Genomic DNA, 118,604 nt, shown 5'->3' with positions numbered 1-118,604 from the left:
TCAGCAGCTGGGGAAAGGGAAAACAAACAGGACAAGGAGAGGATGGATGGATCACAGGAGGGACGGGTACAGGTACAAGGCACAGGGTTGAGGGTTCAGATAACAGACAGGATCAGGTACAGATGCAGAGCTTCTCAGGTTCAGGGTCAGGGTGCAAGGAGAGATACCAAGGCAAAGTATAATTGTGTCTGCCGGGTATGTACATATCTCCTGCAATCAGCCTTAGGTGACGCCTGATTGCAGGAGAAGATGTCGGCCCCACACTGCCAGGAACCCCCCACTGGTGGATGCCAGTACTGTGGCCCAAAGATCACATAATATCACCACCAGGGGAGTGCTCCCCTGGCAGTTCCAGACTGCCAGGAGACACCTGCTGGTGGACCACAGTACTGCACGCCAAATATCAGGCAGTGTCACCAGCGGATGGAACCTTTCCTGACACATGCCAGCTGAAAACTGTATTCAGGCTTGCATCGGGAGTGTCTTCTCTATAAGCTTGGAGGAGTAAGTGCCGGTGATCTGCCGATATGGTTCCGGCTATCGTGAAAGTTCCTGCGCAGGCGCAATCTTATCTGCCGATATGGTTCCGGCTAACGAGAAAGTTCCTGTAAGGAATGCGCAGGCGCAAACTTGCCGACGGAAATCTCCGAACCTCGGCCGGCATCCAGGGCGACGTGGATTTTGAGGAAAGTGGCCAGTCGACCTCACGTCCTTGCTTCACTCGGACGGCTCGCTCCGCTCGCTCAGCCTCCTGGCTCTTTTTTTAACATCCTCCAATCCACGGGGAGGTTAAAGAATGAGCCTGGATGCCGGGCGAGGTTCGGAGATTTCCGTCGGCAAGTTTGCGTCTATGCAGTCGTTGAAGGAACTTTGCCGTTAGGGGAACCTTAAGGACAAGTCACCGGTTCACACTGGGGCAGCACGAATTGCAGTGTAACTGCAAGGCGATCTGTACACGACTTCAGAGGCGACTTGCAAAATGACTTCTGTATTAAAGTTGTCCCAAAGTCGTACAGGAACCTCGCTCCTATTAGAACGGTTCCATAGTACAGAACGGAGCGTGACTTGTCAGGCGGCTAAGTCGCCTGACAAGTCGCACCTGTGTGAACCGGCACTAAGGCTGGCCAATTCTCTTCTACAATTTTACTTTGCATTTACCAAAACTATATAATATGAGGCCCCTGCACTACATAGTTGAAGGCAAATCTAACAGAAATTAAATAAGAAAATTGTATAACGCGTGGCCAGCCTTAGTGTGTGGTGTGGTGTGCTGGCGGTCTTCTGATAAGGCTTCTACAAAGAAGGATGGTGTAATTTGCAATAAAAAAAATCCACATTAATAAGGCACAGAAAAATTTGGTAACCTAAATGATCACAAGTTCGCTTTCTCTGGTCTAAATGTAGTAAACTAAAATGCTGTACTTCTCTGCTATTATAATGAACTTCAATTCAACACTGAGAAACAAGTAGCATTTGCATCAAATCAGGTAACTAATGGGGTACAGAGAACATATAAAAAAACCTGGGTTAACCACTTGAGATCCGCGCTATAGACAAAAGACGTCTACAGCGCGGCTCTCAAGTGCCGAGTGGACGTCTTTTTCTGTGCATTAGCCGCGCGCACCACTGGGTGGCGCGCAGCGGGTAAACACTGTGCCGGCGCATCGCTGGGAAGCCGATGCGTGTACCTGGCGGCCGCAATGTCCGCCGGGTACACGCGATCGACGGTGACAGCGGGGATGTGGAGCTCTGTGTGTAAACACAGAGCTCCACGTGCTGTCAGGGAGAGAGGAGACCGATCTGTGTCTCTTGTACATAGGGACACAGCATCGGTCACCTCCCCCAGTCAGTCCCCTCCCCCCACACAGTTAGAACACACCCAGGGAATACATTTAACCCCTTCCTCACCCTAGGGTGACCACATTTCCAAACTGCCATACAGGGACACCCCCCCCCCCTTTCTAAAAAAAGATAACTTTTTATAAAAAAACATTGTGACCCCCCCCCATGGTTTTTACCGGTTCATCCTGGGACCTGTAGTTCTTCACTAGTTGGGGGGGGGGGGTCGCATCTTCAGCTCTGAGGGGTTCATGGTGGGACCTGTAGTCCTTCACTTTTGGGGGTCACATTCCCCCCAAAAGTGAAGGACTACGAGTCCCAGCATGAACTCCTAAAATACAAAGATGTGACCCCCCCCCCCCCAATTTGAAGGACTACAACACCCAGCATGAAACCCCTGAGATCTAAGGGTGTGATCTCATAGATTTCACAGGTGTATGCTGGGACCTGTAGTTCTTCACTCTTTGGGGGGCAGGGGGTCTCACATCTTCAGCTCTGGGGGGGGGGTCATGCTGGGACCTGTAGTCCTTAACTTTGGGGAGGTCACACCCCCCTAAAGTAAAGGACTACAAATCCCAGCATGAACCGATGATATCTAAAGATGTGACCCCCATCCCCCCCAATTTTGAATCTCCCAGCATGAACCCATGAGATCTAAGGGTGTGACCCCATAGATTTCACAGATCTATGCTGGGACCTGTAGTTCTTCACTAGTTTGGGGGGGGGTTACATCTTAAGCTCTGAGGGGTTGATGCTGGGACCTGTGTCAGTTTCATTCCGGGACACTGTATTGTCCCAGAGTGAAGGTGCCCGGGACAGACCTGCAGAATGCGGGACTGTCCCGGGCAATTCGGGACACGTGGTCACCCTACCTCACCCCCTAGTGTTAACCCCTTCCCTGACAGTCACATTTATACAGTAATTAGTGCATTTTTATAGCACTGATCGCTGTATAAATTTGAATGGTCCCAAATTTGTGTCAAAAGTGTCCGATATGTCCGTCGCAATATCGCAGGCCTGACAAAAAAAAAAAAAAAGCAGATCGCCGCCATTACTAGTAAAAAATAAAAAAATAAATCATAAATCTGTCCCCTATTTTGTAGGCGCTATAACTTTTGCGCAAACCGATCAAATTCGCTTATTGCGATTTTTTTTTAACAAAAATATGTAGAAGAATACGTATCGGCCTAAACCGAGGAAAAAAAATTTTTTTTTTAAATTGGGATATTATTATAACAAAAAGTAAAAAATATTGTGTTTTTTTCCCAAATTTTCTGTCTTTATTTGTTTATAGCGCAAAAAATAAAAATCGCAGAGATGATCAAATACCACCAAAAGAAAGCTCTATTTGTGGGGAAAAAAATGATAAAAATATAATTTGGGTACAGAGTTGTATGACCGCGCAATTGTCATTTAAAATGCGTCAGCGCTGAAAATCGGTCTGGGCACGAAGGGGGTTTAAGTGCCCAGTAATGAAGTTGTTAATCAATTATTCACAATTATTATTATTTTTTTGATGCTTACACATCTAACTGAAGATGGACAACTGAGGATGAGAGACACAGAGACATTTCTATCAAATGCTGATATCTATGTGTCTGTATAGCAATAACCATTCTAACTTGCAGACCCCATGCTCCTTAATAGGCATTTACATCTCTTACAGTTAAACAAACAACAGAACAATGGCTGAGAAGTCAGAGACAAAAGCCTCTCCACTAGGAAACTTTAGACTCAAATATTATTTTTTGGTTTGGGTTTCTATGAACATTCAGTCTTTATTGCGCATGCGCAGAACGTGAAGGTCAGAGAAACATGCGTGCGCTTAATCCCGAGTCTCGCGAGAAAACCACAAGGGACTATTTCCAGGCAGCACAAGTCGCTCGTCGAAAGTTGGCTTTTACGTATTTCCGCTGTGGCCGGTCACATGACTTTACTTATTTCCTGTAGAGCGTACGACTGTAGTCCAAAGCGATGTTATCGGCAATCGTTTGGTGAGCTGGGAGGCGGGACCAGGCTCAATGGTGGCGGAGTTGTGTTTTTGCATTTCACCAACGCGGTTACCGCCAGGCTCGGACAGTGAGCGCTAGAAAGGGCGGAAGTGAGGCCTGGAGGCTGCTGGGGAGGAGGTGAGTGTGGTGTGCGGGCCGGGAGTCGTGACTGGGGAGGGGGTACGGGGGGGTCTCTCAGGGCTTGTACACACCCCGCCCCCTCCTGGGTGTGCACTGTGTACATGTGTATGGAGGGGCACTGTGTATACCACAAGGTATGGTACTGGGCTGCAGAGACCCCTCTATAGAGAAGTACGGGGGGGGGGGGTCCCGGGGGGGGGGTCCCGGGATCTGTGCCATGTGTCCCCAGTGTAAGGCCCATAGAGATCCAGCACTGCTCTCCTTCAAGAGAACCTCTCACTGACTTACGAGATCTATGGTCACAGCACTCCCTTTATAACCTCAGCATTGCATTAACAATACGAACAGTTATGTTTGACAATCTAATACAGTAAAACCTCGGATTGAGAGCGTTTTGAAAGTCAAGCAAAACGTTTTATACATTTTGCCTTGATATACAAGCGATGTCTTGATATAAGAGTAGCAACTGAGTATAGAAGAGAAGAGAGGAGCCTCTAAGTGTAGCAATATGGTTACATCTAATGTAGGTGCAACTTATTGCTACACTTAGAGGTGCCTCTCCTCTTTTATACCCTTTAAAAAAAAAGCTTTGATATACAAGTGCTTTGAATTACAAGCATGTTTCTGGAACAAATTATACTCGCAAACCAAGGTTTTACTGTATAAGTTTACTTGTATAACCTCATTTTCATGTTGCGAGTTCTGCCTGTCTCTTCCGACAACACCCTGGATTCCCAGCATTCTTTGCAGCTTCCCTGCTGTTAACTTTCCATTTCTGAGGACTACATGTCCCATGGTAACGTGCTGCCTGAATGCTATGCATTTACCACTTACCAGCCACTTATGGCCACGACACAGTTGTCCAGTTCTAGGGTATATACATGGGGTTGGCCCTGGGACTTTAAAGTGGTTGTAAACCCTTACAGACCACTTTGACCTACAGGTAAGCCTAGATTAAGGCTTGCCTTTAGATCCAATAAATATCTCTTTAAAGCGGGGGTTTACCCTAAAAAAAATTTTTCCTAGCATGCCATTAAGCATACTAGCGCGATCTACAGTACGCCTTTATTTTATTTTTTGGCGCCATACTCAGTTTACTGCCGTAGTGAAGTTTCAGACTCCCCGCGGGGAATCGGCGTTCCTATCCAGAGGGAAGATGATTGACGGCCGGCTATGGCGCGTCACGCTTCCCGAAGATAGCCGAAATAGGACTTGCCTCTTCACGGCGCCTGCGCAGTCAGCTCCGATGTCTGTGCGCAGGCGCCGTATAGTGCCGTGAAGAGGCAAGTCCTATTTCGGGAAGCGTGACGCGCCATAGCCGACCGTCAATCATCTTCCCTCTGCATAGGAACGCCCATTCCCCGCGGGGAGTCTGAAACTTCACTACGGCAGTAAACTGTGAGTACGGCGCCAAAAAAAAAGGCATACTGTAGCTCGCGCTAGTATGCTTGATGGCATGCTAGAAACGTGTTTTTTAGGGTGAAACACCGCTTTTAAAGTGGAGGTTCACCCAAAAAAAAAAAAAAAAAAAATGTTAACATTAGATTGGGCCTAATTACGGGAAGCAGAATCAGGTGCTTTGATTAAAATCAATGCAGTACTTACCTTTTTTGAGATAGATGTTCTCCCGCCGCTTCCGGGTATGGGCTGCGGGACTGGGCGTTCCTATTTGATTAACAGCCTTCCGACCATCGCATACAGCGCGTCACCAGTTTTCCGAAAGTAGCCGAACGTCTGTGTGCAGGCGCCGTATAGTGCCGCACCGACGTTCGGCATCTCGTGATGCGCTGTATGTGACCGTCGGAAGGCAATCAATTAAATAGGAACGCCCAGTCCCGAAGACCATACCCGGAAGCGGCAGGAGAACATCTATCTCTAAAACGGTAAGTACTGCATTGATTTTAATCAAAACACCCGATTCTGCTTCCCGTAATAAGGCCCAATCTAGTGTTAAAAAAAATGTTTTCGGGTGAACTCTTTAACCTACCTACACGGTTAAGGAGATATTTGCAAGAAATACAGCACCGATGTCTACGAAGCATGCACCGTAGAGAACGGCGCACTGAGCGTGCCTCTACTAACGGCATCATGTCGTTAGTGGCGGCTCCCGCAACATCATCGCTGCTCCGGCCAGTCACAGCATCAGAGCAGATATACCCGGAAGTCACTCCAGGTATCATGGCGACGACAGAGGACGTGTCCGAGGACCGCTGCGGGTGCTTCGTTCTCGGGTAAGTAACTAATAATGAGCTAGTATGCTATGCATACTAGCTCATTATGCCTTTGTCTTGCAGGGTTTTCTTTCCTTAAAGTGTCAGAGGGTTTACTTCTTTAAATGAGGTGAATATGGTAAGCCGAAAAACATATGATAGTAAAAAAAGTAGATTTCTTACAGTTTGTTGCACATATAAGACACAACAGCAATAAATACAGGCCACTAAGATATGCATACAATGTGAACATGGGTCAGTCCACATACATGGAAACAGTATATACCAATTACAAACATCAGAGAAATATACAAGCATCGGTAGTACTCGACGATTCGCGAGTCCCCGCTCGCTCTTCAGGGGTAAATGCTTTGCTATATCAATGGGCTTGGCCAGGTTCCCAGATCACTCATTCCCACGGTGGTGGCGGCAACAACCATTCAGCATGGGAGCTGAGGAGGGGGAGCCACCACCTTCTTCAGCTGCCGTGCTGGATGCTTGTTTCTGCCGCCGTGAGAATCGGCGTCCTGGCCCAGCCCCTTGATATAACAAAGCATTTACCCCTGAAGAGCGAGCGGGGACTTGCGAAACGTCGGGTACTACCGATGCTTGCATATTTCTCTGATATTTGTGTAGCGCCCCCTTACTTTCAGTATGGGCACTACGCTAAAGTTAGTGGGGAATGGGAGCGTTATTTTGCTCCCATTCACAATTTGCTAAATTTGGGCTGCTGTCATTCCTGAACTGTCCTGTAGGTCAGTCTGCGCTCCAGGGATGTAGTTTCCATCCCTGGGCGGCAGCTGGCGCTAGAGGGGTTCCAGCAGCCAATTAGAGGAGTTTTTCCCTCGCGGGGCATGCTGGGGGAGAGTATATCTGTGGCAGACGCCATTTTCTTTGGTTCTTCGCGGGTTCCAGGTGCGGCACCCACCTTTCGGGTGTGCGCATCCAACGGACCCCGGCGATGGCCTTCCAGGCTGGGGTCGCATACTACGCGGAGCTCCACCTTGCTGAAAGGGGCCCCAGTGACTTGCTGGGTCCCCAGTTTGACTGAGGAGATCCCAGGCTGTGTGCCGTTCGATGGGGGGTCGGCTTGAGGAGAACCCAGAGGCAGGTTATCCAACAGGGCTTGAACGAACCAACGGGATCTGGTGACCGGAATGTTGACAGGTACAGGAGCTGAAATAGGCAAAGACATGAAAATACTGAAGAACACATAATGTGTTTGAAGTGTATTCTACAAACTGTAAGGGGATCTGCTTGTTTATTTGTTAGAAATGGTGTTTACAACCACTTTAAGGTAAGGAAAAACTTAAGTGCAGCCCCTCCCCCAGCTCCCTCCTAAATATTTACCCAAGCCTGATCTTGATCCAGCACTCCTTTCTCACCGGACTTGTTAGGAGCCATTGGCTCTTGCCAATCCAATCCAGTGATGCTGGAGGCGGGGCCGAGTCACACTACGCTTCAATAGATGCACACAGTGCTGCTCGGGATTACGCCCGCACAAGTGTGCTTGCTAGGGGTTACTCAAAAGGCAGGAGGCTCCAGGAGCGTGGGTAGTGGACCAGAGAAGAGGATGATTAAGGCTTACCTGCTCTGTGTAATGGTTTTGCACAGAGAAGTATAATATATTTATAAAAATAAAACCTTTACAATTACTAAAATTATGGATCTGGGAAGGTCCATAAGTAAATATAGAAAATGAACACCTGGCACTAGGTATCAAATGAAATGGGCCTCTTTCAAAAACGCTGTCGGGTGGTAAAAACCAACCACCAGCCTGAACTATAACATGACTGTACACATGCCACAGTTGAGATGCTTTGCAGCCTTGGCATTTTTAATTGCTGTGTTTGACAGGCAGCGCTGCTCGTCATACTCACCCATTGAGGTCAGTGGGCACTCGCTGTCTGCAACCATGTGCAATGCACTCAATTGTAGAGCAGCATGATGAAGTTAAATCAGGTGATGAGGAGGAGATATAATACAGTGATTTAACGCCTTCTCCCTGAATGTCATATGCCTGCTGTAAAGCACTGTGACTGGAAGGGGAGAGCCTGAGATCAGTACAGTGTGGATTTTTGCAGATCCTGACCTGGCAAAGCACAGGTGCTAACACAGGAAGAACTTGGCTGGGTAGAAGAGTGTCAGGATAACTTCTAGGCCATTGGTCATCAACCCTGTCCTGCAGGGCCCACTAACAGGCCAGGTTTCCATGATAACTGAAATACATCACAGCTGATATCATTTGCTCCTCAGTGATTGCAGTATTCTAGACTGCATCTCTCCAAGGTAATACATAAAACATGGCCTGTTAGTGGGCACTGCAGGACAGGGTTGATGACCACTGTTCTAGGCCAGATATATGCAATTAGCAGACCTCCAGCTGTTGCAGAACTACAAGTCCCATGAGGCATAGCAAGACTGACAGCCACAAACATGACACCCAGAGGCATGATGGGACTTGTAGTTTTTCAACAGCTGGAGGTCCGCTAATTGCATATTCCTGTTCTTGGCAATGCTTTCGTGCCAGAACTGAGCCTTCCCGCTGTTCCATTCCACTCCTCAGGCTCTTTTCTGCCAGTTCTTGCTGCTCTTGTAATGAACATCTGTCAGCATGCCTTTCTGAGTCGGTGAGGAAGCTGAGAGGCGTGTTGACAGTGAAGGGCATCGCAAGCCGGACAGGGAGAGCCAAAGGGCCGGATGTGCTCCTGGGGCGCAGTTTGCCCAGGTCTGGTCTCGTGTGTCGAACTCTGGGCAGCATGTTCTAATTGACGCTTTTGGATGCTTTGAAAAAATTTCAAAGCATTCTGTGAATGGGGCCTGTGCCGAACAAATGACTCCCTATGGTCAGCCGCTTGGCTCATGATCCGGAATATTGCAGAAATCACTGTAGTGGTGCCGACTACGTTGTTTATTTCCACTGCAGTCCCTCAAGTATGAGGTATGCCTACTTGCATCGGTCCAAGCTGGAATGTAACTTTGTAATTTAGCTTACTCTTGGAGTTCAGCTTTAAGCTGTTGTATTACAGCGACTGTCAAAGAACCATGCAGGTCAACAATAGCAACCACCACTACTCCACAGTGCAGGTTTTCTGTAAGAATTGCAGTGTCAATCCCCAGTGTGCATTCATGTTACTATAGAGCAGTGTTTCTCAATTCCAGTCCTCAGGCCCCCCCAACAGGTCAGGTTTTCAGGATTTCCCTCAGATGAAAAGGCTGTGGTGATTACGAAGGCAGTGAAACTGATCAAATCACCTGTGCAAAATAATGGAAATCCTGAAAACCTGACCTGTTGGGGGGGCCTGAGGACTGGAATTGAGAAACACTGCTATAGAGAGAGTTCTGTTTCTTGGTTGGCATGCCAGTGACTTTGAATACTTGTTGATTCTAGAGTAACAAGATCTGTAGTTCTTTTCTGTGCTAGTTATATATTTAGCATTAATGGTTTGTAATTCAATGCCTATTTTACAGCACAGTAACCTTTTCTTTTTTTTTTCTCTCCCTTTTCACAGTAAAAAACATGGGGATCAAAGTTCAACGTCCTCGATGTTTCTTTGACCTATCGATTAACAATGTTACAGGTAAAACAGCATTAGAAAATAAGGTTTTGATCAATCCTCGGGTTTTTGTGTGGGGGGGGGGGGTGTTGGGGAGGTTCACCTTAAAAGAGAAGTTTGATTTTATTTTTATTTTTTTTATGAATCATAAATAGGTGGATGCAGCATTAGTCAGGTGACTTTTAGTCACTGGCTCTCTGCTCCTTTAGCTCTCCACTGGAGATCTGTGGAAGGGGCGTGAGTGGCTGGCTCAGGCTCTCTGGCTCACAGAGGTTAAGCCCGGTGCCTGTCCTGGGTGGATCCCAACCATATGGTTGGGATGTTTCCCCAGCCTGTACCATCTCTGTGACGTCCTCTGACAGTGGGCTTCAGCCTACTGTTGGCTGAAAACGGGTCACAGGAGTGCAGAACGAACTGCACTCCTATGAACCACAGCCAAATGAGCTTTGGCTGTACATCTTTAATTCCTTGACTGGAGAAAGGAAGTGAGGCAATAAGTCCCAACGAGAACATGCATCCCAATCAAAAAATTGCTGAGAATCCAACCCATCCCCATCTTAATGGACAAACAAAGTTTGAGATTGTTCAAAGCTGAACTCGGGGGTAATGCACATAAAATGCCCTTGCAGTGGGGCCCCCACACACCGGGGGTTACAAGCTTAAGTCTGATAGAGGAATAGGATGCAGTACATTGTTCTTCACTTTAGCAAGCTTTCTCAAAGCAGTGTGTCCAGTCCCTCTGAGCCTCTTCTGTAAATGGCTCCAACCAGTGGTCACACCAGTATCCCTGCAATGTATGCGAGAAAGACAAGGGCCTACCCAGAACATCATGGAGAGGAAGTGAACACCGGGAAGTCTGCCAGAGAGGCATAAGTAAAATATTACTCAGTTCACCATGCACGGGAATGACGTCACGTGACTCCGGCCAGTCACAGAGCCAGAGTTTGCGGCCCCTGGAGGAAAGGGGATGAAGATGGACGCTCCCTGCCAGTGGGGACAGCGGTGACATTGCAGGCTTTGGTTTCAGGTAAGTGACACATAATCGGCTACTGTGCAATGCATAGTAGCCCATTATGCTTTGCTCTTGCAGGGAAATGAAGATGAAGTAAAACCCATCAGGGTTTAGTTCTTTAAGGCGTATTTTTTATCCAGAAAAAAGTATATGAAGAACAAGTAAAAAACAAAACATACATCATAGCTACATAAACAATCTGATACAAATCCAAACAAAATGATCCATACTACTGCACATCCCGCTCATATATCACAAACCATTCCCGGCTCTGCCCAGCACCCACCCCCTACGGTGATGAGCTGCCAGATCCCCCAGATGAAACCCAGACGCAAAACATACAACCTGTTCAAGTACCTAGGCCTAGCAATCTGCCTGTGACCAGATCCACCGGGGCCAAGCCCAGTACATTCAGCCACGGTCCCCACAGCCTCTCAAACTTCTGGGCACAACCCCTATGTTGGTATATTATTTTCTCCTTCCGGAGCATATCCCTCATTGTATTGATCCATTCTTTAAGGGTAGGAGGGTCCTCCGATATCCAATGGGTCATTATAAGCTTGCGAGCCAAAAACAGAGATCTAATTACTGCCACCCTTGTACCTTCCTCCCACTCTAACTCGTCCAGTATATGAAGTAAACCTTGTTTTAGATCTGTAGGCAATGAAATCTGAAACACCCTATTTATGGTGTCCACCACCCCCTTCCAATATAAGTGAAGTTTCGGGCATCTCCACAGTAGGTGGATCAAGTCACCGTGGTCACTCTTACACCTGGTGCACAGCGGGGTGGGCCCATAGCAAACAGTCTGTGGGGGGTGTAATACACCCTCAGCAGTAAATACAATTGCGACACTCTATGGGACATATTCGGGGAGCATACTGGTACCGCCTGCAGGGCCTCCTCCCACTGCTCTCCATCCACCGGGCCTACTTCTCCCTCCCACTTCGCCCTCACCCGCAGCGGGTGTTTTAGTCAGAAAATTTTGTAATAGCATTGTGATATAAACCCCTTGGTATTGGCAGCTCTAGCAATCAAATTAAACAAAGGGGTAGGGACCCACTCCGAAGATCTGCTCTGGGCCTTTATTGCATGGCTTAGTTGCATATAATAAAATCTCATAGACTGTGGCAAACCGAAAAGACCCTGTAGGGTTTCAAATGGGAGCAAAGTCCCATTACCAAGACCTGGCCAAGGTAGACCACCCCATATCTCCTCCAAAGTGTCTCATGCTGTAGCTTAGCTAATTCACGGTAAGAGTCGTTGGACCAAATAGGGCTATACTCTGTGAACCCTGTCACTCCCTGTAGATACCTAGTTTTGTTCCAAACTTTTTGAATAAGGTTATAGGTCAGGTACTGTTTGTTCGGTTTCCCAAAAGCCAATGACTCCAGGGCAATCGACAACGACTCCTTCTTTACAGTATGTAGCATCACCAGTTCTACGTGCCTCCGCCCACATCATTCAGAGTTCTGTGAATGAATGATCTACTAGTATCGCCAGCCACCGTGGCCCACGGCTTGTAGCTCTCAATGAGTTTGAGTCTTCCTGCAATTCAGTAACTGCCTATTTGTATTGGAGGAACAGGTACACAGTGTACTGAGTCTGCATGATCCTGGTGTTGCACCCGTGATCTGCTGACTCTGGCTATTATAGATCCACAAGGGGGCATACAAGGCTTGTGTAAGGCTGCATTCACACCTTAACGCGGTGTATTGTCCCGCGATTTGCCGCGACAAAACGCAGTGTTTTTTAGCCTACAATACGCCGGAGGGGTGATTTAACATTGTCGGCTATGCCGAAAGCCGCCTGAAAAAAAGGGTCCGGGACTTGTTTTGAGCTTCAGGCGTACGACGTTTCGGCGTTTGGCGTGGAGATGTGAATCATCTCCATAGCCGACAATGTTAAATCACCCCTGCAGCATATTTCAGGCTGCAATAGCGGCGGGCGTAAAAACGCCTAGGTGTGAATGCAGCCCAAGTGTTTGTAGGCATTCAGAAAGTTTTATGGCTTTCTAAATGCCCATGGACCATAATGTTCTCTTTTCACTGCCAGGGAGTTGAACTGATAACTTATTTATTTTTTTACAATCTGAGGAGGGGCTAATTTTTTTTTTTTTTTTTTTTTTGTTCATGGTTCACTTGCAGTTGGAAGAGTTGTCTTTGAGCTGTTTACAGATGTCTGTCCAAAAACATGTGAAAATTTCCGAAGTCTCTGCACAGGTTAGTTAATACATCTCTTAATGTAACATACATTTTCCATTGTTTGCCATGTTCTTGTTTTGAAAGTCACTTTTTATAAGCTTGGTTCTGTTTTTAAATGCATACAAGCACTAAATGATTTGACTACTAGTGTGTTCTATGCATCAAGATAAAAAACTGTCCAGCTGCTGTTCCTCCTCACATTCCAAAAGTACTTATTTGAGTCCTACATTGATCCAACACTGTGCCCATGTGCAGGTCTTCTCCTCATCCTGCTCTCACAAGCTTGACTGAGAGCGTCAGGAGCCATTGTCTGCCACTGCTGTCAGTCAGATCCAGTTAGAACGGAGCAGGGGTTGGACCTATCTGCTCTGTGTGTTTATGTATGCCCGCAGCCTGGTTTTGGAGTGTGCCCTTATAGCAAGTAGCTTCCTATGGTGGCACACAGAGAAGAGGCAAAGTGCACAGAGCCAGCAGGGGGACCCTGGAAAAGGAGGTCCAGGACCACTCTGTGCAATACCCTTGCACAGGGCAGACAAGTACTTTGAAAACACAAAATAAAATAAATTCTCTCGCTTCGGCGCACTTAAGCAAAATCAAAATTGTGAAGTAGGACAGCAGCACACTAAAGATACAAATACGGAGAGCGGCAGGAGCAATTGTTATAAAAAAAAAAAACTTCAAGAGCCACTGTCGCCTTGCTCGCAAATGGTAACTTGATTGGTTTCAAGGCTTACTGGTACTCTCCTTGCGTGCACTCCCATACCACTTCTTTCTACATACAGTTTGCACAACAGTGGGCACAGCTAAACAATGGCAGGCTCCATACTTCCTCACTACAGGTTTTCATTTAAGTAAACCTATAAGATGTGATTGTTGTAGAAGAGTGTAGAAACTCTTTCTGGCCTAAAGATGCATATATGGAGCACAGGCTTCATGGCCAGTCCTTGGTTTTTGTTTTTTTGTCCAGGCCCTTCTGTAGTGTACTGTTCTGTTTATAGCCTGAGATGCAGGAGTGATGATACAGGACTTTACTTTAAATCTAGGAGCCAGCTAAACAAGTTAGGAGCCTGGTGTTTTTATTAAAAAATTTTTTATACCAGCTGTTTACTGGTTACTTTTACCCCCTTCCTGCACAGGCCAATTTTCAGTGCTGTCGCACTCTGCTAATTGCGCGGTCATGCAACACTGTACGCATATAACATTTGGAGCTTTTTGTGGTGGTATTTAATCACCACTTTTTTTTTTTTTTGCTTAATACACAAAAGAAAGACCATAACAAATTTCTTCACTTCTGTTATGAAATTTTGCAAATAAGCATTTTTTCGTCTTCATTGATGGGCACTAATAGAGGTGGCTGCACCGGTTTCAGGCTGTCTGGCTCTGGACCAGTTCAGCTCCACCAGCTCTTGTTCCGAAATGAGGATGAGACAGCTCGGCTTGGACCCGCACCAAGTGATCCTGTAGAAGGAGCCTGGGTCTGCATTGCCATGGTGTCACAGGGGACACTTCCTGCCAGGGACACTACTCCGCTCCTCCCCCAACCTGTTCCTAGTACTTCCATACAGCTGCCCATCTCTCTTAAAGTTATACTATATGTTTGCTTTTTTTATTTATTTTAATAACCAACATATCATACTTGCCTCCACTGTGCAGCTCGTTTTGCACAGTGTGACCCTAAATGCTGTTTTCTGGGGTCCCCCGGTGGCTCTCTCATCTCCTCCCCTCTTCAGATAACCTCCTCTGGGAAGTGCTCTCCCAAGGGCGTTTCTTTGCGGGCGCGCTCCCGAGTCCTGCATTTGGCGTCCATAGTCACCGAGTGCAGGACTCTGCACCTGCATAATTAGATTTGATTAACAGCAGTGGGAGCCAATGGCTGCGCTGCTATGAATCTATCCAATGAAGAGCCGAGAAGCCCAGGGGGAAACATTGCGCACGTTCTCGACCCAGGACTTTCCAGGGCTCAGCTAAGTAAAACGGGGCTGGGGGGCCGGTAACTGTCAGATTTTTTTTTTTTTTTCACCTTGATGCATAGGATGAATTAAGGTGGAAAAAACAGAGGGTTTACAGCCCCTTTAACTCTCTCTTCACCCACGCTACAGCCACTGGGGTCGACAAAAGCCCGGGCACCAGGAAACAATCTCTACTCGCTGCGGCGACCTGGGGTTTGTCAAGCCCTGTAATAAGCCTATACACCACTGCTGTATCTAGTGTACAGAAACCCTGATTTCAACAAAATGTCAGTGCTAATATGTTTTCAGTTATTAGTTTCAAGCCTGTCTTGTAGGTTTTGAATGAGAGTAGTGATACTAGGAGCCTGCAGAAAGGAATCTGCACATCAGACTTTAGAAAATAAAGTCCAAGTGACCTTGTAATTACTCTTAGAATTCTGGCTTCTGTGAATTGCACAAAACTGGTAGGTTGCAGTGTTGACTGGATAGGATTAGTAGTTTACTGATTTTACTAGAGAAGAGGTTGGGTGTGCTCCGAACCCTGAAGTTGGCAGTTGTTTGGGCCAGTGAGTTGCGGGCAGGAGTTTTTCCCTTTTTTGTCTGTCAAGCTGGAAGTCTAACTTCCAAGTTCAAAGTAAGTTCAAGCTCAATACTACGGATTATGGTCCCTGTTGCTTGGAATTGCTCTTAAAAAGAAATGGTCCTTTAATACAGAAGCTACCCTTGCTGCAGACATCTTGATGCTTGGCTGTCATGCTAATCCAGCGACTTCAGTCCTGAAGCACATGTGCAGATCAAAAGGTGTGACTGCACTCTAACATTCTAATCTGGATGCTTGGTTCAGGTGAGTGACTTGAATAGCCAGGCTGCTAAGCAATGGCATGCCTTATATTTCTCATAGTACAGATTTCTTGTACTGTAAGGCAGTTATTAGTGACCTTATAAATGTCTAGGGATAATTTTATGTCAAATTCGTTAATCGACAGCTGGAGGAAAAGATTTGTGCATTGACATTTCAATAGTCATTACATGGTTCATAATTCTGGCGTGTTAAATGTACTAAACATTGTTTCTGTTTTTTTTTTTTTTTTTTCTTTCTTTGTAGGTGAAAAGGGTATTGGGAAAAGCACACAGAAGCCATTGCATTATAAAAACTGCTTGTTCCATCGAGTGGTAAAGGATTTCATGGTTCAGGGAGGAGATTTCAGTGAAGGTAATGACACGTGTTTCTTGATTTTATCCTCTAGACAAATATCTAACATACAAAAACCTTATCACACTAAGGTGGTTGCTACTTTTCCAAGTTAAGGTTTTTTTTTGCCAGTGTTTGAACTTTACATTATACAGAATGGGTTCTATACACGTTATAGTTTTAAATTCCTAAACTCTGCTTTTCTTAAAAAAAAAAAAGGGCCCCAGGTGGTTTATTGCATAATGTGCTAGTATGCACTGCATGTTCACACGTTGGGACAGACTTGCGTGTGAAATAAAGTCCTTCAGCACTGAGCTGGCACCACTCTTGGTGCTTCCATCTTCACTGCTGGATTAGCAATGCTCGTGACTTATAAGCTTACCTTGCCTGTACGTTAAAGTAGAGTTACAGTGTAAATTTGCCTTTTACAGAAAAATCTGTAAGGTGAACTTACCCAGGACCCCCTCCGCCTGATGAGGTACATTTAGGAGGTTAAACTCTGGGGATTTCTAAGCCCCTGAGCTGCGAGGCGGCTATACCAGGGCTCAGAACTAGAGACTGGGGGGGTCCTTTGTAAGTTCACGTTACAGATTTTTCTGTAAAGGCAAACTTTCCCTTTAAATACCGCTCTAAAATTGGTAATGCAGCCATAGGAAATAAGGCACTTAAGAACATACTATGAAATTGATGAATTATGTTTGGGGGGGGGGGGGGGGTTGTCAATATCCTGGCATTACTTTCATAGTGTAGTGAATGCTTTCACACGTGTTCTTGTTAGTGTTTCACTTGTTTGCTCTTTTTAAGAGTTAATTTTTATTTATTTTTTTAGGCAATGGAAGAGGAGGTGAATCAATATATGGAGGATTTTTTGAAGGTAATTAAATTTAGATTTATGTTTTTTAAATTATGACAGCACCCCCCCCCCCCCCATATTTTCTCTTCTTTGCTTCACTCATCTGACTCCTTTATTCCCTTACATAAACTCTATCAGTCCCGCCTTTTGCCATAGGTATACTGTATTTGCTGTCATTGTGACCATTTTACCCTTTTTATTAAAGTGGTTGTAAACTCAGTACAACCAATTTCACCTACAGGTAATCCATTTTAAGGCTTACCTGTAGGTGCTGGAAATATCTCATAAACCTACACAGTTTGAGAGATATATACAATGTCCCTGTACCCCGATGTATTTGACTTTCTAAAGGGGTCGTGCCATAACTGGCTGAGTCCGCGGCCCCGCAAGGAAGGGGGGTGAAGAATGGATGCTTCCTGCACAGGGGACAGCGGTGACATCGCAGGCTTTGGTTTCAGGTAAGTGACACATAATGAGCTACTATGCGATGCATAATATCCCATTATGCTTTACCTTTGCAGGGAAATGAAGAGGAAATAAAACCAATCGGGGTTTTCTTCCTCTTTAAATTAGGTTCATCTCCAGCTTCTAGACCTCCCTGTTGAATTTGTTTTTGCTCATGCATATCTCTCCGTGGATGGAATGCCTCCTGGCTGTGAGATATATCGATATAGAGAAAATTTGCTGTTGCTGTAGCCCACTAATGGTACACAATTATCCATGTATGGCCTGCTTAAGGTTCCTTGCAGATTTTCAGTACCTACACGTCTAGGACACAAACGTGATTATATTTGGGTGCCAGTAGGTCTCCACAGGTGAAAGTGTAAACTTTGGAAGCTTGTCCTGCACAGTTTGTCTGCATGCACACATGAGACAAAGCCAACTTTTCTCCCTAAAATTTGCATTTAAATCATTGGAACATTTATTATCATTTGATTAGTCAAAAAAATATTTGCTATGATTTGTAACTTTTTTTTTTTTTATTATTGTGAGATTTAGAATTGGCATTAAATCCTGTGTCTTTTTTTTTTTTTTTTTAACATTGAGCACAATAACATTCCTCGGTAATCTATTTTGAGCTTCTGCTCTTCGCAGGAAAGAGTTAACAGTCGACAATGCTGTCTCCAGTCTATTGGCTTGGAGTAGCAGAGCCTTGCCATGCTATTTTAGGCTACAGTGTATTTTTTTTTTATTGATGCACAATGGTATAGGGCAGTGATGGCTAACCTTGGCACCCCAGATGTTTTGGAACTACATTTCCCATGATGCTCGATTACATTGCAGAGTGCATGAGCATCATGGGAAATGTAGTTCCAAAACATCTGGGATGCCAAGGTTTGCCATCACTGGTATAGGGAGACACAACTCTAGTCCCTGCATGCAAGAGTGGTACCATAGAAAGAAAGCTTCAAAAGAAAGCAGCCACCCTGAAACAGGGATCCTGGGGCAATGGTCATGGCACGGAGTTAAAGTGGAACCTAGGCTAGGACTAATAAAAAAGCTGCATACTCCGTAAGTAATGAAATCGGCTGCTGCAAGTGCTAAAAACCGGAGGGTTTAATGATACGCTAAAGTGTTTGTTACCCCAACACATCATATTCCTGATATGTACCTGCTGTACCATGTACTTGTATGGAAAAAGTATCCCATTCTTTATATTGTTTCCTTTATGTGAAATCCCTGGTGTTCCTGCCAATCCCTCTGCTTTCCTATTAACTGACCGCAGGAGTGCACACTGTGGTCAGTTCTTTAGCTATACTAGGAACTTGGCTCTCCTCCAATGATCAGACTTGTCCTGACATAGCCCTGCTACACAGTCATTCACTGGGATAGCCCGGAGTGCTGCTGCTTCTCCTCCCCCAGCACTTGTGCAGCTGAGAACAGAGGATGTGATCACTTATAAAAAAAGGGGAAAAAGTAATTTTTTTTTTTTTTGCAAAATGTGTTTTTCATTTCTACTTTAAATTGACTAGGTTGTTTTACAAGGTGAGTTTACAATCCCTTAAAGCCACAGCTTTTCATGGTGTTACAGGCTAAATGTTTAAAATAGTTTTTTTTGTTTGTGTTTTAATGCATGCAGGTTCAAACTATGACCCTTTTATTTGAATATGTGAGATCCATAATCTGATTACCTCCCCTTTTGGTTACCAATCTCCAAAGGCTGCCCTAATGTAAAAATTGGCCTTCCATTGACTTATTTATTCTCTTGCTGCCACATTCAGATATTCCTTGTGTAGTGCGACCATCATTTACATGTGGGACCTACATATGCATTCATTTTTGAGCATGGGGGGGGGGAGATCTACTGTGATCTTTGTAGGATGTTTAAAGATGCACACCTAATCTGGTTAATGTGAGTGCATTTGATTTATTTCATTTCTTAGTTTAACAAAGAGCTTTACTACGCTAGTTGTGCGCTTCCCGTTGTTCCCGTATGTTTGTTTGGAAGCTGGTCCATCCCCTTGAACATGATCCCTGAAAGAGGTGCTTATAAACTCATCTGGGGAGGGGACATACATATATCGGTGTTCTGTGAGGCTGATTATAGGGATACTTCTGTGCATTAAATGTGAAAAACAGCTCTCCTCTTCTTGTTTCTGTGTGAACTTTTTACTGAGGGATTTATTAGACCCCAGATCTATCCTTCCCTCAAAAGCATCTGATCCAGAGTGGTTTGATCAGATGCTTTACGTTTACAAGCCGGTAACTGATTGTACACAACAAACTGAAACCAGAAGTGTCAATCCTTTGTCGCTTCCAGTTTCATAGACCATAGAGATGACTGCTGGTTTCAGTTCTGGGCTCCCCAGTAAAAGTGATCCGTGGCTGTATAATCGCTCAGATCGCTTTTACATTTTTAGAGCATCGCTAGCTCTTAAAGAGAATAAAAAAAAAAGGCGCCAGGATAATGATTGTGGCCATGACTTTGGTAGAGCCACCGTATCCCGAGGACATACGGCCATGTCCATTTGCGGGAAGTGGGTAAACATTTTGAGTTGTACTGTAGTTGGCCTAATTTATGTAGGTTTATCATCTGTTCAGTTTCTAACAACGCATGTTAAAATGGATTCTCTAACCTTTCAGATGAGAACTTCTCTGTTCAACACACCAAGGAATTCCTCCTGTCCATGGCCAACCGAGGCAAGGACACAAATGGCTCACAGTTTTTTATGTATGTATTAGTGAACTTGAGTTTATATAATTGAAATAGGGCAAAATTACAAGCTGTTCGCTAATAAGTATGTTGAAGCTTTACACCAAAGAGATTAAATGTGTTTTTTTGGTCTATCTATTGAGCAAGGTGAGATTAATGGCTCTTAACTCTATAATAATACTAAAGCAAAAAAAAAGCAATTTATACATTTACCAAAACAAATATTTTTCCTTCTGTTGAAGGTTGCCAAGTGCACAAAAAGTTAAATGTTGTAAAAAAATATTGTATGTTGTGCCTTCAGCATATTTAACTTTACCAATTTTGCAAGTGAGGATTTTTTATTTATTTTTTGTTAAAGTAGACCAAATTAAAGTGACTCTCCTGGTATGTGACATTTTAAACTAGGTCACAGTGAATTCCTCTGTTTATCTTCATACCGCTATGTCGGCAACAGTTTCAGAAGGTCACCCGCTGTAATAAATAGATCTTGCTTATCAAATTGGTTTAGAGAGATTCACAGCCCTCTGTGGGTAAGGATCTAAATTAATAAATATCTAAACCCAAAAATAAAAATGTTATATATATTGCAGCTTAGAGAAAGTGACTGTATTTATCCCCCCCCCCCCTTTATTTTCACCTGTTAATCCTGTACAAAACACACTCCATGTCCCTTTGTGGCTATGCTTACTCCCTCGCTGTATATCTATGGTGGGAGCCATGATGGCCACCCAGGCTAGACTACAAATAAAATAATCTTTCTGCTTTCAATCAAGTGTTAAGGAAACAATTTCCTTGTCGCTTACTTAACAGGACCAGTAAGATGCCATATATTTAATGATTTGTTTTTGGGATTAGATACCCTTCAATCCTTTAAATTGGTGAACCTCAAACATACACTACAGATTTCATTTAACTGTCTTAGTTTTAGGTGGGCCATTTGTATGAATGTTGGTAGCAATTGACCCGGTTCTAGAATAAGGTTGGTAGTGGATGTTGACCCAGAGAGAATTTTCCAGCATATAAATATTTTGTAAATTAAGTTGTTAAAAGTTGCATTCCTTTTTCAATAAGAATCTAAAATCTGAATTTGTATTTTTTTTTTTTCTTTCATTCTCAGAACAACAAAGCCAACACCTCACTTGGATGGGTAAATTATTATTATTATTATTATTTTTATATATATATATATATATATATATATATATATATATATATATATATATATATATATATATATATATATATATATATATATACATTTTTTTTTTTTTTCCGTAACACATGTTTTAATTTTTACGGATTGTTTCCCCCTTTTGCACAATTTACAGGCTCCATGTTGTTTTTGGTCAAGTTGTGTCTGGTCAAGAATTTGTAAGAGAGATTGAAAATCAAAAAACTGATCCTTCTAGCAGACCGAGTGCAGAAGTCCGAATACAGAATTGTGGAGAACTTGTTCAGGTCCAAAAATCTAAATGTGAGTCTTGTGACATTCCTACATAAATCATGTTATGGCGGCTGTTGCCTGTCATATCTGAGACCCCTAGCCAGTACTGGAGTATGTCGAACTTCAGAAAGCTTGCTTCCTGTATCTTTCACAGTGACATGCTTTCTCTAAAGCATACATTGCTTTTAGAAGTTGGGCAAGGGCAGGCTTCAGCATTGGTTGGGAACTTTGGCTTTGTAGGTAATGGCTATAACTGATGTGCTGCCCAAATCTAATGTTTGTCGTTGGTTTTAGCTAAGAAAGAGAAGAAGAGGCACAAATCTTCCTCCTCCAGTGACACAGAAGACTCAAGTGGGTCCGATTCCTCTGATTCATCATCGGACTCAGAAGAGGAAGGAAAATCAAAAAAAAAGAAGAAAAAGCACAAGAAAACTTCCAAGAAACAGAAGAAGGAGAAAAAGAAGCGAAAAAAGACCAAGAAAAGGTATATTTCTTTTAAGAAAAACATATGTAATGTAAAATTATTACAGAAACGTATTGTTTTTGAAAAAATGTCTTTCCTGTCCTTGAAAATAACTTATGTTTATGAGGTACTCCTGCTGCTGAGGAAATTTGGTACTGACCAGCATACTAGCTTCTCTTCTATTAAATGCGTTGTTTAAAGGTGTTAAACTTAAGTATGACATATCTGCTCAATTAAAGTGGTTGTAGAGGCGGGAGGTTTTTTATCTTTATGCATTAAGACAAAAAGCCTTCTGTATGCTGTAGCCCCCCTAATACTTCGCCAAGCCCAATCTTGATCATGCGATGTTGCACGAGAGACTCGGCCAATGACGACTCTCCTGCTCGCCCCCCCCCCTCAAGTGAGGGGGCGAGCACGACACTCCACACCAGGGAGATAGCCTTGCATTACTGTGTGGAGTTAGACAGAAGAACAGGAAGTGAGGATTTCTCAGAAGAAATAAGGACATTTAAAAGAAAAATGGAAGGATGAGGTAAGTGAAGGCGGATTGCACTAAGGTAAAGAAAGCTATTTAGGGATTTTTTTTTTTTTTTTTTTTTTTTTTTTACCTTTTACAACCCCTTTAAGGTTTTTTTACCAATCTCGGCCCAGCAATGTGCACGATGGCAGCGGCTCTCTCCCTCCTCACTGGGCAGATTGGCTCCTGCTGCTATGGATTAAATTTTATAAAAAGGGAGCGTTTGTTAATAGATGCAGACAGGGTAGCTTAGGAGCTAGCACTCACGAGTGCCCCCATAGACGGCAGCTTTCTATGGTGGGCACTTGCTGAAGAGGAGCCAGGAGCATCGGTGGAGGGACTCGAGAAGAGGAGGATTGGGGGTGCATTGTGCAATGCCACTGCACAGAGGAGGCAAGTATAAACCGGTTTAATAGTAAAGCTTTATTTCTTTATCGTACATCACGGGACACAGAGCGGCATATTCATTACTATATGGGTTATATGGAGTACCTTCAGGTGTTGACACTGGCAATCTTCAAACAGGAAATGCCCCTCCCTATATAACCCCCTCCCATAGGAGGAGTACCTCAGTTTTTACGCCAGTGTCTTAGGTGTTGGTCATGGTTTAGCTTGCCTCCACATCCTTGGGATTAAGGTGGGCTAACCGGTTCTGTCCAAAGGCCTCAGTGCTAAAGTGGTCAGTAACCGGACCCCAAACCATTGGGGTATAGCCCATAATGCTTTCTGTCACAGAGAGCTGGACCCTGGGCCCAGAACTTAGAAACCTTTGGGGGCCTAATGTTTCTGTTGCCAGGGTGCTATATGGGCCCAGGACAGTGGATCCTTCATAGGAACCCAGGGCCTGAAGGTCTAGACGCCCCACGGAGATGGGGGAAGATTGGACCTCTTGCTGTGCAAAGTCCTGCGGCATGGAGCAGGTAAGTGAAGGGGAAACTTGCGGAACTTGGTTCGCAGCAGGTTTTGTCTGGGGGAAGGTCACAGTGGGACATGCCTATGGTTTATGCGCTGCATCTGGCAAGGTGAGTCACATATCTTAAAGATAGGATGACTATATATGTGTATAATCCCCATAATTGTGACCTCCCTGGTAGTATTGCAACTGGTGCTAGTAGCATTGAAAAGGGCCTGTGTGTATAGTGACAATTCTCTTTAAGAGAAGCCCCTGGGAATCTATTGAGGTTTCTTATGTAAAGGGAGTGAATGCTCCTACCTGCAAGCCTGCTCAGAGAGGTCCAGGCGGTTGCTGCAGACAGATAAATGCCGCTCTGTGGATCCTGGCCTGGACGGCAGGATCAGCCTCTGACCTCCTCGTGTGGGCCTCCCCCCCCCCCCCCCCCCCCCGCGGCGGGCGCCCCCGTGATATGGGCGCAATTTCGCGCCGTTTTTCTGAAGGGGAAGGGCGGGCCCGTAGGTAAAAGGAAGGGGCGGCCCTTCCAAAAGAGTTCCCAGCTCAGTGATGTGTTGGAACTGAGAGAGGAGGACCGGAGCGGCAGAGTGGGGCGCCGAGGACACACAGTGGCCAAAGAAAAGTATTACAGTCTTCAAACAGACTGTCTTTCACCCTAAAGATAGGGTTTCTTTTTTCTTTTTCTTTTCAGCAGTTTTTATTGGCAAATACTACTAAGGGGGACAGAATGGTTTTTCTTTCTTTGGTTTAAAAAAAAAAAAATAAGCCAAGATTAATAAGGAAAGGCATTTTTTTCCCCAGAAAGGGTTTGTGGGCAACAACTATTTATTTTCCCAAAACACCATTAAGTAGCGGGCGTACCTCGGTATTGTACCATGGCATCTGGTTCGGAGGGTACAAAAGGTGGGGATTCCCCCAGAGGGTCCGGGGTCTCGGACAAAGTCTTACCGCTACTTTCCCCAGAAGGAGCCTTGGTGAGACCATCGGGATCTGGGGCTGGAGCTGGCACGGGTCAGTCCAACCCTAGGATGGTCACGGACGAGGTACTGTCCACCTCTCTAAAGGAGATGGAAAAAAGAATGGAAAAAATGATAGCCAAGGCTATGCGGGGCAGAAAACGGAATAGATCTCCGTCGCCCGAGCGTGAACCCTCAGACGAGGAGGTCCCTTCCGCAGAGGAATGGGAAGACCTCTTGGACAAGGACCAAGTAGGTTCAGGGATCGAGGATCCGGGTACGGAGGAGTCTGGCGCAGCCTCCCAAGGGGAGAGCTGGTGGGTTCAAGTTTTAACAGACTTGGTCCATAGGACGTTCAACTTGCCAGTACCAGATCTCCAAGTATCAACGGTCTCAGCTTTAGGCTCACTAAGAGCGCCTCAAACCAATGCGGTTTTTCCGATCCATCCTCTACTAGAGGAAGTTATGTTCCAAGATTGGGCCAAGCCAGATAGAATCTTTGTACCACCAAAGAGATTCTCTGCCTTATATCCTATGGAAGAGAAATTTTCCAAGAGATGGGCAGCCCCGGCTGTAGACGCAGCCATCTCATGTGTTAACAAGTCTTTAACATGCCCTGTAGAAAACATACAGGTGTTCAAGGATCCGGTTGATAAACGCTTGGAAACGCTACTGAAAACCTCCTTCACTACTGCAAGGGCAGTAGTGCAGCCAGCTGTGGCTGCAATTGGGGTTGCGCAAGCATTATCGGATCAAGCTAAGCAGATGCTTAAACTTATTCCTGCCCAGCAGGCAGAAGAATTTTCGGACGTCCCTAGGGCCATACGATTTACGGTAGATGCGATTAAGGATTCGATCCAGCAAGCGTCACGCCTATCATTATCCCTTATCCATATGAGAAGACTCTTATGGTTAAAGAGCTGGGAGGCAGAGCCCCCATGCAAGAAGCTCCTGGTAGGGTTTCCCTTCCATGGAGGACGACTCTTCGGAGAAGACCTGGACAAATACATCCAGACCATTTCAAGCGGAAAAAGTACTCTTTTGCCCACCAAGAGGAAGTTTCGGGGGCCTGCGTTTAAACGACAGTACTCCCCTGGGCAGGGGCCCTCCAATACCAAACAGTATCGACGGCCTCCTGCGAAAGCAAATTTTAACAAGTCGCAGGGACAGGCCGGCGCAGGCAAGAAGCAGTGGTTTCGCAAGCCAGCAAAGCCAGCCCCCAAGCCGGCCTTATGAAGGGGCGCCCCCACCCTCGAAGGTGGGGGGAAGACTGCGTCTCTTTACAGAGGTTTGGGAGGCCAGCATTCCCGACAAATGGGTACGGTCCTCCGTGGCTACAGGCTACAAACTAGACTTCCTAAAGTTTCCTCCTCCTCATTTTCAGGAGTCAAGAGTACCAAACGATCCGAAGAAGGGAGCCGCATTAATAGCGGCATTCAATCATCTACTCTCTCAGGAGGTAATAGTAGAGGTACCAGTCCAAGAACAGGGGCTAGGTTTCTACTCCAACCTATTCATTATCCCAAAGCCCAACGGCGATGTCAGGCCAATTTTGGACTTAAAAATGGTAAATGCATACCTAAAGGTCCGCTCATTTCGGATGGAATCCGTGCGGTCAGCAGTTGCCGCACTTCAGAAGGACGATTTTATGGCATCCATAGACATAAAGGATGCTTACCTTCATGTTCCAGTTTACCAGCCACATCAAAGATTTCTACGCTTCTCGGTGGCTCTACGTCATTTCCAATTCATGGCGCTTCCCTTCGGGTTGGCTACGGCCCCCCGGGTGTTCACGAAGGTCCTAGCTCCAATCCTAGCCAATCTAAGGATTCAAGGGGTCACAATCCTAGCATACCTGGACGACCTCCTAGTCATAGATCACTCGTCTCCTGGCTTGAAACAAGCAGTGGCCCTCACAGTTCAGTACCTCGAGAGGTTCGGCTGGGTCCTAAATCGAGAAAAATCAGCATTCCAGCCCACAAGGCAGTTGGAATATCTCGGCATGAGATTAGACACAGAACAACAGAGGGTGTTTCTGCCTCTGATAAAAGTCAAAGCCATCAAGGAATTAATTCTACTGGTTCTAAGCAAGAAGGAACCAACTGTTCGCCTATGTATGCGGTTACTAGGCAAGATGGTGGCCACATTCGAGGCGGTACCGTACGCCCAGAGCCACACTCGCATCCTCCAGGCAGCCATCCTGTCAGCCTGGAGCAGGAGGCCACAGGCCTTAGATATCCCTTTGCCGCTCTCATCAAGAGTCCGACAAAGTCTGTGTTGGTGGTTAGACCCTCAGAATCTACTGAAGGGGAAGTCTTTCAGCCCAGTGGCTTGGAAGATAGTAACCACAGACGCCAGCCTAACAGGCTGGGGAGCAATTTTGGATGGTTGCACTCGCCAAGGCACTTGGGCAAAGCTAGAGAAGCAATTGCCCATCAACATCTTGGAGCTCAGAGCAGCTCGACTAGCCCTCAGGGCTTGGACGTCCAAGTTGCAGGGGTTCCCGGTGAGAATTCAATCGGACAATGCCACAGCCGTGGCATACATAAATCACCAAGGGGGAACCAAGAGTCAAGCCGCTCAGAGAGAGGTGAGCTTGATTCTCCTATGGGCAGAAGCTCATGTGCCCTGCATATCGGCGATATTCATTCCAGGAGTGGACAACCTTCAGGCGGACTTTTTAAGTCGCCAGACTCTGTTGCCGGGGGAATGGTCTCTACATCCACAGGTCTTTCAGACACTCTGCCAGAGATGGGGAGTGCCGGACGTGGACGTCATGGCATCAAGACTCAACAAGAAACTAGACAGGTTCATATCCCGCTCAAGGGATCCGATGGCCTGCGGAACCGATGCGCTGGTTTGCCCTTGGCATCAGTTCAGACTACTTTATGTATTTCCCCCGCTCCAGTTACTACCCCGCCTGCTGCGCAGGATCAGGGTGGAGCACATACCAGTCATCCTGGTAGCTCCAGCATGGCCCAGAAGGGCATGGTATTCACTAATCCTAAAGATGGTAGTGGGAGACCCTTGGACTCTTCCTCTACGGCCAGACCTGCTATCGCAAGGTCCGATCCTCCACCCTGCCTTACGGCATCTAAATTTGACGGCCTGGAAGCTGAATCCCTGATTCTCAGGGGTAGAGGTCTGTCTCAGAAAGTAATCTCTACCCTAATCAGAGCCAGGAAACCGGTCTCTAGGGTGATTTATTACAGGGTCTGGAAGGCCTATGTAGGCTGGTGTGAGTCCAAGCGATGGCTTTCTCGCAAATTCACCATTGATAGAGTTTTAAGTTTTCTCCAGCTAGGAGTGGATAAAGGATTGGCATTAAGCACAATCAAAGGACAGATTTCTGCTCTGTCAGTGTGGTTTCAGCGGCCGCTGGCCACCCACTCGCTGGTTAAGACCTTCCTTCAAGGGGTCTTGGGTATTAAACCTCCAGTTAAATCCCCGCTTTGCCCGTGGGATTTAAACCTTGTTCTGTCAAGTTTACAGAAACAACCGTTTGAGCCGTTGGCTGAAATTCCTTTGGTTTTACTGACAAGGAAGTTAGTATTTTTGGTCGCCATAGTTTCCGCAAGAAGAGTATCGGAACTGGCGGCCTTATCCTGTAAGGAACCATATCTTATTTTTCACAAGGACAGGGTCGTTCTCCGCCCTCATCCTTCCTTCCTACCGAAGGTTGTATCCAGTTTTCATTTGAACCAGGATTTGGTATTACCATCCTTCTTCCCTAAACCTACTTCCAGAAAGGAAGGGTTGCTGCATACCTTGGATATCGTCAGGGCCATGAAGGCCTATCTTAAAGCTACAAAGAAGATCCGGAAAACAGATGTGCTGTTCATATTACCGGATGGGCCCAAGAAGGGGCAGGCAGCTGCAAAGTCCACCATTTCTAGGTGGATTAAGCAATTAATCACTCAGGCCTACGGCTTGAAAGGGTTGCCTCCTCCAGTATCATTAAAGGCTCATTCTACTAGGGCCATGGGCGCCTCCTGGGCAGCACACCACCAGATCTCTATGGCTCAAGTTTGCAAGGCGGCAACCTGGTCTTCTGTCCACACGTTTACAAAATTCTACCAGTTGGACGTAAGAAGGAATACTGATACTGCCTTCGGGCAGGCAGTGCTGCAGGCTGCAGTTTGAGACCCTCGGATTCCGGGGGCTCCTCTTTTTTTTGAGTTAAATTTAAAAATTAAGATTATTTTTCTCAACTAAGTTGGATTTATTATGATTTGAGTATTTCTCTAAATTAAATCCTTTGTCTTGGAGATGTTCTCCCTCCCCTCATTGTGAGCATTGCTTTGGGACATCCCATATAGTAATGAATATGCCGCTCTGTGTCCCGTGATGTACGATAAAGAAAAAGGGATTTTTAATACAGCTTACCTGTAAAATCCTTTTCTTGGAGTACATCACGGGACACAGAGCTCCCACCCCTCTTTTTTGGGGACCATTTTGGGAGGCATACTGCTTGCTACAAAACTGAGGTACTCCTCCTATGGGAGGGGGTTATATAGGGAGGGGCATTTCCTGTTTGAAGATTGCCAGTGTCAACACCTGAAGGTACTCCATATAACCCATATAGTAATGAATATGCCGCTCTGTGTCCCGTGATGTACTCCAAGAAAAGGATTTTACAGGTAAGCTGTATTAAAAATCCCTTTTTTATTTTTTTATTATCACTTTAAGTTAAGGTTCTTTTATGCTGCCCATTTACCATGTTTTAATTTAGTTGTGCAAGAGATTGGGCAGTATTTGAGTACAGGTCCGTGTTTGTTTGTGTTTGTCATTTCATCAGCATCAAGTTGTGAAATCATATCCTATTTTATAAATCGAGCAAAGTTGTTCCCTGGTGTTAGCTGAATAAAAATTTCAGAAACTTTTTTTTTAAAGCGGTTTATACTTGCCTCCTCTGTGCAGTGGCATTGCACAGTGCACCCCCAATCCTCCTCTTCTCAAGTCCCTCCGCCGATGCTCCTGGCTCCCCTTCAGCGAGTGTCCACCATAGAAAGCCACCATACTCGCACATCTTAAAAAAAAAAAAAAAAAAAAACCCTGCTCATTATGAAATACTTACCTTAGATCGAAGCCCCCATATCGCAGCCCGGTGCACGCTGAGGGAGCAGACATCTTGCCGTCGCCGTTTCCTCCGGGTTTGCGGCTCCAGTGCTGTGAGTGGGAGTTTTCTTCCCGGCAAGGTCTGCCAGACCTTCAGCCGGGCATTCAGAGCGCATACGCCTCTGACGTCAGCGGCTGTGTGCAAAGGGAATATCTCCTAAACAGTACAGGTCTAGGAGATATTCATTTTACCTACAGGTAAGCCTTAAATGATAAATTGGGGTATACAACCGCTTTAATACAGGGCTTAATAAAGAATAGGAGAACAAAGTAGTCTTTAGCAAGCAATATGCAGTATTTTGATAACCAGTTGCCCTAATGTATTTCACTTTTGTTATGATTGTGGCGCTTTTCTTTTAAATTAAATCTAGATGGTTCTTAGGCATGCTTGGTTTTTCATTTCTTATGAAATTTTTTTATTTTTTTGTCTCAAAACTTAAAATGCCCTTTTTAGTTCTGAGAGTGAACATGAAGATGAGGTTCAGGTCACATCCACTGTACGTCCAGAAGAGATCCCCACTGTGCCAGAGAACAAGTTCTTAATGAGAAGGAGTCCACAGAGAGTTGATGAGCAAGAAGCAAGAGGCATTGACAGAGAACGAGAAAGAGAAAAGCAAGTTGTTTTTGTTATATTTGTTCCTTGTCCAAGAATAATGGCTTTGCATATGAAAAGCTGTAGACTAATCGCGTTTACTGTCTAAACTGTAGCCCCATGGTTGCTTTTCCTGCATTAGTTTTGATTTGTTTTGTTTCTTTGTATTTTAGCAATTCACTTTACCAGAGAAGGCTTTTAGTAACGAGGTCTGGAAGGAAAATTAAAGGAAGAGGCCCCAGAGTAAGCTTTTATTTTAACATAACTCATTGTTTTCCAAACCAGTTAATCTGGGATCTCAGAAAAGCAAGCACAAGGCAAAAGACTAGTAACCAATCTTGTCATTGGGCTCCCTGTAGCTTTGTTTCTCCAGTACTGCTTTTTACAATGCCTTGTTCTCCGATTTGTGTCTTTGTGTGTGGAGGTGGTCCTAGAGGAGCAGTGCTTTTCTTATGTCGGACCTACCACCATGATTAATGATCACGAGGTAAGGTGTGCCGAAAGCAAAGGTCCATAGAATGAATGAAGCAGGGAGGGTCTCGGATTTTCAGGTACGGCTTCCTCTCCAGTAAGGAAAACAAGGAGAATGTGGAGTAGCACAGCAGCGACATCGCCACATGCCATGAGCCAGAGGCTGCAGTGTGTTTTCGATTTTTACACAGCAGATTTACAGCTATTGGCCTTGGATTCAGAATACTTTATCTCTAAGGAAAATGTATTAAAAGGGCTACAAGAGTGTTTAAGCACAGTCAGCCAAACTTCATTAAATAGGCACCATGTGCTGCTAACCACCCCATCCTAGCCCTCTATTCACCCTAACAGGGCCAATCAGGAAGTATTTAAAGCAAAATATTTTTATTTATTTTTTCAGGTCACTGCTTAGGCAACATTATAGTGTGTGTGTGTGTGTGTGTAATAAATATATATATATATATATATATATATATATATATATATATATATATATATATATATATATATATATATATATATATATATATATATATATATATATATATACACGTTTTCTGAAGCTCTCTGGATTTTGAGGAAATTCTGGGGTTTTCTACATTTTTGTTTCTTGTTTAAGCACTTTGCGACCAATGTACTATATATAAGTTCTAGGAAACTGGTGCTGATATCTGTCATGGCTGCAGCCATGACCCAGATGTCAGTCCTTAGAGCCAGCGATTCCCTACACATTAAAAGTGATCCAAGTGGTTTTGCAGCCACCCAGTTTCTCTTAGGCCCATTTCACACTGGGCATGTGAGGTGCGGTGGCGGTATAGAGGCGCGATTTTTATTTCCACTATACCGTCGTATTTACCGCGATATTCGGCCACTAGCGGTGCGGTTTTAACCCCCGCTAGCGACCGAAAAAGGGTAATACTGTCCGGCGGTATTACTGCGATTTCCCATTGATTTCAATGGGAAGGAGCGGTAAACACCCCGCTCCTATACCGCCCCAACGATGCTGCTTGCAGGAGATTTTTTTTCCTCCTGCCAGCACATCGCCTTAGTGTGAAAGCCCTCAGGCTTTCACATTGAGAATGCTGGGGCAGGATTATTTCAGGCGTTATTTATGTGCTATTTTTAGCGCTAAAATGCCTGAAATACGCCTCAGTGTGAAAGGGGCCTTACAGGCAGCAGAAAAGGGTCCACCCACCCCACTGCTTTTACCAGGCTCTCCTGTTCCACTGGGACTGGTTTTGCTTTGTTTACAACTTAGAAGACGTAGGAGGGAGATGGGGATAAGCAGTGATTACTTCACATATGTGAAGTATCAACATGAACATCAGAATGAGCAATAATTCTAGGGCCAGACCTAACTAAGTGGGATTTTTTTAGGTACCGTTGTTTGTTTCACGGACATACGCAATTTAAAAACGTGACCCGTTGGATAACTATTTACGTGGTGTAACATCGTCTTTTTTTATACTTTACAAAAAAAATTGTATTCTATTGGTAAATGGTGGAATTCCAATAAAATACATTTGCGTTTTTGTTTGCAACATGACAAAGTGGAAAATTTCAAGGGGGTATGAATACTTCTCCACGGCACTGTATATATGAAAAGCATGTTATTGTTAGTCAGTTGGTCCATATATGAATGCAAGTTACCTAGAGCAACTTATAAGTTAAAGCAGAATTCCAGGTATGGATATTTTTGCATAGTTACATTGGTCCAGCATGGATCAATGTTTGTATACACATTACCTACCTCGCCGATATCTGTGGAAGTAAATGGTCCTCACGGTCTTCCTTGTACTGTGCGACTATTCTGCTCCACAGTGAACACAGGGAATGCCAGAGAATGCCTTATATTTTTCAGAAAGAGTTTGTGTGTGCGTGTGTGTATGTATGTATGTATGTATGTATGTGTAGCGCTACCCCCGCAGGAGCCGCTGGTTGTTTGTGGGATTGGCGCATTGAGCTACCTTGCAGGGTGTCTAGGGGTGATACTAGTGAGTTGAGGCAATGAGCGAAGGTCCAGTCATCAATTGTGTTTTCTTCAATGCTTTATTCCAAGGCCCAACATCAACATAAGACAAGATAGGAAAGGTTGATGACGCATGAGAACAACTTTCGTATCAGGCCTTGGATATGAAGAAGAGCAGTCCTGCTCTTAGTAATAATGAGATCAGTTCGTCGCCACTCTAGCCAGAGTGGGTAAAGTGCCCCCGGACAGACTTCTGTCACAAGCCTGGCAGCCGAAGTGTCACTTGTAAATCGCTGGGAGGAACAGACCTCTGCCACAGGCCTGGCTCGGGACCTCTGCCACAGGCCTAGCGATTTAAGGTGCAATAATTGGATTGAGTGAATCCTCCCAGTAAATTCAGTTACGGTCACTGGTTGACAGCTGCAATATACCTGTCAGTGTCGTGGTGACCAGAATAACCTCTCTGGGTTCTCCCTGAGCCGATTCCCCACGGCACAGCTCTCAGCTTAGGATCCTCTTAGCAAAGGTTGGGACCCAGCAAGTCGCTGGGGCCCCTCGTCAGGATGAAGCTCCGCATGGTGCGCAACTCCGGCCAGGTAAGCCATGGTGGCGGGGTCCATGGATGCGCGCACCCCGAAGGAGGATGCCGCACCTGGAACTCGGACCCCGCGAAAACGGACCTAGAATCAATGGCGCCTGCCCCAGATATACCCTTCCCCAGCGAGGGGGAAAACTCTTCTAATTGGCTGCTGGGCAAAAGTGACTCTGCCAGAACCCCTCTAGCGCCAACTGCCGCCCAGGGGTGGAAACGCACCCCTGAAAAGCAGACTGACCTACAAGACAGTTCTGAAAGGACAGCAGCCCTGCAATTTAACAAATTGTAAATGGGAGCAAAATAACTCTCCCATTCCCCACTAACTTTAGCGTAGTGCCCATACTGAAAGTAAGGGGGCGCCACATATGTATGTAGAGAGATCTTAAAGCGGGGGTTCACCCTGTTAAAAAAAAAAAAAAAGTTTAGACCATTAAATTCGGCATCGTAGCGCGAGCTACGGTATGCCGGTCTTACATTTTTTATCCCCGTACTCACCATGCTATCGATGATTGAAGAATCCGGGGAATGGGCGTTCCTATGGTGAGAGAAGGTGATTGACGGCCGGCCCTGACACGTCACGCTTCTCCGGAAATAGCCGAAATAGGCTTGGCTATTCACGGCGCCTGCGCATAGCCTGTGCGCAGGCGTCGTGAATAGCCGAGACCTACTCCGGCTGTCTTCGGGGACCGTGACGTGCCAGAGCCGGCCGTCAATCATCCTCCCTCTCCATAGGCACGCCCATTCCCCGCGGGAGTCGGATTCTTCAATCAACGATACCACAGTGAGTACGGGGATTAAAAATTTAAGACCGGCATACCGTAGCTCGCGCTACGATGCCGAATTTAATGGTCTAATGATGGAAAGGAGGGTGAACTACCGCTTTAAATATGCCATGCTAAATACAAATAAAATCTTGTGTCAAATCATATGCTCTATACACTTACTATATATTATCAATTGTGATAATACATAGCGACATGCATGAAATCAACTATTTTGTGTATCATATTAGTATAAAAATAAAACCACAATAACAAATCTCATGTGAACATAGGAAATCTAAACTTGAAGGCTATATATTGTAAACAAATGACAGTGTCCATAAGTTACATCTTCTAATATACTTGTGCAATATGTGAAGTCTTAAACATGCACTAGTGTCAAAACGATTATGAACTCCACCTTTCCCAATGGGCATCTGCTCATCTTTGTATCAAAAGTCATGCAGAGTTTTCTGAATGGTGTCTTTGTGAGCAAGCAACTCCCTGTAATCACTGCAATGCAGCAGGGCAGCCACCCAGCATGTGGGCAGTAAACTAGTGAGGGTCGCTGTAGTAACAGCGGCTACTACATTGATTCTCCACTTCCACAGGGAGCAGCCATGTATGACATTTGCATACTTGGATTGTAAACCCTTGTGTTTTTTCACTTTAAAGTGGAGTTCCACCCTAAAATGTAACTTCTGCTTTTTGGCATCTCCCCCTTCTCCAGTGTCACATTTGGCACCTTTCGGGGGGGCGTTACCTGTATAATGCAGGTATTAGCTCCCACTTCTGGGCATAGATAGCTGCAGTGTCCGCAGATCTATGCCATATCCAGCCCCCAAATTATGTGGAACTCCACTTTAATGCAGCCTATGCATTAAAGTGAAAAACCTTCTGACAGTGCGCGGCCCCCGTAGCCCCCCTCCCTTTTACTCACCTGAGCCCTGTAATTCCCGTGGCGGAGACGTGCTCTTCCTCTCTGCCTGGGGTTCTTGGCTCTTGATTGGCTAGATTGATGGCAGCATAGCCATTGGCTCCCGCTGCTGTCAATCAAATCCAATGACGCGGGGGCGGGGCCGAGTCCTACATTCTGCGTCTATGGCTGCAAATGCTGGACTCAGGAGCGCGCCCGCATGGTAACTATACAATCACTTTGTCTTGAAAATCAAAATGACTTTAATTTAACTGTTTTGTTTTTATTTTTAGCGCTACCGTACACCATCAAGATCTAGATCTAGAGATCGATTTAGAAGAAGTGAAACTCCCCCACACTGGAGGCAAGAGATGCAGAGAACACAGAGGATGAGATATTCTAGTGGAGAACGTTGGATCAAAGGAGATAAGTATGTGTTGTTTTGCTTTCAAGTGTCCTTTAGGGTTCTGAGAACGCCTCCAATTTAGTCCCTTCTCCACAGTAAGTTTAAAAAAAAAATCCAGGCTACATATTGCAGATATAGGTGTTTTTCAGTCAGTTGCGTGACAAGCAGGCCCCATCTTGGCTTCAGTGGTGGGTAATCTTCACTCCCGCAAAGAGCAGTGCTTACATTGTAATACACGAGTGCTGTTCTATGCAGTATTTCAATGTGAGCCCAGTCTGTGTGATGAAGTACCCTTAGGGAGTTTCATTGACAACTTGGGCTCATAAGTGGTTAAATTATGCTAGGGGGGGGGGGCGGGGGCTATGGGCTCTTATAAGTAAGCCCACCCAAGTATGATTTTCCAGTATCAGAGGTGAAATCTAGTGGGCTGGATCACCTCTGTATACTTGCATCTCTTAGGAAGGTAGGTTGCCAAAGCTGGTGTGCAGACCTGGGAACTGCATTTTGAATATCTGACAATTTAAAAGATAATCTTTCATAGATACACTATTTGATAAGTAAAATGCGAATAACATGAAACCAACTACTGATATATACGCTTTGGATAGACTGACTCTCCAGATTTACTGGGGTTCATTAATAAATTCTCCTGGCTAGAGCAGTCAGGTTTATGTCTATGCAGTAGTTTCTACTGGAGATGGAAATCTTATTTTGTTTTGTCATTCGGATTTCGGTTCAGCATACTATTCTTTTTAAAGTGATTGTATTTTTAATAAAACAACTAACATGTCAGGCGTGCCTGCTCTGTGCAATGGTTTTGCACAAAGTGGCACCAATCCTCTTCTGGGATCCCTGCCATCACTCCTGGCTCCTTATTTTCAGTGAGTGCTTGGGTAAGTATAAGGGGGGGAGGAAGCTTAGGCTTTAGAAACACTTTAAATGGATATGACCATAAAACAAGTAACATGTTCATACAAGTCTGTTATTTTTCAATTGTTCCAAATTTGTGTTATGTAAAAACACATCTTGCTTTTAAGACTTTAGAAAGAAGACATGCCTCATCTCTAGAGTTCAGAAACGTTTTAGTTTTAGTCTTCCTGAATTATTAAAGAGGTTTTGTGGACAATAATGGTTTTATTTTTGAAGATTGTTGTCTTGGCTGAGCAAAAATTACCACTGCTTAGGGAAAACACACACACAGTTTTAAACTTGCTACTGAATGATTGAGCCTCTTGTTGGCAATCTCGGCATTAGTGACATATTTATTTGAATTTGTTGTAAATTGTTTGCCTGAAAAACGTTTGCGCAAAACAAAGTTTTTAGAACTGACATTGTTGCTTAGCCTTTGGGATATGCAGAGCATGGCTGAGATTGGCTGATTTTCTGTATCAAGTTTAACTTTTTGGGTGGAGATGCCAGAGAAATTTACACATTGGTTCTGTGATAAATCTCAGAGGCAGGCAAGGGCATATTTGTAGTCTACTCAGATGATCTTCAGCAAGGATAAATGTCTGTAAATGTGAAGAATTCTCAAAAAAAAAAAATGTATGTTGGACTGTGTTGTCATTGCACTATAAATTGTTATTTGCAGGAGTGAAATGAATGAAAAAGACACTCAAAAAAGTCCAGTAAGGGGAAGGGAGAGGAAACAGTCTGACCAAAGAGCTCCATCTGAGAGTCCAAGCAAAAGAAATGATCATGGGAAGAAAAGCAAAGATCGAAAATCAAGCAGCAGGGAAAGGGAGTCTAAGAAACATGGCAAAAATGACGAAAAGGAGAATAAATCCTGGAGCCGAAAAAGGACAAAGTCCGATAGCCGGAGTGAAAGTAAGGAGAACGCTAAAAACAGAGAGGCGAAACACAGCAAGCGTGATAAGACCAGATCAAGAAGCAAGGAAAAAGGACATGAACGGGAAAAAGGAAAACAATCGGACAACAAAACAAAAGATAAAGAGAGAAGCAGAAGTAAGGAGAGGGCAAAACAAAGCAAGTCAAAAAATGAACCTGCAACAAGTAAAAGCAGGGACAGAGCAAGAAGCAAAGAGAGAGCAAGAAGTAAGAGTAAAGAGATGAGGAAAAGTAAAGAACGGGATAGAAGTAAAAGCAAGGAAAGAAGGAAAAGTAAGGAAAGAGGTAGCAGTAAAAGCAAGGTAAGAAGGAAAAGTAAGGAACGAGGTAGAAGTAAAAGCAAGGAAAGAAGGAAAAGTAAAGATCGGGATAGAAGTAAAAGCAAGGAGCGAGGTAAAAGTAAAGAACGGAGTAGAAGTAAAAGCAAGGAGAGGGTGAAAAGTAAAGAACGGGGTGGAAGCAAAAGCAAGGAGAGAGTGAAAAGTAAAGAACGGGGTGGAAGCAAAAGCAAGGAGAGAGTGAAGAGTAAAGAACGGGGTAGAAGTAAAAGCGAGGAAAGAGTGAAAAGTAAAGAACGGGGTAGAAGTAAAAGCGAGGAAAGAGTGAAAAGTAAAGAACGGGGTAGAAGTAAAAGCAAGGAGAGAGTGAGAAGTAAAGAACGGGGTAGAAGTAAAAGCAAGGAGAGAGTGAGAAGTAAAGAACGGGGTAGAAGTAAAAGTAAGGAACAAGACAAGAGCAAAGATAGGCATGAAAAAGCAAGGAGTAAGGAACGCGAATCTGTGAAAGCAAAACGTAGATCCAGCAGCACAGCTAAAGAGAGAAGCAAAAGCAAAGAAAAAGCTAAAAGGGCTCCATCAAGAAGCCGGGACAAGCGCCGAACCAGAAGTCGAGATCGCGCTAGAAGCAAAGACAAAGAATCCAAGGTAAGGGGTCGGTCCAGAAGCAGAGATCGAAAAAGAACCCCAGAAAAGTCCAAAAGCAAACGAAGTACGAGCCGGGATGACTCCAAATCTTCCGATCGCGAGGTCAGTCAAACCAAAAACGAAGACTCTGCAAAAAAAGAAGGAAAAAAAGGCTCTCCGAAAAAGTCCCCAGAGCGTGAAAGCCACAAAAGGAAGTCTTCTCGCAGCAGCAGTCCAGAAAGTAAACTAACCAGAAAATCTAGCCGAAATCATACGAGTCCAGACTCCAACACAGTGCATAGCACTTACAGAGAGGACCAATCGTCCCATGAGAGAAGCGGAGACCGGGAGAAAAATAGAAGATATTCGCATGACAAAGAAAACGGCAAAAGGTCCCGCAGCCGTGAAAGACGTCCTTCCCGCTCAAAGGAACAAAGAATAAATAGTCAGTCCAGTCCCAACAGTGTTGACAATAAGAATGAGTAATACAATTTAGACATATATTTGGACTTTTTTTTTCTTTTTTATAGACTTTCACTTGTCCGCATTTTTTTTTTCTTATATAATTCCTAGCCTGGATCATTTGTATTGCTTATGTTTTAATAAATGTTCCATGAAAGAATTTTAGGTGTACAACATTGTCAACATTTTGTGTTTTTAAATGGTTGAGGGTTTTTCTTTTTTCTCTAGTTTTACTTGGCTGGAAAGTTTTGGTTTTCCCTTGACTCTTCAGAAAACGCATGTGTTCATGCTTTGATTAAAATGCTGTGCTTTTGGTTCCTGATGTTATGGCACGCTTCTAATAGCATCTACACCATAGTTGTAAAAGACTATATGTAACATCTTAGAAACTTTTGACGTATGTTTACAAGTATTTTTTTAAAGGCTTGGTAATATCTATGTATAGTATGAAATGTATACTAAATGTTTTCTGCTGTATAAATTTGAAGTGTGGTTTGTTTGCTGCCCTTAATTGGTTTTTCCCGTTTAATACAAAACTGAACACTCTTAATACAGCCCTCACCCCACTTTTTTTTTTTTTCTGGATCATTGGTGTAGTTTTATATTTCAGTGGGGAGCGCTGCCAGGTGAAATCTGGTATAGCCTTCCAGGCAAAACATTCTCTTTTTTTTTTTTTTTTTTTTTTCTCCAGCACACGGTCTCTGATTGCCTCCTGATTATATAGGTAAAGGTTTGCTGTATAGTGGAGGCTGAATTAAGCAAAAACTTCATAAATTGGAAAGTCCCTTTAAGAGGAGACCTTTGCTTTACAACCCTGTATTGATCCTACCCGCAAACACTCAGCTTGAAAGCAATAGTTGGCCTTGTCCTTGCAAGAAGCTGTTATACTGTAATGATCGGTATGAAGTTTTACTGCTGATCTGACTTTCAGGCTCTACATAAAGGAGATGGAGGGGTCTAAAGCAGAACTCTATTTTCCTTTAGATGTGGAAACCCTTTTAAGCATGCATATAATCAAACCACTTTATTAACCGTTTAATGAAATTTGGATTTTGAGACTTTTTGGTTACTCAAAGAACCAAGGCTGTGATTCTTCTATTATGTTTATCTGAGTAAAATGGATGTATTAGTAGCCAAGTCTGTGTCAAAGTTGTGTATAATGCATCTCTTTAGTTTGTACTGATTTTGAAATGGCCATGACACTTGTCTGTCTGTTCTTGGTTTAGATATTTAAAAAAGAGTGCAACCCCCCCCCCCCCCCCGCATTAATTTTTGTAATTCACTAATCTCATGGCAATGTAGCTTCAGATGTTCTATCAAAGCTGTCCTATCCCATATTTGTAAAGCATATCTAAACCCAAGTTTCCAGTTATTCGGTATTGTGGCTGCAGTCATTGTTCAAGAACATTTTCAGCAGGTACAGAAAATTACTGCAAGTAATGCAGTGCCCTTATAACTTGATGAGAATTCACAAACATTCTCATCTTTCTTTCAAGACATGAATCCTTTCTACATTACCAATATTTCCACCCCTCCTAAATGCATAAAATCTATCTGGATACAAATTTGTAGAGGTAATAAGGCCAGGGGTATTTGATCCAGGGAAAATTGGTTTGCCTCCTAGGGAATCGGGAAGGAATTTTATTTCTGTCCTGGAGTGAATTGGATCATGCTTTAGGGCCAATATAAATTGGCCCTCAGAAATTGCAGAGCAGCCGTAGCTCTGCATTGCTGGCTGGCTAGGGGGCACTGTGGTGCATCATTCATGTGAAGTGTACAAAATGTACACTTCAGTGTCGGGTGCTGTACTGCGCCGCCTGCCATTGCAGTGCGATTCGTGTTGGTGTGCATGTCTGCATTTTATCTCTGCAGCACTATGCTGCGTTGCTATGCGAATGGGACACATAAACCATTGTTTCCTGTGTGCCTGCGTTGACATGTTTTTCGCTGAGGTCAAACATCTGTCACCGCACATAGGGGTTGATTTAATAAAGGCAAGTAGACTGCAAAGTGCAATTGCTTCATTCTGGGTTCACACGGCCGTGCGGATCGGTTCTCAGCAGGGTTCCAGTGTGTTCCCTGTTCACCGTTTTCAGGTCCAAATTTTTGGCTGAATTTGGACCAGAAGACGCACAGGACCTCTGTGCAATTCACTCCGCAGCTGTCCCAGAGCTGTGTGAACCGGCTCCATGGAGCGCCGGTCACAGTCTCCTGACATGCTAATTGGATGTGGATAAACTTGCATTAAATTCCCAATAGTGTGGACCCAGCCTCAAAGTTTAGTAAATGAGGTAAAGCTTCACTTTGAAAACTATTTTTTTTCTTCCCCCTGGATCAACTGTTATAGAGCATATGGAGGTTGTGTGTGTTGTTGTTTTTTTTTCAGAACTTGGGGTTTTAGGGGGTACAGCAATTGTCTTTGTGCAGGTAGGAGACCTTTTAATAATGTTTTTATTTTTTTGTTTTCTGGGACTAACATGCTACCCAACTATGCAAGGTCTTCTAACCTGCCTGATTGATTTGTTCCCCAAGATTCCCATTCAGGGTTGTCATCTTGTCCATTTTATAGGCCATCAGTTGAGACTGAACCAGCTGATATTAATTTGCACTTACAGGGTGCTTTCCAATTTTTTTTTTTTTTTTTTTGCACCTCCTTTTCTACCCGGAAGAGCGGCTGCTCCCATTTACATGACTGAATCAAGATGGGGCAGAGGTAGACATAAGTGTGGGAATGAGGTCAGGGGAGCTGCACTCAGGTTTTTTTCCCATCTCCTGTTGGACTAAGCATGTACAGTAGCTTGGGGGTCCTAGATTAGACAGCTGCTTCCTTCTATAACAGTGGTCTCCAAATGGTGGCCCGTTGCAGGCCTTTATATGGCCCTTGAGGCAGTATTCCTCCTACTGACATTAGAAGTGGGACATTATTCCTGGCACTGACATTAATGATGTTGCACTATTCCTCCCACTAATACAATCATAGGACACTATTCCTACAAAGCGAAGAAAGTCCCAAAAGCTGCACATCCCAACACAACCCCTGTGTGTTGTGTGTAAAGTAAAAACAGCCTCAGCCTGTGCTCTATCCAGGCCACACCTTTAACATGTTTTGCCCTGCCCATGGGGCTAAATCATAGGATCCTCATGATTAAGCCCCCCCAGTGGTGAGGCGAAACACATTAGGGGTGTGGCCTGGGCTGAGGCTGTTTTCACTTTCCGCACACTCTGTCACTGACTGCACTCCTCCTAGTGGCTGTGTCATTCTCGTGCTACAAACTGGATTTTTAAACTCTACGGCCTCGTACACATGACCGTTTTCCTTGACAGAATCCATCAAGAAACTTGGTGGTAGAACTTTTTTGCAGAGGAAACCGGTCGTGTGTGTTTTTCGTCGAGGAAAACTGTTGTGGAACTCGACGAGAAAAAAAGAGAACAAGTTCTCTTTTTACGCGTCGGAAGTCTCAATTTTCTCGTCTGGCTGGTGTACGACGAGAAACACGTTCGTGTGTATGCTTAGAAACCCGCGCATGCTCAGAATAAAGTAAGACGGGAGCGCACCTTCGGTAAAAGTAGCGCTCGTAATGGAGATAGCACATTTGTCACGATGTAACAGACTGAAAAGCGCGAATAGTCTCTCACCAAACTTTTACTTAACACGCAGTAATGAGATTAGCAAAAGCAGCCCCAAGGGTGGCGCCAGTGGAATCTAACTTCCCCTTTATAGTGCCGTTGTACGTCACCGCGTTTGAGAACGACGAGATTTTGTCTTGACGGTGTGTACGCAAAGAAAGCTTGTCAAGATTCTCAACAAGCGTAACAAGGAACTAGTCGAGGAAAACAATGTTTTATTTACCACGAGTTCCTCGGTTGTGTGAACAAGGCCTACCTCCTCCCTGCTTCAATTTTCCTCTCTCCCTGCAAAGATGGTCTGCTCTTCTTCCTCCTGTTCAGTAGCTTCTGTTGCAGGGGGCATTACTCCTGTACCAAAGGAAGAATGCTTTCAAGGCTTCTAAAATAAACTTGCATTTCTATGGTTCCAAAACCATGTGGCCCATGTGCTCAAGGTATTCATGTCCGCTATCCCTTTCAGCTGACACTGCAGCCATTTTAGAACTTTGATCCTCAAACTGTGGATGTCATCTCTGGATCCATCTCACAGACTAGATGGGGGAAAAAGGTAGTGGGAAAGAACTCAAATAGTTCTACGGGGTAAAAGGATTGAGCCAATCGCGGTCTTCTCCCAACAGTTAAAAATATCTTTATTGGTATTAAAAGTACATATAAATGTGAGTGAGCAAACTACATACAGCACATAAAATAACATTAAAAGACAATGCGGCCAGGCGTATACAGACACACTCAGGGCAAGGGCACTAGATGGATGGAAACCCCGCTCTAGTTATGGCTGTGTCCAATGCATGTGAGCTGACGGATCTGGGATGGTGGGAGAGAGCCCGAGACAGGCAGCATATAACTGTGTCAGCTCTGTGAAAAGCAATACACTTGTGTTCCCACTCTCTATCCGCTCTATTTCCCTGAGTAAACCAGGTGCGCTTGGGCATGATGTTAGATACAACCCTGTCCAGGCTCTCCTGCCCCAAAACGAACTTCTGTGTCTCCACTCCCATCCCCAAGCCCATGGTGGCTGAGAGGAAATCTTTGCTTTGAACTCGCCCAGGGGTCTTGGGTCTAATGGTTTCCTTCTTTGAGTCTGTACTGTATGCACAGTCTCACTCTAAGCCGTTAAATACAACAAAAACAATACTGGCATGGTGGATTTCCAACCCAATACTAGGGCCATGGAAGCTCTACCCTCCAAAGACATTGAGGGTTCTCATGGATGCCAGGGCCTATTGCGCTGGAATCTTGTATGCCCTTTGTGTGCAGGGGACTTGGTCATCAGAGGAAGCTGTCTTCCCATCAACATCCTATAACTAAGGGCAATTTGGTTTTCGTTTTGAACGCTGGACCATTCAGATTGTGAGGGAATTTGATGACAATCCAGCCGGAAATCAACATGGTTGTGGCCTACTTTAACAATCGATGTGGCACCAGTTTAAAAGGAAGCAAACATAATACAGGCATACCCCATGTACTCTGTTGGGTAATACTACAAGTTGCAGCTCTGTCCACATCCCACGCATGGGAATTTGTGAGGTGAACTTTCTCAGTCTGGATCTGTGGGAATGGGCATTCCATTCGGATGTGTTTCAAGCCCTTTGTCACAAACAGGGGATTCTGAATGTGGATCTTCTAGTGTCCAAATGCAACAACAACTGCATAGGTTTTTCACTAGTTCTAGGGATCCACGGGCCTTCTGAGTAAATGCTCTGGTCACTCAGTGGGATCAGTTTACACTGATCTATGCTTTTCTGCTCCTCCAGATTCTCCCTTGCCTGCTCAACAGGGTTGAGATGGAGGGAATTCTGTGGATTCTTGTCACACTGAATTGGCCTAATATGAATGTGGTAATCAAACGTATTCAGACTCCTAGCAGACGCACTGTGGGCCCTCCTGGTTTATCCAGACCTACTGTCCTAAGGGCCAGTACAGCCTCCTGATTTTTGGTCACTGGCTTTAATGGCATGGCTCTATTGGACATAGGTTCCTCCCCTCTGATGTTATGGTCCCCTTATTGCTTGCTTACAAAACTAAAGCCAGTTAGAAATGGGAGGGGATGTGTAGGTAATATCCCAGCCGTTGATTTATTTATTTTGTAATCATTGTCCAATCGCCAAAAGGTAGCTGTAAATACCTCATCCTTAAAGCGTAACTCTCTCAATTGACATTGATATTTTTAATCCTTATGCCGCTAGCATTAGTAAATGGATAACAAAGTATATCATATTTGCTTGTTTTAAACCTTTTGTTTTGTTTACATTTCTTCAGTTACTTCCTGGTTTTAATGCCTAGGCAAATGATGTCATACATCCCAGGAGTCTTCAGTAGGGGAGGAGGGGCTTTCTCAACTAAGCACACCCTCTCCTGCTTACTGGTAAGTCAAAAATCCTATTTTTCTGCAAAAAGAGAGAGCAAGAAGAAGCAGAAGAGACATGCAATAATAAATGTTCACACCTTCCAATTTCTAGTTAAAGTTTCAATTAAATTCATATACCCAAAAAGGAAAGAAACACATTTCCTTACTAATCTAACTCATCCAATTATATGTGCTAAAGGATATAATTTAAACCTCTTGTACTGTTATCAGTAGGTAAAGACTGTATGGCTCATTCACACCACCTTTTTTTAAACACAGGACCCTGCTTTTACTATATCTGGTCTCCCACAGTACACAGAAGATGGAAATCCAAGTTTTAGTAAATATAAACTGCTAAATACCTTTTCTTATCAGCAGCTATAGCATTCTTGTGACTTCTATCAGTGTTTGGCCGAGCACTGGTTAAAGCTTGTAGAAGTTTTCATTCTCCTCTGACTATCCTAGGCTGCAGGACACTTGACCCTCTGTCTGGACAGTGCTGATTGGCCCTGTGCTGATCACATGCACCTTCCCAAAAGCAAAACAAAAAAAAAACCTCTCTAGCAATACACACCAAACTGAGCATGTGCAGAGTGCCTCCTATGGCTCTGTACTATCAGAAGATGGATTGGCGACTGTGGAAGAAGGGGAGGATTAGAGAAGACAGGATTAAATGCATTTTTACGCAATGCAGAGGATTAACCCTGTAGGTTCCACATTAAGTATAACAAGCCTGTTTTACTGCGTATAGAGACTGATTTTACTGTTGTGGGTTTACTAACACTTTAATGATTCTTTTAGCTAATGTCCGTTCTGTACAGGGTTGGTGCCTTGCATTTTTATAACATAAGGCGCCATTTACCTTTACCCGAACGTTATTGGAATGTCTAAGCATGTCTAAGCATTGCATCAGAGACATCAGGTGGACACCAGTGTGGTGCAAAAGAACGCAGACATGCTGCAATTTTCCGCACCTTTCCCCTCCAATGCAGTGTAAGCAGGGTAAATATAAAACCATTATTTTCTATGTGCCTTTGTGGCCTTTATGTATGTAATCAGGACTAATATGGCGACTTTTCTACCCCCACAATAAAAATACAGATACAAATGCTTGGAATAGGTGTGGATATTTTATTGCATTTTAACGTTGATATACTGCTTTTGCTGATATTATTGAGGAAAAAATAAAATAAAAAATTACAGAATTCTTTTAAATTCATAGACCAATACATATATTTTTCACACAATGGCTGAAGGCATATTTGGCCTTTATGTAATGGTAAAAAGTCAGACCACACCAAATCCTGTTTTATTTCAAGTCTAATTATTATGAATTGTGTTGCCTACACATTAAAGGATAATTGTTCTTTCAGAGAAAGTACCGTTTTCTTTTTTGCTTAACCTTCCTGACTTAAATTTACCTGCCCCAGATACATACTTGACCAAATCACGTGTCCTGTAGGAATCTTCAGAACTTCTGACTTACCTTTTTCTTTTCCAAAAAATGTATAACACCGATCTCTGCAGGGATAACCCAATCCATACACCAGGTCCACTCACAGGTGCCGAGGCTCGATGTATCCCAACACACTCCAATGCAACAATAGTAAGAAGAGCCGGCAAGACTGTAGTCCTTGAAGTGTTGTTTATTGGTACATCAGAGTGACAAAACAAAGTTGACGCGTTTCGGCAATAGCCTTAGTCGTGTCGTAAGGCGCCAGCATTATTGTTTTATTGTCACTCTGATGTACCAATAAACGGCACTTCAAGGATTGCAGTCTTGTCGGCTCTTCTTACTATTGATATCTTCTTTACCCCTGGCTATACCTGTGCTGTCAATTCCCATAGACTTCTATGGGGTGAACTTTTAATACAGGAGATGGTCCCATTGAAATGGCGAGGCTTGAATTTGCATAGACATTAAAGCGGAGGTTCACACAAAAAGTGAACCTCCGCTTTTTGGATCCCCTCCAGTGTCACATTTGGCACCTTTCAGGGGGGTGCAGATACCTGTCTAAGACAGGTATTTGCAGCACTTCCGGGTCCTGACTTCCGCGGGAGTCCAGCCTTGTCACGTCACCCCCCCCCCCCCCCCCCCCCCCCGCTGTCTTCTGAAAAACACTGTTCCCAGGAGAAAGCAGGGACCAGTGACGGCGCGCCGCGATCCTCGCACATGCTTCACTTCCTGATTCCCTAACCGAGGATGGTGGCGGAAGCAGCCAAGGACCGGGCGATTTGCTCGGCCTCGTCTGCCGACATCGTGGGGCGCGCTGGACAGGTAAGTGTCCATTTTTTTTTTAAAAGTCAGCTGTAGTAGTAAATACTACAGCTGCTGGCTTTAAAAAAAAAAAAATCAGATGGACCTCCGCTTTATTGAGGAATAAATGTGCAGATGCATCCAGTGGAAGGAAGGTTTTTGACCAGAGGCTCTAAACTTTTCTGAAGGTAGTCTTCATCAAATTTGGGGAAAGCATACATTTGGGAGGAGGGGCCATTAGGTCAAGTAGGCCATGGACAGTTCGAATCTCAGCCAGTTCAGCAGGGACCAACTGAGATTCGAAACATGTATGGGCAGGCTGATTGTACCCTATGTCGATCCATTGGATTTTCCATGTGATTATTGCCACCGGCTATAGGCGGTAGCAATAATCACTGTGCGTTCTCCTGACAGGGACGGCTCTTCCCGCCAGGAGAACACAATGGCTTCTTAGGAAGGATTCTCCCATCAACACAGTCAGTAAGTGCATGCGATTGCAGCAAAGAAAAGTGCACCATCTATGGCCGGCTTTAGGGGTAGGCAAAAATTATAACTGTACTTTGTCAGAAAGTTCAGATATCCTTTATGGAATCCGGTACTGAGAGAATACGGGGCAGAAGCTGCTGCTCTCCTGAAATTTCTTTGTTCCCTGACTGTTTCTGGAATGAATACTGATCTGCATACTTGTTCCAGGACAAAGTACTAAAATTAATGAATCACGACAGCCAGGTAACCAATATTTTCAGGCTAGATCAGAATTGGCCGGCTCTATATTGTCTCAGTACAAGTTTCCTTGTGCAGTTGTGTAAACGTGGTAAAATTGTGCCTTAGTATGTAAAACCAAGTTTTCTTTTAGCATGTTGGATATCCCCAGAATCATAGATCCCCTTTATTTGCTGGGTAGCGTCATTCTGGTAGGCCGGAAGTTGGACTCCACTGGTGTCCTGTACCAGGTAGCTGGGCCGAATGCCTCCTCTGCCAGAGTAAACTGGGCCGTGCCCACCACCAGTACCAATCTGAGCTGCTTTCTTCAGCGCATATAGATTACACCCAGCATTGGTGACTGAATCAATCACTTGTTTGGCATACTCTTGGAAAACATCCTCTTCCTTCAACATTAAAGCTTCATTTTGTTTTGTATAAGCTATCTCTGCTCCTTTTTCTGCCTCAGACATGGTTTTCTTCTCAGCCTATATTTAGCAAATAACATCAAATCAAATTTTGAACACAAAAATTGTACAATCATGCTGGCTTCTTAAAACATAAATGTAATAAATTGCAGCTTACCAGTCCTTAGATGTGGCGGCTGCATTAGATTTCTTGTTTTCGGGTTAAGAACATTTTCAGCAAGTACAGAAAATATCTGTTGATCTTGCCAGAAATGCAGTGTTAGGGCAAACTCACATAGTTACATAGTAGGCGAGGTTGAAAAAAAACACACAAGTCCAACCTATGTGTGTGATTATATGTCAGTATTACCTTGTATATCCCTGTATGTTGTGTTCGTTCAGGTGCTTATCTAATAGTCATATCGATGCTCCCCGCTGAGACCACTGGGCTAGATTCACAAAGAGATCCGACGGCGTATCTACTGATACGCCGTCGTATCTCTGAGATCCGACGGTCGGATCTATGCGACTGATTCATAAGAATCAGTTACGCATAGATCTCCCTCAGATCCGACAGGTGTAAGTGACTTACACCGTCGGATCTTAGGCTGCAATTCCCCGCCGGCCGCTAGGTGGTGCTTCGGTTTTTTACGCGACGAATATGCAAATCCCGATCTCCGCCGATTCAGAAACGAACGCCCGTCCGTCGCTTTTTTTTTACGGCGTATACTTACCCCTGCTATGTGAAGGGTATACTATGTTAAGTATGGCTGTCGTTTCCGCGCCGAGTTTTGAAATTTTACGTCGTTTGCATACGTCGATTCAGAATTCGGCTCGACACAAGTTACGCTCACGCCGAAACCAATGACGTCCTAGCGACGTCATTGGGAGCAATGCACGCCGGGGAAAATTCGCGGGCGGCGCCTGCGCATTTAAATCGTCACGGGGACGCGCCTGATTTAAATGCTACACTCCCCCTAGCCGCGGAATTTGAATTCCGCCGGGGGATTTACGATCCGCCGGCGCAAGTTTCGAGGTAAGTGCTTTCTGAATACTGCACTAGCCTCGCAAAATTGCGCCGGCGGATCGTAAATAAGATAGATTAGCGGATCTTAAGATCCGCTAATTTATCTGAATCTACCCCACTGCCTTTTGGAAGGGAATTCCACATCCTTGCCGCTCTTACAGTAAAGAACCCTCTATGTAGTTTAAGGTTAAACCTCTTTTCTTCTAATTTTAATGAGTGGCCACGTGTTTTGGTAATCTCCCTTCTGCAAAAAAGTTTTATCCCTATGATGGGGTCACCAGTACGGTATTTGTAAATTGAAATCATATCCCCTCTCAGGTGTCTCTTCTCCAGAGAGAATAAGCAGTGCTCGCAATCTTTCTTCAGAACTAATATCCTTCAGTGTGGGGTTCACTTACCAATGGCGGTAGAGGCCAGTGTGGTGCACAATTTAGCACATAACACAGCTCCTTTTTTTTTTGTGCAAACTTTATTTGAAGTATACAAAGGTACACTTCATTCATGGTGATGTGCTGCTGTTTAGTGCCATGTGGTTCTGCACAGTGCCATGTGATAAAATGCAGCATGTCTGCATTTCATCTTAGCACATGGCAGTGCAGCTCTGGGCCGCGTCGCAGTGTCAATGTGACACAACAAAAGCAATTGTGTGTCCTTGCAGTGACAGGCGTTTTACACGGAAACAGATTTTTTATAATGTTGAATTTCATGTAAATCTGAGAGGTCGATCTGAAATGAGGGGAAGCTCTGCTGATTTTATTATCCAATCATGTGTAGGCTAAAATGCTGTTTTTTATTTTCCTTCCATGTCCCCCTCGGATCTACAGCGACTGCACTTCCAAGTGCAATTTCAAGTGCACTTTTCACTTGTAGTGCAAAGTGGATTTGCCTTTCGTAAACAATCCCCAATGTGTACCCTGAGCAGGGGTGGACTGACAACTCATGGGGCCCCCGGGCAAGAGAAGATTATGGGGCCCCTCTGGCTTACAGATGACCACCACGCCAGGAGGCAGTGCAGAGGCGGGGCAGCTAAAATCTTGGGATATTCACATTAAAAGCATGTCTGTTTCGGACATATCAGGGCAGATCTAAAAAAAAAACACAGATTTCCCAAAACGGCTTTCAGGACAGCACCTGAGAGATATCATGGCTCCTCCTCCACAGGAAACACCTCCACCAATCAAGTCTTTAAAAGGGAAGCCTCCCCTTCCACTCTTCAGTTTTTTGTGTTTCCTCCAGCTGGAGGAACACCTCCGGTGGGGGCCATGATATCTCTCAGGGCTGCCTGGGAGACGTGTGGTTCTCACCCTTACTGTTTTTTTTTTGGAGAATGACTCTCCCACTTGCCTGGTGAGGGCGGTCCGTGGGCTCCTTCTCCCTCTTCTGTGCTCGGGGAGAGCCCGTACGCCCGGAAGTTGCGGCCCGTTTTTTCCGGCGGAGCAGCGGGGTCCGTGAAACCCCATCGCAAGGCGAGAGGCTCCGGCGTCAGAGGAGGGCCTCAGACGCGTCCTGTATGCAGGAAGTGGCAGCGCTTCCGGGTCGGCGCAGCGTCATTTCCGGCGCAGGCGCAGAGGGAGGAGGCAGGGTCTCCTGGTGCCTTAAAGGGGACTTCCGGTTCCGGGTCGGCGCGGCGGCGTTTTTGAATCCTGGAACCGTGTCCTCATTCAACTGCACGCTGCTGCAATACTCTGCAATGGAGGAGGATACTGCAGCTAAGGGGGCAAGCCAAGGCACCAGCAAGGCTAAGGTAAGGGAGTGTCCTACATTACCTTTAGCTATCTCTCTCTTAGGGGGGTTACTTCACCCATCTCCCCCTTTCCCCACCTCCCACTTACCTGTCTGGTCGGTGTCTCTATGGTTATATCTTCCTACATAGGGGTGCCATGGTGGTGATGGTCTTGGCTTGTAGGGCACAGGGGATTACTGCTAAGTTTCCTTAGTGCACCTGGGTGTCAGTTTATTACTGTCATTTTTGTTTTTGAGCGTGCGTGCTTTATCTTGTCTGTTGATACAGGGAAAAGGCTCGGCTCAGATTGTGAAGAAGCGATGCCCTGTGTGCAAAGAGAAGCTCAGTGATTCTTGGAGTAAAACTCTTTGTGCAGACTGTACTAAAGAGGTGCTGAAAGAAGCTCCTTCCGTGGGTGGGGACTTAATATCCACCCTTAAGAAAGAACTCCGTACCACATTTCAGGCCTTTAGGTCAAGTCTGGAGGCCAGACCTGTGGAGCAGGCTGGAGTTTCACAAGACCCTTCGCTGGGTGAAAGGCATAACCTCTTTAACCCTTTAAGCCAGGACGATTCTCAAGAAATCCCACTAAATTCGGATTCTGAAAATGAGGATGAGGCAGAACCTGCTTCAAAATATAAATTGTCGCTGGAAGAAGTTGCAGGCCTTTTAAAGGTGATCCATGCAACATTGGGGATAGAGGAAGAAAAGAAAGAGCTCTCCCTGCATGACCGAATGTATGCAGGGTTAGGGGATACCAAAGGTCGGGTGTTCCCAGTGCATTCATTAATCACTGAGATGATTAAGAAGGAATGGGTGGAACCGGAGAAGAAGCCGTTTTTTTCTGGGACTCATAAAAGGAGGTTCCCTTTTGAGGAAAACCCAGAAGCCATCTGGAATAAAATCCCAAAGTTGGACGCAGCTTTTTCTCAGGTTTCAAAATCTACGGACTTGGCCTTTGAAGACATGGGCTTACTAAAGGAGCCTATGGACAAAAGGATAGAGCTACTGCTTAAAAGAAACTGGCAATCTGTGATGAACAATCTTAAACCAGCTATGGCGTCAACTTGTGTGGCCAGAAATCTGGAACACTGGTTAAACCAGTTAAAAGCGCACATCTCAGCAGATTCCCCAAAACAGGAGATCTTGGACTCCTTTAATACTCTTTTTGCAGCCGTGTCGTACATTGCCGATGCTTCAGCGGAATCTATCCGTATGACAGCAAGGTCAGCATCTTTGACCAATTCGGCCAGGAGAGCCTTGTGGCTTAAGACCTGGCCGGGAGATGCGGCCTCAAAAAATAAATTGTGTGGTTTACCTTTTGCAGGGGATCTACTGTTTGGTCCAGAATTGGAATCTATCCTTGACCGAACGGCGGATAAAAAGAAGTCCTTTCCGATCAAGCCTAAAAAGGCGCCGATCCGCAAACGTTTTTTTCGTCTGCAAAGGCAACAGGAAGAAAGGACTCAGTTCAAAAAGAAGTGGCCGGCGCAAAGAGGTCGCGGTAGGGGTGGAGTGCTCCTCCGTCCTCCTCCAGCCCCCGAGAAACCGCAATGACTCTCCGCTACAGGTAGGGGGAAGACTTCAGGAGTTTGTCCCCCAGTGGAGAGGCAGCACCCCAAATCTGTTTATCTTGAACCTTCTTCAAAAGGGTTACGAGATAGAGTTCAGGGAAGAACCCCCGAAGAAATTTCTGGCAACAAATGTTCCAAGGGATCCCGCCAAGGCCCTGGCTTTGAAGTCCCTAATTCAGGAGCTGTTGGACCAAAGGGTAATTGTGCCGGTTCCAAAAGCGGAATTTTTTCAGGGGTTCTATTCTCATGTTTTTCTGATAAGAAAACCATCAGGAAAGTACCGCCTTATCTTAAACCTAAAGGAACTAAACCTGTCAGTGTTGTACAGAAAATTTTGCATGGATTCCATCTTTTCCGTAAGAAACCTCCTAAGTCGGGGTTGCTTCATGGCAACAATAGACTTACGAGATGCCTACTTACACATTCCCATTGCGGCCAGCTCCCAAAAGTTTTTGAGATTGGCTCTGAGGGAAGGAAAGAAAATAGTTCACCTACAGTTCAGGGCTCTTCCCTTTGGCCTGTCGTCATCCCCAAGGGTATTTACAAAGGTGATGGCAGAAGCGCTGGCACCTCTTCGTCTAGAGGGGATCTCTGTGGTCCCTTATCTAGACGACCTGCTGTTTTTTGCCCAGTCCAGGGAGGGGCTTCAAAAGGATCTAGACAGGGCCCGGTCTCACTTGGAAGACATTGGGTGGATCCTGAATCTCCAAAAATCGAGCCTGATTCCGTCTCAGCAGGTTCTATTTTTGGGCTTCCAGATAGATTCCGTGGAGCAGAAAGTTTTCCTCCCAGAAGAAAAGCAAAGAAAGGTGATAGAGATGGTTTCTCTTCTACAAGGCAGTCAGGAGATTTCCATCAGGAGGATTATGTCAGTCCTAGGAACCCTGACTTCCTCTATACCTGCAGTGCCCTGGGCCAGGACCCACTTCAGACCGCTGCAGGAATTTTTATTAAAGGTCTGGGACCGCGATCAGAAGTCCTTAGACTTACTGGTAAAAATTCCCACCAAGGTGAAAAGAAGCCTCTGGTGGTGGAGAGACCAGGAAAGACTGTCGGTGGGTCTGTTGTGGTCCTTCCCATCCCAAGTAAGGATAACGACAGACGCCAGCTCCTGGGGGTGGGGGGCCCACATGAACAGTCGTTGGACCCAGGGGTCATGGTCCGCAGGAGAGGCGAGAAATTCCTCAAATTGGAGGGAATTAAAGGCGGTAGAATTGGCTTTACTGGCCTTCGCTTCAGAAGTAGGAGGACAACATTTACAGGTCCTATCGGACAATGCCACAACAGTGGCCTATGTCAACAGACAAGGGGGCACCAGAAGCAAAGGGCTTCAGGTCTTAGCCGGAAAGATCCTAAGGTGGGCAGAGTCCCATACTCTATCCTTGTCCGCAGTCCATCTAAAGGGGACCCTGAATTGCGTGGCAGACTTCTTAAGCAGAAATTTGATTCGGGAAGCGGACTGGCAGTTGAACCCGGAAGTGTTCAGTCTGATAACAGAAAAGTGGGGACAGCCAGCGATAGATTTGTTTGCGAATCAAGAGAATGCACAGATCTCTCAGTTCTTCTCCTTAGACAGGAGCAAGTCAGCTGCGGGGACGGACGCCCTAGCACACAGCTGGAATTTCCATCTTTGTTATGCTTTTCCCCCTTTCCAGCTCATCCCGCAGGTCATAGCAAAAATGAAGAGGGAAAATACTACAGTAATCCTGATCACCCCATTTTGGCCCAAAAGGCCTTGGTTTTCTGCCCTTCTACTGATGCAAATCAGACCATTCTGGCATCTACCTCTGAGACACGACCTGCTTTTACAAGGTCCTCTGTTTCACCGAGACATAAAAAAACTAAGTCTTACGGCTTGGCTTCTGAGGAGCAACTCCTCAGGAGAAAAGGGTTTTCGGCCAGATTAATAGCAACTCTCCTGTCGAGTAGGAAACAGGTCACGAGGGCTATCTATTTCAAAGTCTGGAAGACTTTCAATACATGGTGCTCCGTATCAGGCAGATTTGTAGAAGAAACTTCCTCTATCTTGGAATTTCTTCAGGAAGGAGCCGACAAAGGGTTAGCGGTGAGCACCCTGAAGGTTCAAGTAGCCGCGCTGGGGGTATTCCTAGAAAGATCTGTTTCAGCAGATCCATTAGTAATAAGGTTCTTTAAAGCCCTGGTTAGGTCCAGACCGATAGTGGTAAAGGATTGTCCCGCATGGGATTTGCCAGTAGTCTTACAGGCCATGACCAAGGAACCTTTTGAACCTTTGAATATAGCGTCTCTTAAGTTATTAACGTTAAAAACCGTTTTTTTAGTGGCTGTCACTACAGCTCGCAGGATCAGCGAGTTACAAGCCTTGTCCGTCAGAGAACCTTTTTGTTTAATTTTTTCGGACAGAATTGTGTTAAAACCAGACCCAAGTTTTTTACCGAAAGTTGCTTCGTTCAAAAATCGGTCTCAAGAAATTATACTGCCTTCATTTTGCTCTAATCCAAAAGGAAGAAAGGAAGAAGAATTCCATACCTTGGATGTCAAGAGAGCTGTTTTATGTTACTTGGAAACCACAAAAGCATATAGACGTTCAGATGCCTTGTTTATTTTATTTTCCGGTGATAAAAAAGGAAAGCAGGCGTCAAAAGGAACCATTGCCAGATGGCTCAGGATGGCCATCTCAAATGCTTATTCAATCTCAGGTCAAGAATGTCCGGAGAATCTAAGAGCTCACTCTACTAGAGCAGCTGCGGTAAGTTGGGCAGAAAGAGCTGGTGCCACCCCCGAACAGATCTGCAGAGCAGCCACCTGGTCAAGCTTGTCTACCTTTGCCCGTCATTACAGACTTGATCTAATGACGGCAGATGATCAGGCGTTCGGGAGAAAAGTCTTACAGGCTGTGGTCCCACCCTAAGGGGGTAAGTCTCGACTGTCCTCTCAGGTGCTGTCCTGAAAGCCGTTTTGGGAAAATGCAAGTTAGGCTTACCGGTAACTTGTTTTCCAGTAGGCTTTCAGGACAGCAGCAACCCGCCCATGGTTTTTTCTTATGTAAAGATTCTGCTGTAATATTATGTAATAACTGTCACTTATGTGTTGCAGCCGGGGCTGGAGGTCTCTACAACCAACTGGAGAGTGGAAGGGGAGGCTTCCCTTTTAAAGACTTGATTGGTGGAGGTGTTTCCTGTGGAGGAGGAGCCATGATATCTCTCAGGTGCTGTCCTGAAAGCCTACTGGAAAACAAGTTACCGGTAAGCCTAACTTGCATTTTTTACATACTGTCCCTGGTTTTACTGAGCCTGGCAACCCTGATGGGGCCCCCTAGTGGCATGGGGCCCCCTAGTGGCATGGGGCCCTCGGGCAGTGCCCAAGTGACTCAATGGTCAGTCCGACCCTGAGCCAGTGTCAATATGCAATTTACAATTAAATTACAATTACATTGCAATGCAATTTACTCCTTTAGTCAACCCCATTATATTAAAGTGTTACTAAACCCAGGACCCCACATTCACTATGTCTGGTCTCCCACAGTACACAGAAATGCAATTATTTTAGTAAATACAAACTACTAAATACAAGCATACCCCACTTTTAAGTACACAATGGCGTTTATTTGCTAAAGCTGGAAAGTGCAAAATCAGGCTCACTTCTGCATAAAAACCAATGAGCTGGTTTTATAACCAAAGCTTAATTGAACAAGCTGAGGTTAGAAACTCATTGGTTTCTATGCAGAAGTGAGCCTAATTTTGCACTCTCCAGCTTTAGTAAATAAACCCCATTATGTACTTAAAAGTGGGGTATGCCTGTACCCTTTCTCATCAGCAGTAAATAGCAGTCTTGTGACTTCCATCAGTGCCTGGTTAAAGCTTGTAGGACAAGTTTTCACACTGCACTGGCTGCCGTATAAGGGTGCAGGACCCCTGACCCACTGTCTGGACAGTGCTGTTTGTCCCTGTGCTGATCACATGCACTCTCCCAAGAAAAAAAAAAATAGGTAGATTCAGGTACCTATGCCTAACTTTGCGGCGGCGTAGCTTAAGGAATTTAAGCTACGCCGCCGTAAGTTAGCGAGGCAAGTACATGATTCACAATGTACTTGCCTGCTAACTTACGGCGGCGTAGCCTAAAGCGGGCGGGCGTAAGGGCGCCAAATTCAAATGTGTGTAAGGGGGGTGTGTTTTAGGTTAATAAGGCTTGACCTTACGTTTTTGAATTTTTTCTTGTACTGCGCATGCGCCGGGCGCCTACATTTCCCAGTGTGCATTGCGGCTACGTCCGCCGCACGGGCCTATTGATTTCGACGTGGACGTAAACGACGTAAATCGCTATTCGCGGACGACTTGCACAAACGACGTAAACATTTCGAATCTCGAAGCGGGAACGGCGGCCATACTTTAACATTGTTATTCCATCTAATAGATGGAATAACTTTAGGCCTGATAATGGCTTACGGAAACTGAGTAAATGTATTGCGGCGGCCGGGCGTACGTTCTTGAATCGGCGTATGTATTAATTTACATATTCTGCGCCGACCGCAATGGAAGCGCCACCTAGCGGCCATCCAAAATATTGCAATCTAAGATAGGACGGCGCAAGCCGTCGTATCTTAGATATATTTAAGCGTATCTCTGTTTGAGCATACACTTAAACATAAGTCGGCGTAGATTCTGAGTTAGGTCGGCGTATCTACTGATAAGCCGGCCTAACTCTTACTGAAACTCTCTAGCAATACACACCAAATTGGGCACGTGCAGCTTGACTCCAGTTACTCTGACTTATCCTGACATGTTTTGGAGTCAGTGGAAGAAGAAAAGGAGGATTTGTGCATACAGGATCAAACAGCCTTTTTACACAAGGCAGAGGATTAACCCCTTAGGTTCCACAGTGAGTATAACAAGCATGCTATGCTGCATATACAGACTGATTTAACTTTTCTGGGTTTGGTAACACTTTAAATCCATCTAAAAGCGGAGTCATATACTGTATTCAGCTGTGGTGGGTAAAGTAAAAGCAGGTTCTTACCATCTGTTGGATCTGCATTGTTTGCATTTTCTTACATTGTTCTTCTGTTTGTCTCATTTTCTCTTTCTGCTGTGCAATGAAGTAATTATCCGCCTCTTTTATTTTATAAAGGGCTTGTAAGGCCTTCAACTTCTCATCTTTTTCTTCCTCTTCTTTTTTTCTTCTCTGTTGTTAAACATAACATATTTCATAGAGTGATGTTTTGTGCTCAGAACATTAAAGTCCACATGTATCTAGCGCCTAATTGATTTTGTGGAAACTTTTAGACCCCTTAACTGGTGTATTTATGTCATTAGTACTTACCAAGCATTGTTTAGTTTGCAACTGCTAATTTACATCACTGCCTCAGCAAAAGTACCAAATCCATTACAGCAGGGGTGCCCAACCAGTGGCCCTCGGCCTTCAAAAGGTTGGGCACCCCTGCATTACAGAGACATTGGGGTCGAATATACTGTACAATGCAAGTGCACTTGCTCCAGAGCTTAGTAAATGAGGTAAAGCTTCACTTTGCAAAGAATACTCAATCACGTGCAAGGAAAAATAAAAAAACAGCATTTTTGCTTGTACATAATAGGATGATAGAAATCAGCAGAGCTTCCCCTCCGATCTAGAGCAACTGCACTTGCAGTGCACAGTATATTTGTCTTTTCTTTAGTAAGTCAACCTCCCTGTCACTTGCCCATTTAGAGCAAAGTCGCAGTGCCTACCAATCGCCTTTACCTGAGCAAAGTATACGCAATATTGCTCATGCTCTATTTGTTTTAATGGAGTGGGGCTTCCAAGGATGGAGGAGCACATGACCTCTCCCATGTGATGTTATCCATCAAAGATAACTTAAGGTCGACTTCTGCAGTGAGGAGGCCTTAGAGCAGGGGTGTCAAACAGCATGCCACATCAGCATTATGGTTGCCCTCAAAGGGATGGTTGTATCAGCACCGCACCTCCCTTATATTAGATGTCAAGAGCCCCCCCCCCCACCATCAGAAGTCAAGCACCCCCTCCCACTGTCCCTTACATCAGTGCACCCCCTTGCCTTGTGCTGCTGCCAGGAGGGCTGGACAGAGAAGTGCAGGATCTGGTAGAGTCCTGTCTTTACTGACCAGGTGGGGGCAGAGACAGGGGGGGGGGGCCACATGAAACGGCCTGGAGCTCCGCATTCGGCCCACGGGCCTTGTGTTTGACACCTGTGCCTTAGAAGGACCATATCAGTAATTATATCTTGCTGGGGGAGGTGGACTATCCGGTGGCATTGTCACTTTCCCTTAATGGGCAGGTTTAGCGTTTTTTAAATCTGAACCTCCTGCTGTATTGAAAAGAAACAGCCACCTGAAAAGTTTTCAGAAACAGACACTTAGGGCCAGATTCTCAGAGCAAGTACGCCGGCGTATCTACTGATACACCGGCGTACTTTCAAATTTGCCACGTCGTATCTTTAGTTTGAATCCTCAAACCAAGATACGGCGGCTTCTGGCTTCGATCCGACAGGCGTGCGGCTTCGTACGCCTTCGGATCGTAGGTGCAATACTTCGGCGCCCGCTGGGTGGAGTTCGCGTCGTTTTCCGCGTCGGGTATGCTAATTAGCTTTTTCTGTCGATCCACAAAGGTACGTGCGGCCATCGCATTCTCTTAAGTCGTCGCTAGTCGGCTTCTCCCGGCGTATAGTTAAAGCTGCTATTTTGTGGAGTATAGATAGACTTGCCATGTTAAAGTATGGCCGTCGTTCCCGCGTCGAATTTTTAAATTTTTTTTTTTTTGCGAAAGTCGTCCGTGAATAGGAAAGGATGTAACTCACGTCTAAGTTCAAAAAATGACGTTGGTGCGACGTCATTTCGCACAAAGCACGGCGGGAAATTTCGAAACGGAGCATGCGCATTTCAATCGGCGCGGGGACACGCTTCATTTAAATGAATCACGTCCCCTACCCGCCCAATTTGAAATACGCGCCGAGAAATACACTACGCCGCCGTAACTTACGGCGCAAAATCTTCCTGGATTCGACTTAGAGCCAGGTAAGATACGGCGGCGTAGCGTATCTCTGATACGCTGCGCCAGTGCAATTCTATGTGAATCTGGCCCTTACTTTCTAAACCCTCAAATTTTTGGTACCCTACTGTGCACATTTGCAAACTGTCCTGTAGTCATGTAGGGACCAACGAAAGGAACCACAGAGCAAAGTAGGAGGCCAAGAAACTGATACTACCAAAAGTGTTTGTTCTGAAGACAAAGTCACCAATAAAAACTTGACAGTGGCTCTAACTTTCCAAAAACTATTCAAAATGAGTTATTCTTGGGCTGGAGTTTGGCCTTAATATAAGCTATTTATAATTGATTTATGAACATTTATATTAAGCATATTTCTTGCTACTCATTCTGCTCAAGACAAACGCATTCCCTCATATCTACACTTTTTCCAGCAATGCAAAGGGATGATGGGCACAACAGGAGATCCTTGGCATTTAGAGTCTTAGTAAATCATGAATAGAAAAACATAAATCCATATAATCAAAAGCAGTTGTGTTTTTACCATTGCAAGCCTATGCTCAGTGATGGCCTTGATATCCGACTTTATTTTCTCTTCTTTTTCCTGTGTTTCTTTTTTGTTTTTTGCTTCCATTTTTGCTACAGCTTTTGCTATGTGTTCTTCTTCATCGTCAACTTTCTGCTTCATCTGTGCCGCCAGCAGTTCAGTGATGTGATCCCTACGTTCCATTGTTTGCCTGGTGCCCAACAAATCAACCCATTAGAATCATTGTGATGTCTTATTTAGCTCAGCAAGTTTATGCATTAGCTTTAGCAGTAAATGTGTGCCCTTTCATGAATCTATTAATTGAGGCCAAATGATTTTTGGCCTTTGTGTGATTTGTAACAAACTGGGATTTATTACTGCCGACTAAATTTTTTTTAAATTATGGGGTTAATGATTGTAGAAGTTCAGCTGTAAGACCCCTTTCACACTGCGGAGTTTTTCAGGCGGTACATCGCTAAAAATAGCGCTGCTATACCGCCTGAAAAACTCCTTCACTGCAGACTCAATGTGAAAGCCCGAGGGCTTTCAAACTGAGGCGATGCGCTGGCGGGAGACAAAAAAAATCTCCTGTCAGCAGCATCTTTGGAGCGGTGAGAGGAGCGGCGTGTATACCGATCCTTCACCGCTCCTTCCCATTTAAAACAATGGGAAACCGCGGCAATACCGCCCGCAATGCGACTCAGCAGAGGCGCATTGCGGGCGTTATTAACCCTTTATCGGCCGCTAGTGGGGGTTAATACCGCACCGCTAGCGGCCAATTCCCACGGCAATCCCGGCGGTATAGCGCCGCTATTATTAGCGGCGCTATATCGCATCCGCGCCTCCCGCCCCAATGTAAAAGGGGCCTTAGAGAGGGAGGTTGTGATCATGATTCAATGGGGAAAAAAAAGGATTTTTGTACTCACCGTAAAATCCATTCCTCTGAGTTCATAGACGGACACAGCCTTCATTGACCTTAGGGTTATGCTTCTTCCTACCAGGAGATTTCTCCTGGTAGGAAGAAGCATAACCCTAAGATCAATGAAGGCTGTGTCCGTCTATGAACGAAAGAGAAAAAAAGATTTTTGTACTCACCGTAAAATCCATTTCTCTGAGTTCATAGACGGACACAGCCTTCATTGACCTTAGGGTTATGCTTCTTCCTACCAGGAGAAATCTCCTGGTAGGAAGAAGCATAACCCTAAGGTCAATGAAGGCTGTGTCCGTCTATGAACGAAAGAGAAAAAGCAAAGCTGTAGGTAATCAGGGAACAGGAGGTAGAATGGTGGCTGAATGTGGATTTGGAAGTAGGTTTATAAAGATGCAGAATTACAACTGTTTGTAGACCAGAAGGGCATAGAGAAGGCAGTGTGGAAGCTGAACATGACAGTACATTGTGGGAGGCAGAGTAGGAGCTGATGGCAAAAGATAGTGGTGAAAGAGTGTAATCTGATCCATCACTAGGGAGAAAGAAAGATGGCAGAATGTAGAAGATCGTAGAAGAGAAAGGACATGAGGCTAAGAGTGAGCTGAACTAGGACACATGTAAGTGAAAGAATGGTGGCACAAAAGAGATAATCATAGATTGGCGAGAAGGCAGTGGGAACTAATTGTGGGTTTCCCGGCAGAGCGTTTCCTGCCGAGAAAATCGGTCGTCTGTATGCAGTGAAAAAACGTGCATGCTCGATAACACTTCGACTCATGCGCGGTAGCATACAAGGTTATTGTGGGGTGTAGCAAGATGGCGGCGACGGCAATCGAATGTGACGAGACACCGGCTCATCATAGTCGATGACGTCACCGCGTTCTTGCCATTCAAAAGAATGGCAGGTTTTTGTGTGGCCGTGTGTATAAACGGCATTTTCAGGGCAAGCCTGTTAGGAATCTCGTCGGAAAAAACAGATTCCCGGTCGTGTGTACAGGACTTTATAACATTTTAATTAGGGATGCACAATGCCATTTTTTTAACACGCGTACGAGTACCGATACTTTTTTGCAGGTACTCGCCGATACCGATCACCTAGGAAGAGGCGTGGTTTGGGAGGTCGCGGGTGGTTATTGTTCGGGAGTTGGGTGACGGCAGAGTGGAAGAGGAGGGGTAAGTGAGGGCAAGGTAGTTGAGAGTGGGGTGAAATAGGGATTGTGGGGTGGGAGCATTGGGATGGAAAAGGCTGTGATTGCTGGGGGGAAGAGGCATGGTACAGGGAGACAGCCAGAGACTGCAGGCATGGTACAGGGAGACATCCAGAGACTGCAGGCATGGTAAAGGGAGAGAGCCAGAGACTGCAGGCATGGTACAGGGAGAGAGCCAGAGACTGCAGGCATGGTACAGGGAGAGAGCCAGAGACTGCAGGCATGGTACAGGGAGAGAGCCAGAGACTGCAGGCATGGTACAGGGAGAGAGCCAGAGACTGCAGGCATGGTACAGGGAGAGAGCCAGAGACTGCAGGCATGGTACAGGGAGAGAGCCAGAGACTGCAGGCATGGTACAGGGAGAGAGACTGAGATTGCAGACATGCTACAGGGAGAGAGCCCAGATCCATATCGCAATAAGCGTTTATCGGTTGGTTTGCGCAAAATTTATAGCGTTTACAAAACGGGATAGTTTTATTGCATTTTTATAAAAAAAAAAATTTTAACTACTAATGGCGGCGATCATCGATTTTTTTCGTGACTGTGACATTATGGCGGACACTTCGGACAATTTTGACACATTTTTGGGACCATTGTCATTTTCACAGCAAAAAATGCATTTAAATTGCATTGTTTACTGTGGAAATGACAGTTGCAGTTTGGCAGTTAACCACAGGGGGCGCTGAAGGGGTTATGTGTCACCTAATGTGTGTTTACAACTGTAGGGGGGTGTGGCTGTAGGTGTGACGTCATCGATTGTGTATCCCTATAAAAGAGATCATGCGATCGATGACACCGCCACAGTGAAGAACGGGGAAGCCGTGTTTACACACGGCTCTCCCCGTTCTTCAGCTCCGGGGACCAACCGCGGGACTCCAGCGGCGATCAGGTCCGCTGGTCCCGGTCACGGAGCTTCGGACCGGGTCGCGGACGCGCGCCCGCGAACCACTGCTTTGCTTAAAGATCAACGTACATATACGTTGATGTGCCCAGCCGTGCCATTCTGCCGACGTATATGTGCAGGAGGCGGTCCTTAAGTGATTAAGCAACAATGGTCTTTCTCTGCCTCTACATTCGGCAGCCTAGGACTTGTATGCATCCTCACCTGTGCAATTCATTCTCTCTTCCTTTTCTCAAGTTGGACATTTGTTTCTTTGCAAGAACGAAGCGACGTAGCAAGTCATCATTCTCTTCTTCCTTCTGTTTCTCAATCTCTCTGAGCACGTCTCTGTCTGCAACATGTGCCTGTCAAACAATCAAAGGTATTCCTGTATTTACATCACATAGTTCATACTTTTAACTGGGATAATTTGTGATTAGCGAGTCCCACTGCGTGGTGTAGACTAATGTCGCGTACACACAATTGGAAATTCCGACAAGAAAACCGTGGATTTTTTCTGACGGAATGTTGGCTCAAACTTGTGTTGCATACACACGGTCATACAAATCTTGTCACAAATTCTGACTGTCAAGAACGCGGTGACGTACAAGACGTACGACGAGCCGAGATCGATGAAGTTCAATAGGCAGTTCAGCTCTTCTGCTTGATTCTGAGCTTGCGTGTTTTTTTGCGCGTTGGAATTGCATACAGACAAGCGGATTTTCCGGACTTTTTCTGCCGGAAAAATAGAGAACCTGCTCTCAATCTTTTGTTGGCGGAAATTCCGACAGAAAAAGTCCGATGGAGCCTACACACGGTCGGAATTTTCGACCAAAAGCTCACATCGGACTTTTCTTGTCGGAATTTCAGATCATGTGTACACGGCATTAGTATGTCAAACTCAAGTCCAAACATAGGCCACAAGGGCAATGCCACCGTCCATCGTGGGCCACACTTTGACAGATATACAGTATGTGTATGACAGATATGTTGGAACAAAAACGAATAATGATAGCCCAAAAGAATTTCTTGGGAATCTCCAGGGCAGTGTAATTCCACCATCATCTTCTGCCTGTGCCAATTTAACTGCTCTTCATGCCCATCACTTGTAACTGCTCTTCATGCCATGGGCAGGTGGAGCCAGAATGGTTTATGCGTTTCAGTTCTCCATCAGGTCTGCCTGATGGCCGGTGGAAGGAGCCATCTCTTCCTATGTAGAAATTGGTTGGCTGAGAAACCGCTCCTCCTGCCAGCCATCATAGAGGAACTGATGGGAACTACCTGCAGTTTTATTAGCAATAATGTCAGGACTGGCATCCTTTATTGGTAGGACACGGTTGGCAGAAGCTGCCTTTATCCTAGAATCTAGCTTAGCAGTGGTTGTGGCCAATAGAAGCCATTTATGCTGTAATGATGTATGCATATTTGCATACGTATACAACATTCAGGCTGGGTTCACACTATTGCGAATTGAATGCGAGATCCCCACATCCAATTCGCAATAGCAGGAGATTGTGATCGGCTCTCTATGGAGCCGGTTCACATATCTCCGATGCTGCTCCGGTGCGAATTTGCACAGGAGTCCTGTGCGTCTTTTGGTCCATTTCAGGTTCGAATTCAGCCCAAGATGCACAGGACCCCTGCTGGAAGCCGCACCATTATTAGGTGTGAACCGAACCTCAGAGTACTTTATACAGAATCTTGCTTTGTACCTGGAAGCATGCTGCATTGCCCATTTTGTAGTACTTTGCCCCATTCTTTTACTATTTTCCAAAAAGAAGGCATTAAAGGACAACCTTCTTAGTGTAAAAAACAAAGTTAACTATAGCATTAAAAATTGTCCTTATAGAGCAGGGGTGGCAAACTCAAATTCATCGGGGGCCGCATCAGCAGTATGGTTACGCTCAAAGGGCCGGGTGCGCTACGTATACAGTGCATGGCTCAGGATTGCGCTACGTATACAGTGCAGGGGTCAGGATTGCGCTACGTATACAGTGCATGGGTCAGGATTGCACTACGTATACAGTGCAGCGGACAGGATTGCGCTACGTATACAGTGCATGGGTCAGGATTGAGCTAAGTACACAGTGCATGGGTCAGGATTGCGCCTAAAAATTCCTCACATCTGTACTCTATCCTACTTTCCTACCTGGACCAGCTCTGGTACCTCCCTGTGTAGGCTGCTCCCTCCCTTTGTATTGGGCTATAGTACCTTTTTTTTTAATTGGGCTATAGTGGTACCATCCCTCTGTGGGCGGAACTCCTGTGTTATCAGTACTTTGTTTTTGTTTTTTTGTTTTTTTTTACGATAACTGTAAAATAGCAGCAAATAGTGCAAAACTGCCAGCAATCTCTGCCACAACATTCAGTGGCATGCAAAAAAAGCCGGCATCGCTGGCTGGAAGGACTGGGGAGGCGGGGTGGAGGTGGAGGCGGGGCGGTGGTGGAGGAGGAGGCGGGCACCAGATCGGCATTGTAAGCCGTCATGCCTGCAGAAAGAGCGGAGGCGACGGTGGAGGCGGAGAAGGAGGCGGGCACCAGATCAGCATTGTAAGCCGTCATGGCTGCAGAACGAGCAGTGGAGGCGAGACAGGGCAGAGGAGGAGGCGGGCACCAGAGCGGCATTGTAAGCCGTCTTGGCTGCAGAAAGGGAGGCGGAGACAGGGCGGTGTTGGAGGCGGGGGCGTAGACGGAGTGGCACAGAGTAAGGGGAATATGTAATGCCTGCTCAGACTGGCCGCGCCGCTCGCTCAAACCTGGCAAAATGAGGGGGCTGCTGTGCGGGCCACATTACAAGGTCCGGCGGGCCAGATTCGGCCCGCGGGCCTTGTGTTTGCCACCCCTGTTATAGAGCAATACAAATTGTCATTTGCTTTTCAACACCACCAACTTTATAAAAGCAACATGGGAAAAAAGATATTACTGTGTTTCCCCGAAAATAAGACTGGGTCTTATATTAATTCTGGCTACAAAAAACACACTAGGGCTTATTTTGTTTGGGTACAGCATTGCACGACCGCGCAATTGTCAGTTAAAGTGACGCAGTGCCAAATCACAAAAAATGGCACGGTCATTGGGCAGCCAAATCTTCTGGGGCTAAAGTGTTTCCTTTTTGGAAAATTATGGAATACTGTATAGGTCGTGATGCGGGCATCCATGGTTTTCTAAAAGGGCCCTATATTTAATGCACAGTTGTTGTTTTTTTAAATCTACTGACCAAATGGGCTCTCATTATTTCTTGTTTCTCATCCCGTTTCAGTTTAGCCAGCTTGCCCATTTCCCACTCGTTCAGTCTGGTCAGTCTTTTGATTTCTTCACCCTCCCTGTAGTTAGCTTGCTTCTCTAGTTCAGCAGCATGTCTGTGCTCCTCCACCCTGGGGAGAAATGAACCACATATGAAAGCTGTACCTGCTAACATAGGAAGAAAGCAACAAAGTTATCATAAATGGTGAAATCCAAGATTTTCAACTGCTGTCTCATGAATGGAGTATGGTAACTTTTCACATTTACTTTAGATCTTGTAAAAATAATGGGGTAGATCCACATAGAATTGGATCCGCGCAGCATATCAGAGATACACTACGCCGCCGTACCTTACCTGGCGGAAGTTCGATTCCTCAACGATTTTGCACCGTAAGTTACGGCGGCGTAGTGTATTTCTGGCGGCGGATTTCAAATTGGGCAGTTAGGGGGCGTGTTTCATTTAAATGAAGCGCGTCCCCACGCCGAATGAACTACGCATGCGCCATCCCGAAATTTCCCGCCGTGCATTGCGCTAAATGACGTCGCTAGGAAGTCATTTTTTTTAACTTAGATGGGACTTACGTACATTCCGATTCACAGACGACTTATGCAAAAAAAAAAAATTTATTTCGACGCGGGAACGACGGCCATACTTAACATGGCAATTCTAACTATACGCCGCAAAATACCAGCTTTAACTATATGCGTAAAAAGCCAACTAGAGATGACGTAAGAGAATGCGACGGCCGTGCGTACGTTCGTGGATCGACGGAAATAGCTAATTTGCATACCCGACGCGGAAAACGACGAGAACTCCACGCAGCGGACGCCGAAGTATTGCATCTACGATCCGAAGGCGTACGAAGCCGTACGCCTGTCGGATCGAACCCAGATGCCGTCGTATCTTGGTTTGAGGATTCAAACTAAAGATACGACGCGGGTAATTTGAAAGTACGCCGGCGTATCAGTAGATACACTGGCGTACTCGCTCTGAGAATCTGGCCCAATGTATGCATATAGACAGGCTAACCAATGACTAATTAACATACAAAAAAAAAACCACAGCAGAAAATCATAGTAAAGTTTCACATACTGTTTCATAAGCTCATTTGCGTTATACTTTCTTTCCGTCAGTCTCTGCAGCGCCTTCTGCTGGTCATTATAAATACTTTCTTCCAGTTCTCGCTGCATGTTTGCCAGAGTGTCTTTGCCTTGCTTATTGCTCATATTCATCATCTTATTTTTGAGCTCCATCTGTGCATCTCGCTCTTTTATGACTTCAGTAAGTAGCAGTGCACTCTGTAAATAATGCAGGTCACACATTTTAATAAAACAATTACACATTTTTAGTTGGACTTTAGAATAAGCAGCACAGCAGAACGCTATGACTCAAATATAAGGAACAAAAGAAACTATGTACATGGAATGTCTTGACTTTATCAGTCTGGTAGTATTGCTTGGTCCTGGCTTTTTCAATGGCCTCTCTCCTTTTCTCTGCCTGATATTGGGCCTCCTCTATATCAATTTTCTTCTTTTCTTCCTCTTCTTTTTCCTCCCGAAGCTTCTTTGATTTTAGCCTCTTCTGCCTCAAACCCTATAAATGATATTGAAAAATAAATAAATGGTGTTTATCGTCCTATGATAATAAACACATGGCAATGATCATTTTTATCCTTTAAAGCTATGACAGAAGAACTGCTAGTATAAAATAAAAAAAAATCTATGCGTAAATCAGGGATCGACAAATCCCGGGCGCCAGGTCGCCATGGCGACTAGAAACAGTGTCCTGGCGACTTGGCTTGGAAGGTGGGCAAAAAGAAAAAAAAAATGTTTTATTTTTTTTGTGAGCTGGTGCCATCTGGTGGCGAGCCGTTGGTATTACAAGTTATTACCACCAGATGTGAGCTGGCGCCATCTGGTGGTGGCCGTTGGTATTACAAGTTAAGCATTACAAGTTAAACAACAATTCTAATGTCATTTTTCACTATTTTCACTGCCATCTTCTTCCCTCTAATTAGAACCCCCAAACATTTATATATATTTTTTATCCTAACACCCTAGAGAATAAAATAGCGATCGTTGCAATACTTTCTGTCACGCCGTATTTGCGCAGCGGTCTTACAAGCGCACTTTTTTTGTGAAAAATTACACTTTTTTAAATAAAAAAATAAGACAACAGTAAAGTTATCCCCATTTTTTTTAATATTATGAAAGATAATGTTACGCCGAGTAAATTCATACTCAACATGTCACGCTTCAAAATTGCGTTTGAACACTGTTTACATATGCGGGCGCTGCTCACGTATGTGTTCGCTTCTGCGCGCTAGCTCGTCGGGACGGGGTGCGTTTTCTGGCTCCTAACTTTTTTAGCTGGCTCCTAGATTCCAAGCAAATTTGTCAACCCCTGGCGTAAATAATCCCCTAGAGCAGTGGTTCTCAACCCTTCTAGTGCTGCGACCCCTTGATACATTTTTCCAAGTTGTGGGGACCCCTAACAGTAAAATTATTTTCGTAGCGTGGGTTGTCAGCACCCAAGGCAAGACAAGTAATTTGCGCCCCTAACCCACAGACATTTAGTCCCTTCCACTCCTACAGTATTAAAAACCCTTATGGTACATTTTAGGATGTACCACTCTTTCTCTTTGTTCTACTTTCTTTCCCTTTTTTTCCCCCCCATCCCTCACTCTAGCCGTCTTTTGCTACCTTTTTCTTTGTTCCTCCCCCTCTTTTTCTCTCCCTTCCACGTATTCCCTATTTTTATTCCTTCTCTTACTCCTTGGTGGGGGGGGGGTGTTAATGGGATCAGTGGCAATGCTGGGGGGAGTTCTGATCAGTCAACTTAGGTGCTCTTGATCAAGGTCATCCTGATCTGAGAACTGTAGTGGGGGCTTTTAATGACAACTATATTCACAGGTAGTGTTACAGTGAGTGTCTTTGGATTCACGGTGCCTCCGACTTTGTGGTGTCTCGTAGCAGTGACACCTATGCCAAAATCAGGAGATAGGGTCTCCTCCAGCCTCTCCCACTTCACATTCCTCACATCAACTGACCTCTAGTCTCAGCCCCCCAGCCATGAACTGAATGCGCGGCTGCGAAGCAGCTGAGTGGGCGGCTGCGGGCTCTAGGAACAGCCCAGGATTCGGTGACCCCTTGCAAATCATCATTTGACCCCCAGGTTGAGAACCACTGCCCTAGAGAAATACATAAGATGCCAGGCTATAGTTGGCCATACATGGTTATTTTTTTTTTTAAGGCAGCCAGCGGGTTGAATTAAAAAAATAGCTTGTTCACACCGGAAGCTTTCCAGTGAGTTTTTAGGCCTGGTTCTCACCTATGCAGTTAGCTTTTGATTAATTTCTGCAGTGCATTTTGCTGTGTATTTTGGAATCTTTCCACATTTCTGATGCGTTTTTCATTTTCTATGCTTTTGTTGTTTGTTTTTGGCCAATTTGTTGTTGAGCAGATTAAAAAAATGCAAATTGCAGAAAAAAAAATACACTATATGCTTTTCTGAAGCTTCTCCATCGAAGTCTATTGAACCAAAAAATGCACTGTTTTGCATTAAAAAAAAAAGTCCCTGAGCCTTTTTTGTGCTTTGTTACAGTTTCATGCAGACAGAGGAGTCAATCAAAGGGAGAAAGCGGATCCTGGGCAGGATCGGATGATGACTGGCCGCTGCCCAGGATCCGCTTTCTCCCTTTGATTGACTCCTCTGTCTGCATGAAACTGTAACAAAGATTTATACCAGCAGAGTGGTGGAGAGTGCAAGACCAATGACAAAGGCTGATTGTGTATCCCATGCTGTTTTTTATCCTCGGTCTGGTGAGTGCATCCCCATTAGGGGATAGTATCCCCCCACGTGGTGAAAATACAACCCCCTTGGTGATAAGGAGCACATGTTATGGAAGACACTACTCACAGCTGATGTTCATCTGCACCATTATTGAACACCTATGGTTTCATAGTATTCTAATCAGAACTCACGTTTTGATCATCTAGCGCTGCTACAGTACACATTTGGACTGAACTGTTTGGACTTTTTAGTCATTTGCATTCACTCACGTTTACTGTTTTTTCATGTACAGTAATTGCCACATATTCCAGTGCTTTTAGACCCCAGATCTCTCCATAAAGAGTACCTGTCACATGCCTATTGCTGTCACAGGGATGTGCAATAAAAGTGATAAAAAAATAAAAATTAAAAGCAACAGTGTAAAAATAAAATAAATAAATTAATTCATAATTAAAAAAATAAATTAGAGTGCCCCCGTCCTCCTGTGCTTGCACGCAAAGGCAAATGCGCCTGTCGGTCCCGCTGGTGTGCGCCGTCTTTTCCACCAGATCTAACAGGACACCATCAAAGCAGGTAGAAGAATTTAGCACTTTGCAACAGTACTATTGGCCACAGTGTTTGCTGTCCCTCTTTTTTCCTCTGTCCCCCCACACCCCCCACCCTCCTATGGATGTCATCTGCCATTGTGCCCCAGACTAAAGTAAAAGTGAGTGCATTATCTCATCTTTCAATAAATATTTTTTACAGAATAAAGTTTTATTGAATTTTCAGACAGAAGAAAAAGATATCAATACAGTGTGCCAGTGAAGTCATTAAACCTCATACATAGTATCAAAAATACAGAACACGTTCCATGGCTCAGAACACAACAGATTATCATAAAAGTACTCCCACGCACAAAGAGGAAGAAATATAATTAGAAGACCCAGGCCAACCATGTGATTAACCACTTGCCGACCAGCTGCCACAGTATTGTGGCAACATGGCTCAGCGAAACAACGTTATGTTATGTCACTTCGCCCTGTGGCCACTAGGGGCATGCACGTGCCCGCTGCTCACCCCCGGAGTCAATGTGATGCGATGACCGCCGGGCACCCGCGATCGCTCATGACAGAGCGAGAATCGGGAGCTGTGTGCTGTGTGTGTAAACACACAGCTCCCGGATCTTTCAGAGCTTGTGCTTATCGCCCGTCATAAAGAGTACAGAAAAAATGGAAAGAGATCCAGAGACGGAGCAACAGAAATAAAGCCGGAAGAATAGTATTGAAAGGGGGATACAGCCCTGCTGGCAAATCAATCGCACTGCTTATAAGACCTTTCTATCTATAGATATATATTGGGAATTATTTACCAAAACTGGAGCACTCAGAATCCCCCCAAAAAAATGTCCTTTACAACCCCTTTAATTGAACAAGCGGAAGTTAGAAGCTCATTGGCTAAATCAGCTTCTAACTTCCGCTTGTTCAATTAAAGGGGTTGTAAAGAGAAAAAATGTTTTCCCTAAATAGCTTCCTTTACCTTAGTGTAGTCCTTCACTTACCTCATCCTTCCATTTTGCTTCTAAATGTCCTTATTTCTTCTGAGAAATCCTCACTTCCTGTTCTTCTGTCTGTAACTCCACACAGTAATGCGAGGCTTTCTCCCTAGTGTGGAGAAAGCCTCTTGAGGGGGCGAGCAGGAGAGTCAGGACACTCTCTACTTTGCAGATAGAGAAAGAAGCTGTGTGCTAGTGGGCGTCCTGACACTCCTGCTCGCCCCCTCAGAAGGCCTTCTCCACACCAGGGAGAAAGCCTTGTATTACTGTGTGTAGTTACAGAAAGAAGAACAGGAAGTGAGGATTTCTCAGAAGAAATAAGGACATTTAACCCCCCTGTCGGTATTCCCGAGCGTGACTCATGGTGGATTTTTTGTGCTAAATTCGGTATCCTAGATTCACGCTTGGGGTAGCTATGCAGAGCCTGCAGCGCGCGCTGGCTTACCTTGTCCCTGGATCCAGCGATGCCACTGCGCTATGTGAGCGAGCGGGACCTCGCTCGATTCACACAGTGTCCCCGTGTGCCGTCGATCTCCATTCCCTGCGACGTTACGATGCACGGGATCGGAGATCGGCGCCAAATTCAAAAACGTAAACAAACACATTACATACAGTATACTGTAATCTTATAGATTACAGTACTGTATGTAAAAAATACACCCCCCTTGTCCCTAGTGGTCTGCCCAGTGTCCTACATGTACTTTTATATAATAAAAACTGTTCTTTCTCCCTGCAAACTGTAGATTGTCCATAGCAACCAAAAGTGTCCCTTTATGTCAAAAATGGTTTTAGAGCAGCTAGAAAACAGCGATAATAAATTATAATCACTTGCAGAATTGTGCGATAGCGATTTGTGGGGAAATTCGTCATAAAAAAATTAAAATAATGACAACAACAATTCTGCAACTGAGCAAATTTCAGTGATTTTGAGTTGATTACATTATTGAAGAATTTTTATTAGAATTACATTATTATTTGTTATAATTATTTATAATTATTTATTATAATTTATCATTTTGTTTTTAAAAAAGTGTCATACCCAGGATGCCTACTAGACTCTTGTTTGGTCAGATTTAAGTGAGTTATTCCTAAAAATTACAGACCTACAGTATAAAACGCCAAATTTCCTTGCAAATAATGTTACCGCTTTCAGCATGTTTTTTCTGAAAGAATCAATCAAATCTGAAATAATCAATAATCAGCTATTTAGGGGGGGGGGGGGAATTCCTTTACAACCCCTTTAAGCTTTGGCAATAAATTCTGGAAGCTGATTGGTTTCTATACAGTAGTAAATAACCCCCAAAGTGTGCTCCCCTTCTCTTTCCATCAAGGATAGATTTCTGGCCTTTATTACAGGATCTGGGGCTCATATTTAGCAAAGAAAATGACTACGGCCATCACCTGAGATATTATAATGAACAACTCACAGATATGGTGTTAGTCCAGTTTTTCACCACTTCCTGGGAACGTAGGTGCAAGTCTTCCTGCTCCTTCCGCTCTTCATGAAGCCTCCTTTCTTCTTCTTCCAATGTGTTGTTATAATTCACAATCCGTTCCCAGTCTGCTTTAGGAAGCACAGTGACATGACGCAGATCCACCGGCTTTACTGTTACACCGGCATTGTCTGTGACCTTTTCAGCTGCGGAGGGAATTACAGGTTTCTTAGTTAGTAAGCCTGACAGTAAGAATCTGTCAAGAGACGCTGAGAGGAGTCACAAGGCTCATTAGAGTTCAGAAAAACACAAAACCATCTCTGCTATCTTTTTTTTTTTAATGAGTATAAGGACCGAAAGAGACATCACAGTACGGGAATATTTGATGCTAAACAGTCATTATACACATTGGCCTGGATTCAAGAAGCAATTGCGCCTGTGTAACCATAGGTTACACAGCGCAATTGCTTACTTACCCTGGCGTAACGAATGCTCCTGATTCAGGAACCTCGTTACGCCGACTGCAGCCTAAGATATGCGCGGCATAAGGCTCTTATGCCCGCATATCTTAGGCTGCATTCTTGCGATGGCCGCTAGGTGGCGTTCCCGTTGTGCTCAGCGTATAGTATGCAAATTGCATACTAACGCCGATTCACAACGTTACGAGAGCCCTGCGTACGCAATTTACGTAGTTTCCGTACAGCGTTTTTTGCATCAGGCTGCCCCTGCTATTAGCAGGGGCAGCCAATGTTACGTATACCCGTCGTTCCCGCGTCGCGAAATTTGAAATTTACGTAGTTTGCGTAAGTGAATCGTGAATGGCGCTGGACGCCATTCACATTCGCTTTGAAGCAAATGACGTCCTTGCGACGTCATTTGCCGCAATGCACGTCGGCAAAGTTTCCCGACGGAGCATGCGCTCTACGATCGGCGTGGGAACGTGACTAATTTAAATGATTCCCGCCCCCTACGGGATCATTTAAATTGCGCGCGCTTGCGCCGGGCATTTTGCCGGCGCGCCCATGCAATTTACGGAGCTACTGCTCTGTGAATCAAGGGCAGCGCAGCAAATTTGCGGGGGCGCAGGGCAAAAACGTTGCCCTGCGCCTCCGTAAAAAATGCGCAATTCTACCTGAATCCAGCCCATTGGTGGTGAATTAAAGGGGTTGTAAAGGTAAAAAAAAATTCCCTAAATAGCTTCCTTTACCTTAGTGCAGTCCTCCTTCACTTTCCTCATCCTTCGATTTTGCTTTTAAATGTCCTTATTTCTTCTGAGAAATCCTCACTTCCTGTTCTTCTGTCTGTAACTACACACCGTAATGCGAGGCTTTCTTCCTGGTGTGGAGTGTCGTGCTCGCCCCCTCCCTTGGACTACGGGAGAGTCAGGACGCTCTCTACGTTGCAGATAGAGAAAGGAGCTGTGTGTTAGTGGGCGTCCCGACTCTCCTGTAGTCCAAGGGAGGGAGCGAGCACGACACTCTACACCAGGGAGAAAGCCTTTCATTACTGTGTGGAGTTACAGACAAAAGAACAGAAAGTGAGGATTTCTCAGAAGAAATAAGGACATTTAAAAGCAAAATGGAAGGATGAGGTAAGGGAAGGAGGACTGCACTAAGGTAAAGGAAGCTATTTAGGGGGAAAATTACCTTTACAACCCCTTTAACCTGGAAACTCTAGGAATTAAAGTGATACTGTTTTAACCCCTCAGTTGTGTAACCACTTTCAGCAGCTGCTTTATTCACTTACTTCTTTATCTTTAACCACTTCAATACCAGGAACGTTCGCCCCTTCCTGCCCTGGACAATTTTCAGCTTTCAGCGCTGTTGCACTTTGAATGACAATTGTGCGGTCGTGCTACACTGTACACAAACAAATGTTCTATCAATTTGTTCCCACAAACAGAGCTTTCTTTTGGTGGTATTTTATTTTTTGCGGAACAAATAAAAAAAGACCAACATTTTTGAGAAAAAAAAATAGTTTTTCTTTGTTTCTGTTATAAAATTGTGTAAATAAGTGAGTTTTGTCCTTCACTGGTGGGCACTAATGAGGCTGCACTGATGAGGCTGCACTGATGGGCACCGATAAGGTGGCACCGATGAGGTGGCATCGATGAGGTTGCACTGATGGGCACTAATATGCAGCACCGATGGGCACTGAAAGGTGGCACTTGTACCCAGCACTGATGGGCATTGATAGGTGGCACTGATGGGTGGCATTGATAGGTGGTACTGATAAGGCGGCCCCAATGAGGTGGCACTGATGATGGGCACTAATATGCAGCACTTATGGACACTAATAGGCGGCACTGATGGGCACTTATAGGTGGCACTGGGTGGCGTTCACGTCATTTTCCGCGTCGGGTATGCAAATGAGCTATTTCCGACGATCCACGAACATACGAGCGGCCGTCGCATTCTTTCACGTCGTCTCTAGTCGGCTTTTTTCGGCGTATAGTTAAACCTGCTATTTGGTGGCGTATAGTTAAACCTGCTATGTTAAGTATGGCCGTCGTTCCCGCGTTTAATTTCATTTATTTTTCCCGTTTGCATAAGTCATCCGTGAATCGGGATGGACGTAATTTACGTCCACGTCAAAACAATGACGTCCTTGCGACGTCATTTAGCGCAATGCACGGCGGGAAATTTAGGAACGGAGCATGCGCAGTTCGTTCGGCGTGGGGATGCGCTTCATTTAAATGAAACACGCCCCCTACTCGCCGCATTTGAATTCCGCGCCGTTACGCCGCTTGAGATACACTACGCCGCCGTAACTTACGGCGCAAATTCTTTATGGATTCGAACCAAAGCCAGGTAAGGTACGGCGGCGTAGCGTATCTCAGATACGATCTTTGTGAATCTGCCCCCTAGTGCGTGTAAAGGCAGGCGTCCCAATACTTTTGGTAATATAATGTGTATATATATTTTATTTTTTTAGATGATATGGTCGGATCCAACAGACAATAAATAAATAAATGATGATGATGATTAGTGGGTGATTTTCGAATAGGTGACCCTCATTCTCCGGGGTTCCAGCATGGAGTCTCACCTGCCTTCCCTCTGCTGGAGCCTTTCCTCCGGCCATACTGGACCACAGTGGCCGACATTGTAGCCATCACCCCGGATCCTCTCTTCTCTCCTGCACCTCCAATATGTTGGCACGTCACCTTGTTGCCTGGCAACGGACGACTCTTCGTCGCTTAGTGACCAAGCCGGAAATGGGAGGAAGTACATCCATGATACCACGTGACAGCCGGACTGCGAAGGAAGGTGGGCGGTGCCATGAATTGAACGAGACACAGAGAATAGATAGCACGATGATAGAGCGGGAAGAGAGGAGGATCAATACAAAGACTATGGCTTGGCGGGGGGGACTAATAGTTACATATCACTAGGTCTATAGCTAAAAGGAAATAAATCTTCTGATATAATGCGGCGGCGCAGTTCTGCTTTATGGCAGGGCGAGCATTTAGTTAGTCTGGTGTCCTGTTTGAGATGATGAGTTTTGTTTTGGGACTTTGCCCACAGTAAAGATGGCGGACGCGCTGTATTGACGTCATGTAGTACCTTTGCCCTGAGGATCTGTAGCGAGCTGAGTATCAGCCTGGGAGATACACAGGGGATTATTACCAGAGTTGGCAAATCCAGTCCAGTGTGCCTGCCAAGGAGCCAACCGATGAGAGGGAGATAGAGGAGGAGGAGAAGCGGGTGAGATCCATATTACTCTGAGCTCTGCCTGATCATCTCATCTGGGTGAGTGCCAGGAATCCTCTGTAATCTGCACACCTTCTGGAAGGGTTATGAATGAATCCATAGATAATCCCACAATCCCTCGTCACCCTGATCCTCCATTATACTGTCGCATCATCATTCCGTAGATGGCTGGGAACAACAACAATCATCTCTTGCATGGGGCTGATGGGGTTTAATAGCTGATTTTCTCCGGGGGAGAGGAGAAACGATGTTACTTATCTGATCCTCCGGCAGACGGCGCTCCCCCCCACGACCAGGCAGTGGTCTGTCTTACGGTGTCCTCCCATCCAGTGCAGGGCTATGGGCTCTGCTCTGGTCTTGATGACATCAGGACCCCAGACTGCTGCAGCGTGGGGGTGCATTAGCTGCAGGACTGGTCTAGCCGTGGGGAGGCCTGGAGGATCACGCAAGTATATCTCCTTTTAGGCCTTGATCACGTCCGCCAGTCAGTTTTGTGAGGCGATCTCATCAGACTGTCCATTCACCCCTATGGACAGGGCATTGTGTCTGTTTACACCAGGGGTGCCCTGCCATGTGGCCCGCGTGGCCCTTTGTAGCCCTGCCATGCGGCCCTTTGTAGCCCTGCCATGCGGCCCTTTGTAGCCCTGCCATGCGGCCCTTTGTAGCCCTGCCATGCGGCCCTTTGTAGCCCTGCCATGCGGCCCTTTGTAGCCCTGCCATGCGGCCCTTTGTAGCCCTGCCATGCGGCCCTTTGTAGCCCTGCCATGCGGCCCTTTGTAGCCCTGCCATGCGGCCCTTCGTAGGCCTGCCATGTGGCCCGCGACCTTCTGCTCTGGAATGGAATAGACTACTGTTATTAAAGGTAAGTTTATTACTAAAATCACAGTGTATATGGGCATATCTCTCCTGCAGTGGTTACTGAGCTGCTTTCAAACCGCCTGTGCAGAGCAGTTCACCCGAGGGTTACCTGCACTGAGCCATAGGCCCCTTTCACACGGTCAGTCCAACAAAATCGGACCCGCCATTCACCTCTAAGGAGTAGCAGATGTAAATGGACTTGTGTCCGTTTACAAACGCCTACCTCCAATCCCGATCCATAAAAAAAAGTAGAGTGGGCCGCCATCCACCCGCTCTGCTCATTGTGGCCCGCAACCGGTTACCAAGTCGCTTAAGTGGCACTCGCTCTTCAAAAGGTTGGGCACCCCCTGATTTACACCCACCTACCTCCGATCCGCTAAAAAAATAAATGGGAGGGGATCTGTGCTTCTCTGTCAAGGCGGATTGGAGGGCAGTCAGGTGTTAATGGACAGAGGAGTCCGTTTACACCCACCATCCATAGAGCAGAGTGGGCCCGTTCCACGCCCGACCTGTTATCTGCCCGCTCTACTCAGATCGATGGGATCAGCGGACAGATCCCCTGCTGATATACCGTATTTATCGTCGTATACCGCGCACTTTTTTTGCCCTGAAAATCAGGGCAAAATAGTGGGTGCGCGATATACGCCGATACCCGCTTCCCGTGCTGAGTTTGAACCACTGCGCCGGCATATACCGAGCCCAGTACACTCGGGTATAGTCGGGCAGGCTCAGCTACTCTCGCGGTCACGTCCTGTGCGTCCTTTACGCGAGTGGAGCCGAGCCTGCCCGACTGTACCCAAGTGTACTGCGCTCGGTATATGCCGGCGCAGTGGTTCAAACTCAGCGCGGGGATCGAGCGGGTAGGACACCACGATGGCCGCAGAAGGACGCCGGACCGGAGGAGGCCACCGATGGACACGATGACTGGCAGGACGCGATGGACGACGAACAAGACACCGACGAGGGGCATCCAAACTGTAAGTATTTTTTTTTTTTTACAGGATTTTTTCTTCAAGTTCGGGGGTGTGCGCTATACGCCGGAGCGTGCAATAGGCCGATAAATACGGTATTCGGAATCCTTAAGCCCCATACACACTATTCGATTTTCTCCAGACTTTTGTCTTCAGATTTACCAAAACCATATAGTGCAAGGGCCTGCCTGATTGCACACAAATTGAAACTCTTAAGGTTTTGGTAAATCTGAAGACAAATCTGCAGAAAATCTAATGGTGTGTATGGGGTCTTATTCCCCTAGACATAAACGATCAGTTAACCCTTTACAGTGCAGGCACATCCCTACTGTAAAGCCTGGTACAAACTGAGGTTTTTTTTCTGTTCAACCCAGCGGGTTGAACGAAAAATAACTGTCAGCTCTGGTTGGATCCGCTGTACTAACGATCCAATGAATACAGCGATCTCCACCGCTGAGCTGTTGTGTTCTGACATGGGGAGCGACCCCTCCGCCAGAACACTCTCATCAGCGCTCTCTGCCATTGGCAGAGAGCACCGATCGGGAGTCGGTTGGTTTCCCGGCATGCTTGTTTGAAGGAAGTCGGTTTTTCTTGAACCGCCCGATGTAGCCCAGCCTTCGGCCCGTGTGTACGGGGCTTAAGGGATCACTGTTTATTTGCCCAGAGTTGGACTTTGAGGCATTGTGTACACAGAGCGCAAAACCATTTCTACAGGCGTTTGGTGTTTTTTTGTTTTTCTAGTTATAAAAGCGCCTCTATGTTAGCTTGTGGCTATGCACACATAGGTGTTTACAGACGGGAAAAGACAGAAAATCTGCACATGCGTAATGTGTGCGTAAATGTTTTCCAATAGTTCCGAATAAATGAAAATTCTGGCCAGTGAAATGCATTTCCACTCAAACATAAATGCATGTACATATTGTAACATTAGAAGTTTTTATTTTTCACCAAAATACGTCTAAGGTCCCTTTCACACGACAAGCCCACTCAGATCCGCCTGTCTGCTTTTCAGGCGGATCCAAGAGGGCCACCCATTGACTCCTATGGGCAGGCTGGTGTCAGCGGTGACACCCGTCTGCCGTCCGATCCGCTCAAGACAGACGTATCAGCCATCTGCCTAGCGGATCAGATGAGATCTGATCAAAACGGACATGCTGTCCATTTTCGTCCGATCTCCCCTAAGGATGAGCTCCGGCGTGTTCGCATAGAACACGTGCAGAGCCCGCCAGAAGTCGGCACCCGCCCTGCGCTAATCACAGCCAGGCAGACATTGTCCGATGCTCGGCTGTAGAGATCGGGAAATGTCTGCCTGGCTGTGATTAGCGCAGCGCGGGTGCCGACTTCCTGGCGGGCTCTGCACGTGTTCTATGCGAACACGCCGGAGCTCATCCTTAATCTCCCCATTGGAGTCAGCGGCGCTCTGACAGGCCCCTCCCTGCTCAGTGAACAGAGACGGACCTGTCCGCCTGCTCATTGGAGATCAATTAATCGATCACCCGCTGAGCAGGCGGATTCGCTGCTGTGTGAAAGGGGCTTTATTTTCATAGGTCACGTGCATGAAGCCTAAAGTATCGAAAACCCAAAGGTACACATTTATTATATTGACGCTTGCCAGTCTCTGCTGTGATGGCTGCATTCGTTTTTTTTAGGCTTTATTCTTTTTTTTTTTTTTTTTTTCCAACTGGTGATATAGCCAACGAGACCCCTTTCACACATGCGGACTGTTCGTTTCATCAGTTAAGTCACTTTTTTCCCAAAGAAAAACGTATATAGTTTACAGTTTTTTATCGTTTTTTACATCTGCCAGCTAGCCACTTCCCGACCCCCGCATGTACATATACGTCCACAATATGGCACGTACAGGCACATGGGCGTACACGTACGTCCTTGCCTATTAGCGGGTGGGGGGTCCGATCGGGACCCCCCCGCTACATGCGGAGGTCGGGTCCGCTCGGGGAGCGATCCGGGACCACGGCGCGGCTATTTGTTTATAGCCGCTCCGTCGCGATCGCTCCCCGGAGCTGAAGAACGAGGAGAGCCGTATGTAAACACGGCTTCCCCGTCCTTCACTATGGCGGCGCATCGATCGCGTCATTCCCTTTATAGGGAAGACACGATCGATGACGTCATTCCTACAGCCACACCCCCAAACAGTTGTAAACACACACTAGGTGCACCCTAACTCCTACAGCGCCACCTGTGGTTAACTCCCAAACTGCAACTGTCATTTTCACAATAAAGAATGCAATTTAAATGCATTTTTTGCTGTGAAAATGACAATGGTCCCAAAAATGTGTCAAAATTGTCCGAAGTGTCCGCCATAATGTCGCAGTCACGAAAAAAATTGCTGATCGCCGCCATTAGTAGTAAAAAAAAAAATAAAAAATAAAAATGCAATAAAACTATCCCCTATTTTGTAAACACTATAAATTTTGCGCAAACCAATCGATAAACGCTTATTGCGATTTTTTTTTTACTAAAAATAGGTAGAAGAATACGTATCGGCCTAAACTGAGGAAAAAAAATGTTTTTATATATGTTTTTGGGGGATATTTATTACAGCAAAAAGTAAAAAATATTGCTTTTTTTTCAAAATTGTCGCTCTATTTTTGTTTATAGCGCAAAAACTAAAAACCGCAGATGTGATCAAATACCACCAAAAGAAAGCTCTATTTGTGGGGAAAAAAGGACGCCAATTTTGTTTGGGAGCCACGTCGCACGACCGCGCAATTGTCTGTTAAAGCGACGCAGTCCCGAACTGTAAAAACACCTTGGGTCTTTAGGCTGCATATTGGTCCGGGGCTTAAGTGGCTAGAGTCCTTAACCACTTGAGTCCCATAGCCATTCTTTTGTGCAAAAACAGTTGGCAGCAAAGCACTGCTAGTTCTAGCAACGCTTTCCGGCCAGTAGCGGGGCGCTTTTACCCCCCTCCCCGATATCGACCTAAGAAGGGGTGACAAGGGCCCATGTTGCGGAGCTTACGAAGCGCTGCCTATTCATTCCAATGAGCAAGGGCGGTGTAGCAGCGCTCCTACACCGCCCCAAAGCAGGACTTTTTTTCCCATCCTGCAAGCGCACAACCCCAGTGTGAAACCATTCGGACCTTCACACTTGGGCGGTGCACCTGCGGGATGGGAAAAAAAGTCCTGCATGCGGCATCTTTGGGGTGTGTGAAAGCACTCTGCCTTTCACACTGAGGAGGCATGAGAGGCAGTTTCAGGCACTTTACAGGCGCTACTTTTAGCGGCATCATCCCGGTACTGTTTTTAGAGCAGACGATCGGCTTTCCAGTAATAACAACCGATGTGGCTAAAAGCCGCTCGGTTGTTAACCCAGGAGGAGCGGGAGGGGACATTCTCCCCCCACCGATCTGACCGGGCCTCCCGTCCCACTGGGAGACCCGATCCGCGGGCCGCTACCTCCAGCGGCTAGAGACAGACTGGAACGAAGTGTCGGCTTGGTTCCAGTCTGAATGTAAACACGGAAGCAACGTCACTTCCGCTTCACTCGGCTGCCAATGGCACCAGTTTAAAAAAAAAAATGACAGTATTGAGAATCGCCGTTTTCGCCGGTCTGAATACTTTGAAGTGCAAAGGAGGTGTTTGTGGTCTTTTAGACCCCCGATCCCGCAATAAAGAGTACCTGTCACCACCTATTACTGTCACAAGGAATGTTTACATTCCTTGTGACAGCAATAAAAGTGATCAAACTTTTTTTTTTTTTTTTTTTTTTTTTTTTTTTTAAAGGGGTTTTCCACCCATTTTTTAAGTTTATTAAAAGTCAGCAGCTACAAAAAGTGTAGCTGCTGGCTTTTAATAAACTGACACTTACCTGCTCCAGCGTTCCAGCGACGCGCCGGCCGGGGGTCCGCTCCTCTCCCCCTCTCCCCGGCCGGCGTCTTCATTGTCACTGTGGGCACCCGGCTGTGACAGCTTTCGGCTTCACGTCCGGGCACCCACTGCGCATGCGCGAGCGGCACTGCGCATGCGCGCGCTGCGCTGTTTAATTGGACAGGCGATCGCCTGGGACCTGTCACGTGTCCCAGGCGATCGCCTACAGGGAGGGGCTGCCAAAAGGCGATATGACGTATCGCCTTTGCAGCCCCTCGGCGGAAGGAGGAAGTGGGACAGAAAGTCCCCTTCTCCTGAAGCCCCCACTCCCCCCCCCCCCCCAAAAAAAAAATTACATGTAAGGGGGAGAGGAGTGGGTTAAGAGGAAGTTCCATTTTTGGGTGCAACTCCTCTTTAAACACAATGTAAAGCAAAAAAAAGAAAGATTTTTTTTTTTTTTTTTTTTAAATCGCCCCTGTCCCCACGAGCTCGCATATGTAAACAGTGTTCAAATCACACATGTGAGGTATCTCTGCGATCGTCAGAGCGTGATAAATAATTCTAGCACTAGACCTCCTCTGTAACTCTAATCTGGTAACTGTTATTTTTTTTTAAAGCGTCTCCTATGGAGATTTTTTGGTTTGTCGCCATTCCACAAGTGTGCGCAGAAAGACCCTCCCCTATCCCACAATCCAGCGACGTGGCCACCTGAACCCTTTATTCTCTTTCCCCGCCTGTCCACAGTGCTGGCAATACTACTGTAGGCATCCGGCTGTGACAGATTGCAGCTTCACAGCCGGGTGCGCGTGTCTCACTGCGCTGTCCTGCAAAGCCAAGCAATCTTCTGGGATCTGTGATGTGTCCCAGAAGATCGCAGGTAGGAAGGGACGCCTAGGCGGCCCAAGCGGAAGTGGGAGCTCGTCGGTAATCGTGATGCATCGCGGAATCGAATCAAATCGCTTGCCAGATAATTGTAATGGAATCATGAGACTACTGAAGATGCGCACCCCTAGTTTTAATGCGTGCTGACATCAGTTTTCATGAGTGTCAGTTATGGGTCCTATTCACACCAATGTTGATGTCACATCTGTTTTCTTTCCTGTGCAGAAATCTGCATAGACGTTGCAGATTCCTGCGCAGAAAAAGTCCCTCCTGTTGTCCAAACATGTCGCCATTTCTCCTCCACCTGGAGACCATCTAAAGCCGACCATAAACTTGTAGATTTTCTAATGCACATTTGTACAAAAATTCTCAGCACATACTTGGCGAATGTCGTTCAAACTTATTTTTGTTTGATTTTAACATTCAATTTTGGAATCAGCTGGAGATCCCTCCCCTGTCACTTTTTTTTTCTCTTAGGCCTCGTACACACCAGGGGACATGTCCGATGAAAACGGTCCACGGACCGTTTTCATCGGACATGTCCGCTTGGAGATTTCGGTCTGATGGTTGTACACACCATCAAACCGAAATCCACGCGGACAGGATACACGGTGACGTGGCGTCGCCGTGACAATGACGCGGCGACGTGCGCGACCCTGGAAGGTCAATGCTTCCACGCATGCGTCGAATCACTTTGACGCATGCGAGGGCTTTCAGCCGAGCGGACATGTCCGGTAAGTCGTACAGACGACCGAACATGTCCGACGGACAGGCTTCCAGCGGACATGTTTCTTAGCATGCTAAGAAACATTCGTCCGCTGGAAACCTGTCCGATCCGCCGGAAAATTGTCCGGTCGGCCGTACACACGAGCGAACATGTCTGCTGAAACTGGGCCGCGGACCAGTTTCAGCAGACATGTTCGGTCGTGTGTACGAGGCCTTAGTGTCAGGAAAAGTTGTCAAAAGTGATTAATGCTGATAGCAAAGGAATAAAGCAGCAGACAGAAATTACACTTGGTGCTCTGGATTGAGACAAGTACACACTATGTGCTCTGTTCATATTTAATGTCTGAGGTTTACAGCACGTATAGGTTTAATCTAATGCTAGTCAGTATGGGTATTTCTGCTGTCGTGCTCCATGGTTAGATAACACAGAACGGCATTACACTTATCGCTGATCATTATTGCCAATGTAATGTTGTTATGGCAACATGTCAATATAAATTCTGATCCGTCATGAATTCCTTTGGGCAGCTGTCAATGTATTTACTTGTGGTGCACAATTTCTGCATTTTCATATTGAAAACATTTTCTTTAGCATTAGAAGATATCGTAGACTCTCCATCGGGGACTTTAGTATATAACTGATATTGTGTTTATTAGTCGGAGCTTTATGATTCCATGCAGCATGCTTCTGATACATGTTGGATCATTGAAGGTTTGTTCACAGTCCACCTCAGGTACTTTGATCTGCTTTAGCTATAGATTACTAGGTCAGGTGCTGATAATCCTACAGTTGTGTGAAAAATGTAATTGCCACAATAAACCTAATCACTAGTTGTGCCACCCTTGGTGGCAACAACTGCAATCAAGCGTTTGTGATAACTGGCAATGAGTCTTTCACATTGCTGTGGAGAAATTTTGACTCGCTCTTCTTTGCAGAATTGTTTTAACCATTTAAGACCCGGACCATTATGCAGGTTAACCACTTGCTTACTGGGCACATATACCCCCCTCCTGCCCAGGTGAAATTTCAGCTTTCGGCACTGCATCGCTTTAACTAACAATTGCGCGGTCGTGCGACGTGGCTCCCAAACAAAATTGACGTCCTTTTTTCCCCACAAGTAGAGCTTTCTTTTGGTGGTATTTGATCGCCTGTGCGGTTTTTATTTTTTGCGCTATAAACAAAAAAGTGAGACAATTTTGAAAAAAATACAATATTTTTTACTTCTTGCTATAATAAATATCCCAATTTAAAAAAAAAATAACATTTTTTTTTCTCAGTTTAGGCCGATACGTATTCTTCTACATATTTTTGGTAAAAAAAAAAAAAAAAATCGCAATAAGCGACTGGTTTGCGCAAAAGTTATAGCGCTTACAAAATAGGGGACAGAATTATTTTTTTTAAATTATTTTTTTTACTAGAAATGGCGGCGATCTGCGATTTTTAATGGACTGTGACGTTATGGCGGACACATCGGACACATTTTTGGCGCCATTCACATTTATACTGCGATCAGTGCTATAAATATGCACTAATTACAGTATAAATGTGACTGGCATTGAAGGGGTTAACACTAGGGGGTGAGGAAGGGGTTAAATGTATCCCTGCTTAGTGTTCTAACTGTAGGTGGAGGGGGGGTGACTGGGGGGGTGACCGATCTATGTCCCTATGTACAAGAGACACAGATCGGTCTCCTCTCCAGAGACAGCACCGCTGTCTCTGTGTAAAACGGCAATGAGAGATGATCTCATATGTTTACATATGAGATCCTCTCTCATTGGCCGCACAGATCGCCTCGCGAACGGCCACTCTGATTGGCCGTTCGCGGCGATCTGTAATTGGCTGTGTCCGAGGGACACGGCCAACACAGATTTTCCCCGCAGCGCTGGAGCGCGCGCAGGGACCGCCCTAAGGGGCGGCCGTCAATTGACGGCGGTTTGGAAATTGGGATCCGCACTGTAGCCGTCAATTGACGGCAGGCGGATCCCAAGTGGTTAAGGACCTTGCCCCTTTTTTGCGATTTGGCACTGCGTCGCTTTAACTGACAATTGCCCGTTCTTGCGATGTGGCTCCCAAACAAAATTGGCATCCTTTTTTTCCCACAAATAGAGCTTTCTTTTGGTGGTATTTGATCACCTCTGCGGTTTTTATTTTTTGCACTATAAACAAAAATAGAGCGACAATTTTGTTATAATAAATATCCCCCAAAAATCTATAAAAAAAAAGTTTTTTTCCCCTCAGTTTAGGCCAATACGTATTCTTCTACCTATTTTTGGTAAAAAAAATCGCAATAAGCGTTTATTGATTGGTTTTGCGCAAAATTTATAGCGTTTACAAAATAGGGGATAGTTTTATTGCATTTTTATTCATTTTTTTTTTTTTTACTATTAATGGCGGCGATCAGCGTTTTTTTTTTTTTTTTTCGTGACTGCGACATTATGGCGGACACATCGGACAAATTTGACACATTTTTGGGACCATTGTCGTTTTCACAGCAAAAAGTGCTATAAAAATGCACTGTTTACTGTGAAAAATGACAATTGCAGTTTAGGAGTTAACCACTAGGGGGCACTGTAGCGGTTAAGTGTGACCTCATATGTGTTTCTAACTGTAGGGGGTGGGGCTGGACGTTTGACATCATTGATCGTCTGTTCCCTGATATAGGGAAAAACGATCACTGACATTGACACAGTGAAGAACAGGAAAGGTGTGTTTACCCGTTCTTCAGCTCCCGTGACCGATCGCGGGACACCGGCGGCAATCGGGTTCGCGGGCGCGGTCATGGAGCTTAGGACCGGGTTGCGAGTGTGCCGCCGCCGGCGCGGTCCCGACCCCACGGCTGGGCTTAAAAAGACACGTACAGGTACGCGATTGTGCCCAGCCGTGCCATTCTGCCGACATATATCGGCATGAAGGGGTCCTTAAGTGGTTAATTCGGCCACATTGGAGGGTTTTCAAGCAAACAACCTGTGTAAGGCCATGACACAGCATCTCAATTGGATTTAATTCTGAGCTTTGACTAGGCCACTCCAAAACCTAAATTTTGTTTTGTTTGAACCATTTGGAAGTGGACTTGCTGTTGTGTTTCGCTTTATTGTCCTGCTGCATAACCCAAGGGCACTTAATTTTGAGGTCCTGAACTGATGGCCAGACATTCTCCTTTAGGATTTTCTGGTAGAGCGCAGAATTCATGGTTCCATTATTATGGGAAGTCACCCAGGTCCTGAAGCTGCAAAGCAGCCCCAGACCATTACGCTACCACCACCATCTCTGACTTGGTATGATGATCTTGTTATAAAATGCTGTATTCGTTTTATGCCAAATATAACGGGACGCACACCTTCCAAATGGTTACATTTTTGTCTCATCAGTCTACAGAATATTTGCCTAAAAGTCTTGGGGATAATCAAGATGTTTTTTGGTAAATGTGAGATGAGCCTTTGTGTTCTTTTTGGTCAGCAGTGGCTTTGGCCTTGGAACTCTCCCATGGATGCCATTTTCCCAGTCTCTTTCTTATTGTTGAACCATGAACACTGATCTTACCTGAGGCAAGTGAGGCCTGCAGTTCTTACCTGAGGCAAGTGAGGCCTGCAGTTCTTACCTGAGGCAAGTGAGGCCTGCAGTTCTTACCTGAGGCAAGTGAGGCCTGCAGTTCTTACCTGAGGCAAGTGAGGCCTGCAGTTCTTACCTGAGGCAAGTGAGGCCTGCAGTTCTTACCTGAGGCAAGTGAGGCCTGCAGTTCTTACCTGAGGCAAGTGAGGCCTGTTGCTCTGGGTTCTTTTATGACCTCCTGGATAAGTCGTCGTCATGCTCTTGGAATAAGTTTTGTAGGCCGGCCACTCCTGGGAAGGTTCTAATTTATCTCCATTTGTGGATAATGTCTCTCCCCGTGGTTCACTGGAGTTCCAAAGCCTTAGAAATGGCTTTGAAACCCTTCCTAGACCGATACATGTACATTACTTTGTTTCTAATCTGTTCTTGAATGTTTTTAGATTGTGGCTTTTTATGGTCTGTTAGCATGCTTCACTTTGTCAGACAGCTTCTATTTATGTAATTTTTTTTGATTCAACAGGTCTGGCAGTAATCAGGCCTGGGTGTGGCAAGTGAAATTCAACTCGGCTTTCCAAAAACTTGAGGTTAATCACAGTTCATTCATGATTCAGCGCGGGAGTGGGCAATTATTTTTCACAGCACTGTATACTGTGCTTGTTTTATTTATGTGCCCTGCTGGACAACTTGCCATTTTGTTTATATGGACTACATCAATGTGCCATACACAGACTCTGTCTTGCCATTATTGAGTCAACTGATTTTGTTCAAAAGCCCTTAAAGTGGTTGTAAACCCTTTTTGCTACATTAAGGCTTACCTGTAGCTACCCAGGATATTTCCTAAACCTGCACGTTTAGGAGATATCCCCCTGTACCTGCATGTGCCAAACTCATCGGCACATGCGCACCAGGGCAAACTGAAGCAATGGCACCTATGTGCCGTTGCTTCAGTCTTTGCCGTTACCGCGCATGCCCGGGAGTGACGTTATGGCGCCTCCGGCCAATCACAGCGACAAAGCTGCGATACCCAGAAGGGACAACATGCAGGAGGGGGAGACGTGGACTGCTGCAGGGGCTTGGATCTGAGGTAAGTAATACATAATAAGCTAGTATGCTATGCATACTAACTCATTATGCCTTTGTATTGCAGTTTTTTTTGGGGGGTGGGGGGGTGGATTTTTCGATGAGGACTTACTTCCTCTTTAAAGCAGAGCTCCATCCAAAAGGGGAAGCTCCCCTTGTCTACCTTCAGCACCCCCTCTGCTGCCCCTTTTGTCACCTTCTGGAGAGGAGCGGGTACCTGGTTTTGACAGGTACCCGCTCCCACTTTCGCCTCAGTTCGCCACAGCAAAGTGAGCCGGAAGTTCGGCCCCGTTCCTCCTCCCGCTGCCAGGCCATTCACAAAGCACGGCACAATTCACGCATGTGCAGTAGGAAACCGGCTGTAAAGCCACAAGGCTTCACTGCTGTTTTCCCTTAGGCAAGATGGCAGTGCCAGCACCTGAGAGCCGATTTAATAATTGACTTGGGTGAGGACACTGCTGGATGCCTGGACAGGAAAATTCCTTAACAGTAAAACTTAACAGCTACAGTATTTGTAGCTGTTGACCTTTTAAAAAATGTTTTGGGGGGGACTAAAAATTGCAGCGCTAAAAAAAACTGCACTATAAATGCAGTTTAAAATAAATAAATTGCAGTGCTATATAAATGCAGTTCATTAAAAAATAGTCCATATAGTGTTTGAACACTAAAGTGCACAGTGACAGATGACAAAGTCCATTGAAGCAATATCCCACAAAAATGTGATTGTTTCGATCGGGGGTACCCGACCCTTTGAAGCGCGAGGGCCACTTAAGTGACTTGGTAACCGGTCGCGGGCCACAATCAGTGGAGCGGGCGGATGGCAGGTCCGTGTCTGCTCTGCATATGCAGAGTGGATACGGACACAGCCTGATCGGATTGGAGGTAGGGCACAAGTCGGTTTACATCTACCACTCCTTAGAGGTGAATGGATTGGGTCCAATTGGGTCGGACTGACCGTGTGAAAGGAGTCCATGGCTGCTTTCACACTGATGCGCTGCGGTTTACCACGGGTGCAACGCAGTGTACCTTTGGCTTTTCTGCACTTTGCAATATACTTCTATTATATTCTGCAGGTTTGATGCACTTTACAGAAAACCAATCTCACAGTGACTGTAAATATGAACAGCATGTTATACACCGTTTATTGATCGTTTTTTTATGATGTGGGTTTAGTGAGGCTTTAACTTCGGTATATAAAACCCCACTAAAGTTGATCAGACGTTTCCGAAGCGAAAATATTAGAACAAAATGTAACTGATGTACAGCCAGCTGTACCAAAGAAAATGAATAAGCGTTTGCGCTGACTGGAATCCAACTGTCATTTAACGGGTCCCATAAGAGGGCCGGGAGAGGGGTAGAGAACACCAGGTGATGTGGATGCAGCTCCTCTCAGATTAGGTCTTGAGATCCTGATGCACATATAAAAAGGAAACACAAGAGGGCGCCTCCATCTAGGTGTAGCCATTTATTAAAAAATGAAGACAATTAAAATGCACTCACTAAAAAGTGGATCAAGGCTTGTCACAAATCCATATAGACCTCCATAGGATCTCCGTGAGGCTGCAGAGCTCTGCAGGGATGTGGCTAGTTGTGGCAGAGTTTTTTTATGGAAGTGCAGCTGTCAGGTTTCAGGCTGGAACATAGGCATTAGCAGCTTTCGAAAGTGGCAAGATGGCTGCGGCTCCAAACATCACCTTTGTCGGGTGATAACAGGAAGTGGAGGGGATGTGGCTACATGTTTCGGGGCAGGCAGGGGGCCCCTTTATTGAACCATAGGCCTATGGTTCTTGTGCTGATCCTTATGTTCCTGCGTGAAGCCTGAATGTCTGCTGAGCTCTGCAGCCTCACGATGATCCAATGGAGGTCTATATGGGTTTATGACAAGCCTTGATCCACTTTTATCTGCACTTTGATTGTCTTTTGAAAAAAAATGTTTTTTATATATAAATCGCTAATCCTTAGGGGTGCAACGGATCACAGTTGATCCGAACGGGTCACCCCCTTTGGATCGGAACACACTGTGACCCGCAGATTGCCGCTGCTCCGGAGCTAGGCCGAAGCCACGGCCTTTCCTAACGTTATGGCTTCGGCCTAGCTCCGGAGCCGCAGGAATAACATTAGGAGAGGCTTCGGCCTAGCTCTGGAGCCGCGGCCATCTTGGTACACCCGGCGGCGGCGGCGGCCCTCCTCTGTTTACACCCACAGAGGAGGAGCCCGCACTCATGGGACACACGCTGGGAGTGCCTGTACTGCCCGAGGGGGGTCTCTTGCCCTGAGAGGAGGGGGGGGGTCTCTTGCCCTGAGAGGAGGGGGGGGGGGTCTCTTGCCCTGAGAGGAGGGGGGGGGGTCTCTTGCCCTGAGAGGAGGGGGGGGGTCTCTTGCCCTGAGAGGAGGGGGGGGTCTCTTGCCCTGAGAGGAGGGGGGGGGTCTCTTGCCCTGAGAGGAGGGGGGGGGTCTCTTGCCCTGAGAGGAGGGGGGGGTCTCTTGCCCTGAGAGGAGGGGGGGGGGGGGTCTCTTGCCCTGAGAGGAGGGGGGGGGGGGTCTCTTGCCCTGAGAGGAGAGGGGGGGGTCTCTTGCCCTGAGAGGAGAGGGGGGGTCTCTTGCCCTGAGAGGAGAGGGGGGGGGTCTCTTGCCCTGAGAGGAGAGGGGGGGTCTCTTGCCCTGAGAGGAGAGGGGGTGGGTTTCTTGCCCTGAGAGGAGGGGGGGGGGTCTCTTGCCCTGAGAGGAGAGGGGGGGGTCTCTTGCCCTGAGAGGAGAGGGGGGGTCTCTTGCCCTGAGAGGAGAGGGGGGGGTCTCTTGCCCTGAGAGGAGAGGGGGGGGTCTCTTGCCCTGAGAGGAGAGGGGGGGGTCTCTTGCCCTGAGAGGAGAGGGGGGGGTCTCTTGCCCTGAGAGGAGAGGGGGTGGGTCTCTTGCCCTGAGAGGAGGGGGGTGTCCTGCACCGAGGGGGTACTAAAGTGGGGGGGGGGTGAACAGTGGGGGGGAGATGTGTATATTACAGTGGGGGGGGGTGTATATTACAGTGGGGGAGAATTTTTTTTTTTTTTCGGTCCGAAAAATGATCCGATCCATGACTCCTGATCCGAGGAACGATCCGAACCGTGAGTTTTTTGATCCGTTGCACCCCTACTAATCCTAGAGGGACGCACCCCCTTGTGTTTCTTTTTTATATGGCAGGCTGTGCACTCACCTGCCACTTTTATCTTGGGCCAGATCATAAAAAATAATCAGACCACCAGTGGCCATTTCCAAGCTCTGATCCAATGATGGGTTTCCAGCAAAACAATTGGACCGAAGCTGGTCCTACTGAACCAGCTGCTATTTGATACATGTGTACCGGGCTTACTTCCTAAGGCCCCTTTCACACGGGGCCTGCAGTTTTTAGGCGGATTGGAACAGACGCTCCATACAGTTCCATGGAGCGATGGATGTCAGCAGTGACATGTCCGCTGACATCCATACAGGTGGAAGCCCTATTTTCCATCCGTCTGGCGAATGAAAACGGACAGGCGGTCCGTTTTCATCCGATCCCTCATAGAGGAGAGTGGAGCTCTGACAGGTCCTTCCCTGCAGAGTGAGCAGAGATGGGCCTGTCATCCGCCGATGTTCCGTCCGATTAGGCGACCCGTCAGAATTGGTAACGGAAGTGACTTTTCGTTGCCACCATCTTGCTACACCCCACACTCCTCCACAGTAAGACCCCATTCACACCTGAGCGTTTTGTAGCTTGAAGCCTGAAGCTACAAAACGCTGGAGGGGAAAAAATCTATTCTTCTCTATGGAGATGGTTCACATCTCCACTACAAAACGCCTGAAGCTCCAAAACTCCTGAAGCTCAAACAAGTTCTGGGACTTTTTTTTTTATGCAGTTCTTCTGCTTTTTACATTGGTGACCTTTTGACCTGTACAAAATCATGGTAAATTTGCACGACTTTCTGCCTGAAAACGCTATGCTCAGGTGTGAATGGGGCCTAAGGATACAGAGTAGTGGCAAGCGGACATCTTGTTACACCCACTGGAGTTTTCAGTTATTTTTAACAGGAAACAAAGCTTATATGGTTAACCACTTAAGGACTGGACCAATATGCTGCTAAATGACCCAAGGGTTTTTTACAATTCGGCACTGCGTCACTTTAACAGACAATTGCGCGGTCGTGCGACATGGCTCACAAACAAAATTGGCATCTTTTTTTTCACACAAATAGAGCTTTCTTTTGGTGGTATTTGATCACCTCTGCGGTTTTTATTTTTTGCGCTATAAACAAAAATAGAGCGGCAATTTTGAAAAAAAATCAATATTTTTTACTTTTTGCTATAATAAATATCCCCCAAAAACATATAAATTTTTTTTTTTTCCTCAGTTTTATTATTATTATTATTTTTTTTTACTACTAATGGCAGCGATCAGTGATTTTTTTCGTGACTGCGACATTATGGCGGACCCTTTGGACAATTTTGACACATTTTTGGGACCATTGTCATTTTCACAGCAAAAAATGCATTTAAATTGCATTGTTTATTGTGAAAATGACAGTTGCAGTTTGGGAGTTAACCACAGGGGGCACTGCAGGAGTTAGGGTCTCGAGTCTCCCTATAAAAGGGATCACTCGATCGATGCAGCCACCACAGTGAAGCCGTGTTTCCCGTCTAGGCAGGGACGTACATGTACGCCCATGTGCCTGTACGTGCCATTCTGCCGACGTACATATACATGCGGCGGTCTGGAAGTGGTTAAATATAGTATTTAGAAATCCCTCGGACTGTTTACATGTTGAATTATAAAAGCAGCGGTGTTCTGTCAGATTAGCAAACCTGTGAGATCGGCAGGTTGGCCGCTGCTTTTAAAATTCAACATTTAAACAGTCCGTCGGATTTCTAAGTACTGTATTTCACCTTCTAAATTCTGAAAATGCAAAACTCTGGTGGGTGTAACAAGATGACCGCTTACCCGCTTCTCGGTGTATCGTTATAGTGGAGGAGATCGGGTGTGGCAAGATGGCGGCAATGCAACATCACTTCCGTTACCAATTCTGATGGGTCGCCACATCTGACAGAACACCGGCTCAGTGGGGATCAACGCATCCCATGTGAAAGGGGCCTTATCCAGACCAAATCCAATCTCATCCCTACTGGTAGTGACTAGTTGAAAGAATCTGCTTGGCATGTAACACCAACTCTAGACTAGAGCTGCACGATTAATCGTCAAGAATCGTTATCGCAATTTTTTTCCCGTTGCAATTCTTGACACAGGGTTTCACGATCTTTGACATGAAAATAATTTTCTCTCTGCACTTTGGTATGCAAAGAATTTCCTGTCTACTCTCAGCCAAAAGTCAAAGTCTGGGCAGCATGCCAAGTTTTGAAAACATTCTTTATCAGTGGAAAGTTAAGTCTAAACATTGTATCACATCAAAGGAATAAACTTCTGTATGTAAATTAGGGAACGTTTAACCACTTAAACACCAAACCCTTTTCTGACAGCGTTTTTCAAGTTAAAATCATTTTTTTTTTTTTTTTGCTAGAAAATTACTTAGAACCCCCAAACATTATATATTTTTTTAGTAGAGACCCTAGAGCAGGGTTAAAAAAGTTAGTAGCCAGAAAACGCGCCCGTCCCGACGAGCTTGCGCGCAGAAGCAAACGCATACGTGAGCAGCGACCGCATATGTAAACGGTGTTCAAACCACACATGTAAGGTATCGCTGCGATTGGTAGAGCGAGAGCAATAATTCTAGCCCTAGACCTCCTCTGTAACTCAAAACATGCAACCTGTAGAGTTTTTTAAACGTCGCCTATGGAGATTTTTAAGGGTAAAAGTTTGACGCCATTCCACGAGCGGACGTAATTTTTGAAGCGTGACATGTTGGGTATCAATTTACTCGGCGTAACATTATCTTTCATAATATTAAAAAAAAATGGGGATAACTTTACTGTTGTCTTATTTTTTAATTAAAAAAAGTGTAATTTGTTCCCCAAAAAAGTGCGCTTGCAAGACCGCTGCGCAAATACGGCGTGACAGAAAGTATTGCAACGATCGCCATTTTATTCTCTAGGGTGTTAGGATAAAAAATATATATAATGTTTGGGGGTTCTAATTAGAGGGAAGAAGATGGCAGTGAAAATAGTGAAAAATTGCATTAGAATTGCTGTTTAACTTGTAATGCTTAACTTGTAACACCAACGGCCACCACCAGATGGCGCCAGCTTACACATCTGGTGGTAATAACTTGTAATACCAACGGCTCACCACCAGATGGTGCCAGCTCACAAAAGCTTTTTTTTTTTGCCCCCCCTTCCAAGCCAAGTCGCCAGGACCCTATTTCTAGTCGCCATGGCGCCCGGGATTTGTCGAGCCCTGCCCTAGAGAATAAAATGGCGGTTGTTGCAATATTTTATGTTGCATTGTATTTGCGCAGCAGTCTTTTTAAATGCAATTTTTTGGAAAAAATTACTTTAATGAATTAAAAAAAAACTAGCCAGTAAATTTAGCCCATATATTTTTTTTTTTTTGTATAAATGTAAAAGATTTTACGCCGTGAGAATCGTGATCTTCATTCTAAGCAAAAAAATTGTGATTCTCATTTTGGCCAGAATCGTGCAGCTCTTGACCTAATATAACAGACAATGTAAGAACCATTCAACAACATGTTTACTTTTGTGTTTTGTTTTTCCCCTACAGGCCAACTCGCAGGCATCAGCCTGGTCACAGAGATGAAGACTCTACTAGTTTTTGATTTTGACCACACAATTGTCAATGATAACAGCGACACATGGATTGTCCAATGCGCCCCAGATAAAACGCTCCCGAACGTTCTGCAAAATTCCTATGAGAAGGGAAAATGGACAGAGTATATGGGCAGGATTTTCACCTACCTTGGAGAACAGGGAATACGAGAGGACGACATGAAAAGAATTATGATCTCCATCCCATATACACCAGGCATGACTGAGCTTCTCCATTTCATTGGCCAGAACAAGGATCACTTTGATTGCATCATCATCTCCGACTCAAACACCATCTTTATTGACTGGATTCTGACGCACGCAAATGTTCACAATGTTTTCGATCAGGTATTTACCAACCCCGCAGCCTTTGATCGGTTTGGAAATCTCACCGTCCAGAATTTTCATGTCCATCACTGCGCATCCTGCCCCAGGAACCTATGCAAGCGGAAGGTATTAGAAGAATTCATAGCCAAGCAGACCGGCGATGGGGCTCGGTATTCTAAAATCGTGTATATTGGCGACGGCAGCAACGACCTTTGCCCGGTCACTTTCCTGAAGAAGGGAGATATTGCCATGCCGCGGGAAGGCTATTCACTACAGAAGCATATCGCTAAGGAGAGCGAATTAATTGATTCGTCCATAAGCATATGGTCTACAGGCAATGAAATATTGGCTCATCTGAAACTCTTGTTGGAGAAGTAAAACTTTTAGTATAACATTTTTAATTATTTTATTCACTTGCAAACAAATATTAAAAGGTTTCCCTTGATTTCAAGTTTTCCCTTCAATGAAGCAGATAATCATCTAACTTCTCTTGTGATTGACTGGCAACAAGCAACTGATGCGTCCAGTTAAATAGATGTGAAGGGACTACTTGCACCTGTTTCCTGAGACGGCTGGAAACAATTTGCAGCTGTAAGAAGGAAGCTATAATGATTGTCTTAAAGCAGAATTTTAATATGCTTATATTTTTCCTTCTCTGGTTCTTCTCCCCCCCTCATAAACATACTAAATAAATATTAAAATAAAACCTGTTGTCACTTCATATCTTATTTAGATCCAATGACATCATCACTGGGTCTCCGGTTCTCTTTCCTTTGCAACCAGATTGTGGCTGGTGGGAGGGGGAAGCAGGGTGCATCGCTTTTCTGAAAACATCTCTACTCTCAAGAGCCCTCAACCCAGAAGCATGCCATGGGCTGGCTCCTGGCAGGAGTTGTACAAATACAGTGCTTCGAAAAATTATTCATACAAGTCAAGTGTCTTGATTTTTTATTTATTTTTTATTTTTATTTTTTCAGTTGCAAATTAACTTGGGCTTTAAATAAGACCCATCAGTGGCGGTTCGTCCATAGAGGGCGCTGGAGCGCCGCCCCCTCTGGCTCTCACCGCCACTGAGTGAAATAACATAGATTCATGCATTGCACGAATCTATGTTATTTTCGCCGCTGCCGCTGTTATTCAGATGGTCGGCGCTCAATGTCCGGCCATCTGAATAACGCCAGCTGGTTGGCTGTAGGGAAATGTCTATCAAAGCCAACGGCTCTGATAGGCTTTCCCAATACAGCCCTCGGGTCCCGGAAGCTTATTCTCGGAGCGCACAGACTGTACGCCCCTTGAATAAGATGACAGGCGTCTCAGCCAATCACGTTGGCCGGTTCTGGCTACCTGTAACCTGATTGGCTGAGACGCCTGTCGGTCATCGAGGGCGGGAGAAGACATCGTGGGATGTGGATGCCTGACTCCAGTAAAGGTAAGTGCCGGGCGGGGGGAAGAACGCAATTTACAGGGCACAGTGGGGACAATTGGCACAGCGGCGACCATTAAAGGGCACAGTGGCTGCGTTTAATGGCATGGCACAGTGGTGACAATGTATGGCACAGTGGTGACAATGTATGGCACAGTGGTGACAATGTATGGCACAGTGGCGACAATGGATGGCACAGTGGCTGCGTTTAATGGCATGGCACAGTGGTGACAATGGATGGCACAGGGGCTGCGTTTAATGGCATGGCACAGTGGTGACAATGGATGGCACAGTGACTGCGTTTAATGGCATGGCACAGTGGTGCGAATTGATGGCACAGTGGTGCGAATTGATGGCACAGTGGCTGCATTTGATGGCATGTAACAGTGGCTGCGTTTGGGCACAGTGAGACTGCAATTTTTTTTTCCTTTGCGCCCCCCCAAAAATTTTGAGCACCAGCCGCCACTGAGACCCATGCTACAGCGTGCTGACTTACCTACTTCACTGTCTTATGATGACAGCTTGTCATTTTTTTTCTGTAATTGCATTTCTCCTGCCCCCACATATCATAAAATTAGGATCTGTTGCCACTGCTAGAATCTGTTTCTATAGGAAGTGTCTTGACTTTTTTTTTTTTGTCATTTCCATAACCTTTCTGAAATCTTAAAGGGGTGGTTCCCCCTAAAACACATTGCTAACAATAGATTCGTAAGACCCGTTACACTGCGGGTAGGCTGGCTTTTTTTTTTTTTTTTTTTTCGTACATACCGAGATCTCCCCGTCTCGTTCCTTGTCGGTGGGCGTTCCTAGATGATTGACGTTCCTCGGACGGGCGCGTACGTGACGTCACGACTTTCCGAAAGAAGCCGAACGTCGCTGCGCATGCACCGTATAGAGCCGACTCTATACGGCGCATGCGCAGCGACGTTCGGCTTCTTTCGGAAAGTCGTGACGTCACGTACGCGCCCGTCCGAGGAACGTCAATCAACTAGGAACGCCCACCGCCAAGGGACGAGACGGGGAGATCTCGGTATGTACGAAAAAAAAAAAAGCCAGCCTACCCGCAGTGTAACGGGTCTTACGAATCTATTGTTAGAAATTAGTTTTAGGGGGAACCACCGCTTTAACTGTTTGAACTACTAGATCTATTCATCAGGGCAAAGGTTTGAAATATGCCAAAATCTGTAACCAATAGCAATTTTTCAGCCGGCGGTCGGCTTTCATATAAAAGCATTCCTAGGGTGCTGACGTTCCCTCCCACTGCTTATAAAAGCAGTCTAGTGGCAACTTTTAACCTTTTATTCGGCCTCTAGCGGGAATTAAAAGTGCCCTGCTAGTGGCCGAAAAGCATCTCTAAAACAACGCTAACGTGGCCACGCTGTCAGTGTATAAGAGCTCTTATGCTGCGTACACACAATCAGGCTTTTGCCCGACCAAAAGCACGTCGGAATTCCATCGGAGTAATATAAAACATGTTCCATATTTAAACTCCAATGGAATTTCTCCGATGGGGCATACACACGGTCAGAATTTCCAATGGAAAAAATCAGTCGGAAATTCCGATTGTGTGCATTAGGCTTTCTAGGGGTGTAAAATGGTGATTTCACATCCTAACTACCTATGACAGTTTCAGAGGCCCTGAAATGTCAAGATGGCACAACCAAACCCCCCCCCCCCCCAAATGACCCTATTTTGGAAAGTAGACACCCTAAGGCAGTAATGGCGAACCTTTTTGAGCCCGAGTGCCCAAACCGCGATGCAAAACCAACTTATTTCTTTCAAAGTGCCAACACAGAATTAAACATTCCAGCGGCTCTGTACAGAGGATGGGACTGATCATCCCTCTGAATGAGCCCCAAGGGACCAAAAATGTACGATTCTGCCAGATTTGCTCAGAATGCATGCATCAGGAATGCATTGTGCTCAGAATGCACAATGCAACATACACTCGCCTACCTGACCATTATGCCGCGTACAGACGGTCGTTTTTTGTGATGAAAAAAAAACGACGTTTTAAATCATGAAATAAAACGACGTTTTTGAAACATTTTCAAAAACAACATTGCCTACACACCATCGTTTTTTCACAATGCTCTAGCAAAGCGAGGTTACGTTTCACCACTTTTTTCCATTGAAACTAGCTTCTGGGCATGCGCGGGTTTAAAAACGTCGTTTTAAACGTCGTTTTTTGGTACACACGGTCAATTTCTGTGAAACAAAAAACGACGTTTTGAAAAACGACACAAAAAATTCGAGCATGTTCGAATTTTTTTTTGTCGTTTTTCAGAAGACATAAAACAACGTTTTCCCCCACACACGATCATTTTAAATGACGTTTTCAAAAACGTCGTTTTTTTTCATCACAAAAAACGACCGTCTGTATGCGGCATTACACTCGCCTACCTGACCATTACACTCTGCCTACCTGACCATTACACTTTGCCTACCTGACCATTACACTCTGCCTACCTGACCATTACACTCTGCCTACCTGACCATTACACTCTGCCTACCTGACCATTACACTCTGCCTACCTGACCATTACACTCTGCCTACCTGACCATTACACTCTGCCTACCTGACCATTACACTCTGCCTACCTGACCATTACACTCTGCCTACCTGACCATTACACTCTGCCTACCTGACCATTGCACTCTGCCTACCTGACCATTGCACTCTGCCTACCTGACCATTGCACTCTGCCTACCTGACACATGCACTCGCCTACCTGACACATGCACTCGCCTACCTGACACATGCACTCGCCTACCTGACACATGCACTCGCCTACCTGACACATGCACTCGCCTACCTGACACATGCACTCGCCTACCTGACACATGCACTCGCCTACCTGACACATGCACTCACCTACCTGACACATGCACTCACCTACCTGACACATGCACTCACCTACCTTACATATGCTTCCTGCACAACTCGCATCCCCCCACACACAGTACAATGTAGATCCATCCTCCTCCTTAACTTTCCATGGCCCCAGCTCTCCCCGAGGAGGATTGTAGTAATGCCCATCATCCAGCCACTCCTCTATCCCCGCCGCCGGGAGGTCAGCTACAAGCCATTGCACCGCTCCTCATGGCCATGGATGATCTGCTTAGAGCATAGCTCCTCCCCCTCCGCTTTTTCACAGGCTCCACTAGGACAGACTGAACCAAAGTCGTCCTGGAGCAGGGGGAGCTGGAATATCATGCCTGCAGAAAGGAATGCCCGAATGCCTTAACAGAGGTGTAGGGGTTCGGGGGAGGCAATAAGCTGCAGAACAGAATCAGGACAGTGGGGGAAGAATTTTACACCCCCCCCCCCGCTAAACAGTACACATGATGACTGGCTGCCCACCCTCCTGCCGACGTCACTAGCACTGATGCAAGGAAGGGAGCCGGAGTCCTGTCGAGTCAGTGCAATTGACTGCCTGGCTGGGGGAATCCCCTGGCGTGCCGACAGAGGGCCTGGAGTGCCAGCTGTGGCACCTGTGCCATAGGTTCGCCATCACTGCCCTAAGGTATTTTCTTAGAGGCATGGAGAGTATGTTGCAGCTCTCATTTGTTCTTGTAAATGAAAGAAAAGGAAAATGTATTGTATTTGTGACAAAAAGCGAGATCTGCAATATACTCAACATGCCTCTCAGCAAATGGCGGCCTATTTTTAGGTTCGCTTTACCGCCGACGCCCCCCCTACCAGGTGTGGGGGGGGCGTCAGGGTGGTGTGCCAGATATAGGATCCGCCCCGGGTGCCAAACGCTCTAGGTATGCCCCTGCCCTGCACTGAAGATGGCCAATGGGCCAGAAACAAATGTATGCAGTGCAGAAAAACAAATAAACCATGGGGGTTGACTTACTACACTTTCACTCGTGGGGTTGATTTACTAAAGGCCAATACACTGTGCACTTTAATTTTCCTTGCATGTGATTGGGTACTTTTTGCAAAGTGAAGCTCTTCCTCATTTACTAAGCTCTGGAGCAAGTGCACTTGCTGAGTGCACAGTCTATTTGCCTTTAGTAAATCAACCCCATGAGTGAAAGTGTCTGAGCAGTCTGTGCTGTTTGTGGCAGCCAGTCAGCAATTGCCAGTTAAAGTGGATTTAAACCACATACAAATCTCGTGCACTAGCTTGCAGACATGCACAGCTTCTGTAAAGTGCACAATTCACATCCCCCTCCCCTATCCTCCAGCTCTCCCAGGATTGGCTGTGTTTCCTGTGTTTTGATTAAATGTTTTCAAAATATGGGGTGATCCACAGTTCAGTGTAAACAGCCATCAGAATATACATAGACAAGAAGCTGTGCATGTCTGCAAACTAGTGCACAAGATATGTAAATAACCTGTCACTCAAGCAAGAACTTTGGTCTTTATCTGGAAGTCTGTTTTATTTCACTGAAAAAGAAAATGAGGATTGCTCCGCGCTGGATTAACTCTGTGTGGCAAGACTGGGCACAGATAATAGGAAATCTTATTCTCTACATTGTAACAGCAAAAAAAATAAAAAAAAATTGTTGGGTTTACATCCACTTTAATTTCCTAGTTTGCTAGTCATATCTAAATAGGACATGATTGGTTGCAATAAGTAACAGACAGTTCCTCTTTCAAATACTTTCAGTGCAATGTTCAGAATCCAACATGCAGCCATTTTTTGTTGCCTTTCAGATCCTTCCAAATTTTCATTTGATAGGCTTTTTTATTTTAATGTTGGCTTAAGCCTTGGAACATGATAGTGGCAGGGCCACTTTAACACTTTGACCTACCTTTGGCAGTTTGCTTTATTCATTGACATATCCAAGATCTTTTCAATGTGCTTTGCATGTTCAGGAGGTAGGCGAGTATCACTACTTTGAATACATCTAACTTACCTAATACAACAATCCTGAGTCTATACAAATTAAAAATGAACTTTTGCTTATCAGGCTACTATGATTTTTTTTTTTTAACACCGCAAATAGAATTATTAACCCCTTCTGGTTTAACTGTCAAAATAAATACTTGGTGATAAATAATTTGTATGCTGCTGGGAATAGCATATTGGGATTGCAACATTTGCCTGAACCTTTATGGGAGAAAGTGAGATAAGTAGATTGGGATAGGTGAATATGTATTCTAAAATGTAGTAAAGCCGAGCAAAACAGCCCTCCAGAAGATTTACCCCCCCCCCCCGGCCATTTTTTTTACGATACGGCACTGCGTGACTTTAACTGACAATAACGCGGTCATGCAACCCTGTACCCAAATAAAATGTATGTCCTTTTTTTCCCCCCATAAGTAGAGCTCTTTTTTGTTGGTATTTGAACAATTTTATTTTCATTTTATTTTTGAAAAATATATATATAAATATATTTTTAACTTTTTGCAAAAAAACATCCAATAAAATAGTGTACATTTTTTTTATTTCTTCATCAATTTAGGCCAATATGTAGTCTAAAAAAATCCCAATAAGCGTATACTGATTGGTTTGCACAAAAGTTCTACAAACTATGGTATATTTTTGTTTTTTTAATATTGTAATTGTATTCTTATTATTATTATATTGTAATATTATTATTATATTATCTTATATATTAAAATTTTAATTTGGTATATTTTTGTACTAGTAATGGCGACAATCAGCAACTTATAGCGGAACTACGATATTGCAGCAGACAAATCCGACACTAAGCCCTGGTTCACACTGGGCTGCGGGAGTGAAGCTGTGCGAGTTCAGCTGAACTCGCACGATTTCACTCCCGCCGGCAGTCCCGATTTCGGCCGCGATTTAAGAGACATCTGTGCAGGTTTCTGCACAGATGTCTATGTAAATCGCGGCCCGAAATCGCAAAAAGTAGTACAAGAACTACTTTTTGAAATCGGTGCAGCGCCGCAGATGCGGCGTCGCACCGATTAGGACGGCGCCATTGCCGACAATTGGAGGCATTTGAGATGCGATTTCACATGTGAAATCGCATCTCAAATCGAATGAAATCGCACCCAGTGTGAACCTGGGCTCACTGACACTTTTGGCACTGTCTGGGGGCCAGTGGCTCTAAAACAGTGATACAGAGAGCATGCTATAAATTATAATGTTGGAAATCATACTTGCGCCATGTAAATGTTATTACTGTGAGAGTTCCACACTTTTCTCAATTCAATTTCATCAATAGAATACAGTGATCTGTGCTAAAAAAATATGCACTGTCACTGTACTAATGATACTGTCTGGGAAGGGGTTAACATCAGGGGCGATCAAAGGTTTACATGTGTTCCTAGCCAGTGCTTGTGTACTGGGGGGGTGCTTTTACTAAGGGAAGGCATCGATTCATGTCCCCGCTTTGCAGGAACACAGGATTATTGCCTTCCCTATTGTTTACATAAGCAGATCCCCGTTCTGCCTGTGTACTGAACAGTCGCCGGGTGCCGGCGGACATCGGGTCTGCATTCCCCGCCGCTGGGCTCCCGTTTTGTGTGATCACAGTGGGAGCAAGCCATTGGAAGTTTTGGATCACGTACTAGGTACATGATCCGGTGCAACCGCGCCACTTTGCTGCTGTATATCTAAATTATACAGTCAAGTGGTAGGTGTAAGGTGTATATGGCTATATTGGGAATCTGGGCCTGTGATCCAGTAAGCAGTCTGAGATGGCACAAAACGGGAACAGCAGCCTCCGAAGAATGGAGTGTGGCCACCAAAAGAGGGGACCAAACAGAATTTGAAATATTTTAGGAGGTAATGCTCTGTTCAGTTCACGTTAATGTATTTCAGCTGTGCTGATTGGCTGGAGTTATACTGTCATGTTGCAAGGACAGATTGGAGTGTGAAATGGAAAACGTATTGCTTGCTGTTAGGCAGCATTGGCAGACAACATGAGGTCTTGTATGAGCTGTTAGATTCCCATACAGCAGAATAATATGAATAATAAATGACCTTACTGCACTATCTATTTAATGATAAAGAGGTTGTAAGCCTCAGACATGAAATATGAACAAAGCATATCCACCTATAGTGTGCACTTGCCTCAATTAGGTGCACTAAAGGGCTAATTTATCAAAACTGGAGAGTTGAAAAAATCTGATGCAGTTGTGCATGGTAGCCAATCGGCTTCTAACTTCAGCTTGCTCAATTAACAATAAACCTGGAAGCTGATTGGTTTCTATGCAGAGCTGCACCAGATTTTGTACTCTTCAGTTTTAGTAAATCAACTCCTAAGTGTCATTTCTGTCTGCTGCTTTGTTCCTCTGCTAACAGCATGAGTCAATTCTAACAAGTTTACCAAGAAAAAAATGGTGTTGGAGAGAGACCTCCAGCTGATTGTTAGCCTCAGCTCTGTTTCTATGTGATGTGTGGAGGGGGGTGTTTCTCTTCCCTCCAATTAACTCTCAGAGCTCTCCTCGTTAAGCTCTGCAGAGTGTAACTTCAGCTCTCCGTCCCCTGTTTCCTAGAAGCTTTAGAAATTCAGCACTTTGAATGGATGTAGAGAGGAGAAGACTGCAGATAAACAGCTACAACTTATGTAGGAGCATTTGTTTAAGCTCTGTGTATCACCTGAGGCCAGTCACATCACTGGGTATATGTAAGAGTTTACAGACACTTTAATGTTAATTGATGATAGGTAATACTGCCCGGGTTTGGTGAATCTTGTTTGAATGAAGCTTGACGAACCCCTATTTAGAAGTGAATCCCATTAGGTTTACAAGGACAAATCTTGTTGCTAATTTCTGACTGATCTAAGTTTAACTACTGTCCTAAAAGGCATGTGAGCTGGGCACTGTCATTTGAGACATGTGACAATGCAGAAAAGTAAAAAAAAAAAAATACAATGCAGTAGCATTAGGGTTTGTTGATGCAGCTTTGGGGGCATCCTTGAAAATACATAAATCCTTTAAATAATAAGTTACATTTCAAGGCATATACAAAAGTTATTGCCAACTGAATGGATGAGACAAGTTCAGGTCCACATCCCTAATACATATAGGTAGATTCACGTACATTGGTGTAACTTATGGACGGCCTAGCCTAGCCTGTTTAGGCTACACCGCCGTAAATTAGCTAGGCTAGTAGTGATTCTCAAACCACTTACCTGCTAATCTACGGCGGCGTAGCCTCAAACGAGCGGGCGTAAGGGCGCCTAATTCAAATGACTTGGAGGGGGGCGTGTTGTATGGAAATGAGGCTTGACCTCACGTTTTTTGACGTTTTTTGACACTGCGCATGCGCTGGGCGACTACATTTCCCAGTGCGCATTGCGGCTAAGTACGCCGTACGGGCCTATTGATTTCGACGCGGACGTAAACGACGTAACTCCCGATTCGCGGACGACTTACGCAAACAGCGTAAAAAATTTGAACCTCGCGGCGGGAACGGCGGCCATACTTTAACATTGTTATTCCACCTCATAGGTGGAATAACTTTAGGCTGCCTAAGGCCTTACGGAAACAACGTTATTCGACTGCGGCGGGCTCACGTACGTTCGGGAATCGGCGTAATAGCAAATTTACATAATCTACGCCAGCCGCAATGGAAGCGCCACCTAGCGGCCATCCCAAAAATTGCAAGCTAAGATAGAACGGCGCAAGCCGGCCTATCTTAGCTTTGTTTAAGCGTATCTCTGTTTGAGCATACGCTTAAACAAACGCCGGCGTAGATTCAGAGTTAGGTCGGCTTATCTACTGATAAGCCGGCCTAACTCTTTGTGAATCTACCTAATAGTGTGAAAAACAAGTTCCTCAAAGGTGGGACTTTAACGTACTGTCAGGAAAGACATCTGAAAGGTACAGTTGCTGTTACCCGGCGCGCCTGTGCGCATGCGCCAACCAAGGACGCTCAGAACGGCTACGGGCCCTCTGCTGATGCGGATGCGTGCACCTGCCACCAGAACTGGCACCAGTCGGCCTATTTAAACAGAGCTGTGACACTGACGTATTGCTGCTTGGTCTACAGCATTTACCTGAATCCTGATACTTGTGTGTGTGACTTCGGATACTGATCCGGCTTGTTCCTGACTACGTCTGCCTGCTTCCTGCCCTGACCTCTGGCTTCCTACAGATTGATCCCTGCCTCTAGTTCCTGTTCAGCACCTGTTGCCCAAACCTGCCTGTGACCCGATTACGCTTCTTCTGCCCGCTGTCTATGCCTGATCTGCCTGCCTGTTGTCAACCCGGCTCATCTGACCCTGCTCCAGCTGTTCAGCCTGTTGCCAGTCCTGCTTCTGGTGGTGCACCTCCACTTGTCTCTTGCCAAGTCTGCCAGCCTGTCTGCCACCTCGCTTGCCCGTCACCTGCTGTGTCTGGTTCCCCCTTGTGAGTTCCTGGCTTCTACCTGTACAGACTTCTGGACTGATCGTAGGCACTCTTACCCGCTGTGCTCCTGGGTCTGCTGTCTCACTATCAGTGGCCCACAAGCCAGAGCTGTACGAGAGGCCTTCCTCTACACGTCAGGCTCACCCACCAGGTATGTGACACGGACCATGAAAAGTGATAATTCTTGTAAAATTACAAATTTATTGTTACACAAAATGTTATTGCATAGTACAAAAAGTAAAGGGGAAAGGGAATAGCCGCTCCAGGTGGGAACCCAAACGAACATCCCCCGCTGCAGACAACTCAGGTGCAGGGAATGCACTTAGCAAAGCAGGAACAAAAATTGTCTCTGGACAGCCGCACTCTGAACAAATTGTAGCCTTTATTAAAAGAAGGACAGCACTACAAGTCACAGCAAAGTAAAATAAAACCCAACAACTGACGCGTTTCACACTGAAACTAGTGCTTAGTCATAGTCCTTCTTTTAATAAAGGCTACAATTTGTTCAGAGTGCGGCTGTCCAGAGACAATTTTTGTTCCTACAGTACAAAAAGTGGGATAAAATCAAACACATGGTGAAAATGACAACAAAGGACAAACAAATGGAATAACCCAATTCCACTGTCAAGGAAACAGAAGATAACCACGCGTTTCAACAATTGAGGTAGAAGTCTTCTTCAGGGACAATGGGCTGAAGAAAAATCAGAAATGCCACAAAGTTTATATACTGATCATATTTGAAAACATTTACAGACATAAACAAGAAGCATGAGAATAAATAAACTGAGTTGAAAATACTGACCCCATATGCTGTATGTTGCTTCTCCAATCTTCTCACTCAGTATCTTCCTCTAAGCTTCACCCCCCGCGCAGGGCCGGATTTTCTCTCCCTGCCGCCCCAAGGCCAGGTTCCACAATGCACCCCCTCCCCGCCAACCGAACCCCCCCCCCCCCCCCAAATCAACAGAGAATGTGCGGCACGGTTAGATCAAATATATTTTGTTTGTTTTTTTACTTTTTTATCACTTTTTATTTATTTGTAGCTTGTCGCTTACTTTCTTAAATTTTTGTATCATTTTCTTATTATTTTTCTTATTATTTTTCTTATTCCTTACTTTTTTATTTTATTAATTTAATTATTATTTCTTATTATTTATTTATTTTTTATCAATTTCTTTTCACTTAACTTTTTTGCTATCACACAGGAGAAAACAATTTCCTGTATGATAGTAATTGAAGGTGACATGTTCTCTTTATTGACCCTGTCACCTCCAAAACAGGAGTCCTAGCACTGTGCTAGAACTCCTGTCACAGCTGAGATGGGAAGAGCACAGCTCTCCTCTCTCACTGTGTACATCGGCAGCAGGGACAGGAGACAGACTCGTTGGCCGGGGGGAGGACAGAGTCCCGAAGACAGAGCCAGCAGAGAGAGGTATGTGATGTGGGGGGAGAGGGGAGGACGGACAGGAGCACATATTTTACAAGTGATTTCGGCGACCTCGCCGCAATCACTTGTTAACGAGCGAGTGGATTCCCCCATAACTTACCGCTCTTAACTGTATATTCCGGGCGTCGGGGGACTCCATGCCACTGCAGCCCCTTGGCACCCTGCCGCCCCAAGGCCTGGCCTCAGTGGCCTTGTGGGAAATCCGGGCCTGCCCCCGTGTCCCTGATGGGTCCTTAGCTTGGCACTCACAGATACTCCTCAAGCATCATCCCACTGGCCTGCTTGGTCCTTGGCTTGGCACACAATAATGCTCTGCAAGCGTCACCTCCACTGGCTGGGTCCCTGGCTTGGCACTTGCTAAAGTTCACCATCTTCTGGTAAGTATACTACTCTGGTGCTTCAGCTACTCATGGTGGTCCCCGTTAACAAGGTGGATGGGCTCTTAGTGGCGACAGCTTCCCCTCTACCTCCGACCACAACTGGTTCTCCGGCCGGCAGAACCGTTACTTCTGGTTGGACTGCAAGCCTGCAGTCCCAACCCTACGCTGCTCTCTTGCTTCTGAATAGGCCTCAGGCAGCCTAGCAGCCAGATATCCCCGGGATAGGGCTCAGGCTTCTGGCTTAGCAGTCCAGGGCAGAATAATACAAGTCCACCCAGGCAGCCGTCCAGGTGGCACAGAGCCCCAATCACCTGACTCCACCCAAATAAATAGGCTCTCCCAGCAGACCAGGGGACCCAAGAAAACCCCTGCCCATGGGCTGAGACACCCCATTCATTCCTAATCTGTCCTTGCAATGCCCATGTCTTATCTAATGTCACCATTTACCCGGCCATCTAGTGACAGAAGAGAAAAGTGCAGCAATTCCATGAGGGCGAAGTCAATTGACCTCCTAGCAATTGGCCAAGACAACTATTACTTGGCAAATAAATTTAATAGCAACCCTGCCTAAACATCAGAGTGCTACAAGTAAATCAACCCCTTATGCCCTGTACACACAATCAGAATTTCCGATGGCCTAAATTCCAATGTAATTTTTTGTCGGAAATTCCGTTCAAGCTGTCTAACATACATACTGTCAGACCAAATTCCGACCGTCCAAAACATGGTGACGTGAAAACACTATGATGAGCCGAGAAAAATTAAGTTCAATGCTTCCGAGCATGCGTCGACTTGATTCTGAGCATGCGTGGGTTTTTTCTCCGTCGGAGTTGCACACAGACGATAGGAATTTCCTATCGTTTTTTTTCCTATCGGTAAAATATAAAACATGTTCTATTTCTAAACACTGACGAAAAAAAGTCCGATAGGGCCCACATACGATCGGAATTCCAATCGTGTGTACGCGGCATTAGTATCCAATTTGTCTGCCGCAATGTTGCAGTTCCGCTATAAGTCGCTGCCACCATTGCCACCATTACTAGTAAAAATATAAAAAAAAAAAAAATTCCATAAATCTATCCCATTTTGTGGACGCTATAACTTTTGTGCAAACCAATCAATATACTTTTTTTTTTTTTTTTACCAACAACATGTAGCAGAATACATATTGGCCTAAATTCATGAACATTTCTTATTTTTTACATTACTTTTATTGGATGTGTTTTATAGAAGAAAGTAAGATTTTTTTTTTTTTTTTTTTAAATGTCGCTCTTTTTTTTGTTTATAGTGCAAAAAATATAAACCGCAGAGGTGATCCAATACCACTAAAATAAAGCTCTATTTGTGGGAAAAAAAGGAAAAACATTTTATTTGTGTACAATGGCACACAACCGCGCAATTGTCAGCTAAAGTAGTGCCGCATCGCAAAAAATGGCTTGGTCCTGAAGGGGGGTAAACTTTACCAAGTGGTTAAGTGAGAGCTGTACTTTTTTCCCTTTCGTACTAAAATTTTTAATGTAATGATTCATATCTAAACATTTCAATTTATCAGGCAGGGGTCGTGCAGGCAAGGGAGTAGTCAGAATAATCAGGGACAAAAAAAATAAAAAATAAACTGGCAGATAAATATTAAAACTTCATTAGCAGTTAGATAAAAGATAAAGGGCCAGATTCAGACACATATACGTATATATCGGCGGGCGTAGCGTATCTCAGATACACTATGCCGCCGTAACTTAGGGCGCAAGTTCCGTATTCAGAAAGAACTTGCGCCCTAAGTTACAGCGGCGTAGCGTATGTGGTCCGGCGTAAGCCCGCGGGATACAAATTTTCCATGCAGTGGGCGTGTTGTATGGTAATGAAGGCTGACCCCACGTAAATGACGTTTTTGACTAATGGCGCATGCGCCGTCCGTGAACGTATCCCAGTGCGCATGCTCCCAATTACGCCGCAAATAGTCAATGCTTTCGTCGTGAACGTAACTTACGCAAAGCTCTATTCGTGAACGTTTTACGTAAACAACGGAAAATTCGACGCTGTCCCGACGTCAATACTTAACATTGTGTACGCCTCATATAGCAGGGGTAACTTTACGCCGGTCCGACGCCTTACGTAAACAACACATGTAGATACGCCGGGCTCAACTACGTTTGTGAATCGGCGTATCTACCTAATTTGCATATTCTACGCGTAAATCTACGGAAGCGCCACCTAGCGGCCAGCGTAAATATGCAACTAAGATACGACAGTGTAAGAGGCTTACGCCAGTCGGATCTTAGCAAAATTCCGGTGTATCTTGTTTTCTGAATACAGAAAAAAGATACGCCGGCGCATCCTAGAAGTTATGCGGCGTATCAATAGATACGCCGGCGTAATTTCTTTGTGGATCTGGGCCAAACTGTTCATTCTTTGAACATTCTGAGGTGCAGGTATTGAATTATTCTGTTTGCCATAACTGCAGACATTGCACTGACATTTGCTGTGGCACGTTCTCTGGATGTAAATACAGACACCTGTTTCACACGGAGCCGTACAATAACAGCGTGCAATCTGATCTGCTCTGCTGACACCTTACTCTTCACGACAGGATATGTTATCGGGTGTGTCAACGGACTGCTTTATTTCTCTGCTTGCTGGGCAGAATGCTTTGCTGTTATCAAAAATAGATGTAAAGGGGCCATTCAAAGAGCCACTTCATTCTCCATTTTTGGGTGGAGTGAAGCAAGATTTAATCCTCCAATGGGTTTTCACTGTTAAAAAGTGCAAAGCACCAGAACAGCAGAGCTAGCCATACATGCATGGTGGAATCTCTGCTGCTAGCTATTGTGTTTAAAGCAAATCTTCACCCTCTAAGGGACCTTATACATGGGACGGATCCGTGATGATCTGCCCTGTGAACCTCCGCTTGCTCAGCGGGGATCGCTCCACTGATCCCCGCTGAGCCGGCAGATGACAGGGACCGCCCTGTCAGATCTCCGCTCTCTCCTATGGGGGGATCGGATGAACATGGACCGTCTGTCCGTGTTCACCCGATCTGATCCACAGACGGATGGAAAAATAGGATTTTCCTCCGTCTGCAGAATCGGAGCATAGCGGACCCGGATGAGATCGGATGTCAGCGGATGTTCACCTGCTGACACCCGCTATCCCATAGGGATACATGTATGTCCCTTTTCCATCCGTAAACGGATGGATGACAAAGCGGATATACGGTCCGCAGGTGTGAAAGGGGCTAAAACGTAATCCCTCCTTTCCGCTTCACCTCTGGTCCTCTGCACGGATAGCGATTTTTTTTCTTTATTTATGTATTTTTTTTATAAATTGTCTGCCCCCCCCCCCATGACATGCACTGCATGTTACATATCCCAGGAGGAAAAGCTTTTCCTTCATTAAAGATGGAAGGGGTGGGCCTTAGCTGGGTGTCATCAGGAGGAGTGCCTGCTGAACCCGGAAAAGCCTCTGGATGACGTCACAACAAAACATAGCAGAGCAGGACTGAGTGCCGCCAGAAAAGAAGGTGGACAGTGCTGGATCCGCTAGGTGGGTGAATATCTGAAATGTGCAGAACTTACCATCAGGTAAAAAAAAAAAAAAAAAATGGGGAGGGTGGTGAAAATACGCTTTAATCAACCACAGCACCCATTGCTGCTTGAAATATCCAAACAGTGGGCCAGATTCAGAAAGGAGATACAACGGCGTATCTCCGGATACGCCGTTGTATCTCTGAGTGTGCAGCGTCGTATCTATGCGACTGATTCATAGAATCAGTTACGCATAGATTTCCCTAAGATCCGACCGGCGTAAGTGTCTTACACCGTCGTATCTTAGGCTGCATATTTACTCTGGCCGCTAGGTGGCGCTTCCATATATTTACGCACGGAATATGCAAATGAGATAGATACGCTGATTCAGAAACGTCCGTCCGGCCGGCGCATTTTTTTTGTCGTTTACGTTAGGCTTTTTCCGGCGTAAAGTTACTCCTGCTATATGAGGCGTAGCTAATGTGGACGTCTTTACCGCATCGAGTTTTAAAAATTTTACGTCGTTTGCGTAAGTCGTTCACGAATAGGGCTGTACGTAAGTTACGTTCACGTCTAAAGCATTGACGATTTGCGGCGTAATTTCGAGCATGCGCCGTTCGTAAAGAACGTCCAATAGGCGGGGTCACAGTTAATATACATAAAACACGCCCACATCATCCACATTTGAATTAGGCGGGCTTACGCCGACACACATACGTTACGCTGCCGTAACTAAGGGCGCAAGTGGTTTCTGAATACGGAACTTGCGCACTAATTTACGGCGGCGTAACGTATCTGAGATACGTTACGCCCGCAGAAAGATAGGCTATTCTCTCTGAATCCGGCCCAGTGACTGCATCTGATAGGTTGCAGACACTGTTCACTGTTTATTTGAAGGCTGTCGTGTTGAGTGGTGCCATCAGAGCTACCCATGGTTCGAATTCCTGCTGAATTGGCAAAAGTTTGAACCGTGTATGACCAGTCTAAATGATGATTGCTAATTGGATGCTATGAATTGCTGCTCACTATACTGTTTTTGGAGCATTATTCCCCACCATTGTCAATAACAAAGGGGAATAGTTCCTGCCGCCAACAATGAGGCACAAGTCCTCTCACTGACAAAAATGATGGGGGCACTATTCACCCTATTGATACCAATTTTGGGGCACTATCATAGCTCACAACTGTCCCTCTCTTCTCCTCATTTGTCCCTCATTTTGGTCTGATCTATATAGTTGTATATAAAATGCACTTTTTTTTTATCAAAAAGTGTTTTCCAGCGCTAAACCTTTCATCTGATTTCTAAATTGCTGCATTTGTAAATTCCAAAAGCCAATATAAAGGAATAGTGGTAAAAAAAGCACTTGTGGGTTTAACCAATCGTGTTTTTTTGTACAATTCTCCTTTAAGAGGGCGTGGCAAGGGGTGTGTCTTATGCCTGCATACTTTTGCTGATAGGTGTCCCTCATTCCCATCTCAAACAGTTGGGAGGTAGGCACTATTCCTCCCACTGATGGGGCAGTATTCCTCCTACTGATACCAATGATGGGGCACTATTCCTCCTACTGATACCAATGATGGGGCAGTATTCCTCCCACTGATAACAATGATGGGGCATTATTCTCCCGACTGGCATCAATGATGGGGCACTATTTCTCCCACTGATAACAATGATGGGGCACTACTGCCCCCACTGATACCAATGATGGGGCAATATGAAGATATTTGCCAGCACACCATGGAACAACATGAATAGTGTCCAAACGGATAGTTAATTGCATGATCACAACACAAGGAGAGTGCAATGTTTCGGAGTCACGCAGGACCCCTTCTTCAGGCATGTGATGCTATTCCTCCCACTGACACCAATGATGGGGTATTGTTTACCCCCACTGACACCAGGGCACGTTCTTCTTCCACTGGCCACAGTACGGTGCCTCTAAAGTTCAAAGGACTGTAAAGTTTGGAGACCCCTGCCCTAAATTAAGTCAAAATGACCTGCAAACCCGAATGTCAAAGTGACTAAAGTGAGAGAGGATTAGGGTGAAATCTGACCTAGTATTTAAGGTCATGGCTTCCAATAATAAATGGAGTGGCAGGTAGCATTACGAGGAAAAGTCAGTGGGAACACGTGAATTATTTATTGCAGTTGTGAAACAGATATCTTTAAATGAGCTACAAACATAACACTGATTAAATAAATGCATCCATTGAAATGCGGCTTTCACCAAACATACACTGGTGGTGAATCAGTCACTGTCATTTGAATCACATCACCTGGAAGATTCACCTGCAGTCAGGGCCAGATTAAGAACATCATGGGCCTGGTGCTGAGTATTTTGTTCGGGCCTTTTATAAATAATAAATAAATAAAAATGAAAAAAAAAATGTGTTATAATAAATTAAATTAAAGAGAGAGAGGGATGCGCATGAGCATGCATGGAAATGACATCAACGCAGCCCGGCCAAGGCACAGAACTCAGAAGGAAGACCGGGTGAAGATGGAAGCGCTCGGGAACCGCCGGACTGATCACAGAACTGGAGAGCTCAGTCTAACAATTTAAGTGTACCCTAATATGCTTATATGCTGTGCATACTTGTACACTATTGCCCTGTACACACGATCGTTTCGTCCGATGAAAACGAACCAATGGATTTTTTCATCAGATATCCGATGAAGCTGACTTTTATCAGTCTTGCCTACACACCATCAGTTAAAAATCCGATCGTGTCCAAAAAAATGAAGTTCAATGCTTCCTAGCATGCGTCGACTTAATTCGAGCACGCGTGGATTTTTCCACAGACGATCGTTTTTTTTTCACCGATGGGAAAAAAACTGATGGGGCCCACACATGATCGGTTCGTCCGATGAAAACGGTCCGTTTTCATCAGACGAACTGATCGTGTGTACAGGGCATATGGCATAACCTACCTCAGGGCCTCTAAAAAGAAGTAGTGTTAGTGAAGTTCACTACCACTTTAACCACTTCCATTTTGGCACTTCTCTCCTACATGCATAAATCATAAGTTTTTTTGTTAGAAAATTACTCAGAACCCCCAAACACTATATATGTTTTTTTAGCAGACACCCTAGGGAATAAAATGCCGGCCATTGCAACTTTTTATCTCGCACAGTATTTGCTTAATCATTTTTCAAACGCCTTTTTTTTGGGAAAAAACGGTTTTGTAAATTAAAAAATAACAAAACAGTTAGCCCAATTTTGTTGTATAATGTGAAAGATGAAGTTACGCCGAGTAAATAGATACCTAACATGTCACGCTTTAAAATTGCGCACACTCATGGAATGGCGCCAAACGTCAGTACTTTAAAAATCTCCATAGGCGTTGCTTATTTTATTTTTTTACAAGTTACATATTTAGAATTACAGAGGAGGTCTAGTGCTAGCATTGTTGCTGGCGCTCTAACGCACGCGGCGATACCTCACATGTGTGGTTTGAAACGGCGTTTACATATGTGGGCGGGACTTAAGTGTGTGTTCACTTCTGAGCGCGAGCTACCGGGGATAGGGGCGTTTAAAATTTTTTTTTAGTATTTTATTTTTTATTTTACTCAATTTCTTTTATTTTTACACTTTTTTTGACATTTTTTTTTTTTGATCACTTTTATTCCTATTACAAGGAATGTAAACATCCCTTGTAATAGGAATGGTTCGTGACCGGTCCTCTTTATGGAAAGATGCGGGGTCAATAAGACCGCACATCTCTCCTCCAGGCTGGAAAGCATTAGATCGTGAAAAAAAAAATCACTGATCTAATGCTTTCAGCCGCGATTGCGGCTGTGTTTATATTCCAGGACTCGGGCGTGATGTCATAACATCGCGCCCGGGCCTCCGACGATCATAGAGATGACTGGTGACCATCTGGTCACCAGTCTACTCTATGGTTTCCATCGGACGCCGGCGGATCGTTTCTCCGGGTCTCCGATGGCAAAGGAGAGCCCGGAAAAGCACCAGATGGCGGCGGAACCGCCGCTATGATCGTTCTTATGGTGCAGGGATTCGCCGGCTGAAGAGATGGATATCTGAATGATGCCTGTGGCTGCAGGCATCTTTCAGATATGCCCACTGAAACCCAGGACGTCATATGACGTCCTTGGGCTGGAAGTGGTTAATATCACAGGATTTCAGGAGCCTCTCATGGGGCCCCCTACTGACGCGCTGGCCCTTGGGCTAAGTGCATAGTTGCCAACATTTCAAAGATATTTTTAGGGACACTTTTTATTTACAAGTGCTATATTTAGAGTAGCTGAGATCCTCTATGGTCCTCTATACATCCCAGTAGTAATCACAAAATAAATAAGTACTAATAATGGGGCAGAACAAATATGATATGAGGACTGAGATTTCCTTTTAGTGGAACTAACAAAAGTGTGTCCATTCTAGAGCTGGTAACATTGAGGATATTTAGTATAATTTTAAAGAACTGTTTTTGTGGGGCATAGGGGAGGAGTATGGATAGTATAAAAAAACAGTAATTAATAGAAGACACCTACAGACATCTTAAAGAAGAAACATTTTTATTTTCTTTATTAAAAAAAAAAATTCTAAGTATTTTTTTTTTCAAAAAAAAAAATTCCCAATTTATTTTTTCAAATGTCTTTATTAAAAAATATTTTTTTCATATTTTATTTTCCCCAAAAAATTGTTAAAATATTTTTTTTCAAAAAATATATATATTTTTTTTACATTTTTTCCAAATTTTTATTTTCAAATTTAAAAAAAAAAAAAAAATTGTTTCTAAGTATTTTTTAAAAAATGTTTTAATCAATCAGAGATAGTAAATAAAATAAAAATATAATCTTATTTTTTTCCAAATGTTTTTTTTTTTTTTTAAATTCAAATTGTTTCTTTAAAAAAAAAAAAAAATTGTTTTCAACATTTTTTAATCAATCGGAGATAGTAAATAAAAATAAATTCTTATTTTTTTTTTTAATTCTACTTTTTTTTTAAAAAAAAAATTACTTTTTTTTCAAAAAAAAAATTACTTTTTTTTCAAAAAAAAAAATTACTTTTTTTTCAAAAAATATTTTTTCAGCATTTTTTTTTTTTTAATTTCCCCCCAAAAAATGTTTTAAATTTTTTTTTTCAAAATCTCAGATTACACACACAGCTCTTTCATCGTTAATCAATCGGTGATAGTAAATAAAAAAAAAAATCAAAATTTTCTTCTCAAATGTTTTTTTTTTTAATTTCACATTTTTTTCCCCCCAAAAAATTATTAAAATTTTTTTTCATATATTTATTTTTCCCGGCACTCCCGGCACAGGTATCCTGTGCTTTATTCCCTATTATCCAATTGAAGGCAGGATTAAATACAATCAGTCTTATAAAAAATAAAAATCGATACATTATATAATTCTACACGATTCTATGACTAATAATTGAACTTACAAACAAACAAAAAAAAGGTATTTATAATGCTTTATAATGATTTTTTTTTTATATCTATACCAAAATGTTTTACCTTTCATTTCTATTTTAAACTTAAAGTTGAGGTGCAGCCACATTTATTTATTTTTTAATTCAGCAGCTACAAACACTGCTGACTTTTAATAAGGACACTTACCTGTCCTAGGCACCCGCGATGTTGCCCCCCTGAGGCCGATCCCTCGATCCTGGCAGGTCCCGGCGCTGCCATCCTCACTAAGGGAAACAGGCAGTGGAGCCTCGCAGGCTTCACTGCCCGTTTCCTACTGCTCATGTGGGATACACACAGTTCCCAGAAGACAGCGTGCCCCATTCCCTAGAAGACAACGCGAGGAGGACAACCAGCCGCTGACTAGGAAGAGGCAGATTAGGAAAATCTGCCTAGCAACCACCATTTCTGGTAAGTACATTGTTTTTCAATTTTTTCAATAATTTTTTTTAGCATTTTTATGTAATTTTTTTTGAGCATTTTTATGTAATATTTTATTTTTTATTTATTTTTGAGCATTTTTATGTAATTTTTTTTTTTTTAGCATTTTTATGTAATATTTTATTTTTTATTTTTTTTTGAGCATTTTTATGTAATTTTTTTTTTCTTTTAGCATTTTTATGCAATTTTTATTGTTAGGGTGGACCTCTGCTTTAATGGATTGTTTTATAATGTGATCATATACAATCACATTAATGATACTTTTTAATTAATGTGTATGTCTCTGAACTGTAACTGTAATAGTTGTTAATAATTTATAGTAATCGGCTTAGCAGGGCAGCATGAGAATAGGGTAGCTGGTGATCTTTGTGACCTTTGCAGTGGCTCAGGCGGTGGGCATGGGAAGAGGGATGCAGTGTATGATAGCAGTAGATGGGGAGCAGCTGGGATACCGAAATAGGATGTGACCCCCCCCTCTCTCCCCCCCCCCCTTGGAATAACAACACTTTTCCATTCCAAATCCCTGTGTGTGCAGCTCATGCCAAAGATGGTCATTAAGGAGGCGCTGCATCCAATGCTATCCGCCTGCGAGCCACTGACAGCAGCCAGGATCCCAGCTGGGAACACATTAACTCTTCCCAAGCCAAGAACAGCGCTGCTGCAGGTAAACAATGGCTCTCTTATGATGCTACACTGGCAGGTTTATGATGCACAGGCAGAAATATGGCTCTTGCACTGCTATGGAGGCTCCAATTCAAATTCGGGATTGTAAAGATGCTGCAACCATTGAATGGATGACATTGATGGGTGATAACAGAATACATGGAATATTTGCATGCTGTAACCGGTGCATAGACCTATGTTGTGTATCCCTTTATTTAATGATTGACAGCTGAGCTCCATCCCGCACCACGTCAGGTGGAGTGCAACAGAAGGCGCCAGGCAGGATTTTGTCATTTCCAGGGATTGCATGCCGCTGTCCATTGCTTTGTTTTGCACCTGAATAGAGCCAAGTGGCTTTGTGCCTTAGTGTGGTGGAGGAGGGGACGCCAAGACTGACAGCTCATTGCTAATCCCACTAGGAGGAGGCGTCTCAGGACTGATGGTAATGGATTTGCAATGAAATTTTACAACCTTAGGCTTTATTTACAGTAGCGTAACCGCGCTGTGTACAGGCAGCCGAGGCTAGCCAAACAATAGCAGAGCATTGTGGTTGCTGCTATTATGACATTCTGCCATCTGCGGGAGAGGGGGGTAATGTTTGGGGAAACTGGCAAATGGCTGGGTAAATACAGCATGCTGTTACTGATATTTATTTTCTATTGCCCGAAGCCTGACCATTTAGCGACAGTAGGTAGCCAGCAGAGGGGTGCCATTAAACTGGATGGCTGCAGCCAAATCAG

General features: G+C 45.1%; 3 protein-coding genes across 6 annotated transcripts; 2 read left to right on the top strand and 1 right to left on the bottom strand.

Annotated features, from left to right (window-relative positions):
* The first annotated feature begins 3,771 nt into the window (after positions 1-3,771).
* Positions 3,772-38,943, top strand: PPIG (peptidylprolyl isomerase G). 2 transcript variants are annotated; one of them, XM_040357794.1, is made up of 14 exons: positions 3,772-3,968; positions 9,694-9,762; positions 12,898-12,972; positions 16,009-16,116; positions 16,925-16,969; positions 20,033-20,120; positions 21,220-21,249; positions 21,431-21,576; positions 21,841-22,030; positions 29,965-30,123; positions 30,276-30,345; positions 35,108-35,244; positions 36,812-37,748; positions 37,791-38,943. In XM_040357794.1, exons 2-14 carry the CDS (start codon positions 9,702-9,704, stop codon positions 38,454-38,456), a joined length of 2,712 nt encoding a protein of 903 aa, XP_040213728.1. In that variant the 5' UTR covers positions 3,772-3,968; positions 9,694-9,701; the 3' UTR covers positions 38,457-38,943. The 2 variants fall into 2 exon arrangements, with proteins under 2 accessions (XP_040213728.1, XP_040213727.1); XM_040357793.1 differs by having other exon boundaries at positions 3,774-3,968; positions 36,812-38,943.
* Positions 38,944-46,754: 7,811 nt separating this feature from the next.
* CCDC173 (coiled-coil domain containing 173) lies at positions 46,755-75,887 on the bottom strand. Its single transcript, XM_040357788.1, has 9 exons — positions 75,659-75,887; positions 72,608-72,819; positions 67,274-67,447; positions 66,947-67,152; positions 65,828-65,984; positions 62,836-62,975; positions 59,616-59,808; positions 57,092-57,256; positions 46,755-47,853 (listed from the first exon to the last, which is right to left on the bottom strand). The coding sequence occupies exons 1-9, from the start codon at positions 75,723-75,725 to the stop codon at positions 47,491-47,493; spliced, it is 1,677 nt and encodes a 558-aa protein (XP_040213722.1). The 5' UTR covers positions 75,726-75,887; the 3' UTR covers positions 46,755-47,490.
* On the top strand, positions 75,857-95,973 carry PHOSPHO2 (phosphatase, orphan 2). Of its 3 annotated transcripts, none has more exons than XM_040357789.1 (2): positions 75,857-75,879; positions 94,897-95,973. In XM_040357789.1, the coding sequence occupies exon 2, from the start codon at positions 94,929-94,931 to the stop codon at positions 95,643-95,645; it is 717 nt and encodes a 238-aa protein (XP_040213723.1). In that variant the 5' UTR covers positions 75,857-75,879; positions 94,897-94,928; the 3' UTR covers positions 95,646-95,973. The 3 variants fall into 3 exon arrangements, with proteins under 3 accessions (XP_040213723.1, XP_040213724.1, XP_040213725.1); XM_040357790.1 differs by lacking the exon at positions 75,857-75,879 and adding an exon at positions 75,942-76,362; XM_040357791.1 differs by lacking the exon at positions 75,857-75,879 and adding an exon at positions 87,676-87,724.
* The last annotated feature ends 22,631 nt before the right edge of the window (positions 95,974-118,604 follow it).

The sequence above is a fragment of the Rana temporaria genome, chromosome 6 (assembly GCF_905171775.1).
Source record: "Rana temporaria chromosome 6, aRanTem1.1, whole genome shotgun sequence".
Lineage (NCBI taxonomy): Eukaryota > Metazoa > Chordata > Amphibia > Anura > Ranidae > Rana > Rana temporaria.
Note: the sequence above shows the minus strand (reverse complement) of the source record. Positions and strands in the feature narration are given on the sequence as shown.

Coding starts and splice junctions, on each gene's coding strand:
- PPIG (XM_040357793.1), top strand. CDS start 9,702: ATGGGGATCAAAGTTCAACGTCCTCGATGTTTCTTTGACCTATCGATT. Junction 12,973..16,008: donor TTTCCGAAGTCTCTGCACAG/GTTAGTTAATAC, acceptor CTTTCTTTGTAG/GTGAAAAGGGTATTGGGAAA. Junction 30,124..30,275: donor AGAGAACGAGAAAGAGAAAA/GCAAGTTGTTTT, acceptor TTTGTATTTTAG/CAATTCACTTTACCAGAGAA.
- CCDC173 (XM_040357788.1), bottom strand. CDS start 75,725: ATGGCTACAATGTCGGCCACTGTGGTCCAGTATGGCCGGAGGAAAGGC. Junction 65,985..66,946: donor GCAAATGAGCTTATGAAACA/GTATGTGAAACT, acceptor ATTTCTCCCCAG/GGTGGAGGAGCACAGACATG. Junction 47,854..57,091: donor CAATGCAGATCCAACAGATG/GTAAGAACCTGC, acceptor TGCTAAATATAG/GCTGAGAAGAAAACCATGTC.
- PHOSPHO2 (XM_040357789.1), top strand. CDS start 94,929: ATGAAGACTCTACTAGTTTTTGATTTTGACCACACAATTGTCAATGAT.